Raw genomic sequence first — 144,179 nt, forward strand, 5'->3', positions numbered from 1 at the left:
CTCTGATGTGTCCATGTGTTCTCACCATTCAGCTCCCACTTATAAGAAAGAACATGCAGTGTTTGGTTTTCTGTTCCCGTGTTAGTTTGCTGAGGATAACAGCTTCCAGCTCTATCCATGTCCCTGTAAAAGACATGATCTCATTCCTTTTTATGGCTGCATAGTACTCCATGGTGTATATACACCACATTTTCTTTATCCAGTCTATCATTGATGGACATTTGGGTTAATTCCTTGTCTTTGCTATTGTGAATAGTATAGCACATTTCTTAATTCATTCATTGGTAAGTGGACATTTGGATTGTTTCTTTTATGTATATATTTATTTTGGCTATTATGAATAGTGCTGCCATCTGTGCACAAGTTTTTGTTTGAACACATGTTTCCAATTCTCTTGGGTGTATCTAGGAGTGTAATTGCTGGGTTGTTTCATAACTCTATGTTTAACTTTTTGAGGAACTGTCAGGCTGTTTTCCAAAGCATCATTTTACATTTCCACCAACGTGTATGAGGGTTCTAATTTCTCCATATCCTCTCCAACCCTTGTTATTATCTGCCTGTTTAATTATTTTCATTCTACTGAGTGTGAAATGATATCTCATTGTGCATTTAATTTGCATTTCCTTAATGGCTAATAATGTTGACATCTTTTCATCTGCTTTACTGGCCATGTGTATATCTTCTTTGGGGAACTGCCTATTCAGACTATTTATCCATTTTTAACTTGGGTTATTTGTCTTTGCAAAATTGGATTGTAAGAGTTGTTTACATAAGAGATAAAAATAGAACTACCATTCAATCCAGCAATCCTACTACTGGGTGTCAACCCAAAGAAAAAGAAATATTTGTATAAAAAAGACACCTGCACTCGTATGTTTATCGCAGCACTATCCACAATAACAAAGTCATGGAATCAACCTAAGTGTCCATCAATCAATGATAGGATGAAGACAATGTAGTGTATATATACACCATGGAATACTACTCAGCCATGAAAAAGAATGAAATCACGCCTTTTGCAGCAACATGGATGGAACTGGAGGCCATTATCCTAAGTGAAATAACTCAAATACCACATGTTCTCACTTATAAGTGGGAGAGACACTGGGTACACATAGACATATAGAGTGTAAGAACAGACACTGAAGACTCCAAAATGTGGCAAGGTGGGAGGGTGGTAAGGGATGAAAAATTACCTATTTGGTACAATGTACAGTATTGAGGTGATGATTACACCAAAGCCCAGATTTTACCACTGTGCAATATATCCACGTAACAAAGTTTCACTGTACCCCCAAATGTATAAAAATAAAGAATTTTTATATATGCCTATAAAGAGTTTTTCATATACAAGTTCTTTATTAGACATATGACTTGCAAAAACTATGACTATCCCATTTTTGGGATTGCCTTTGCACTTTTTGATGATGTCCTTTGAAGCACAAAAGTTTTTAATTTTGATGATTCTCTGATTATCTGCTTTTTCTTCTGTTGTTTGTGCTTTCAGTGTCATATCTAACAAACCATTGTCTACATCAAAGTCAAAACACATCTGTTTTCTTCTAAGACATTAATAGTCTTAGCACTTAAATTTAGGTATTTAATCCATTCACATTTAATGCTCTTATGGATATAGCTGAAACTATTTTCTGAATACTATGCCTTCCCTTTGTTAAATTACTTGCCTTGATTTTTAGAATTTTTGTGGAGAGGCACCTCAAGCAAATTTCTTATACATGGATGGTATCTTTTATGAATTCTTGATTGTCTAAAAATATTTTTTCATCCTTGTGCAAAAACAAAAGTTTGGGAGGGTATGGAATTTTGGGGTCATAGTCCCTTTTCTTCAGAACTCTGTAAACCCTTTCCCATTGCCTTCTAACATTTCATGTTGCAGAACAATTCAATGCCAGTCTATTTTTTTTCTTTTTAAATAGTTACATTTATACTTATCTGATTTTAATATTTTCTTTTTATATTAGAATTTATTAAAATTCACAACATATGCCCAACTGCAGTTCTTTTTTCAATTAATCTTGAACATAATCAGGGAGCCCTTTTGACATAAGGATTTAAGTATTCAGATTAAGAACATTTTCTTCTTCGATTATTTCTTCTCTTCCATTACTTCATTGTGTATTTCTATAACTCCTTTTACATAAATATTGAATAATTTGACCTAGTCTCATATTTGTCTTTTATGACTTTTATGTCTTTTTTACTAAGTTCTAGAAGAATTTCTTGATAAAGCCTTTCATTCATTTGATTATACGGTTCAATTTTTTTCCAATAATACTTTGTGTCTCCAAAAATTCTTTTGCATCTCTGATAATACCATGGTCTCTTGCTTTTGCTTGTATCATTGCCTTATCCTTCCAAATCTCACTGCAGTCACTTGGCTTTACAACATGTTACTTGTTTGCACAGTAGTTCCCCTCTTTTATTCTGATGGAGATTTTTCTCAGAAATAAGGTCAGGATAGTTCAATGCCAGTAGCTGAGAGTGTGCTTCATTAACAATTCTTCATGTTGATGAATTCTGAGACCAAAGAGAAGGGAATTCTGTGTTGCTTGATCTTTGGATTGTTTATCTAACTGACCTTAGTTGCAGAAAATTGAGATAAACATACTCCTCACTTCATGACATATTTTTATCTTCAGTCTGTGAAAAACCTCCTCCTCTCATTTCACTTATAGATGTATTTCGTTTTTCCCCTGCCAAGTGTTTTCATAACTTCTTCTCGACTGACTGCCTGGAAGGTCCTAATCCTAGCAGGACCCCCATTCTCTGCCTTTACAGCTTGAGTGCAGGTCTAGCCATCACTGTGGAATCCCCACTCCCCCTAGAGCCTCCATCCACTACTGGAAGCTCAGGACTTGCCCTGTTGGTCATTCTGCACTACTGATCCTCACTGATCTCACAGATGCTGTGGGGTTTAGAGAGGTTGGAGGTGAGGGAATCGTTTTACCACTTTCTTGGCAAGTATTCAAGTATCTTCTCAGGGGAATGGGTTTCAGTGGGCCATTTCCTCCCCCACAGTGAGCTTGCTACTGATGCCTTTTGTGGTTTTAGGTGTGGAAAGACTCCACTTCTATTTCTACTACTGGCTTAGAGCTTTTCCTTTTGTTTAAGCTAGGACACTTCAATGGGAGACTAAAAGAGAGGAAGAGTCAGGTGCATGGCTTGAAGTTATCATCTAGTCTGTAAAATCCTTTTTGCTAGCTTACTTCTTCACTATACCATCAGAGGGGAAAGCCTAAATCATTCTCCCCCCTCGTTAAGAGAAAGGCTGCTGATGGCTAATATTCCTCTCTTATTTTTCTGATAGACCTGAGCAAAGTAGAAAAATACAAATGCTTCTCTGTGAATAATGTGGGTCAGTGGGGTTATTCAATTTATATTTTTCTCTTCATCTGACTGTAAGCTACATAAAGGCAAAGAACATGTCAGTTTTTGCTCCACACTATAACATGCTGTAGCTGACGCCTAGTAGGTGTTCATGAAATATTTGTTGGATGAATGAGCAAATCACCTTCAGCAAAACCATGGGCAGCCAGGTGAAATCGACAATGAAATGTATGGCATCTGCTGGAACTGCAGTTCCATGTTTTGTCCACAGGAACAGGGCATGGAGTCTGGCTACAAACTGTTTCCTAGAAGCACTGGGACAAACGGGTCAAGGAATCATGTCCTTTCCCCCCTGCCCTGGCAGGCTCTGGACAACAAACCTGGAACCTGAGCCCATTGGAAGCACACCTGCAGGAGACACAGGGGCCAAAGAAGTGTGTGAGGTGGCAATTGTGATCAATGCTGTAAATCAGGGTGCAGGAAACAAAGAGGCATTCGATAGTGCGGTTGGAGCAGGGGAACTGACCTGGTTTTTGAGTCAGGGAAAGTTTTCTTGGGACTTGGGATTCAGATCCAATAGGTGACAAAGGAGGGGGGAAAAGCCTTTCTACTCTTTCCTTGTGGCGTTATTCTCTTCTCTCTCCTCTTCCTACTCTTCCCGCCCTCTTCCTAGAATTCGGGAGGGTGACACAATTAGTTCCAAATGGGGTTGAGTATTGACCCAATACTATGATAAATTAAATAAAATAATCGGCTTTTTTTTTTTTTTTTTTCCTCTCACATGCCCAGACAGAAGTAATCCAGACCTGGGAGACTGCACTCACCTCCCCAACATGTGGCTTCCATTTCTAGGTCCTGGGCAGCTGCTCCAAGCATTGCCATTTCCCCCCAACAGCAAGAATGGGGAAAGAGAGGGAGAGAAAGGCACCCAGCTTATTTTTAAAGATGTGATCTGGAAGTTGGACATACTAAGTCCTCTCACATCTTCCTGGCCAGAATGTAGTTACATGACCATACCTATCCACAGCAAGGCTGGGAAATGTGGCCTCTAGCAGGGTAGAAAAGAAGGGATTATGGAGGAAAACCAGCAGTGTCTTCTGCAGTGGACAAGATCTACAGCAAAATGTGTGTGTATATATAATATATACATACACACACACACACATATGTTATATATAATCATACATAAAACATTTATACATAAATTATTTTATATATAACTAGTTTAGTTATATATATTTTTATATATGTTTAGTTATATAAAAATATATAGTTATATATGTTTAGTTATATATATTTAGTTATATGTTTAGTTTATATATATTTATATGTTTTTATATTTTATATGTTATATATATGTTATATTTATATGTACATATATATAATTAAACCAAAGAAACAAATTTATCTCTCAATGCCTCTGATATGGTTTGGCTGTGTCCTCACCCAAATCTTACCTTGAATTGTAATAATCTCCACGTGTGACGGGTGGGGCCAGATGGAGATAACTGAATCATGGGGGTGGTTTCCCCCATACTGTTCTTGTGATAGTAAGTCTCATGAGATTTGATGGTTTCATAAATGGGAATTCCCCTGCACATGCTCTCTTGCCCGCCACCATGTAAGACATGCCTTTGCTCCTCCTTCACCTTCCACCATGATTGTGAGGCCTCCCCAGCCATGTGGAATTGTGAGTCCATTAAAACTCTTTTCTTTATAAATTACCCAGTCTCAGGTATGTCTTTATTAGCAGTGTGAGAACAGACTCACACAGCCTCTTAACACTTGCCTAAATGTCCGCAGAATTTCCTATTTCTTGGGCTACAGCAGGAAAGCTGACGCCCTATCCAGCCCCAAAGCACAGTGAATGCTCTTCCCAAATTTTCTCAAACCCCTGCCATTTTGAACCACTTTTGCCATTCCTACCACAGTTTCATCCACATCCCACGCAAAATCACATCATAGCCCTTATACCAAAGGTGCACACATCCCTCCTGTCAGGCCCACACACCCCATGCAGATTCTCCTCACTCATTCATTACCTCTTCCCTTGTGTAACAGAAAAAAAAAATGTATTCCAGAATTAAATATTGCAATAATCAGAGTACCTTAAACCAGAGGTTCTCAACCCCCTCTGAACATCAGAACCACTTGGGGTACCATAAAAATATACTACTATCCAGACCTCATCTTAGAGTAGTCATATCAGAATCTCTAGGTAAGTGTTCTAGACTTCAGCAATTTTTAAAAACTCCTCAGGGACCCTAATGTGCAAGAGGGAAGATATCCAGTGCATTAACATTCGGAAATAATACATTTCCACAAAGGGCAGAAAAGGTTTGTTCCTTTCTACTGCCTAAGAAGAGGGTGCCTTGCCTGGCCTGGCTTGTATGGAGGTGGTTCATCTCATAAACCTAACATCACTCTTACGCTGATCCTTGCTAGGCAAGGAAGGCAGGAGGCATCTCTTCTTCAACAGGTCAACAAGACAGAAGAGGATGTCAATTTTTCCCAAAGCCATTTGGCAAGTCAACAAGCTCCTAAATCACACTCCAAAACTCTAGCCATACGACGTTTTCTACATAGCCTAAGGCTAGGTCTCCAAGTCCCACAGCCCTTCCTCATCTACTCACCTTGGATGAAGATTAGGGAAATAATAACCATGAATGCACTAATACCAAGCGCCAAACATTTTTCTACACACTTTACACATATGAGGCTGAGGCATAAAGATGTGAAACAATTTGCCCAAGGTCACAAAGTTGAGAAGTGGTGATGGTGGGATTTGAACCCAGGCAGTCTGGCTCCAGAATCCACAGTCTTTATCACTATACCAGACCATTCCTGCTGCAGGAAGAAGGTGGCTATTTCCACTGCTGTGACCATGTCAGAAAGAAGCCAGTATTGGATTCAGACTAAACCAAAATTTGTTGAGCATCTACATGTGCTGGGAAACTTCCAATCAATCTACCTCTCAAGAAGGTTCTTTTTTTTCTTTTTTTTTTTTTTTGAGATGGGAGTTTTCCTCTTGTTGCCCAGGTTGGAGTACAATGGCATGATCTTGGGTCGCTCACTGCAACCTCCACCTCCCGGGTTCAAGCAATTCTCCTACCTCAGCCTCCCAAGTAGCTGGGACTACAGGCATGTGCCACCACGCCTGGCTAATTTTGTATTTTTAGCAGAGATGGGGTTTCACCATGTTGGTCAGGCTGGTCTTGAACTCCTGACCTCAGGTGATCCAACTGCCTCAGCCTCCTAAAGTGCTGGGATTACAGGCGTGAGCCACTGCACCCGGCTGGCATCTCAAGAAGGTTCTGAAGCAACAGATGCTCAAGTCATCCCAGGCTCTCATCCACCTGTCCCCCAGGTAACTCTACACAGCAGCCTCTCTAAAACATCTCTGCCCTTGCCTACTTTCTGAGAATCCTTGGGGCTGGGAAGGGTGCCTTCTTTCTCCTCTTCTGTGTCCAAGATGGCTCAGCAAAGACTGGTTACCCAACACTGACCACAGTGACTTCTGCCCTCACTGGGTCGGGAGGCCAAGCAAACTCCTGAAACATGGCCTGAGCTATTGCCCACAGACAGGCTCTCCACCTTCAGCCTACAGGAAGGGTCTGGCTGCTCCATCAGCCCCAACATGCAGGCTCAAAAGAAGGCATTCAGGGAACATGAGAGTGGCTGTTAAGTAGAAAGGACCATGCATGCTACCCTTTTGTTATTCCCTTTCTGCACTGTCACTCTGACAAGCTCGGCCTGACACAGGGGCATTAATTTTTCATGCCGCCGTGCTGCAGACACACAGATTTGTTTGGAGTGATGATAAATGAAATGCAAATGTGGCTGGAAGCCCTGTGCTGAGATGCTGAAGCTACAGGTCACATCATGCTCCCACCTCATCCCCTGTCCCTGCGACACCTTCAGCCGCTGCTTTACATCTGCTCCCGTGGTTCCACGAAGCAAAAGGTGGCTTCCTGGCAAAGCGAATACAACATTCTCAGCTGGAAGCAGGAAAGTCGATGAAGAAAAATTCACTCCCCCAATACAGCTTCTGATCTCCTGTTTATCTTCATTTGAACCATCCTGGGTAGATGTGTTTTCATTGCCAGCCACTTTCATTCTTTTTCTGGAAGCAGGCAGGGCATACATTATAAAACAAATAAATGATTAAGAAACATCTGATTATTGTGATTAGTTTCTTACTTGAAGGTACTTCCAAGCTGCTTCTTATTAAAGTCATTCATCAAGGAGCCACCGTGCCCTTTCCAGAGGCGCCACTCTAGGGACCAGTGCAGGATTGCTGCCTCATGTAATGTGCACATTGCTTAATAAACATGGAGAATATTGATGGCTGCAAATTCCTCCCTCAGCCTAAATTCAAGCATGATGGATTGATGTTTCCTAAACATGGCGAATATTTCTCCAGCCATTCATCAGCCCTACCACAAATACAGGTGTCAGCCCGAGCAGACGTCAGACTCTAACTGCCTCCTCCAGAGCATACGTAGAGAGAAAAGCCCGCATTTCCCACACAGGGACATCAATTTTTCATGCACTGCAGTCCCTTGACTTATTAAATATTTATAACAATGTCATTATTTACCAAACAAGCTACCAGGCTGCGTCTGAGGTCCCCAGTGCAAGAGTCCTGAGTGTACAGAGACCTCCCTTCAGCTCCTCTGTTCCTCCAGGGAAACCCTTTTAGTAGAGAGGGTTGGGTCTAGCAGGCAGGTTCCTTCTAAGGATTTTTCAAGGCTTTGGCACAGGCAGCTTCCGGGCCAGAGGTGCGGCACCCTGCTGGAGGCTAAAGTGCCATGAAGCTAAGGGGGTCCTTGAGCCAGGAACTCTACCAGGGACCCACCTCTATCACTCAGGGTTGTCACACTGACCTCACCACTCCTCTGATCCACTCTCCAAGTCATTCTCCTCTCTGGATTCCACATTCGAGAGCCCTGATGCTTGCAGGGAATGGCAGATTAGAAGCCTCTAGGCAGATTAGAAGCCTCTGACAACCTCATTCACTCCACAAAGATCTACTGAGTGTTGGCAGGTGCAGGACACTGCCCCGGGGGCTGGGGGTGACACAGTGGGGCAGAGCCAGTAGACTGTGTCCCCATCACTCACTCTCTAGTGTCTTCTGGGCCAAAGCCTGCCCTCCACCCCCAGCACTGGCTAGAAATGCCAGATAGTTTGCTTTCCTTGCAACTTGGTCATGAGCAGGTGATCTGAGAGAAGATTTTCAGGGAGCAGAGTTGGTTCTGGGGAATATTTTCCTTTCTGGACCTAGGTAGAGAAAGGTCCCATCTTCTTCAGCTGGATATTGTCATGTTAAGAGAACCATGGCAGCCACTGAAGGTCAAATGTGAGAACAAAAGGCCAACATGCTGAGAACAGCAGCAGGAAGGATAAGAGCCTGGGTCCTCGGTGACACTGCTGAGGCACGGAGCCAGCCCCTGCACCTGCCCTGCCTCTGGCCTCCTCATTAAGTGAGGCTTTTAAAATGTCTTTCTCTCACTATTAGAATCCCACAGTCATATAAATTGTTGCAGGCAAGGTCCACTGATGGATGCCAAAATTAGCAGGTCAATGTTTGGGGAGAAACAGGATAGTTGTGTGGTCTAAAAATAGTATCTCTGTCAAGATATATATTACTGATGAAGGGAAAAACAGTACCTTTACAGTGGGAAACCCACCTGAACCAAGTGATCAAGGTTAATATCATCAGTAATAAGACATATTGATGCCTTGCTGCCTCCTTTGAAGCACTGAGAAGGGAACATTGCTTTCATGATATTCTTGCCCCAAAATGCAAAACTTCAATCTAATCATAAGAAAACATGAGACAAACCCCAAATTGAGGGACATCCTATATAAGTGGCTAGTGCTCTTCAAAAGTGTCAAGGTTGGCCAGGTACAGCAGTGGCTCATGCCTATAATCCCAGAACTTTGGGAGGCCGAGGTGAACAGATTGCTTGAGCCCAGGAGTTCAAGACCAGCCTGGGCAACATGTGGAGACCCCATCTCTACCAAAAAAAAAAAAAAAAAAAAAAAAAATCAGCTGGGTATGGTGGTGCACACCTATGGAGCCAGCTAATTAAGGAGGCTGAATTTGAGCCTGGGAGGTCAAGACTGCAGTGAGCTGTGACTACAATACTGTACTCCAACCTGGGCAACAGAGCTAGACCCTGTCTCTAAATAAATAAATAAATAAATAGTCAAAAGTCATGAAAAACTGAGCTGTCACAGATTGCAGAAACTGAGGAGACAGGTTAATTAAATGCAATGTGGAATCTGGGATCAACTTCTAGAACAAAAAAAAAAATTAGTGGAAAAAGTAGTGAAATCCAGATAAAATCTGTAGTTAATAGTATTGCACCAATGTTAATTTCTGGCTTTGATAATTTTACTACAGTTGTACAAGCTGTTGACATTAGGGGAAGTTGGCTGAAAGGTATATAGGAATTATCTCAACTATCTTTGCAACTCCTTCTATAAGTCTAAAATTATTTTTAAGTTGTAAAAAAACAACCCAAGGAGGCTCTCCTAAATTCTGTTACCAAAAACTAGACATTGCATCACTTCCTGAATTTGCTGTAGTAAAAGTCACTCAGGGATTACAAAGAAAATGACTGTATCAATCTAGAAGAATTCCCCATCTAATAATTGCATTACAAAATGCAATTGTATATGTTTAAGTTTTCCTATTTAATATAGTGTAGCGTATTGAAGGAATAAGTGGAAAAAAATTAAAGCTTTGAAATAAAACAGGCCTAGGTTAATATTCAAACCTACCAGTTATTGCCTGTGTGACTTTTAGACAGATTACTTACTCTGTTTGGGACTCAGTATGCAAAAGTATAAAATTAAAAATAAAGCCTACATTGGTTGGAGATTCTGTTACTTATAGCTGAAAGTACCCAAAATGACCCAAGTATCAGAGAAAATGCAGGTAAACAATTTTTCTCTCATAGTAACTACATTCCAGTTGGGGGAAGACAGATGATAAACCAATGAACTAATAAATACGAATTTCAGAGACTGAGAAATACTATCAAGATAAAAGAGGGTCCTGAGACACAGAATGACTGTAGAGTGAAAGGGTAACTGTGGTTATGGTGGTCCAAGGAGGCCTTTCTAAGGGTCCATTTGAGAAGAGAAAGAATTTGCTCTGTGACCATCCAGGGGAAGAGCATTCCTGGAAGAGGAAAACAGCCAAGGCCCTGTGTTCAAGACACTAAAAGGTGGGTTCTGTGCCCAAAGTGGAAGAAAAGTGACATAAGATGGTGTTATAATCTGAATGTTGGTGTTTCACTCAAATTCACATGTCAAATTGTGTTAAGAAGTGAGCCCCTTAGGAGGTGTTAGGTCATGAGGGCAGAGCCCTCATGAGTGGGATAAGTGCCCTTGCAGGCAAGGTTCGAGGGAGCTTGTTTGCCCCTTCCACTATATGAGGACACAGCTGGAAGGTGCCATCTATGAGGAACAGGCCCTCCCCAGACACTGAATCTGCTGGCGGCTTGATCTTGGACTTCCCAGCCTCCAGAACCACGAGCAATACATTTTTATTGTTTATATATTACCCCGTCTAAGGTGTTTTGTTATGGCAGCAGGAACAGACTAAAGATGGAATTGAAGAAGTAGACAAATTTAGGAGGCAGATACAGGAGCCCAGTCTAGGTAGGGATCATGTGACTTGGACTTGGTGTTATCAGCGGAGAGAAAGAGAAGTGAGGCAGACTGAGAACATAATTGTGGAAGTAGGACTGGACAGGGCTTGTGAATGGATTCGATGTAAGGAGGGAGTTGAGGGGAAAAGCAGAGTCAAGGATAGATCCTTAGTTTCCAGACTGAGCAGCCGGACTGGATGTTGATGTCATTTACCAATATGGGAAGGCTGGAGTCTGGGAAGAGAGCAGAGAGTCATGTTTTGGTGTGTATTTCCACACTGTTTTAATACCAACTTACCTCCACGTTTCTGTTCCTTCTGGAAGCTGGTCCCACCCAGCTATCATCAATTATTATTATTATTATTATTATTATTATTATTATTATTAATTTCTGGACAGGTGAACTAGAAGATAAACTCCACTTGAGAAAGGGATTTTTTTCCTCTCTGGTGTGCTGATGTACCCCATGCCCAGGCTAGTGCTTGGCATAGCAGGTGATCCACAAATAATTGTTGAATGATTAAATGAATGCTCATTCTTATTTAAGACGACCTGAAAGCAGCAGAGTCTTAGAACAACCACAGCCCAACTTTGAGTCCACTTAGTCCCTAGCTGCCGACCAGGAAATAGGGTGAATTCTCTCTGGAGGCAAATATCATCAGCCAGAGCCTACACATTTTTTCCTACACACTGCCTAGCATTAATCAAAAAGCACACCAAGAAGTAGAACCAAAGGAAAAAAAAAGACAATAGAAAGAAGTTCACATGTGACTAGATACTAGTGTTATCAGATCCAAGCTTTAAAGTAACTAATAAGTTTAAGAAAATAATCAAATGAAGAATTTAATCAGAGACCTAGAGTCTCTGAAGAGCTAATGCAAATTCTAGAATTGAAAACACCATAACCAAAATTAAGAATCCAATTAGGTGGATTTAATAGCAGATTAGACTTAGCTAAGATGGACAGAACTGGCAAATAAAAACAGATGTCCAGTTAAATTAGAATTTTAGATTAACAACAAATAATTTTTCATATAAATATGCTCATTCAAAATTTTGGACATGCACTAAAAAATTATTCACAATTTATCTAAAATTCAACTTTAATGAGATGTCCTTTATTTAATCTGGCAAGACTAGACAGAGCTGAAAAGATTCATTCAGTAGAAACTGTCCAGACTGAGGTATGGGGATCAAAAAGAACAGGAAATACAAAAAAGAGTGAAAGGAATATTTGAGACATGGTGGAAGTCTAAGATACATGAAATTGGAGTCTTAGGAGAGGGCAAAAAAAAAAAAAAAAAAAAAAAAAATGGGTCAGAAGCAATATTTAAAGCAATAACACCTGAGAAGTTTCAAGTTTGATTTATGAAGTAAAGGATAAAAACAAAACAAAACACCATCCTAATAAAACTGATGGAAACCAATGAGAAGCATCTTGAAAGCAGTCAGAAAAATTAAAAAAAAAAACATATCTTCAAAGTAACAGCAATAAGACTGATAGCTGACTTATGAACATAAACAGTGAAAGGCAGAAGGCCATGAAATGAAAATGAAAGAAAGTAATTTCCAACCTAGGATTCTATTCCCAGTGAAAACACCCTTCAAGAAGACCAAATAAAGGCATTTCCAATCAAATAAAACTGAGAGAATGCATTGCTGACATAGGCTTAAAAAAGAAATAAGGGAGTTCTTCAGGCTGAAGGAGAATGATCTCAGACAGAAACAATCAAACACTGGACTGAAGGAGTGATGAGCAATGGAAAGTAAATATGTCAGTAAATCTGAGTGAATATTGACTACTCAGCATTACTAATAAAGTTAGGGTAGATAAGCATAGAATTAGAATGCAAGATAAAAATAGCAAAAGGTGGAAATGGGTAAATGGAATTGTGTCCTAAACAAAGGCCTTCAAGGGATAAACAAACACAAATTTTTCCTAGAATCTTTTTTTCGGGGGGGCTGGAGTGCAGTAGCGTGATCTCAGCTCACTGCAACCTCCGCCTCCTGGGTTCAAGTGATTCTCCTGCCTCAGCCTCCCAAGTATCTGGGATTACAGGTGCCCGCCACCACACCTGGCTAATTTTTGTATTTTTAATAGGGACAGGGTTTCACCATGTTGGTCAGGCTGGTCATGAACTCCTGACCTCAGGTGATCCACCTGCCTCAGCCTCCCAAAGTGCTGGGATTACAGCAGTGAGCCACCGTGCCTGGCCTTTTTCTTAGAATCTTATAAATCAAAAATGCATGTTAAAATTACAAGTATACCCACAAAAGAAGAGTAAAAAAACAACAAACTGAGGAGAAAAATTAGAATAAAAAAATGCTTTGTTCTGTGGATTAAGAAAACTTTTAAAAATTTAAATAAAAAATGCTTGATACCTCTCAAAGAAAAGCTAGTAAGAAGAATAAATATAAAATAAGCAGGACAAATATCCAAGAAACAGTTAATATAGGCACTCCAGTTAAGCCTCGTGATGATCATGTAGACACCGTTATCCACATTTTACAGGTGTGAAGAATTTGAGCTGTAGAGTCAAGTAATCCACCCAAGATTATCCAGCTAGCAAGTCGTGGTACCAGGATTCGACACCCTACGGTGCCTTTCCAAGTGTCTCCCTGTTCTCCAACCACCCAGCACTGCTTTCGGTCAGCCCTTCAGCACACTCAGACTCCTGCAACCAGCTCCGAACCAGCTCTCTCCTGACACATCTTGTCATAGTGACCACGCGAAGGCACAAACTGGATCTCTTCTCCCCTAAATTAAAATCTCTTCCTGGATTTTCATTTACTACAGGAAAAACGGAGCAGTTCATAAGAGGTCCCTCTAGATGGGATCTCCTGCCCCCTTCATCCAACGCTTCCTGCTTTCCTGCCCTACATTCCAGGAAGACTGGACTCAGGGTTTCCAGAGTGCAAGCAGCTTCCCCCGCCCCACAAAGTGTGAGTTATGGCCCACTGCCCCCTCCTCCGACCCCAGGAGGGTCGGCTCCTCCTCCTCATCACTATTGTTATCTTTATAAAGGGCTCCATTCAGCCAGTGCTTTCTCTGTGCCAGGCACCGTGCTGAGGGCTTTATAGGCATCATTCCCATCTAACTCTCACCACTCTATGATGCAAGTACCAGTATCCTCCATCTTCTGGATAGAAAGACTCAGGCAGATTACTAATTCGGCTAGTATGTATTTACTAAGGAACTGCTATCAGCTTGGCACTCTCTTAGATGCTGAGAAAAAGAGCAGTGTATAGAACAGGCAAGCCTCCCTGCTCTATGTAAGCTCACCAATCAGCTCACATATGCCCTATGGTAGTTGTGTAAGTGATATGCAGAAAATAAAATAGGGAGGACAGAGAGTGTGTGAAGCAGGTTGCAGTGTTCTAAAATAGTAGTAAGGGAAGGCCTCAATAAGGTGATATTTGAGTAAAGATGTGGAGGAAATGAGGGAATGAGCCGGGCGGGCATCTCAGAGAAGAGCATTCTAGGGACAATGGCTTGCGGGAAGAGCAGGGAGTAAGTGGCAAACTTGCTGAAACGTTATCTATTGGCCAACCTGACCTCCTGACTGGCCAGTAAGCCCCTCCAAGTATGGTCACATCCCCAGCAGCTGGGCACACAGAAGGCATTGCTAAATGAAGGAACCTGGACTCCGATTCTGAGACAGTAAAGGGGCACCTTCCTGACCGCAACTTTTGTGGACTTGGAACCCTGAGACTGGCACCATTCATCCTCAGTCCCCACTGCACAATCCCCACACACTGTCCACTCCACACTCTCAGAGAGGAAAGACATATTACACCCTTCTGTGTCTCTGGAACTGGATCTGCGCACTGTGGGCCTCTCTGGAGTCCTCCTAAACAAAGGGAAGGCGCGGAGGTGGTGTGCTGGATGAAAGATCCCTGAGACCCTACCAGGGGCAGGGAGGCCTGATTCCAACAAGGCACTGCAGTCTCACTTGCACCATCTTCTCACATTTCACAAGAAAAATGGAGCTGTTCGACATTCAAAGAGCAAGTCAAACCGATGTCAAATCCCTGAAAGCTCTAAGAAACGGGTGCAAGGCCACTGGGTTACATGGCACGATGCAAAACTGTACCACCAAGGGAGAGGGGAGCCCTGTCCTCTGTGCATAGCAGGTGTTGGCAGGCGGTGAAAAACGTAGCTAAGACCAGACCAAATCAAGACCGAATTCCAGAGGGAATTCGGTAGACCCACAAGGTAGACCCAACCCACCCAGAAAGGTGAAATCTACCAGAAGACCCTCGTGGAGAGGCCTGAGAAGGGAACAGGGTCGCAGAGAGGAAACCTGAAGCATCTACCTAGAACCCAGGAAGGAGTGAAGAGCAATGGAAAGTAAATGTATTAGTAAATCGAAGTGAATATTAACCGTTCAACATGTTAGATGATGTATACAGAATTAGAATGTATGACACAGAACGCAGCTGGGAAAGAGAAAGGGGATACTGGGGTGGGGGAGGACCTCAAGCTACATCCCTAGAATCACCCACGGGGCAGTTTAACACACAGGAACATGTAGCCCCAGGCAAGCGGTGTTATCACACCTCTACTTTCTTCAGGAAGATTTACAGGGACCCAAAAAGTGTTCAGAGAGACATTGACCATTCAAGTATTGGAAGATAATCTTCCAAATCCTAAGGAGACAGGCAAAATGATCCTTAAATATCTGCATAACTATTAAATCTACATATTTTATGACATGTGAACACTCTGTGGCATAATGAAGCCTCTTGAATAATCAGTGTACTACATGGTTAAACTCTTTAACAGAACCTAAGCGAAATCTTACCATTTCAAATTAGAGAGCTTTAGAAGTGCTGTACCTAGCACGGCATGTGGTTCACACTTGTCAGGAACATCAACCCCCCCAACCCCAACCCTAAACCATAATGCTGTGCTTTAGGAAAACAAGATCTGCCCTGATCTGTATTCAACACTTTCTGGGAACAAATGATGGCTGGTGGCACTCCCCTTAACAGAAACCCCTGCTCACTGACACCGTACTCCCCAACTCATACTGAATAAACATTTCCACACTCAGAGGCTAATAACCTGCAGGCTGGACTTTTAAAATGCATAATAGTGATCTTTAGTGCCCCCACGTGGCCATCGGTGATGTGACAGCCACAGTAGGGAGTTCATCCTTAAGGGTGGGAAAGACAGCTGGAAAAATGTTGTATCAAAGATACTAAATATCCACGGTAGGAGACAGCCCAGGAAGAATGGTCCCTTTTATATTGCTATTTCTTCCCATCATATACATTTGGTGAAAGAGGGAAAATAATGCGAAATGCTGAAAATCTGTTGGATTGAACCGGAGAGTTTTTGTCCAGTTCCATGGCCCAGGACAAACTGTCTCTGATCCGTCATGGAGGAAATGGGAATAACCATCCTTGGTTGTGAAAATTATACAAGCAGGGATGTGATTTTTTGTTTTAAACTTTTACATAGAAAACGTATGTATACATCTTTCTGTAACTTGTGTTTTAAACACTGCAATTTTAAGGCATTTGTAAAGACTGATGCAGTACAATTATTATTTTTAGTCAACATCAAAAAGATATCAGTTGGCATGGGGGAGAAAGGAGGAATGTGGCTTGAAGAGGACATCATGTAATAAATTTATTATATTTTGTTACATTTTCCATTTTTCTCTTAATTCCAACTGTATACTATATAATCAACCGCTGTTTCAGAAATAAAATGTTTCAAACATAAAAATATAAATTCTGCTTCTTAAAAGTGCACACACTTTGAATAATAAAACATACAAATAAATAACAGAAATCAGTGACACATCTCATGCACTTGTTCTAAAATAAATTTAAAATGTACGATACACTTTTCTTCCAGCCTCTAGGAAAGACATCCTGCCTTCCATGTTACTGTACAACAAAAAACAACACAGAAATCACTATCCACGGTGCATGAAAAATACCAAAGCACTTTGTGTACAGTGATATGACATGCAGCTTTTAAGACGATAGAAATTCCAGTGTAAAAACTGAAGAGTTCAATCAAGAAACAATTTGTGTCAATGGGGCTTGAATTCAATTTTAACCAGTGGTGAGAGGCACAGTTGGTGAGCAAACCTCTATGGAACACAAACACATATTTGAAAGGCCTACAAAAAGAACTTCAACTTCGGAAATACTGTAACTGCTTTCGCATTTGGTATGACACCACACCATTTATAATAGCACCTAGGAAATTTCATATTGCATTTGAACGATTGCAGCAGATATCGCTATTCGGGGTGGCCTTTCTAAAGAAACGTTTCCAACTTGCATGTTTACTTGTATCTTTATTCTTTAAAATGTTGAAACCACCAGGTAAATTGTGGTGGTGTTTTGTAGGCAGCATGAGGCTCGACAGAATAAAACCATCTGAGATTACTTGGAAGGTGTTGTAGTGCATTCAGCTCACCACAGATTAAAACTAAATTTTATTTGCCTCCACAGTTAACATAGAGCGCCGAATTCCGGGATGTGTATTATTGATGGTAAAAAAATAAAAATAAAAATAAATGAAGAAATAGCAACAAGGGTTTAAAAAAAAAGATAAGACTCCAAATAAAATGTTTCACATTCATTTTCAAACTGAAAAAAGAATTCCTGAAACTACATTTTGGATAAGAACTATCCTAGAGAACGAGCAAAAGTAGGAAATTCAATGGCAGCCTGGGGTTTGCTACTGTAATTCCTACAAAAAGGCAATCATTCTATCAAAAGCAGGGACAGGTTTTCCAAGGCTAGGCAAGTTGTTTCTTATTTTCTTCTTCGACAATTTCTAGCTTGGAGTGACTTCCCTATTCCTCCATGGGGAATAGGCCCTGGGGGACACTCAGCCTGCTCCGGCAACTAAGACCACCAATTCCCAGCAGACTGGCGAGTGCTAGGCCATTCACAACATGCTCCAAGCTCCCAAACTGGGCCTTGAATCAGAAAGACCCTATTTCAAATGGGAGTTTGGTATCAGTATCTCTCAATTCTTTTTATTCTTATTTATTTTTTTTTTTTTTTTTGCCTCTCCTACGCAACTGAGGAATCGGAGTCACTCCTAATTCAAATGGCAGTGATTCTTGCCATAATTCTCAGGAAAGGGATAACATATCATAGTGGTTCTCAATCTGACTGCAAATTAGAAAAACCTAGAAGCTTTCAAAATACATGCTAATTCCTGGAGCCCACTCCTACATGAATTACATCAAAAGCTAGGGAGAGGGACCCAGGCATTGTATTTTTAATAGTTCCCCAGCTGATTCTAGTCAATGTGGGTCTTCATTATCTTAGACAAGTCATTCAGAAGAGGCTTAAAACAATCTTGAGAATACATGTGTGAGATTCAAAAAAGCCTCTCAAGTCTGCTGTGCATCCCTTCTCCCCAAAATTGAGAAACACTAGATTTAAACAAATGTAAGACGGATCTAGAACCGAATCCACTGCACAACACTACCAGAAATTCCATGGGCTTAGTCTAATTGTGATCAGTGGCTGGGAAGCCCCAAAGCTTTTCAAAATAGCTCTAAGTCTCTACAAAAGCATCTTTAAATTCTTAGCACTATTAGAAGCCACATTCTTTCCTTGTGACCACAATAGAATCCTTGAAGATATAAAAAATTAAAATCTATAGAAAATGGCAGGTTATTTTTAGAACAAAATACTTTAAGAAAGTCTTCAGGCTAAATACAGTATGTACACAAACGATGTGTGTTCAACATATCCAATTCCACTTCTGCTTGCAAAACACTTTACAATCTCACCAATGATCAGAAAAACAGTAAAGGGAAATATATGCAGAGCAAAACAAGAAGTCACATTCATGCTCTTCCACACAATGATGAGTAACCCATATTTTGAAAATCACAAATTTAAAAATAGAGCTCCATAATCTAAGTGTTGCCTTTTTTTTTTTTTTAAGACTTAACATTTCATGTCTATGCTTTATTGGTTGCTTGCATAGGTAGTAACAGCATGCTTTCTGAGTTATATGGAGGCCATGCACAACTGTTTTTATTACTTGTGGAAAAAAATGGTCACACTCAAAATGCGCCTGCAAAATACTTTGAAAGTTGATCAAAAGGCAGTGTGAGACAGTGTTCATTTAAAGCACTGGATTTCTCCCCAAAACATGTAGTAGAATTTAACAATGATGTACCCTTTATGAAATGAAAGTTAAAGACAGCCTGCACAGTAACAACGACTTTTTGTGTTTATGATAGGCACTGGTTTGTCAGCAAAGTTTGCCTTTCTCAACTACAAATAATACAAAGTTCCACGCACCTCCAGAATACGTGTTTTATTGAAACTGTGCTTATGATTCGCATACTATTTCAAAAATCCAACCCAGAAACACTAGTTATCTTTGTATCCAATAATTATAATAACCTACACAGGAAACAATCACTTCAGCTGTTCAGTAATTTGTCCGAATGAAATGTAACATCTGATGCCCCTCTATGTGAAATAAAGCAAGTTTATTTCAAATAAAAGAACTTTGTTCGCAGCTCTTCTCTACTCCATTTTCCCTAAAGGCTGCCACTCTTGGTCCCTTTACATACTGTTGCTATTTTTCTCATGACAGTTATTTTAGAGGAATGACAATGTTACCCTCAAATCCCACATCCATCTCATACAAACATAGATGACTCAATGTTAACGTAAAGTGACTGTGTAATGGATTTTCAACCCCTAAATAGTAGAGACAGCTCAGTCTGAAAAAGTGGATGGAAGAGTAAAATGTCTCCAAAGATGAAGGGCACTTTTGGTTTCCAGACGGAACAGACTTGCTCAAGAGAACCACAAGCCTTAGCTGATTTGACCGGAATCCACGTGATCTCTTTTTCCAGGAGAACTGTCACTCCATTTAGGACACCATCACATCCCCTGCTTGATGGGCTGTGCTCCCAGGGCTCCTCAGCTACAGCAAATCCCTGAAGCTTTCAGTTTTGCCTCTGTGCTCAAAGCAGGCCCTCCATAAATGTTTGCAGAACGAATGATGAAAACAAGATTGCAAAAGGGTGTCAGGCAGCCTCACAGATAATTACAATATTTTAGCACACCACAAATACTCCCACATCCGTTTCCACTGGTCCAGCATATTATTACTTACTTTCAGTTCAGCTGCTTTCAGGATGAGAAAATACAAAATGGATGGGAAATGGTCTAAGATGACTGGAGCCTAATGGTTTGAGTTTCCACATTATCTAAGGGATTACCAAGACAAGGTGTAGGGCTGTCTTAAGGAATGATATGGCCTCAGTGCAATGGATGTTTACAAGAAATCAAGAATAAAACTTTTTTTAAAAAAGCAAACAAACATTACAGATACAACGTTACTGTTGGTGATTATTTTGTGCCTACCAGGAAATGACTGCTCTAATCAGGCCCATCTAGTTGTCAACCAGAAACCCAGGCCTATCATCCTTAGCGGATAATTTTTAACCCCAAAGCAAATACATGTTCATTGTGCTAAATATCACTGGGAAAATTAAAAAAAAAAAAAAACACCAAGTGTCCAACCCTACCAATGATTTAAATTGAATCAAGTAACTATTTTCCCACAAAATACTTCCCACCTCAAGGAGCACCTCCAAACTTTTGGGTCAAATAACCTTTCCTGTGGCCTAAAGTTGCACCTAGCAGTTGCAGACAATGAAATTTTCAGTTTACCAACCACGAAATAAAATAGCTTCAAGATGTCTAGACATTGCCATGATACTTCCTGATTTTTTCTATTAAACCTGAAACAAGGACTAAACTCCACAGACATATAGTTTTATAGACACTGAAATTTTATTCTAGATCCCATGGAAAACCAAAGGGATTTGTAGAAACTTTTTCCTTTTTTTAAGTCACTAGACATTGTGGAAAATCCATTCCTAGGTAACTCAAGAATAAAAATATTTACCACTGTGAACATTAAACTAGTTTCTATTAATGTTTTAATTGACTACAGCAAAAAAGAAGTGTTATTAAAAACCTTTGTCTAATCAAACTATAATTGTTTCAGAGAGTCAGATAGGAGACTTCAAATGAAATCTACCTATTAAACAAATATGAGAGATTTGAGTTAGACATTCAATTCCTGATATGGATGATCTCATATTTGGTGCATCTTTTTCAGGCGATAAAAGCGATACAGAAAAACAAGAGCGGTGGCTAAACACTGATGGGGCTGTGATGTGCTGGGCTGAAAGCAATGATAGCATCGAAGGCAGCCAGTTGCCACAGTTGTACTGAGCAGAAGCGAGTGGTGCTGCTTTGAGAACCCACCAAAATCTGAACAGTAAAACGAGGACAGCGAGTGAAGAGGCGAGTACAGGGCTGTGTGCAATGGACAACGGGCTCATGGTCAATGAATTATGTGGAGCACTGTGGTAACTTTCACAAGGCTGAATTATCTAAATCTTAAATACTGCCAAGGGTCTAAAATTCCAGCTACCCTCAACACAAGTGGCCTCCAGACTTGCAAGTTACCAGCTAATGCTCAAATTAGCAGCAAAATAAAGTTAAGTAACCTACTAAAAACTTTTCCCAAGAGATATTCCTGGGGGGGGAAAAAAGAAAAAAAAAAGGCAGTGCAGAATTCATAGCTATGCATGCATATGTCTTGTAGTTACTTCACACACAGCAATACTGAAAAGGGAGGTTATACACAGATCTGTGCACCAAGGGTTCAAGAAGAACTTGAAGAGTCTGACAAAAAAACGCTAATACTTAAAAGCACATAAAGTTAGCATGCTGTATTTAGTGGCAAAGTGACAAATGCTATTCAGAGAGAATCAAGACCTTCACACTCTTGACATTTTTTAAAAATAAGAAAAGCTAAAAATTACGCAGGAAAGTATTGCCAGAAGACCTCGAAAAAGCTCGCAAAACTACGTATTTTGCTTATCTGTGAGCTTTTTGTGAGGTTCTCCTTTTTCTTAATAAGAAATGCAATTTGCACTGACACGGCCAGACGGAACACACTCCAAAGCCTGCTTGTGAGTTTTGGGCATGAGATGAAATCTTAAGAACAAAGAAGAAATAATAAATGAGTTACTGAAAAGCAGCCCTAACAGAGATTGACAGACAGGATCCGAAGTGCATATGTAATACTTGATCACACATCGCTTCAACAAACCACCATTGGCTTTTGGCAGAAGGCAACTTCTTTCCTCTCCAAGCTACAAGATGGGGGAACATGAGCCCGCAGACACAGGGCATCGTGGAGCTTCCCACCTCTAACGGAAAAAAGCAACACCTGACAAGGAACATGATGTCCAGTCTTTCACCCAGTTTAGAATCCAGAAGTTTTTTCCAGGAATCTGTCAAAGGTGTTAACTGCTCTACTACAGTGCAAAATTCCAACGGCCTTAGCTAGTAATTTTAGAAGGAAAAAAAATTAAACAAGTGACTAGCTTTCTGGCTATGTGATCTGCCACCTCTTAGAACCTATCCCAAGACAGGTTTTGGTGCACACATCGCTGCAGATACAAAGGTGGTGAAAGGCTTCATTTCTACCTCGAAAACGTCTATCTGTGGCAGTAGGAGAAATGACACAGTCACCCACATGGCACCTTCCTCTTTAATCCATTTACTGGTGTGCATCCATCCTAGACTAGCTGAGTATATACCTGAGAAACATTAGTGTTAAAATATTGCCCTTTACAAAGACTGGTAGATGGGGCGAAAGTGCAGAAAGCAACAGTTTTTCCCTCGATTTGTTTCGCTGTTAGAGTCACAGGTTTTAGAGCTCCTGGTGCCACCCACAATCCACAGCAAGGACAAGTCCTGCTCAGAAGAAACACAAGTCAGCTCCTTCCTCCTTCCACGCACTAATGGTAGCTTTACTGGTTCCCAGGTTTCAAAACCCTCATATCCAAAGAAAGTCATTAGAGTCCTCTAGAAAGAAGTATGTACAATTGCTAAAGGGACCGTCCTGGGTATCGTCTACAATTATTCCAGTTAGCTTGGTGTCAATGTTTTGCCTATGGCTGTTATTTGGTTCAATGGCAGAATAAGGCGACGCTTTTAACAATTTGCAATTGAATTACACACACACACACACACACATACATACACTCACACACACATAGAGTTGGGCATGTGACTCAAAAAAATACAAAATAAAAGCACATGGGGCTTTGGTGGGAGAAGAGGGGTTCTAAATAAATAAATATCTTTACAGATAAAACACTTCGATTGCAGAAATATCACTGAGGTTTTTGAGAAGACCGTGCAGAGGTTTGCATGCTAGAAGACAACTTTTTTGAGGATTTCTCCGCAGACTGCCTGCTACCAGGAGACGAGGGAACTCCAGAGTCCAGTTGGGACGACTTGGATTTGCGAGCGGACAGCAGGGAATGTTTGGCAGAAGCAGGGTCCTTGGAGACAAGCTGCTCTTTCCCCGTTGCATTTGCATTTGGCTGCTGGGAAGCTGGAGGCTGGTGGCCTTTCTCCCCCTTGTCGTCCCCAGTGTTCTTACAGACGGACTTAACAGAACTCCCACTAGCCTTTTTAGAGAGCAAGGCTGTCTTGCCAAGATCCGTCGAGCGCCGGGTTTCCTTCTGTCTCAAGGCTGACTTGAAGAAGGACAGCCCCTTGTCCTCAGACTTGCTGTCCCTCTTCAAACCAGACTTGATGCTTGCACTGGGGGAGCGCAGGCTGGCCATGGAGGAGCTCCGAACATGCTTCCCGGCCCCCCTGCCCTCCCCTGGTCGGGCCTGGCTCACCCGAGGGGAGTTGGGTTTGGAGGCAGAGGTGGCGCTGGCTCTGTCAGAACCCAAGCTTTGTCTGGAGCCCTCTCTACTCAAGCTCCGGTCTGAAGTCCTGCTCTTCCCAGGCGGGAAGGGGCTCCTTGTGGCAGGGCCCGAGGCCTTTTTGGCAGAGGTGGAGGAAGCAGCGTAGGTGAGGGCCGAGGCTGACTTCTGCTTCTGTGGCGAAGGAGACAACACGGAGTCCTGAGATTTCGGGGATGACTCCTTTCTGGGTTGGGCAGGGGCAGGGGCAGGGGATGAATGCCGTCCACTGCCCCTGGAAGAAGAATCTGCTTTGCTGCGGGAGCGGGAGGGCTTTAGAGAGACTTTTACAGGAAGAGGAGAAGAAGGGGATGTACTTGAAAGGGATGACTCCTGGCTTGCCAAGGCCGGTCTCCCCTTCCGCAAGCTTTTCTCTGGCTCAGAAGTGCCTTTGGAACTAGGGGATCTCTTGGTTGTGCTCTCTGGTTTCTTCGTGAGTGAGCCTGGGTGGCTGGGGGGTTTCACCTCTTTGACTGGAGAGCTGTCTACAGAGTCGCTCTGATCCACATAAGCAATCTGATTATTGTTATCAAATGGATCAGAGACCGAGGGCAGGCGGTCCCCTTGTGCTGAATGTTTGCTCTGTGTATCTATGACACTGGAGTTCAATCTGCGGGTGTCCGATTCGTCTTTGAACACACCTTCCATGACAGCCAGAGGGGCCCGGCCCACAGCCTTGTGCTCACGGCGACTATGACTGTCGCTTGGTTCCTGGTAACTGTTAGAAAGGTTCCGCAAGCTACCAAAGCAAGAGATGGAGACCTTGTCATCTGCTGCCTCCCCAATCTTCTCCAAGGTGGAGGCAGAACTGTGAATTGGCGAGTCCCCTGAAAATCGGGATGGAGAATTGGAGCGCATCTGCAGCTTAGCAGACAGGGACCATGAAGGTCTCATGCAATTTTCATTGACGGCCAAGGGGCTGGTGACAGAAGATCTAGATGACAAACTCTGACGCTGGACACTTCTCACAAATGGTCGAGTTGAAAAGCCTCCTGAACACAGCAAAGATAATACTGTTAAGCTAAGCCAATGAAGATGTTCTAGCAACACTGTAAGACACTGAAGGTAAGCCTCATGGGATAAAAGGAGCATGACCTTCAGAGCCAGCCCATCTGGGATCAGGGAGTCCCAGTGTGGCTTTGACTTCTCTGAGCCCAGTTTCCTTATGTATAAAATAGGGACATTCTAACGCAGGATCATTCTAACACAGCAAACTTCTATTCGCCTCCTTGCCCTACATCAGGGCTTGCCATACCTTTTCCTGTGAAGGCCTAGACAGCAGATGTTAGGCTTTACAGGCCAAACATTCAACTCTGCCACTGCCACATGAAAGCAGCGACAGGTAACACAAAAGCAAATGTGTCAGACTGTGTTCCCAAAATCTTTACAAAGAAAGGCAGTGGGCTGTATTTGGCCTATGGGGCTAGAGTTTGCTGACCTCTGGTCTAACTCACAGGGCAACTATGAGAATTAAATACAATCTTAGAAGTCCTGTGCCCAACAGAGCACCTGGCACTCCATACATGCTGTGAGCTACTGACCCAACTTCATTACCTTCCTGAAGGTGATCTGGGGCTCACAGAAATGAAGTCCTTAACCAAGATTACACAACCCATTAAAGGAAGTGCTAATATCAGAACCCAGAACCCCTTGACCCCCCCACCTGCCGCCAGCACCACTCAGTTCAGTTCCACATGTAAGCTGGCCTGTAACTGTTGACTACAGATGTGTATCAATGCAAAGAACTAAAAAGACTTGGATATCATATACTCCTATTTCCAGTGACTTAAAACTTCCAAAAAAATATTCATAATCAGAACCACATTTGGTTCTATTTGGTATGGCTCTAAACTTCCTAAGAAAATATTCTAAATTAAATTTTATACACAATGATACTACAGTTGTGATATTTACAAAATTCTGTCTTTATAGAGCCTAAGAAATACGCTCTATTCGGTGGGCACCACCCAGCACCATTACACAATGATGATGCTTAAAAGGGTATTGATTTCACCAACTGCACTGCTTAAAAATAGATCGAGGCAAACCTTATTGAGGCTTATTGTTAAAAATGACAGTGAATTCTAAGTTTAAAGGCAGTAATGAAAATAACCTCTGCCTAAACAAGCAAAGGTTCACTAGTCCATTTTCCATGATATGTGAGGAGCCGGAAGGAGTTTAGGAATTGCAGTCCAGTATTTTTATTTTACAAATAAAGAGGAAGAGGCAACAAGCCAGAAGAGGTGGCAGAGCTAGAGCTATGGTGCAACTCTCTTCGCCTGGCATTCTTCTTCCAGACTCCTGCAATTTTAACTCAATTTCATTTTCTCAGAATTATCCATCACCACTAGAAGCAGATTACAGTGATCGAAATGCTGGCTGCAGACTGAGACTTGTTGGCAGATTGAGTCACTGTGCTCATTATAGAAGCTGCACTCACTCCTCCTTCCAGTTCCCGGTACTGTGGCTGCCCGGTCCTTCCAACATCACCTGGGTCCCTGTCGGAATTAAGGTCTACCCTGACATTACCCAAGCAGAAAGTGAAAGTTTAAAAAGAAAAAAAAAAAAAAGAGTTCAATTTTTATCAGACTTTTTACTATCTCTATGCAAAGGCAACAACAGTTTTCGTTTTAGATGCTTCTGTACTAAAAAGAATATTCCACAGCTTCCTCCCTGGGGAGCAGCATGGTGGAAAGGTGAGGCACTCCTGGGACCAAGACAGCAAGGGGCCTCCATGCCAAGCCTGGAGCCGACTCCCCACCAGGTGGCCTGGGCAAAGCAAAACGTCTCTGAGCCTCTTCCAGCTATTCTGCTTTTTAAAACACTTTGGAAAAAAAAAAAAGTATACATTGGTATATAAAGCTCCAGCTTCCACAAGAGACCTTGAAAGTGGAAAATAATGAAGTGGAAGGAAAAAGTACTGGGACACAGGAAAAGCAAATGACTCTGTTAATACAAAATGCTTCTTAGAATCATAACCCACAGCTACACAGCTCCACTCCCTGTAGCTCCCTTTGGGTTCTCCTACCACCTCCTTGGGACTTAGCTACTAGGAAAAACACTAGGGACTCTGCTGTGACTATGAGTTACCATTCTGGAAATCTGTCACCGAAACCCACACTCACCATCATCTTCACTCCTTTCTCCAGTCATCTCCACAGACTCAGAGAGCGAGGCCAGGGAGGTGCGTCTGGAGGAAGCTGCAGAGGTCACGCTGGCTGGCTTGCTGCCCGGGAGCCGGCTCACCCAGTGTTCACACAGGGAAGAACTCGTGGAGCCTGCAGAGAAAAAAACAGGCATGGAGGTCAGATTGGGGTCCCTTGGCCAGCCTGAGCCACACACACCCTCATGAAGGTGCTACGAGCTGAGCTGGGTGGTGCTGATGTCCTCACCCCGAGGTCAGCATCAATTCCCAGACCCTGTGTCATGTCGTGCCTGCCCGAATATCCCCAGTTAAGATGAAAAGATGGAAGGCAGACTTCCGGACACATGAAATTTGTAGTAATACAATGCAAGGATAGGGATGAATACTTCATAATGTAAGTCTGATTCTTAAGAATTGGCCAAGAGAATGGAAGAGACAAACATTCATACATTCACTCTACAAATATTTATTAAGCATCCACATGCCAGGCACTGTTTTAAGCAATTGCAGTAATATCTTTTGCACAAAGAAAAGAGGGTAAGCAGCAGTGTACTCTTTTTCTCTCAGCCTCATTGTTTTATGGAAATTTGTAACCATTTCATATTAATAATAATATACACACACACAGCTATATGTCAATCTGCGCTGTCTGTTTCAGGGATGCCCTTAAATATTTATTAGGGCAAGAGAAATTGCTCTTGAAATGGAGTACATGAAGCAGCATGACTGTCTCAAGTAGACCTCAAGAAGGTGTCATTTCTGAGCACATCTGAGACTGGTGAAAGAGCACTGGAGTTCCCGCTCTGTTAAGCGAGTGAGTGGCTGTACACCGGGTGGGCTTGGCCCCCAGCAGTGGGTCACTCTGCTTGGGAGATGCCTTGCTTTCGATGCTTTGAACTCACCCCCAGCAACCTTCAAGAGAAGCAAGGATTCATAGCCCCTAACCTGACTGCACATCACCACATTCCAATCCTCTGTCATGCTCTCTTGAAGTCAAACTCTGCATTCAGGAACGTGTGTCCACTTGCTTGGATTATGTGTGGCTGCATTCATATTGTGTGTGGGTACTGGTCCCTGTGTTTATTAAACACAACAGGCTGGATGTCATCCGGCTAAACCCAAACTATCTAATATTATCACAGCCATTAATTCTTCTCCTAACAGAATAGGCCAATCTTCTCACTGGAAAAGCGGACTATTTGTAATGGTCCTTTACCCTTTACAAAATGTTTTAACACACATTTACCTAACTGGATGCTACCATGAGGTAGGCATTATTATTACACCTGTATTACAGATGACTGCTATGTGGCCCAGATATGACAGGCTCCAGGATAATCCCAGGACAGAGAGGGTAGTATGCCATGCTGCTTTTCAGCTCATCCATGCATTTATCCACAAGTACACATCATGAACTTTCTTGGCACCAGGTCCAACCCACTGCCCCTGGTGAACTCCGCTGGGCCACAGCTGCTGTTACATTCCTCCCCAACTTCCTTGACTGCAATCATTTTAGTTTCCAGATTAAATGGAAATGTAAGGATTCATCTGATCAAACTAACAGAGTCATGAGACCCTCCAGAGAGGTCCTCTAGACCAATCTTTTGCTCTGGAAAAAACTGCCCAAGAACAAGAGTGGACCTCACCTGCCACTGAGCTGTTGGCTGACCATGACGGGATGGCTGTCCGCCTCTGGTAGAAGAGGATGTATGCTGTCTGCGTGCAGACCTCATCTTCTGATAGCTGCTGCACATCGCTGTCGTCGAAGCAGTACCAGAGGCCATCCACAGAGTTCTTACAGTACGCTGCCAAAGAGAGCCCGCCATCAGCACCAGGGGAGGCTGCACCAGCCACTTCATTCGACCCACAGACACCATCTCTTTGGCTCATCTAATTAACTCAAGAACGTTTTAAGGCTGCATGTAGCAACACAGAAAGAGGTTAAAAAAAATTCTAAATTCTGTATCACACTCGAGCAAACTGTCTTGAGAAATTCCAAACTATTCCAAGTAGATGCAGTTGTAGTTCATCTTAGAAAACACACACTTATTTAAACCAATGGGTCTGAACCAGGGACCTGTGTGTGTGGTGGGGGGAGTGGGATTTGGCAATGGAGACATTTTTGATTGTCACAACTCAAGGGAGAGGTGCTACTGGCATCTAGTGGGTAGAGGCCATGAATGCTGCTAAACATTCTATAATGCACAGGACAGCCCGCCGCAACACAAAATTGTCTGGTCAAAATGTTAACGATGCCAGGGTGAAGAAACCCTGAGTTCAGTGTGTTGCAACATTTTAGTGTCTATTACAAATAGAAAATAATATGAATAGAAATAACAATATAATGATATGACAACAGATAATAATTAACACTTATGTGCCAAGCATCTCATTTAATCCTAAGATTTGTTCTCTTATTACTCCCAATTTCCAGAGGTTGAAAAAGATTAACCGGCTTGCCCAAGGTTGTACAGCTGGTTAAAGGCAGGAGCCCAGCTCATTTCAGGTTTATCAAGTCCTTGGCTCGCACTTAAAGCCCTACCCTACCCTGCTTCCCTCAGGGAGGAGCACAAACCGTGCTCCATCGAAGTTCCTTGGCAGACTAAGAACACACGAGCTCGTGAATGCAGGAGGACTTCTTTCCAGTCCAAATTCTAAGCCTGAGCTGGAAATAAACAACATTCAAGTAGCAGCAAGAACAGACAAAAACTTAAAGAGTTCACAAAGCCACTCATCCTGCAAGGAGATATCAAAGGGTTGGATCAAGCTTATATTGATATATATTGATATATAAGCTTGATCCAGAAAAGTACATTATGATCACATTTTCCAAAAATATGCATTTATTTGTGGTGAGAATGAGTGCTACAGTATTTAGCTAAATGCTGGAACAGACTCAGGATGGCCCCAGGGATGGGGCAGATAAGGTCCTGAGAGGTACCAGGAGTGATTCCCTCAATGGGCCATAACCATTTCCACAAATATGGAGCCTTAAGAGCTAAAAGGGACTCAGGTGAGAAAAGGCTACACTAAACAAGTCCCCCAAAAGGAGAGCAGAGTAAGAATCTATGAATGGAGGGAGGGAAGTTATTTGCAGCTGAGAACTTGCCAGAACCAGAAGGGAGAGAAATTAAAATGTAAGCAGCAAATGGAGCTCTAAGAAAACAGCAATTGTTTGGCCAACGGTGTCTGGTCAGGCTTGATGCACACATGACCCAACGGGGGAGCAGCTGCTCTTCTGGAGTGGTGAGTGGGAGCAGAGCTGTGAGGGACATGCTCAGGAAGAGGACACAGAGCAGCCTTGCACTCCTTTCAGTCTGCTTCTCTTCAGGATGGTCTCTTCTCAGTAACAGTGTGGAAACTGAGGCAGCACAGCAAACTCATTAATTACAAAATAATTCTACTTGCTTTTCTTCCTAGAACTATTTTCTGAAGTATTTTCTAGGCCAGTGCTACTAGAATTATGGCTCAGGGACTGACACAAGCCCACATGAGAGAAGCACCAAAAAGGAGAAAAGCATTTAAAAACTTTTATAGCAATCTGATACTGCTGTGATGATTTTATTGTATTTTTACAAATGCACTAGTTCATAAAGGATTGGAAATTTTAAAGTAGAAAAAGACCAAGTTCTTCATCACAGATGGTGTGAGAGGCACTGTTCCAGAATCCTTATACAATCGTTTATATCATTATACCATCGATTATAGCTAGAACCAGTGCAAAATAAAGATTACATCAAAATAAACATTCCAGGCTGGGCATGGTGGCTCATGCCTATAATCCCAATGCTTTGGGAGGCTGAGGCAGAGGACTGCTTGAGATCTGGAGTTCAAGACCTGCCTTGACAACATAGTAGGCCATGACTCTACAAAAAAATTTAAAAATTAGGCAGGCGTGGTGGCACACACCTGTAGTCCCAGCTACTTGGGAAGCTGAGGTGGGAGGATCTTGAGCCCAGGAGGTCGGGGCTGCGGTGAGCCATGATCACACTACTGCACTCCAGCCTGGGTGACAAAGTGAGACCCTGTCTCAAAAAATAAAATAAAATAAACATTTCAAATGGAAACTTAAAAATGGGGATGGGGGTGGGAGAGCATCAGGAAGAATAGCTTAATGGATGCTGAGCTTAATACCTAGGTGATGGGATGATCTGTGAAGCAAACCACCATGGCACACATTTACCTAAGTAACCAACCTGCACATCCTGCACACGTACACCTGAACTTAAAAGTTGATGTTAAAAAAAAAAAGAAAAAACTGAAAAAAAGAGTATCTTTAATTCAACAAAACTAAGAATATTTAAAATGTTCTCTAAACTAAGACTCTAAACATCTCATATATTAGAAAAGTGGTGGTATGGCCTCAGCATGAGAAAGGGGAAAGAATACAGAAAACATCTGAGCACATCCTGGGTAATGGGTCCCCTGAGGTCAGCATGACCACTTACTGGCTCACTAACGTGGTACCCAAGTTAGTGGACAGTTACCTGCCTCAGGACACAGAGCTAGAAAGATGTGTCTGGCTTTTAACTCAAGTTCCTTCCACCAAACTGTACTGCCTCTAAGGTAGCTGGGGGTTTCCAGGCATCTTCCCAAGGTCTGTTCTATTACATAAAGAGCAACATGATGCTAAAGTCTAGCCTGTCTTATTCTTCCCAACAATTTCTTCCTAGAAACTATGTAACAAGTCAGTCCGTATTTTCTTGAGAAACAGTGTTATAAATGGAAAATGTATTCTTTACCAAAGCTGAGCTGGGTGAATGTCAATCCAGGATGCTGGCAAAGGTGTTAAAACACCCAGTGAGTTGTGAAGTTAAATGACCTCCACGTCCCTTTCCATTCTACGAGTCCACAAGTATAGAATTCCATCACTCAGTACCAAAGAACACAGACATGACTGGTAATGCCACAAAAGCAAAAATCCAACGAGACACAGTATTTGTACACATGGCCCCCATAAAATAGAAACCTAAAATATGTAAGATGCCAAATATACTATTATCATCATTGAAATATGGCTTAAACCAAAGTGCAAGGCAAAATATATCTAAACATTTAATTCATATTAACTTGTGTCTTCTATGAAGTGAGAGCATCTTTTAAACTTCTCTAGCTTCTTTCTCCCCTTGAAAGTGCTTTCTAGAGCAGGCAGAGGCAATCCAAGCCATTCCATTAGGAGATGCACTCAAAGTTGGGATCATTCCTCTCACCAACAATTGCTGCCTGCAACATTTAAATATTTAAAGAACTTTTGGCAGTAAAATGAGTTTGAAAAAAAGAAAAATACCTATTTAAAGAACTTGAACTAAAAGGGTTTCAAAAATAAAAGATAATTGTGTCCAGTAATCTTCCCAACCCCTGCCCTCTTGGAAGGGAACAGAGCAGACTGAAAGAGTGAGTGTGAAAGGTAGCAAGGCCAACCGACTCCTCTGCCTTGGCTGATGGGGAGGGAGGTTCATGGCTAAATACTAGAGAAAAGAGTCCCAGAGATTTAATAGTACCCAGGACTGGGCAGACCCCACCCCTCCTCCACCTCTCCCTGTCTTTATAAATCAATGGTCAGCACTAGCACTCGGGGTCTTGTTGCAGAAACCACTGAATTAATAAAGAAAGTCCTTGAGAAGTATGTGTATATAACACACTGAGTGTGAAGGATGCAGAAATCTAAATCCTAGCCACTCACATGGAAAATCAAATTAATCACATCAACCCTCACATCAACAAATAAAGCCCTGAAATCTGCCTGGCTCCCAAAAGGCTCATGCAGGCCCGTAGCCCAATGATTCCATTTCTGAGACTCAATCTCAAGGAAATACAGAATTAAAATTCAGAAAAGTGAAAGAGCATAAAGATATTCATCAGTGTTACATGAAAAGTTAAAAACCAGAAACAATATAGATGTTCAACAATGGGTAAGGGTTACATAACATTAGAGGTCTATCAACAGAACATTCTGTGGTCATTAAAAAGTATTTAAGGCCGGGTGCGGTGGCTCATGCCTGTAATCCCAGCACTTTGGGAGGCTGAGGCAGGCGGATCACGAGGTCAGGAGATCGAGACCATACTGGCTAACACGGTGAAACCCCGTGTCTGCTAAAAATACAAAAAATTAGCCGAGCGTGGTGGCAGGCGCCTGTAGTCCCAGCTACTTGGGAGGCTGAGGCAGGAGAACAGCATGAACCTGGGAGGTGGAGCTTGCAGTGAGCCGACATGACACCACTGCATTCCAGCCTGGGCGACAGAGTAAGACTCCGTCTTAAAAAAAAAAAAAAAAAAAAAATAGTATTTATAGGCCGGGCACGGTGGCTCATGCCTATAATCTCAGCATGTTAGGAGGCCAAGGTGGGCAGATCACCAGGTCAGGAGATCAAGACCAGCCTGGCCAACATGGTGAAACCCTGTCTCTACTAAAAATACAAAAATTAGCTGGGTGTGGTGGTGGGTGCCTGTAGTCCCAGCTACTCTGGAGGCTGAGGCAGGAGAACTGCTTGAACCTGGGAGGCGGAGCTTGCAGTGAGCCAAGGTCGTGGCACCGCACTCCAGCTTGGTGAGAGAGCGAGACTCTGTCGCAAAAAAAAAAAAAAAAAAGTATTTATAAAAAATTAAGTGTCCACATCAAGCTACTTCTGTTACAAAACTAGGCATGAAGATGAGGATGCAGAAGCGCATGTGCCACTCACCCCTCCCTGTGCTGCTGTGGTTCTGAATTTGTGACCTGTCTACCCACCCCGCTGGCCCATGAGGTAAGGCAGCAGGTTCTTTTCCCCAACAGCTGACCCTGCCCCTCCAGCACACTCTGACCAGTCTATCCTCTGTCTCCGACCTCTGCCCACTGCTCACACCTCCACCACAGAACCCATGATGTGGGACTCCTCTTTTTAAATCATATCTGTACCTACGTTTCCCCCTATTTGATTACACTCTCGGAAGACAGAAGCTGGGGACCTACTGATTTCTGCTGTGATAGAGCCCAGGGCAAGCAGGATGTGAGGGGCTCAATAAATGTTCACTTGAACAACAATAAGAAAATGCCAGTATAATCCCAACAGTGGAAAATATGGCAAAAACGTAGAGAAAAACATGTCAAGTATATCTACATACCAAAATATTACCTACATGCAGTGGAACATTATTCAGCCCTAAAAAGGCAGGAAATTCTGATACCTGCTACAACGTGGATGAACCTTACAGACATTATGCTACATGAAGTAAGCCAGTCACAAAAGAACAAATATTGAATGATTCCATTTAAAAGGAGGTACCAAGAGTAGTCAAATTCATAGACACAGAAAGTATAGTGCTTGTCACGGCGGAGGGGAGAGAAAACAGGAATTAGTGTTTATTAGGTACAGAGTTTAAGTTTGGGAAGATTAAAAAACTTGTAGAGATGGATAGTGATAATGGTTACACAACAATGTGAGTGTACTTAATGTCACTGAACTGTACACTTAAAAATGTTTAAAATGGTACATTTTGTTATGTATATTTTATCTCAATTTAAAAAAAAACCAGTGGTTATCTCAGTGATAAGCCTATGGATGATGGTATTCTTTCCACCTCTAGCCTCTAAATTTCATGATGAACATAGTTGCTTTTATAAATGACAAGGTCAATTTAACCTTAAAAAGAAAAACCCTTCTAAGTCACTTTAAAGACACTATAAAAGTGTCACGCACTTGTATCCCAGCTACTCTGGAGAATGAGGCAGGAGAACTGCTTGAGCCCCGACGTTCAAGGCTGTAGCGTATGATAATCACATCTGCGAACAGCTACTGTACTCCAGCCTGGGCAACACAGCAACAGCTCATCTTTAATTAAAAAAAAAAAAAAAAAAAAGTAGTTCACAATCATTTAAAATAAGAGAGAAGCTAGAACCTCAAGGAACTCTATCTGGCAAAACCGTAAATGGGGAGTGCAGGTTAGGTGAACAAAGAGCAAATCCTCAGTTCACCAGACTGCTATCTGCACATACCACTCCCCAGTCAGTCAGCTACCTACTGGATGACCCCACTCAGGAAGAGGAGGAAGAATGTTCATTTATTTGCCCTTGGGCAGACAGCCGGAGGATGGAAACTGCCCTCACAGTTGGCACACTGCCTACCGGAGGGGAATGAGGCTCTCAAGTCAAGTCACCCCGTCACAAGCAAACCCGTCTGAAGGACTCGCCAGCACAGACACGCGGCCTCTCACACTGCAGACCTGTGTAGTGCCCCCCTTGCATGGTGCCATGGTGATTGCACACAGCATACAGGTCATAGATGTAGTCCTCAGGGTCCCTCCCGAGTCCATAGGGCCGTCTCCACGGGGACCAATGGGATGGCAAACTCCAGCTGCTCTGGCTCCTCTTAACCACATGAGGTGTCATGTCCAGGCCAGTCAAAGGGAACTTGACCATGTTCTGAAGTTTCATGCGCCTGTCTCCTTCCTGTTGTAAGAAGAAAAACAAGTTCTGGTGATATTTTAATGCAAGCAGATGGCAGATCACTTTAGGGGGGCAATATGAATCCTATCAGATAAGTCAGATATAAAGATATCTGACGTTTCCCAAGACATACAAAACAGGGAAACAGGTGATAGTTTTAGCTGTCTAGAGGAACAGGTTTTAGTATCAGCTAAGGTGGAATCAGTGGGGATCCATATGGGGGGGTAAATGAGTCTTCCTCTATGAGTCTTCCTTTCCTTATCTGTTAAAGGGCTTTAAAGCGTTTGACTTACAAAAAAATGACAATATCAGGTGGCTCTGCCTGATACCTCTGTCAAAGAGGTATGAAAACGAATAATGTGATGGCTCCGTGAAGGGCAAACCACAGTGCCTGGCGCAGAAGAGCCTCTCGATAAGCAGTGCCTATTCCCCTCCACCTCCTCCAACAGGCACATCACAAGGCAACACTGACTCAGCTTAACATATTCACTCAGTGGCAATCTTTGGTAATCTGTATTTTCCATTAAACCTATAAGGAAATGCTTTGAAATCCATCCATGAGTTGAATAGATATTCACTGCGTGTTTCCTGTGTCTATGGGAACTTTAAAAAATTAACCAGGCATAGATATGCCCACCCTAAGGAGCTACGTAAGGGTCTGTGAAGGGAAGAAAAATGTTCATAGGAAGGGACGACGGGTCCTGGATGGTCAGGAAGGCCAGCCTGAAGAATCTGGATCGTATCCTCTGAGGCTTTTATGGAAAAGGTGATGTCACCAGAGTTGTGGGTGAAGAACTGTATAAGCAGTGCACAGAACATGTTAGAAATAGGAGTAGTGGAGGTGAAGAAATCACTTAAAGTCATTGCAACAGTGACCAGCTGAAAAGCAACAAAATGTCTGAATCAGCACGGTGACAGCAAGAATGGGGAGGGGACACACAGGAGTTGATGAAGAGGCATGGCCATGCCTAGATGAGAGGGACAAGAAAGAAGAGTCAAAGAGCACACTGCAGGTTTACGCCTGGGTTGCTGGAAGGGTGGTGACATGCCTTCAAAAGAAAACAGAAAGCCCAGGAAATTACTCTATCTATGTCTGGGGAAGGAGACACAGCAGGCTGGGATCCAAACCCTCAGTCAGTTTTCCACCTGCAAATCCCAACAGAACACACACTGGGTGCCAAATGGTTACTCTTCACTCCCATAGGAGCTGAACCTCGAACCTCTGTGTGAAAGCCCCAGACCTGGGGACCATGTGTGTGTCGCCCGATACCTCCACCTCCTCAGACAGTCCTGAGCATCTCTCCATCTGCCACAACCTATCCCATCTACTAGCAGCCCACCCTGGATGACGGCAAGGGCCTCCTTCAGGTCTCCCCATCTTCATTCTTGTAGCCTCTAATCTGTTATCTACAAAATAGCCAGAATAATAGTTTCAAAATACAGATTTGTAAGGTTGCTTCTCTGCTTATAACCCTTCATCAGAATCCTACTCCGCCCACAAAGGGTTCCTTGGACAACCAGCATCGACCCACGTCTTCCATCAACTCCCACCACTGCCCACCCCACTAGAGTGCCTGCCCACCTGGCCTGCTGCAGGCTGTGCTTTCTCCACTGCCAGGTTTTACACACACTGCTCCCTCTGCCCCCGTGTGGGAGATCCCTGCTTCCACCTCACCTAGTAAAAGCTTGCTCATCTTTCAGATACAAACTTAAAGCCAGGCCTCGTGGAGTCCGTTAATGTTCACTTCCCATTTACCTCGCATACTGAGACTGTCTAGACAATCCTAACCTCAGGGAATAGACAGCCTTTTTGGAAAAACTGACTCACAAAGCAATACAATTCAAAGCAGATTTTCTTTGTATTTATTTATGACTCATCTCCCCAACCATACAACAGCTCCTCAGGAGCAGAACACCCATTATTACATTAGGTAGAAATAGAATTCTACCTCCCCCAGAAAGGATCTCTACTTAGTTCTTTTTAAATCCCAGAGTACACTTAACAAAATTTAAGCACAACATTTACAAGTCAAGAACAAAGTAAAATATCTGCAATATGAACTAAAATCAAATTTTGCCTTGGGAAAGAACAAAACATTACCCTAAACACAGGGGCAAAAAAAGTGTGTCTATAACACACACAGACAGGACTCACTGGATCAAACAGGTATACCAAAGAGCCCTCATAGAGCCCATCAGCAGGAGGCATAAGAAACTTGTCACAGCTTGTTTGTTCCTGAGGACAGACGATTTCCGTACCTGCCGAAATCTCTTCAGATGTATAATAAGCACATCAGGCAGAGTCCAGAGGCTTAATGTAATGCTTCCCTGCTGCAGCTGCTTACAGTGTGGGCAACGCCAGGCATCATCAGGGGCAAGCTGAAAAAAGAAGCATGACTCCCGTTAAGCACCACTTAATGCAAGACTGTGTTACTAATGCCTTAGCCAGGGCATGGGGCAACTCAAAATCTCTCTGGAAACTGCAGATGCTGGGCATCAATGGAATAACATAATCAAAAGTGGCCAGAGCTGGCACCCAAACTCTAAACAGATTCTGGTTTGTTGAATAGATTATCCCTCAAAGAGGAATGACTAAATCAGTAAATACTGTATAAATGTTAAATATGTTACTTTCTTTCTTTCTGTTTTTGAAACAGAGTCTCACTCTATCACCCAGGTTGGAGTATACTGGCGTGATCTTGGCTCACTGCAACCTCCATTCCTCAGGCTCAAGTGATTCTTCCACCTCAGCCTCTTGAGTAGCTGAGACCACAGGCATGCACCACCACGCCCAGCTAATTTTTGTATTTTTGGTAGAAATCGGGTTTTGCCATGTTGCCCAGGTGCTCTTGAACTCCTGGGCTCAGGCGATCCGTCCACCTCAGCCTCCCAAAGTGCTGGGATTACAAGCGTGAGCCACTGCGCCCGGCCAGATGTCCCTTTCTATGTGCCATGTACTGCTCTGGATACTGGAATTATTTAGTGATCAAGACAGATGGAATACCTGCTCTCATGCAGCATATACTGTGTCAATTCTGTCCCTCACCTCCTGTCCTCCAGCCATACTGGCTTCATTTCTGTTTGACAGTCTTGCCCAAGGGCCTTTGCTTCCTATTCCAGGACCTTTGCTTCCTTTATTTACTTGTTCCAGTAGACTATAAACAGCATGAAGGCACAAACGTTGTTTATGTTGGCCCCTGCTACTTCTCTAGTACCAGTATGATACCTAACATGGTATGTACTCAACAAACACCTACTGAATGAATAAGCCCGTTAAAAGGTATCTTGCTAGCATTCTAGATCAGCGAGATGTTTCGTGGAATACCAGTGATGTCATCTAGTCGATCTGCTCATCCATTATCTTTGTGCCATTATCAAACATCTCCAAAGTCATTAAAAAAAAAAAAGCTAAACAGGGCAAGGTGCCATAGAGAACCTATAGTCAACCAATTCCAAAACCAACTACTTCATAATTGAGTGCAAAACTGGGAGAAACAAAAAAAAAAAAAAGGAAAAAAAACAAACATGTCTTATGAAAAACTACTATTAAAGGAACTTAAAACAGTGTGGGGAAGAGAAGACTCAGTGGAAATACAAAAGCTATTTTCAAATATTCAAATAACAGATAAAGATAAAATTAGGACTTCTGAGTCATAACGAATTTAAGAGACAGAACAATTATTAGCTGTAGTAACCAGCAGACATATTTCAGGTTAACTTCAGTTACCATCAGAGCTATCCAGAGAAAATACAGTTTATCTGTCTCAAGGAGGCAAACACCTCATAACAAAAGATATTTAAACTCAGGCTAAGCAATCACCTATTTGAAATTAAGTAGAAGAAGAACCCAATCACTAGAATAAAGGAGTTTTAAAGTCCCCTTCAATCCTGAAATTGCATGACTCCCTCTATTTAAGAGTGAAGAGTTACAACTAGTAGTCACAATTATGATCCTAGATATCAATGCAAGGTTAGATAAACTCCAAGTACTCTGGTCAATGTTTATAAGGTGCATAAAAATCACACAGGCCTGGGCCCCACCCATAGAGGCTTATTTACCCATCTCTCTGTCCATCCATTCATTTAAATACTTAGTGGGTCCCTATTACCTGCAAAGCCTTGCTGTCTACTTTCTGGTCTATATCGACACTGTTCAGTATAGGAGCTACTAACCACCATGTGTCTGCTGAGCACTTGAAACATGACTAATGCAATGAAGGAACTGAATTTTTTAATTATTTACTTCACTTAATTTTAATTAATTTAAATTTAAATAGGTCCTGGCACCTATGTTCTTAGTATCAAAAAGTCAAGAATCACTGTTTACGTTACTAAGGAAAAGATCTTAAAACTTCTAAATTGAGCAAGAAAATCATCAAAACTTGATCATTAACCATGAAAAAGAACTAACTATGAAGGTTCATTTCCAGAGTATTTCAATTAATCAAGGTTTTCTAGAAACTTACGACTTTTTGTTAAAGTCCTAAAAGCAACAGCACTAAGATGCTCATTACATGTGCAGACTTACATATATGCAAAATCCTGCGGCGACTTCTGGGGCATGATTTGTTTCTCCACTGTCATCTTGCCATGCCCCACCCCCCACTGCCCTGAGCAACCAAGAAATGCTGCCCAGCCTCTTACCCGCTCCTCTTTGGTGTAGAGTTGGAAACACTGGGATAAAGTACAGGTTTGAGGCTGATGATGACGCTCCCTTTGCAGACGAACACTTTCTGCATCAGGGATATACTCATCTTCAGTATTTACAAACAAGCTGCAATTAGGGGGAGAAGCATCTATCAGAGAACGTATTGCAAAACAGAAGGAAAAATACAATTATGGCTTCGTGAAGTGACTACAAACTTATAACCAAAGGGAAAAAAAAATCAATGTGTAAGAAAACAAAAGTAGTGACCGAATTTTTCTATATTCCAAAACGTTCTCGAAAAGTTCTCTGTATACAAAGTTATTTCCAGAACTAACTTGATTTTTCTGGGTTTGGCCATGAACTGTACTGGTTAAATCACACATTCCTGTCCTTTACATCTAAGAACATGCATCTAACATTGCTTCCTAGAATTAATGGGCCTGTAATAAAAAATCAAAGTAAACTGAACCTATATAGTAATGAGTATACAGTTTCTCTTTCAGCAGTGAACAAATGTTCTAAGGTTCTGGGATTGAGAAGAGAGAATGTACAGGAAAGAAATAATAAACTGCTTAAATAAAGGGTTAACAACACATCTGGATACTTAGCTAAAGAGAAGAGAGATTTAGGTTTTGGCTCACTTAACATATCAAAAGTGTGCTATAAAAATGATAATTAAAACAATGTTTCTATAAATACTAACTTTAAAAATACTCACAAATCTCTTGTCTCCTTGTCCCACTCGACTACTAATTTCACATGAGCGGTGCCACCTGGTCCACAAGATTTTAATGCCCTGTAGAACCGGGGAAGTGAAGAGGGAAGCCACATATTATTTTCTAAACAAATGATTTTACTTAATGTGATTATGTCCTACCTGAAATCATAATGTGATTAATGGAAATCTTCATCATAGTTCCCCATCAGAAAAAAGTTTTTGGCAAGACTACTATAACCACTGATTTAGTAACTACATGACAACTAAACTGAAAAACGCTTAAATTAAAAAGCCCAATACAGTATTAATAATAAAGAGGTGGAAGAAATTTAGTGTCATTTATAAGGCTGCTGATGATCACACTCAGATAGTCATTATGACCTTCCCAACTTCTTGCCCAATTTTTCACCCACCCAAATAGACACTGGATGGTAGTCCCCTGGGAACAAAGTCGCCCCTTGCACCTTTCCACCTCTCCACCAACATGCCACGCCTGCTCTAGACTGCACCCTTCTTCCTTCTTCCTCCAAATCTACCCCCTTCCCAAGTTCACTGGCTCCTTGCCATCTCCTGGGAAACCCAGAATTCAGTTAATATTACCCATCTCATCTTGTTTATGTTGTGCAATATTTTGGATTGTTGTCTAATCTATTAACTCTCATCTGTAAACCCAAACGGTGAGCTTTCAAGTAGGACTATGTTGTATGCTTTTTTAGAATCCTGAAATACAGGCACTACAATATTTGTTGAAAAAATCATTTTATTATAATAATTTTTATTATAAAAAATGTGAGTTTTCATATGTATATTATATATTCATAGACACACAGTGTGTATAGATGTATATTATTTTATTAATACAATAGAGTATTATAAATATAACAGATTTAGCCAGCACAGTGGTAGCAGAGTAGAGTGACTAATTCTGCGGGGCAGGTTGTGGGGGTGAGAGGAGGAAGAGTATAAAAAAGGGCTCAAAGGAAAGGGATTACAGAGGGAAGAAACCACACATGCAAAGCAGGCGTATAAAATAGTATCGCCTGTTCAAACAATCATCAGTACTTTAATGCTGCTGAAAGTTTGGGATAGTGAAGAGAGAAAGAGCAAGGCCTGACAAAAGTGAAGTAAGCGGAATTCAAACTGTGAAGAACTTCTTACATTGTGGAACACGGGGTTTATCTTTTATGCCACAAGTTGCCATATAAGGGTTTTAAGGAAGAATGTAGCCTGATTAGAACGTTACTTTACAAAACTTCATTCCTGGTGAATATGAAAGTGTCATTTATCTGCAGTCCTAGGACATACGTTAATTTGCTTTCCTAATGCTCAAGTCCTCCAGGGCTTTTCTTATTTCAAGAAAGATCATTAAACATATACCCAAGCATGAATCAAAAGTAAAATAAGTACTTAATTTTGAAATGAGCCTAAAGAACCTTCCACTTTCCTGATATAATTATGTGGAAATTATATCAGACATCACTTGAAATCACACATGAATATGTGTGAGATTCTAAAAGGTAAGTAAAAAATTTTTTTTTTTTTACCTTTCTACTGTCGGGTGGCACAAGGGCTGCTCCTCCTGGGGCAGCAAGTATGTTATTCCAACAACACTGACCACACGCAAGCTGAATGGACACACCTGCATCAGATGTTAGATGAGAATTAAGCCAAATTTTTCTTCAAGGGCATCTGTTTCACAGTGGCATTTCCAAAACATATTGGAGTTTCAGTAAACTGTTTATTCTGCAAAATGCTTCTCTATAAGATCTATAAGGTTGTTGAGCCACTCTAATACACTTTAAATATGATTTACCCAAATGCGATTTACATATCAAATAAGTCATGCAAGACAAGTAACACATTGCTTTTACTAAACATCAGCTTAATGGTCTTCCATGGATATCTTAACATAGTAATAATTTTTAAAATATACAGATAGACATTCTACTAAACCCTTCCAAGCTGATCATGTATCAACGTTTTTAGATAAATATTATAAAGGAATACGCGGCAGTTCAAGGAAAACCTTGCAGTGGCTAGCTCTTTCATAAAATGAGGGATAAATTCTCAGTCCTGGAAATCCAAACACAAGGAACTCAAATTTCATTGTAATGCTTGTTTCTTCACTGAGTATACACCCATGCTATGCTGGAATATCAAAATGCTTACAAACCTGAATGCAAACCGTGGGCCTCAAGAAATACTTCATCTTCTCCAAGATTTCCTTCTGCAGAAGGTCCCAAGCTATTGTCTTCTCTAAGTGCAGCACAAAAGGCAGTCCAAATCTAACATACATCAACAATGTAATCACCTTAAAAGTACGGTAATTCCTTTAACACTGTTATCTTTTGTTCTTGATCTCTTAAAATGGAATCACGATATAATTGGCTTTAGGACAGTTCTCGAAATAAAACAAACAGGAAATTTAATGGTAACTCTTCATAAGGAGATGAACAGCTTAGATTTCTAAATTAAATTTAATAGCCAATACACCAAAATGGCTTCTAGGGGTGTATGGTACTAGGACAGCAGGTGGCAATGGGGCAGGATCAGTAAAGATGGGGAGCAGAGGGGATGGGAGTGGACATGAGCCTGGCAAACAGCACACGTCAAACCCATAAGGGGTTGGGTGCCAGAGGACTAGATAGGGCTAGAAGGTCTCACAGACAGGCAGCCACATTCTTGAGTCTCTGACAACAAGGGAGGCACTGGCAAGCAAGTGACAGTGAAAGTCAGTTCCAGAGCTGTCTATGTCCCACAGAGTCCAAGCAGTACTGTGGTTCTTGGCCTCAGCTGCATAGACCGAAGACCAAAATCACCAGAGGAGCTTTAGAAAATAATGATGCCCAAGTCCAGCCCCCAGAGATTCTGATGAAATCAGTTCGGAATGTGATCTGAACACTGAGATGTTTTTAGGGACTCCCTGGGTGGTTCTAATATGCAGCCAATGTTGAGGACCACTAACCTACCCTCAACTGTCATCCATATCCAGTCATTCAAACCCGAATTCCCTGAATGTGTCCTACTCTCACACATGCATGTCTTTTTGTCAGGGAACTCCCTCTGCTTGGAATACCCTCCCCATCCTTCTGAGTCTAGGCTGTCGCCTGCTCACTCGTGTGAAGACCCAGTGGAGGTATTCTTTTCCAGGAGGCACCCTGTTGGCTTGTCTCCTTTGTATACTGTGCTATAAACAATGCCTGCTTATTGTTCTGCCTCCACCAATAGGCTGTGAGTTATTTGATAGCAAGCACTGTGATGTATTTATCTTAGTAGCACAGATAGACAATGTCTACAAAATAGAAGATGAATGAATGAATGAACAAATGATCTAACAGATTAACTCTGACTCAGGCCCAGAGGGAAGTAGAGGTGCTAAGATCATCAAGAAACCAGTTTCTAAGAACTATCAAACTGTTCGCTTGTAGTGGTGCTTAACAGTGAACCAACCAATCTGCCTAAAAACTACTGTGATGTGAAATGAGTTACAAGCACATGTAAATCACCCAACCATATTTTTTTAAAATAATGACTTCACTCTTTGAGAGACTAGCATCATGAAGGGAATTTCACAGGTTCTTTACTTCCTTCCTTCTGTGCCTGACACACACCAACCTACTCCTAGTCTTGTGTGCATGTACTGGGTGTTCCCTCTCCATGGGATCCTTTCTCCTCATGTTCACACAGCTCACTGGGGCTCAGCTTGGCTGCAGTCTCTACAGGGACGCCTTCCCTGACCTCCCTTCCTAATGTAGTCTTGCCAGCCTCCCACCATCACACTCTATCATTCTAGTCTGTTTTAATGCCTTCAGCGTGGTACAGACTGTCTGAAGTTAAAGACATCTGCTTGTTTATAGCCGGTCTGTCCTAGCTAGGATGGAAGCTCAATGAGGACACAGACCCTGCCTGTCTTGTTCCCTGCTGAATCCCCAGTGTTTAGAAACATGCCCAACACACTGTAAACACTAAAATACCTGTCAATGAATAGCATAAATATGCATATCAACACATTTTACATTTATGTTATTTACTATGCAAGGAACTTATTTCAAAGCAAAAATGTCAAAGGCTAACATAAAGGTTACCCTAACAAATGTTAAGAAACACCAAGTCATTTCTCCTTGAAACATATCTGTCTTTTGTTAATACTCAGGTTACATTCCTACTGTGACACAGTTACTTTAAAAGATAGTCTAAAACACCCATACACTCTTACAGAGGGCATTAGACAAATTTGAGAGAGATTTCTGACTCCCAAATTTCTGACTTACAAAGCTGAATGAATGTGTGGTGCCATTTCCCAAGATGGGAAATACTGGAGAGCCAGTTTTAAAAGGAAAGAAAATGAGTTCAATTTGGGACATAAGACTGAGGGACATGTACCATCCAAGTAGACATGTTAAGAATTAAAAAAAAAAAAATGAAAAAGCTGTCAGGAAAGCACCTGGAAATGGGTCTAGAGTCCCAAGAGGAGCCTGAACTGAAAATACACATATGAAATGGACCTTTAAAAACTAGATTCCTGGCCAGATGCAGTGGCTCACGCCCATAATCCTAGCATTTTGGAAGGCCAAGGCAGGTGGATCGTCTGAGGTCAGGAGTTTGAGATCAGCCTGACCAACATGGTGAAACCTTGTTTCTACTAAAAATATAAAAAATCTGCTGGGTGTGGTGGCTGGCGCCTATAATCCCAGCTACTCAGGAGGCTGAGGCAAGAGAATCGCTTGAACCTAGGAGGCAGAGGTTGCAGTGAACCGAGATCACACAACTGCGCTCCAGCCTGGGTGACAGAGCGAAACTCTGTATCAAAAAAAAAAAAAAAAACCCAAAAAAAACACACACACACACAAACAACAACAAAAAGAAATCCAGATTCCTAATTTTACTCTCCCCCAACCAACACCCCAAATCAGGTCAACTTGTACATGTATTCTTTCTAAATATCAGAATAAAAAATTAAGTACTAAAAGTAAGAACTTTTTGCCCATGCTTTTTAAAATGTTTGAAAATACTGAACTGTTACAGTCTAGCTACTTACTGGGAAATAATCTGGTTCTCACCTTTTCCCCTGTTGCCCAGTGCAGGCTCGGTTACACACCAACAGGACAATCTTGTCGCTGCCTGCTCTTGAGGTGGACGAATCCATTTTCCCTTGCTTTGCTGCTGTTTGTGTAGGAGAAGACAGTCTATGATAATCCAAGCCAAATTTCAAGTGGTTTAGGTTGTTGTTTAAATGAATTCCTGAAATAGAATAAAAACAACTCATTTCATCTCTTCAAAATTATTTTTATTCACTCATTATGAAGAAATTTACCCAACAGAGAAAATTTTTTTTAAAATTGTCATTATGTAAATTAAACTGCAATCAAAAAAAGAAACATCCTACTTAGATTACTCATCTAGCCGTGAGAGAATTTCTTTAGCATCCATTATTATTTCTTGAAACTAGTCTTACCTACCTTAAAAACTGAAAACTAAAACTGCACTTCATTGAATGTTAGATAGAGTTTTAGAAGCGCGTGTGTGCTGAGATGATACATCAAAAAAATTTAGTGAGGTCATGCAACCAGTAATCAAACAAATTTTTAAAAAATAAAGATGAGAATATGTGGAATGCTCTTCAATATTCAATAGCAGTTTCTTCTCCCTGATTAAAGAGCCAGACTTATAAGAAATAAAAGGTAAATTACACACGACACCTACTAGACTCAGAGCCATCAGGAGAATCTTCCAACTTGGAATACAATCTACTAGACTGGATCAATCCACATTAAAGTTACCAAAAATATATGTTTGACAGGCACAGTACTGATCCTCCCAAATGCCCCAAAGCAGGGCTCCCTGTCAATCAAAGTACCCAGCAATTCAGCACCCAGCACAACCTCAATAAATGCCTGACTAAATACCTGTTCCTTCCTTTAATCCTTTGGAAGTACAGCCTAGGGAAATGACGCCCCAGCTGGAGAATAAAAGAAACCCCTCCTACCACCACCATAAATAATAACACCACGAGAAAGAGAATAAAATACAAATGGCCTACACAAAAGTATTTATAGCAGAATGCTGGCAATAACCTCAATACTCAGCAATCTAAGACTCACTGAACCTATTACGATACCTCAACATTATAACAATTTAAAATGACAAGTACACAGAAAATACCAATATAAATTCCAGATAGAGTTTAAAAAAACAACACACACAAACTAGAAATGAGAAAAAAGCTGACTCTTGGTCAAGCCATTAGAGGGAAGAAAACTTTTTAAGCTTAAACACCATAAAGAAATCAAAAGGAACAGGAGTAGATCTCACTTCACAACCATTTTAAACTCTGGTATGAGAAAATAAAAATAATAGATATCTGAAGTTGAGATAATAAATAAACTGGTTTCCCAGGTTCTTGGCAGAGGTAAGGGTGGGAAGACCTGTTCTCCTAGAATTGATGAGGACTCCTGAGAAGATGAGGGGATGCCACGTTGTCAACTGCACAGAAATCAAGCTCTGTGTTCAAATTGTGGACCCGTTTACTGCCAGCTGTGTGAGCTGGGAGTGGTTACTTCATCTCCAAGTCTCAGCTTCCTCGCTGGTAATGTGGGGAAAGCAGTAACCTCATTATGTATTGAACAAAACATCTGTTAAGGCCTTAGGATAGAGGCTAACACACACTTAATAAGGCAGTCTCTGGCTAGAACACAATAACCTTCGAATTCACCAAATTCACTTATAAATAGAAGCTCAGTGTTAACCCTAAGCAACTAGGGTGGGAACAGGATTTTGAGAAACTTTCAGGTGAACAAACACTACCTGCATATTAAGAACTATACTGCATTGCTTGGTATAGTAAGATAAAGCAAAATGTGGTCCCAGCTCCAGAGAACTTCACAGTGTGGTGGGAAGGACAGAAAGGAAAACAGATCATTTCCACATTACATGCTAGTGTGAGAGATTAACAGAAGTTACTATAATTGAAGCCCAGAAGAGCAGGAGTTCCCCAGCCAGCCTGCAGGTAAAGGGAGTGAGGAAAGGCTCTCTGGACAAGATAATTTAGGTATTTTTTACTATAATGCAGTAAAATTAGGAAACAATCCAAACAAAAACACATACAGGGAAATGCAACAACTAGAAAAGAAAGAAAAATAAGCACCTGGGTCAAAGAAGAATAAGTGAAATAACAGACTATCTAGAAAATATTGTAAATATCAGTAGACCAGAGAAAGCTGAATTGTAAGCTCGCATTGTAGAAAGCCGGCCAACCCAATATACAGGATCACCAAAATTATCAGAAACTGGAGGCGCTAGAGGCCTCTGGAAGTAAAGGGTGAAGTAAAAGAGGAATTAAAATAAGGACTTTCAACAAGAGCACCAAGATCATTCAAGGAGGACAGTACAATCTCTTCATCAAATGGTGCTGGGACAAGTAAATATTTACTTGCCCTATAATGGAGCTTGGTCCCTACCTCATACAATTTATAAAAATTAACTTAAAATGTATCAACAACCTAAATGTAAGAGCTAAAACTACAAAACTCAGAAGAAAACACAAGGGTAAATCTTTATGACCTTGGATGTGGTGACGGATTCTTAGATATGACAACAAAATTATGAGCAACAAAAGAAAAAATAGACTTCATCAAAATGAAGAACTTTTGAACATCAAAAAACACTATCAAGAAAGAGAAAAAAACCCAGAGAATGGAATAAAATACTTGCAAGTCATATATCCCATAAGGGTCTAGTATTATACAACCTTACAAAGAATTCTTGAACTCAACAGAAAGTGCAATTTAAAATGGGAAAAAGACTTGAATAGACAGTTCTCCAGAATATATAAATGGCCAACAAGCACATGACAAGATGTTCATCATCATTTACTATTAGAGAAATGCAAGCCAAAACCTTAATGAAGTAACACTTCACATCCACCAGGATGGCTAAAATCAAAAAGATGAAAAATAAATGTTGGCAAAGATGTGGAGAAATTAGAACTCTCATCTATTTCTGGTGGAAATGTAAAACAATCCAGCTCCTGTGGAAAACAGTTTGGCAATTCCCAAAAAAGATAACCATAGAATTATGATATGATCCATCAACTCCATATACCCAAAAGAACTGAAAACAGGGATTCAAACAAATATTTGTACACAAATGTTCATAGTAGGACTATTCACAATAGACAAAAGGTAGGACAAAAACAAAAGCCCATCAATGGATTAATGGATAAAGAAAATGTGGTACATGCATATGCATGTATGGAATAATGTTCAGCCATTAAAAAGGAATGAAGTGGATCCATTCCAAGATGGTCGAATAGGAACAGCTCTGCAGCTCCCAGCATGATGGATGCAGAAGATGGGTGATTTCTGCATTTCCAACCGAGGTACCTAGTTCATCTCATTGGGACAGTTGCACAGTGGGTACAACCCACGGAGGGCGAGCTGAAGCAGGGCAGGGCGTTGCCTCACCCAGGAAGCTCAAGGGGTTGGGGGATTTCCTTTTCCTAGCCAAGGGAAGCTGTGACAGACTCTACCTGGAAAAACAGGACACTTCCACCCAAATACTGCACTTTTCCCAAGGTCTCAGCAACCAGCAGACAAGGAGATTCCGGTCCCAAGCCCATGGAGCCTTGCTCCCTGCTAGCGCAGCAGTCTGACAACGAACTGTGCAGCAGCAGCCTGGCTGGGGGAGGGGCATCCACCATTGCTGAGGCTTGAGTAGGTAAACAAAGCGGCCAGGAAGCTCGAACTGGGCACAGCTCCCCGCAGCTCAGTTAGGTCTGCTGCCTCTATAGACTCCACCTCTGTGGGTAGGGCATAGCTGAACATAAGGCAGCAGACAGTTTCTGCAGACTTAAAGGTCCTTGTCTGACAGCTCTGAAGAGAGCAGTGGTTCTCCATCCACAGCATTTGAGCTCTGAGAATGGACAGATAGCCTCCTCAAGTGGGTCCCTGACTCCCATGTAGCCTAACTGGGAGACACCTCCCAGGAGGAGGCAACAGACACCTCATGGCCCGTCTGGGACAAAGGTTCCAGAGGAAGGATCAGGCTGCAATATCTGCTGTTCTGCAGCCTCCGCTGGTGATACCAGGCAAACAGGGTCTGGAGTGGACCTCCAGCAAACTTCAACAAACCTGCAGCTGAGGGACCTGACGGTTAGAAGGAAAACTAACAAACAGAAAGGAATAGCACGAACATCAACAAAAAGGACATCTACACCAAAACCCCATCTGTAGGTCACCAACATCAAACACCAAAGGTAGACAAAACCACAAAGAGGGGGAGAAATCAGAGCAGAAAGACTGAAAATTCTAAAAACCACAGTGCCTCTTCTCCTCCAAAGGATCACAGCTCCTCACCAGCAATGGAACAAAGCTGGATGGAGAATGACTTTGATGAGCTGACAGAAGTAGGCTTCAGAAGGTGGGTAATAACAAACTTCTCTGAGCTAAAGGAGCATGTTCAAACGCATCGCAAGGAAGCTAAAACCCTTGAGAAAAAGGTTAGACAAATGGCTAACTAGAATAAACAGTGTAGAGAAGAGCTTAAATGACCTGGTGGAGCTGAAAACCATGGCATGAAAACTTTGTGATGCATGCACAAACTTCAACAGCCAATTCGATCAAATAGAAGAAAGGGTATCGGTGATTGAAGTAAAGCGAGAAGACAAGGTTAGAGAGAAAAGAGTAAAAAGAAATGAACAAAGCCTCCAAGAAATATGGGGCTATGTGAAAAGACCAAATCTACATTTGATTGGTGTACCTGAAAGCGATGGGAAGAATGAAACCAAGCTGGAAAATACTATTCAGGATATTATCCAGGAGAACTTCCCCAACCTAGCAAGGCAGGCCAACATTCAAATTCAGGAAATACAGAGAACACCACAAAGATATTCCTCGAGAAGAGCAACCCCAAGACACATAATTGTCAGATTCAGCAAGGTTGAAATGAAGGAAAAAATGTTAAGGGCAGCCAGAGAGAAAGGTCAGGTTACCCACAAAGGGAAGTCCATCAGACTAACAGCGGATCTCTCGGCAGAAACCTTACAAGCCAGAATAGAGTGGGGGCCGATATTCAGCATTCTTAAAGAAAAGAATTTTCAGCCCAGAATTTATATCCAGCCAAACTAAGCTTCATAAGTGAAGGAGAAATAAAATCCTTTACAAACAAGCAAATGCTTGTCACCACCAGGCTGCCTTATAAGAGGTCCTGAAGGAAGCACTAAACATGGAAAGAAACAACTGATACCAGCCACTGCAAAAACATGCCAAATTATAAAGACCATTGATGCCAGGAAGAAACTGCATCAATTAACGGGCAGAATAACCAACTAACATCATAACGACAGGATCAAATTCACACATAACAATATTAACCTTAAATGTAAATGGGTTAAATGCCCCATTTAAAAGACACAGACTGGCAAATTGGATAAAGAGTCAAGACCCATCAGTGTGCTGATTCAGGAGACCCATTTCACGTGCAGACACACACATAGGCTCAAAATAAAGGGATGGAGGAAGATCTACCAAGCAAATGGAAAGCAAAAAAAAGCAGGGGCTGCAATCCTAGTCTCTGATAAAACAGACTTTAAACCAACAAAGATCAAAAGAGACAAAGAAGACCATTACATAATGGCATAGGGATCAATTTAACAAGAAGAGCTAACTATCCTAAATATATATGCACCCAATACAGGAGCACCCAGATCCATAAAGCAAGTCCTTAGAGACCTACAAAGACACTTAGACTCCCACACAATAATAATGGGAGACAGTAACACCCCACTGTCAATATTAGACAGATCAACGAGACAGAAGGTTAACAAGGATATCCAGGACTTGAACTCAGCTCTGCATCAAGCAGACGTAAGACATCTACAGAACTCTCCACCCACAATCAACAGAATATATATTCTTTTCAGCACCACACTGCACTTATTCTAAATTGACCACATAATTCGAAGCACTCCTCAGCAAATGTAAAAGAACAGAAATCACAACAAACTGTCTCTCAGACCACAGTGCAATCAAATTAGAACTCAGGATTAAGAAACTCACTCAAAATTGCACAACTACATGGAAACGGAAGAACCTGCTCCTGAATGACTACTGGGTAAATAACGAAATGAAGGCCGAAATAAAGATGTTCTTTGAAACCAATGAGAACAAAAACACAATGTACCAGAATCTCTGGGACACATTTAAAGCAGTGTGTAGAGGGAAATTTATAGCACTAAATGCCCACAAGAGAAAGCAGGAAAGATCTAAAATCGATACCCTAACATCATAATTAAAAGAACTAGAGAAGCAAGAGCAAACAAATTCAAAAGCTAGCAGAAGGCAAGAAATAACTAAAATCAGAGCAGAACTGAAAGAGACAGAGACACAAAAAAACCTTCAAAAAAATAAAAGAATCCAGGAGCTGGTTTTTTGAAAAGATCAACAAAATTGATAGACCGCTAGCAAGACTAATGAAGAAAAGAGAGAAGAATCAAATAGATGCAATAAAAAATGATAAAGGAGATATCACCACTGATGCCACAGAAATACAAACTACCATCAGAGAATACTATAAACGCCTCTACACAAATAAACTAGAAAATCTAGAAGAAATGGATAAATTCCTGGACACATACACCTTCCCAAGACTAAACCAGGAAGAAGTTGAATCTCTGAATAGACCAATAACAGGCTCTGAAATTGAGGCAATAATTAATAGCCTACTAACCAAAAAGAGTCCAGGACCAGATGGATTCACAGTCGAATTCTAGGAGCTGGTACCATTCCTCTGAAACCATCCCAATCAATAGAAAAAGAGGGAATCCTCCCTAAGTCATTTTATGAGGCCAGCATCACCCTGATACCAAAGCCTGGCAGAGACACAACAAATAAAAGAATTTTAGACCAATATCCCTGGCGAACATCAATGTGAAAATCCTCAATAAAATACTGGCAAACCGAATCCGGTAGCACATCAAAAAGCTTATCCACCATGATCAAGTAGGCTTCATCCCTAGGATGCAAGGCTGGTTCAACATACGCAAATCAATAAACGTAATCCATCACAAAAACAGAACCAATGACAAAAACCATATGATTATCTCAATAGATGCAGAAAAGGCCTTTGACAAAATTCAACAGCCCTTCATGCTAAAAACTCTCAATAAACTAGGTATTGAAGGGACATAACTCTAAATAATAAGAGCTATTTATGACAAACCCACAGCAATATCATACTGAATGGGCAAAACATGGAAGCATTCCCTTTGAAAACCAGCACAAGACAAGGATGCCCTCTCTCACCACTCCTATTAAATATAGTGTTGGAAGTTCTGGCCAGGGCAATCAGACAGGAGAAAGAAAGAAAGGGTATTCAATTAGGAAAAGAGGAAATCAAATTGTCTCTGTTTGCAGATGACATGACTGTATATTTAGAAAACTCCATCATCTCAGTCCAAAATCTCATTAAGCTGATAAGCGACTTCAGCAAAGTCTCAGGATACAAAATCAATGTGCAAAAATCACAAGCATTCCTATACACCAATAACAGACAAACAGCCAAATCATGAGTGGACTCCCATTCACAACTGCTTCAAATAGAATAAAATACCTAGGAATTCAACTTACAAGGGATGTGAAGGACTTCTTCAAGGAGAACTACAAACCATTGCTCAATGAAATAAAAGAGGACACAAACAAATGGAACATTCCATGCTCATGGATAGGAAGAATCAGTATCGTGAAAATGGCCATACTGGCCAGGGTAATTTACAGATTCAATGTCATCCCCATCAAGCTACCAATGACTTTCTTCACAGAATTGGAAAAAAAGACTTTAAATTTCAGATGGAACCAAAAAAGAGCCTGCACTGCCAAGACAATCCTAAACAAAAAGAACAAAGCTGGAGGCATCATGCTACCTAACTTCAAACTATACTACAAGGCTACAGTAACCAAAACAGCATGGTACTGGTACCAAAACAGATATATAGACCAATGGAACAGAACAGAGGCCTCAGAAATAACACCAGACATCTACAACCATCTGATCTTTGACAAACCTGACAAAAACAAGAAATGGGGAAAGGATTCCCTAATTTAATAAACGGTACTGGGAAAACTGGCTAGCTATATGTAGAAAGCTGAAACTAGATACCTTCCTTACACCTTATTCAAAAATTAATTCAAGGTGGATTAAAGACTTATATCTTAGACCTACAACCATAAAAACCCGAGAAGAAAACCTAAGCAATACCCTTAGGGACATAGGCATGAGCAAGGACTTCACGACTAAAACACCAAAAGCAAAGGCAACAAAAGCCAAAATTGACAAATGGGATCTAATTAAACTAAAGAGCTTCTGCATGGCAAAAGAAATACCATCAGAGTGAAGAGCAACCTACAGAATGGGAGAAAATTTTTGCACTCTACCCACCTGACAAAGGGCTAATATCCAGAATCTACAAAGAACTCAAACAAATTTATAAGAAAAAAACAAACAACCCCATCAAAAAGTGGGCAAAGGATATGAACAGACATTTCTCAAAAGAAGACATTTATGCAACCAACAGACACATGAAAAAATGCTCATCATCATTGGTCATCAGAGAAATGCAAATCAAAACCACAATGAGATACCATCTCACACCAATTAGAATGGCAATCATTAAAAAGTCAGGATATAACAGATGCTGGAGAGGCTGTGCAGAAACAGGAACACTTTTACACTGTTGGTGGGAGTGTACATTAGTTTAACCATTGTGGAAGACAGTGTAGCAATTCCTTAAGGATCTAGAACAAGAATTACCATTTGACCCGGCAATCCCACTGCTGAGTATATACCCAAAGGATTATAAATCATGCTGCTATAAAGACACATGCACATGTATGTTTATTGCGGCACTATTCACAATAGCAAAGACTTGGAACCAACCTAAATGTCCATCAATGATAGACTGGATTAAGAAAATGTGGCACATATACACCATGGAATACTATGCAGCCATAAAAAAGGATGAGTTCATAACCTTTGCAGAGACAGGGATGAAGCTGGAAACCATCATTCTCAGCAAACTATCATAAAGGCAGAAAACCACACACCGCATGTTCTCATTCATAGGTGGGAATCAAACAATAAGAACACTTGGACACAGGGCGGGGAACATCACACACCGGGGCCTATCAGGGGATAGGGGGATGGGGGAGGGATAGCATTAGGAGAAATACCTAATCTAAATGACAAGTTGATGGGTGCAGCAAACCAACATGGCATATGTATACCTATGTATCAAACCTGCACATTGCATGCACATTTATCCTAGAACTTAGAGTATAATAATAAATAAATAAAAGGAATGAAGTACTGTCTCATGCTACAACATGGATGAACATTGAAACATTATGCTAAGTGAAAGAAGCCAGACATAAAAGGTCCCATATTGTATTTTATTTATATGATTTTATTTATATTAAATAGCTAGAATAGGTCAATCCAGAGACAAGAATGCAGATTAGTGGCTGTCAGGGCCTGGGGGGAGGGGAGAATGAGAAGCAATTGCTTAATGGTCATGGCGTTTTCTTCTGGTGTGATGGAACCGTTTTGGAACTACATAGAGGTAGTATTTGCCTGACACTGTTAATGTACTAATACCATGGAAGTGACCACTTAAAAGTGGTTATTATGTTAAGTAAATTTCACTGAAATTTTTTGAAAACGAGAAAATGACTACCAACGTGATACGCCAAAATACCCCTCCCACTCCAGCAAAGACAGGGATGTGTGGACGTGGGGGGGGGGGGGGGCAATCCAGGAGAAGGTGAGGGCACTGTATTAAAACAAAGGGGTAAGTGAACATCTCAGCTCTTTCCCATCACTCAGCACCTAGGGTGCTGACAACCAGGCCCCACCTTCCAACAAGGAGTGTAGAAAGGTCTCCTTCAGGAATTTAACCTGCCCCAGAAGAATATATGAGGCCAGGAGTTCAAGACCAGCCTAGGCAACATAGCTAGACCCTGTCTCCACAAAAAAATTAGCCAGGCAGATGGCACACACCTGTAGTCCCAGCTACTCGGGAAATTGAGGCAGGAGAATCACCTGAGCCCAGGAGATGGAGACTGAAGTAAGTTATGATTGTGCCATTGCACTCCAGCCTGGGTGACAGAGTGAGGCCGTCTCTAAAAATCAAAAACAAAATACATAATGGGAGTGGGAAGGGGGTCACTACTCACAACAGCAATAAAACACCTAGGAATAACTTTGAAATAGGTGCAGAAAATCACAACTTTCCCAGGAATAAAAAAGGCGAGTAAATGCAGATATCACGTTCCTGAGTAAGGAAGTGCAATCCTGTAAAAATGCCACCCTCTCCCAGTTAATTCTATACATTTACCCCAACCCTAAAATTATGATTATTGGAACCTGACAAAACTATTATCAGATGTACCTTAAAAGTATAAGTAAACAAGGGGAGCCATAAAACATCAAAAACTGAATAATGAAGAAGAGGACGGCACTGACAGTAATGTTTTTCTGCCCTCCCCTAAACCAGTGGTTAACAGTCCTGGTAGCACATTAAAATCACCCAGGAAGGCTGGGCACAGCGGCTCACGCCTGTAATCCCAGCACTTTAGGAGGCCAAGGTGTGCCGATCACCCGAGGTCAGGAGTTCAAGACAAGCCTGGCAAACATGGTGAAACCACATCTCTACTAAAAACACAAACAATTAGCCAGACGTGGTGGCAGGCGCCTGTAATCCCAGCTACTCGGGAGGATGAGGCAGGGGAATCGCTTGAACCCGAGAGGTGAAGGTTGCAGTGAGCTGAGATCGCGCCACTACACTCCAGCCTGCGCAACAAAGCGAGACTCCATTTAAAAAAAAAAAAGAAGTTTCAGAAAAGACAGGATATTTACCTATTGTCAAAGTATCTCACCACAAGATGCTTATTAATTACAAGGGGAAAACAGTAGCTTAGTACTAGGGGAAACCTGGCAGACATCGCCTTCAACCTGGCAGGTATCGCCTTAGTTATCAAAGTTACTGACAGCAGTAGGACACATAGGTGTCACGTACCTCCTGCTACGATGCCATGAGAAGGACAAAACATTTCATGGTATTTCTGCCAGAAATACATAACCGGAATCTACCAATGATGAAATGTCAGTCAAACCCGAAATAAGGATGTTCTACAAAACAAAGGGCCCATACTCTTCAAAAATGCCAAAGTCATGAAAGGCTAAAGAACTGTTCCTGACACATGAAATCAAAGAGAAATGACAACCAAGCAAACCATGATATTTGATCCTGCATAAGAATTTTTTTTTAATTTTGCTATGAAGTACAATAGTGAGACAAATGGCAAAATTTCAATAAAGTCTATAGGTAAAATGATAGTATTTCAAATCTGGAATACTGGAGAGAAGTCCAAGATAATATAATCAATATGCATGGTATATTTCTGATGCTCACTCCATCTGGAAGTGGATCATGCAGTAACAACTTGACAACTCGTAAAAAATTATCAGGCTAAAAAAATTGTTGTATTGTACCAGCCTTAATTTCCTGATTTTCATAACTGTAATTAGATTATGTAAGATAATATCCTTGTTTTTAGGAAATACATGATGTATTTAGGCACAAAGAGTTAATATATCTGCAATTCACTCTCAAATGGTTCAGAAAAAGATTATAAACACATACATATTACAGAGAGAGAACAAATGTGATAAAACAGTAAAATGTTAACACATTGGGGCATCTGGGTGAAGGATATATGGAAATTCTTGGTACTATTTTTGCAACTTTTCTCTAAGTCTGAAATTATTTCAAAATGAAAAGTTAACAATAGGCATGCATTTTTTTCAAGAAGCACTGTTTTTCTTCTTTGCTTCTTTAATAGGAAGAACTGTGCTTGAATTCTGTCATTCACTGATCTCTTTGCCCCAAACCATCATTCACTTATCCAATCAACATTCATTAAGTCCCTACCATATGACAGGTATTAAGGAGGCTAATGAAAGGCAGATGAAAAATAACCCATAGCCTTCTCAGTCTAGTAGGGGACACGCACATACAAATAAATATTAGGAACTATGTGATGTCATAATATTCGTATGCACAGAAGGTCTGTGTCAGCTGATGAAGCCAAGTCTGTTACTAGAGGTCACAGAAGATTCCGGGGCTCCAGATAAGACCGAAAGGAATTCCTCAGGCCAAAAGGGATGAGGAGTACATTTCAGAAAGAGCAACCAGTATGTACCCCAAAAGTCCCACAGGTGTGAAAACACATGCATTATTGCTCTAAATCCTCCTAACACCTATGGAACAGGTACGACTCCTCCCCAGACTGTACCTGTGCCCTTAATCATGAGGATTTGATAGCAGACACATGATGGACTGGCAGAGGGACCGAGATAAGGGCAGACAGGAGACTCTGCTCTAAGAAAGAATGATGGCCTAAAATAAGAACAACAGGGCAAGTGGAGAAGGAATGAGTATAAAATATTTAGGAGGCAAAATGAACAATAAGGGTTCACGTGTGAACAGGGTGAGGTGGAAAGAGAAGTTTGATTCTCAAGCATCTGTCTTGGGAGGCTAGATGGATCACGGTGTCATTCACTACAATAAGGGATGTGAGAAAGGAGCCAGTCTGAAAAGAAAAAACAGAACACTGTTTTAAAATTTGAGGAGTCTGTGGACAATCGAGGTGAAAATAGTAAGCATCTGGATGTGAAGTGAGATTTCACATCACATCTGGATATGAAAGTAATAAGTAATCAGGCATAAAGATAGATGGTATACAAGAATGGCAGTTCAAACCATGAGTGCTGAACAGACAGGCCAAAGAGAGGGTCAAGACCAAACCAAAGGATGAGAGCAGGACCCTTGCGAATTCCAAACTTTAAGGGTGGCCAGAAGAAAGGCCCCAGCAAAAACACCAAGGAGGGAGGGTCAGGTGGGTCCTTGAACACAGGTGGTGTTGTGTTCAAGGTCAAGCCCAGGCTCAGCGTAGCAGCTGCACTCCTCCCTGATCCACACGCCTCCATTCTGTTCAAGTGCCCAAACTCATCTCCACCCACTCTGTTGACCTTGCCTCCTCCTTTGCTGGGATTAAGTCTTCCTGATCCAAATCACTTTGCCTTCCCTATGCTCCACCTTGAATGTCTCCATCTTCACCCACAGTCCCCCTTCTTCCTGTCTCAGAAGAAAATGCCCCTTCACCTTTTAAAGGTTGAGCACAATCTACGACCTGCGTTTTACACTAAGGTCAAAAGGGGAAAACACACCCTGACTCCCTCTCTGGCTTTCTGCTTATTCCTTAGCCCATCTCACTCTGGCCTCTGCCCCTCCCTCCTACTGAAACTGCAAGCCCTTTCTTCCACACTTCTTTGCCTTGGATAGCCCACCCATCCTTTACATTCAAATCTGTCCCCTCCCCTGTGGCACCAACCTGATCCAGCCCAAGCAGTCTTAGTGGCTACCTCTAACATTTTCCAATACTTCCATTTATACTTTACTTGGAACATGGATAATATTCCTACATAAACTGACCAAGGCTAAACTATTACTAAGAGGTCACTAAATGGTGAAATTTTTGAAGGCCAGAGTTTGGTCTTAGTCTTCTTTGTGGTCATCAGTACCTCCCACATTATCTTCACTAAATAACTTCAATAAATCTCTGTTTGGATAGTACCAAAAACCTAAAATACACTTATTTGATATTTACCACTCATGCCAATTACAGCAGAAGTTATCTACAGGTGCACAAAAATATTTGTAATTGACTGATTCATTTATTGCTGGAGCAAAGATGGTCACCTCAACGTTGGCTTACCAGTAATGAACACCGGAAGCAATAACAAGAAATACAAAAGTAGCTTTCATTTACTGAAGACTTAGTATAGTCAGTCCCTGTGGAATGTCTGATGTGCCTGATCTCATACAGTCTTGACATCACTACTATAGTGATTATTCCTCTGCACTTCATGTAAAGAAACTAAAATTTTAAAAAACTGGGTAAGCTAGGAAGCAGCACTCTCCCCAGGTCTGACAAAAAGCCCAGGTGCTAGTCTCCCTTATGCTAACACAACTACTAAGGTGACCATGGTTCTGGTTTGGACCCTGACAGAAAAATCCAATGAGGCTTCTATCATTTCAATTACTCTATTCACGGAAGTTTACCCATCTGCTCGAAAAGTCTGTTAACTGGAACAACTTGACAGCCACCATGAAAGAATAATGTTGGGCCCTTACCTTACACAACACAAAAAATTAACTCAAAATAGTTCAAAAAACTATAATATAAGAGCTAAAACTATAAAACTCTTAAAAGAAATTATGGGGTAAATCTTTATGACTTTGGATTTGATAAGTGTTAGATATGACAACAAAAGCACAAGCAACAACAAAAAAAGATAAACTGGACTTCAACAAAACTAAGAACTTTTGTGTTTCAAAGGACATCAGGTAGTTAAAAGATCACCCACAGAATGGGATAAAATATTTGCAAATCATATATCTGATAAGGGTCTAGTATTCAGCACATGTGAAAATTCCTAAAACTCAACAACAAAAAGCAAACAATGCAATTTTAAAATGGGCAAAATATTTGAATAGACATTTTCCCAAATATGATATGCAAACGGCCAAAAAGCACAAGAAAAGATGCTCAACATCATGTCAGTCACAAACACAAATCAAAACCGTAATGAGATACCACTTCATACCCACTACGATGGCTAAAACTAAAGAGTCAGACAATAATCAAGTATTGGCGAGGATGTAGAGAAACTGGACCCTCAAACACTGCTGATAAAAATGTAACACGGTGCAGCACTTTGGAAAACAGTCTATAAGTTCCCCCAAATGATTAAACATACAGTTACCACACGACACAGCAGTTCTATTCCCAGGTATGAAGAGAAACGAAAACATAAGTCCCCACAAAAACTTGTGTGGAATGGTTCACAGGAACATTATTCATACTAGCCAGAAGGCGGAAACAACCCAATGTTCATGAACAATGAATAAACAAAATGTGTTCTATTCAAACAATAAAATATTACTTGGCCATAAAAAGGAATTAAGTGTGATATATGCTACAACATGAATGAATCTTGAAAACATCACATTAAGTAAAGCCAGTCACGAAATACCATATTATTTTATGATTCCATTTATATAGAAGTCTAGACTCGGGAAATCTGTAGAAACAGAAAGCAGAATAGTGGGCCGGGTGTGGTGGCTCATGCCTGTAATCCCAGCACTTTGGGAGGCTGAGGCAGGCGGATCACTTGAGGTCATGAGTTCAAGACCAGCCTGGCCAACATGGTGAAACCCCATCTCTACTAAAAATATAAAAATTAGCCAGGCTTTGTGGCATGCGCCTGTGCTCCCAGCTACTCAGGAGGCTAAGGCTGCAGTGAGCCGAGATCACACCACTGCACTCCAGCCTGAGCGACAGAGCAAGACTCTGTCTCAAAAACGAAAAACAAAAAACATACAACTATGGCACAGTATATCTTCCTGAATGCTATAAGATGCCAAAAAGGCTACTTAAAGGAGGTCACAGTCAGTCCTGAATCTCAATATGAGGTTTTCCCAACTAAACTATGGACATATCTTTGTCTAAAACAGTAAGAGTTGCCTTCTTCTAGGAAAATATTACTATAAGAGTTTTACCATTATACCATCAAAAAAATATATATGTGTATTTTACCACAATTTTTTAAAAATGTGTATCATTATATAATAGACATCTAAAAAGGTAGACTATAGTTAAACCTGCAAACCCAGGTGGCATTATGGAAACAGGAGCTCACTTACCTCTTTGACTGAGAATTCCTTCAGGCCTAAATATTTCGGGAGTCTCAAAGGCAAAAATGCAGTCGCTTTCATGGACTGTTTCCAGGTCGTCTGTATCACAAAAGGAACGATGGAACCCATCATAGTACATTTCTGTTAACACAATCTAAAAATAGGAAAAATGTAAACAGTTGGGTAACTGGAAATTCAATACTAATTGATCTCCCAATTCTATGAACTTCTCCAGACCATCAGGACTGGTAGTGGTCTGAGAGAGCTCTGAAACATCTCACAGAGCCCACTTTATTTGCCTTTAATGAGAGAATCTTGGAAGCACAATATCCTCTGAAACTATATTAACAATATACAGTCACCCCTCCATATCTGTGGGTGCTACATATGTAGATTCAACCAACTGCAGATCAAAAATATTCAGAAGAAAAAAAGGATGACTGAATGTATACTGAACAGTCTTTTACTTGTCATTATTCCCTAAACAATGTAACATAACAACTATTTACGTAACATTTACACTGCATTAAATATTATAAGATATCTGGAGATGATTTAAAGTATACTGGAGGTACAACTATTATGTATCCATAAAATAAAAAGTAAAAATAAAGTATACAGGATGATATGCTTAGATTCTATGCAAATACTGTGCCATGTTATAAAAGGGATTAAAGCACCGTGGATTTTGGTATCCTAGTGCAAGGGTTCCTGCAACCAATCCCATGGACACTGAGGGACACCTGTACTCTGATGTCAGAACTCTACGACTCTAACTCCAGAGTTCCTCTAAGTTTTGGTATAGAAGAGAACGAGGAGATCCTAACGTCTAACCCCCATTTTCACTGAAAGGAGAGAAGCCAAGAGACTTGCCTCAAGTTCTACAACGATTCAGCCTCATGTCAAGGATGGAGTCCACATCTGACTCTGAGGCTTTCTCCCATATCATTTTATTTTCTATTTTTCAAGCGTAAACCATAGATATTTGTATTGAAAAAAAAACTCAAATGTCAAAAATACTAACTAGTTAAATGTAGTATAGCCTTACTAGAATTATAAAGCTACTAAAAAGAATGAACTATATATATTTGCACTAACATGCAAAGATCTAAGTAAATACAAAGCAAGGTAAAAACAGTAAGTGTAAACGATTCTACTTATATAAAATCATTAATGTATACATGCACAGAAAAAATCTAAATGAATACTATATAACATAGTATTAAAGTTAGTCACCCTTAACATTAAGATACCTAGTATGAGATACTTCCTCTTTCTGTTATATTTCTGAAATGGTTGAGTATTTTGCAATAAAACAGAAAAACAGGACAGGCATGGTAGCTCAAGCCTGTAATCCCAGCACTTTGGGAGGCCAAGACAGAAGGACTGCTTGAGGCCAGGAGTTCAAAAACAGCCTGGGCAACATGCCAAAACCTCGTCTCTATGAAAAATACAAAAATCAGCTGGGCGTGGTGGCATGCGCCTGTAGTCCCCACTATTTGGGAGGCTGAGGTGGGAGGATTGCTTGAGCCCACAAGGTTGAGGGTACAGTGAGCCATGATTGCACCAATGCACTCCAGCCTGGGCAACCGAGTGAGACCCTGTCTCAATCAATCAATACATACATACGTACATATATACACACATACAAACAAACAAACAAACAAAAGAAACAAAAGATGGAGAGGAGAACACTGGAGACATTTAAAGACTTTATTACATGCTCAGCTGCGCTGTCTACTGAAAAAGCATTGGACTGGGCATACAGGTTCCAGTCCAGCCTATCACCAACCAGCCCTGCAAACCTGAACAAGTCACATGTCTTCTCTGAGCCTCTTTCAAATAAGAGAGTTGGACTGGACCCCTGAGGTCCCCTCTACCAGCACTAACATTCTGCAGATTTACCAGGTAAAACGGGTTGGTGGCATACTCCACAAATAGTCCAGCAAAAATGTTCCTGGCACATTTTCCTTCTAATGAATTTAATGACCATGCTGTTTTTCTGCCGGTGAACATGCAAGTAAAATTCACTCTCTTCAGCAAACTGAGGTCAACAGCAAACTTGTAATTATTTCACCAATTTAAACCACATGCAAAAGGAGCCAGACAGTGCTGGAAGCTGTAAAGATGCAACCAGATTTGCCCTGGACACCACCAAAGCCTCGCTCCCTCTCTTTCTGCCTTTCCCTTATCCTGAAAGGAAGAAAGAGCCAATGGGCTTTTCAGAGTAGGAAAGAATATGAACATTTTATCAACATGCCAGTACTTGGCCTACAAAAATATGAGATATTTGCCATATTAGGGTAACACTGCTGGTTGTATTTGTTTTACTGTGGTAACTTCCCAAATGAGGCCACATAAGGCCAAAGTATAAAACACCTTTATTATTCCAGGAATTACATAGTAGCTTCCAGAAGCTACTATCTAGGGAAAGCAATTTAGCTACTGAGTCATCTTTCCTTAATAAATCTTAAATAAGGAATGTTTTTCCAAATAAAATAATAATAGCAAATTGAGTAAAAGCTATATGCAGAAACATATCAAGTCCAAACAGGTCAAAAGTATTTTTGGTCAATTTCAACATAACTGCTTATCAAACATGCATCCCAAAAGGGAAGTGGCATGGGCACAACTTTCCTTTCTCTTCTCTAAACAAAGTAAGAGACTCTGGTCTAGCCATAATGAGAAAACAAAACGTATTGAGCATCTATTACGTATAGAACACTGTACTAGCAAGATATCCACTCTTACCACCACAAGGGGTTTTCTAGTGTCACTGCTCAAGTTTTCAAAGCCTCTTTGACTATCGAACGCTGCGAGGACACTCCACTGCCCACATACACATCCATAGGAATGATTTAAGAAGGATTAAGTAATTATACCTTATGAACAAAGCTACAAGAAGGTCTTGGTGTAAAGTCACAGCTTCTCCTTTTCTTTTTTGAGACGGAGTCTCGCTCTATTGCCCAGGCTGGAGTGCAGTGGCATGATCTCAGCTCACACCAAGCTCCGCCTCCGGGTTCACACTATTCTCCTGCCTCAGCCTCCTGAATAGCTGGGACCATAGGCACCCGCTACCACACCCGGCTAATTTTTTGTATTTTTAGTAGAGATGGGGTTTCGCCATGTTAGCCAGGATGGTCTTGATCTCCTGACCTCGTGATCCACCTGCCTCGGCCTCTCAAAGTGGTGGGATTACAGGCGTGAGCCACCGTGCCCAGCCTCCTTTTAAAATTATATATACAATTACATGAAACATGAAAAGTTTTTCTATATATTTTACTCTTTGGGGTCTTGATTTTTTTTTCCCTCAACTCTAAATGCAACTGGTTTTAAATCTCTAATCATATTCGGCAAAGAACTACAAAAAATTCTAAGAGAACAGAAAGCAATACTTTTGTGGCTCATGTGTAACTGGCCTTAGCAGACTTATTACCTGATCAGTGGGGATCTTTGTTTCCATAGACACTGCTTCCCGAAGTCTGGCAACAGTCCCAGACAGAGGCACAGCCACACCAATCCTCATGCAGTGAGAACATTTCCCTTGATACACTACAGTGACATACAGAGGCCTGTACAGATCAAAGTCAGATCTTCTCATTAGTCACTTATTTCAACTAAAACATAGAAATGCAAAATAAACCTGAGCTGAAATCAACAAAAATCTAAAGCTAACCCACAGTGTTACCCTGAAGCCAAATGGAAAAATTTCACTTGGCTCTAAGCAGAACTATCAAACAATCATCAAGATCTTTGGAAAAGGCAATCGTCATAAAATGAACACTCTATGAAGCAAACAAAAATATATCTACACTTCATTCTGTGCTTTGTATTTTCTTTAGAACAGCGTTTAATTCCTGGAAATGTTGAGAAATTGTTCAAAATAAAGCAACTAAGAAACAAGAAATGTAAAGTAAGGTCTCTAGAGAATCTTGAAGCCACTCAACAGCCCTCCCCCTCCCCCGATACTACGTGAGAATGACAAACGGGGTCAGACTAAACAGCCTCTGCTTGCCTCATGTGCCTGCTTACCCTGCAAACTCAGGAGGGCATTTATTCTTGTAAGGTTGTAGCAATGACTGTATTCAATCCCATTATTAATCTTGTCTAAATAAGTAAGAAGATCTAATAGGAGCCTACAGAGGAAAAGGAATACAATAAGAAAATACAGTCTTCATTTTACTAAATCCATTCTTACCTTGTGTGGGGTAGAGGAATTGGCAAAGAAATGCAAAGGAAAGGATCAAAAGTGTTGCTCTGTTTCTGACAATGAGGACACGTCAAAGAAGATCTTTAAAACAAAAAGGAAGACACTCAACATTAAAATCACCCAGAACTATGTCAGGTAAACAAAATAAGTAGGAACATCTGATTTGCTCATACCTGTATTGGGCTTGAAAGAGTTCTTGTACAAAAGTGCTACAGACAGGAAAAGATGGTCCCTCAGGCATCATATCAGTCTCTGACGGTGGCTAAAAAAAAAAGAAAGTACAATTTCTTGTACTACAAGACTAGGAAGAGCAATTCTTGGCTGAAGATGAAGTCAGAGAAACACAAATGTCCTTGACTTCTTTACAAGCTATGCATCAAGTGCAGATACTTCAGTGACGGGTACCTGCTAAAGGAGCCAGAACACAGCAGGCAGGATGTGGGTCACGTGGACTCATCCCCTCACACAGACTCTGCATGGCACTCAGCCAGGCAGCTCCCCTTCCCCAGGATGCTCCAGTTTCCCTCCAATTCTCCAATCTCCTCCAAGAAGTAATCCTCAACCACTTTAAAAGTACTAATGGTAGCCGGGCGCGGTGGGTCATGCCTATAATCCCAGCACTTTGAGAGGCCGAGGCGGGTGGATCACTTGAGGTCGGGAGTTCGAGATCAGCCTGACCAACATGGAGAAACCCCGTCTCTACTAAAAATACAAAATTAGCCGGCTGTGGTGACGCATGCCTGTAATCCCAGTTACTCAGGAGGCTGAGGCAGGAGAATCACTTGAACCCAGGAGACAGAAGTTGTGGTGAGCCGAGATTGCGCCATTGCACTCCAGCCTGGGCAACAAGAGTGAACGTCCGTCTCAAAAAAAAAAAAAAGTACTAATGCTTCCCATGCCTAAATTCTCTAGTACGTATTAGCTATGCTGTGTATGTTAGTGCCTAATCACACTCTACTTCATGTTGTATTTAACTTTTCGTGTCCCTCCGCCTAACAATTAGTTACTAAGCACCATATGCAGAGAGAACTGTACAGAACATTAGGATACAAAGTTAATAAGACCCAGTGCCTGACCTTGAGGATGTCTCAATTTGGTGGGAGAGTCAGCCATATGCATATAGTCATATGACAGAATAGAGTGTTCAGGCACAAAAGGACCTTGAATCAGAATAATTTAACAACTTACCAAACCTAGAAATTTAAAATTTGAAGTACAGAGCAGAATTATCAAAAACCTTAAAAACTGCCCAAGGGAAGCAACTCTTTAGTCTTAATTTTTTCCATTATATAAGTCATTTTATCCATATTTGTAAGACTACATGTATACAATTAAAAATTAATCACTATGTTTCTCAATGAGAACATTCTGGGGCTTCTATAGTCAAATCCAATCCTAACAGCAGAGAAAATCCATATGTTTCCTTTGTGATTGTGTATTCATTCGAGTGAACCACAGAGTATGTGTGAAAAGAATAGAAAGCAAACATATTCTGCTTTAAAAACAGTTTAGTGAAATGGAATCACTTTTTTTTTTTTTTTTTTTGAGACGGAGTCTCGCTCTGTCTCACTCTGTCGCCCAGGCTGGAGTGCAGTGGCAGCTCACTGCAAGCTCCGCCTCCCAGGTTTACGCCATTCTCCTGCCTCAGCCTCCCGAGTAACTGGGACTACAGGCGCCCGCCACCTCGCCCTGCTAGTGTTTTTTTTGTATTTTTTGGTAGAGACGGGGTTTCACCGTGTTAGCCGGAATGGTCTCGATCTCCTGACCTCGTGATCCGCCCGTCTCGGCCTCCCAAAGTGCTGGGATTACAGGCTTGAGCCACCGCGCCCGGCTGGAATCACTTTTTTTTAATCTGAAGTTCATCATACATGCAAATGTTTCCCCTCTCATTAGACTATAAATTCCTTGGGGACAACAGTTCTTGTATCTCATACTGCCAGCACAGTAGCAAACAAAATGAAATGTCCTTTAAGTAACCATTGAATCTTCTACTCACTCAGAGCTTAGTCAATTTCATTGTATGAATGCAATGCAACAAGTCCTCAGTAGAAGAATCTACACACTCTCATGATTAGTTGACTGCCTTGGGGAGCATGTGTCCTTACCTTCAGAGGTGGCTGGCCACTCTGCTTCACTAAATGGTTGAGGTCTTCGTGAACTCGGTCCAAAAGCCACAGTAGAAACTCCTGAGCATCATGCTGGGAATTTCCCCGGTACTGTAGTGCATTCTTTGACACAATAGTCTATGCAGGTAAATAAATCAGCATGAACAGTTGTGAGTTCCTGGCTTTAAAGAAAAACTATTTATTCATAATCCCAAAAGGGATGCAAGATCTCAAGCATGTTAGAGAGTACTTCCCAGAAGGAGTGCAAAGTAAAAACAGATGCCAGTGTAAAAACCTCACCCCTAGAAACATGTACCAGAACCCTTAAAATACACTTAATCCAGCAATTCTACTTTTAGGAATGTATCTAAGGAAATCATCAGAACAGCCTGTCAAGACTTCTAAGAAAATATTAATCAGGGTTTATGAAAGCAAATAATTGGTAATAACTTGGACATCTTAAATAAGAGAATTGGTTAAGAATAGGAGGAGATGAAACAGTAAAGACAGTTAAATTATGATACAACTACATGACATCCTTAAGAAATACTATATTAAGTGAAAAAAGTTATAAATAACTAGTGTGAAATGTGAATGTATTCTTGTAAAAATTGTTTGGGGGGGTGTAGACATATACATACAAAGAAAAAGTTCTAAAATAACACATACCTACATATTAAGTATTATCTCTAGGTGATAGAATTACAGGTGCTTTTTTTCCTTCTCACTTTTCATATTTTCTACAATGAACATGTTACATAACAAAGCAGGTAAACGTTTTGTTTCAAACTGTACGAGATTGATTTACATTGCTTTTGCTAAAATGCTGGACTTTTATTATGTAAGATACATAACAGCTTCAAGATTCATCACTCATCAACAAAGATTTAATAAGTGTCTAAGATACTAACAGCCTAGTGAGGAGGACAGGGAGAAAGTCCATGCTTACAATGTAGCATGATGGGATAGTGGTAATGGATGCCAAGTTTCTCATAGAGAGGGAAGTTACAGATAAGCAAGGAGGGAAGGCAATGAATCAGCTGAAGTCAGTATAAACTCCTATTTAGCTTAATACAAAGTGAACAGATAAATAAATACAGATATTTATATAAACTTGGGTTCATATCCATATATGTACACTGAAAGGAAAAGAAGTAGTGACACCCCAGTAACAACGTGCACATCCAGTGTCCATATCTTGGTTTCTAATACCATTTTCCAGTATAAAACTAGGGCTCCTTGGAGAAACGCCGATTCTAGGGTTTGGACAGGGGACATATCAAAGAGACACAGGAACCAACCTAAAAGAACTCCCAACAGTCAAAGCTGGAACAATCTGATCAAAAGAATAAATAATACTGGGTTATAACCCAATGTATAAAAATGTATAAATTGATATAACGACTGAATGAATAAATGAGGGAGAAGAGGTAAATCTTCCTTACAGAGGAATTCCAAATAAGTTATATCAATAATCCCCCCTCCAGGAGGTAGAGCTTACCACCCCTACACCTTGAGTGTGGGTTGTGATAATGACTTACTTCCAAAGACAGGAGATTGGAAAGAGGAGTGGAAAGTAACTTACAGTTACTAACACAGTAACTAACACTGCTTTAGAGAGCTGGGCAAGGTTGACACCATCAGTAGTAAGTCATGTTGCTAGCATGTGCACTTGACATGTGATGAAAAGAACATTTTACCTCTGGTCTTCCTCCCAAAAACCCATGGCCTCAGTCTAATCATAAGGAAAACATCAGACAAAACCCAAACTGAGGAACATTCTGCAAAAAAAAAAAAAAAAATGTGACTGGTGCTTCTCAAAACTATCAAGGACATCAAGGATAAGGAAAGTCTGAGAAATAATCACAGACCAGAAGAGACTAAGAAGACGTGACGACTAAATGTAATGTGTTATTCCATGGGAGCCTGGAACAGAAAAAAGGCACAAGAGAATAACTGGGGAAATCTGAATAAAGTGTCAAATTTAGTCAACAGTAACATACCAATGTTAGCTTCTTAGTTATAACAAATGCACTATGGTGACATAGGATATTAACAAAAGGGAAACTGAGTATGGGCTTCGTGGAAACTCTATGCTACCTTTGCCACTTTTCTGTAAATCTAAAACTATCCTAAAATTAAAAGTTTATTTAAATGTGAATATATATATTTACGAACTTTCTATAAATATAAATATGGCAGTTGTGTATAGGCATATCATGGGAAAAGAATAGAGGCTAATTAAGAAGTAGGAGGATGGCGGTGTTAACTAATAGACAAGAAACCGTTTCAGGAGATGTCATTTGAGCTGGACCTTGAAGAGAAAGAGGCAGGGATTCAAGGCTGAGGAAGCAACATGCACACACACACAAAGGTACAGTATGACACCTTCAAGGAAGACCAACAAGGTCAACAGGCCTGAAATTCCAGGTCTATTAGACAGAATGGAAGGAGATGAAACAGTAGACAGATTAGGCAGAGTAGGAGGAGATGAAACAGTAAAGTCAGAGGCCAGTTCAGGAAAGATATTAAAGACCACTCAAACATGGCACAGGGAGCTGTAAGTGAACTGGTAAATTAAGATCATGGGCTCTGGAGCATACAGCCTGAGATCAGATCCCCATTCCCCCACTTCCTATTTGTGAGGCCTGGGACGACTCTCCTCCAAAGCAAAATGGACAATAATGACTCAGTGTGATGATTAGATTTTGAGAATGTATGCCAAACATTTCACATGTAAATGAGATATAATCAGCACTCAAATTTTAGCCGTATTATATATGGGAGTAAAGAGAAAGCAGGGGGCCGGGTGCAGTGGCTCATGCCTGTAATCCCAGCACTTTGGGAAGCCAAGGTGGGTGGATCACGAGGTCAGGAGATCGAGACCATCCTGGCTAACACAGTGAAACCTCGTCTCTACTGAAAATACAAAAAATTAGCCAGGCGTGGTGGTGGGCACCTGTAGTCCCAGCAACTTGGGAGGCTGAGGCAGGAGAATGGCGTGAACCCGGGAGGCAGAGCTTGCAGTGAGCCAAGATCACACCAGTGCACTCCAGCCTGGATGACAAAGCGAGACTCCATTTCAAAAAAATAAATAAATAAAAAAGAGAGAAAGCAGGGGAGATAACTGCACAATGGGAGAGTAGTCAGGAAACAAACTAAAGAGGCAAGAAATAATGACAGTGTAAGCTAAAGCAGTGAGGACAGAATGGGAAGGCAGATTTAGGAGAGATTTAGGAATTCGAGTGGTAGAATCAATAGGATTTGTGACCTAATGAATGTGGAGAGGGAGGAAGGAGGCATTAATGTCACTCAGGGGTCTTACCTAGATGATGAGCAACTGGTAGGATCAAGACAGAAAATAAAAAAGGAAGAAGTCTGGGAAAGAGTTCCCAGAATTGGTCCCCGCTTTCGAATCCATTGTAGCCAAAGTTCTATGGAACCTCTGAATGGAAGTTATCTGGTAAACAACTGAAAACTACAGATCCGTGCGCTCACTGCAGGAGTCTGTGCTAAGGACAAAGATTTGGAATTCAACAGATGGGTGGTGGTAGAAACCTCAACTAAGGCTGAGAGTGCCCAGACATCATCTATGAGAGATCAAGTCAGAGGACAGAATGCAGAGGTAACCTATATTTAGGTGGGGGGCTCAAAGAAGACCAAGAAAAAAACCATCAAAGATGTAGTGAGAAAATGAGGAGGATGGTGTCCAAGAGTCAAATGAAGAGAGCTTCGTGAAAAAAAGGATGATTGACAGTGTGAAATGTTGAAGAATGATAAAGGAGGCCAGAGAACTAAAAACTGTCTGCTATACTGCAATTAAGACAACGATAACAGAGGTGAAAAGAAGGAACAGATTTGCAATTTGCATCACAATCTGATGATCAGTTTGATGCGAATCAACAAGAAAATGTTCATTTATAGATCTTGAGATTCAGATTTGGGAGGAAAATAACAGGGATATTACAGAGAATATGGAGATGTCACTGACACAACTTACTGAATAAAATGAGCACAGGAGAAGGATCCTGATAACAATAAAGTTTCAAATACCTGGAAGGGACCACTGGATGCCATCTCAGAAACAGGTACACATGGAGGAACAGGCATGATAGGAAGTCTTCACCACACTACAGAACCTCCCCACTAAATCATCAAATCCAAGGGCTTTTTTCTCAGTCTTCACATCTGTCTCCCTTTAGCATTTTGTATATATATAAACGTCCTGTGCGTGGTGACTCATGCCTGTAATCCCAGCACTTTAGGAGGCTGAGACAAGTGGATCACCTGAGGTCAAGAGTTCGAAACCAGCATGACCAACATGGTGAAACCCCGTCTCTACTAACACAAAATTAATCAGGCGTGGTGGCACATGCCTGTAATCCCAGCTACTTGAGAGGCTGAAGCAGGAGAAATGCTTGAAGCTGGGAGGTGGAGGCTGCAGTGAACTGAGAATGCGCCATTGCACTCCAGCTTGGGCGAAAAGAGCAAAACTCTGTCTCAGTAAAAAGAATAATTTTTTTTTAAAAAAAACCTTATTCCATCTTGAAATGGTTTGGCTTGTGGCCTTATGTTCCCCTCATTTAGGAGAATCAAAACCAAAGGCATTAGTATGTATAATGGAAAAATGTGAGCTACAGAAGAGAAGATTTCCTAACTTAAAAAAAACAAATGAATAGCCGGGCACAGTAGCTCACATCTGTAATCCCAGCACTTTGGGAGGTTGAGGCGGGTGGATCACCTGAGGTCGGGAGTTCAAGACCATTCTGACCAACATGGAGAACCCCGTCTCTACTAAAAATACAAAATTAGCCGGGCGTGGTGGTGCATGCCTGTAATCCCAGTTACTCAGGAGGCTGAGGCAGGAGAATCACTTGAACCCAGGAGGAGGAGGTTGCAGTGAGCCGAGATCATGCCATTGCACTCCAGGCTGGGCAACAAGAGCGAAACTCCGCCTTAAAAAAAAAAAAACACAAAAGAGAAATGATAAAAAACATCATTAGCACTAACGAAACCTTGGTTGACTCGGGATGGAAGACAAACATGTAGATGTCACTATACTGACAGATTGAAAGAGGAAAGCAGATGACACCAAGGTCTCCCACTTCTGACTTAGGTAGATAATGAAACCAAGAACAGAGGAAGAGATTAGGGGACCACAGTTTTGAACAAGCTGCATTTGAGGTATAAACATGATCCCAAGTGAGGTTAAATCTGGTGCTCAGGAAAGAGATCTAAGCTGGAAATCTGAATCAGAGCAGCACACGCCTATCATATGAGACAGAACCCAGAGAACATCCGGTGAGAAAAGGAAGCAGCCGGGACAGAATCTTGAACACTGGAAAAGGTCACAGAAAAGCTGCCCATGAAGAAGCAAAGAAGTGGCAGCCAGGAGAGAGAGAGTGGCATCATACAAGTGAGAACAGACAAACCTCCACGGAGGCAGAAGCAACAATGAAAACTACCACAGAAAAGGCAAATCAGACAGGCTCTGAGGCAGATCCTCTGGAATAGCAAATTAAGAGGTTGCATGCTCATGTAATCTCAATGAAGCAGAATATTTATCAGAGAGGGTTAAAAGAAACAAGGCAAGGGTTTGAATGACTGCCAGAGACCATTCTTCATCACCAAGGAGCTCAGTTTTAAAAGGATAGAGGAAAGATGCTGTGACCATCTGGAAGGGACCTTCAGGAGCAGAGGGACCCACATGCTAAGGGAAGGAGCTAACAGAAAGGAAATATCTGAATAAAGATGATTCTTCAGGCTGTGTGCAGTGGCTCACACCTGCAATCCCAGCACTTTGGGAGGCTGAGGCAGGCAGATGACCTGAGGTCAGGAGTTCAAGATCAGCCTGGCCAACATGGCAAAACCCCACCTCTACTAAAAATACAGAAATTAGCCAGGCGTGGTGGTGGGCATCTCTAATCCCAGCTACTCAGGAAACTGAGGCAGGAGGAGAGTTGCTTGAACCTGGGAAGTGGAGACTGCAGTGAGTCAAGATCGCATCACTGCACCCCAGTCTGGGCAACAGAGCAAGACTCTTACTCAAAAAAAAAAAAAAAAAAAAAAAGCGATTCTTTGGTAAGGGGAAAAGGAGAGATTGATTTAACAGAGGCTGTAGAGGCACTGGCCTTAAACAGAAGGTAGGTAGGAGAGATGGAAGAGAAGGGGGTAAAGGTAGTCCTGGACGCAGATAAGCTAAAGACAGGAAGCCAGGGAACCTGGTTTTTTGAGTTTGTTTTGTAAAAAAAAGTAAAGGACAACTGCTAAGAGGAGCTCTTAGGTGTAATAGGGGTAATGACAATCTCATGGCATATGGTTGGGCCACACAAACTGTCAGAAGTACAGCAAGCTTCTGTTCTGAATCCTCTCTCTTACGGACTCCCAATGGGGAAAAAAAGGAAAAAAAAAAAGTTTTCAACATAGACATTCTAAACAAATTAACTGAAATCAAACTCTTCATTATGTTTCAAAGCAGATAATTTATACACAGCATCCATTCAGAGTTCAGGGTGGAGACCACATTCAATTATCAAGACTGCATTAAATTTATTTACGCTTCTGTCCACTATCACTTCAACTCATCCACACTTATCCACCAGTTGCTGTGTTCTAATGCAGACTGCCAAGGCTGCTCAACAACATGTTTGTTGGGCATGACCAAACAGGTAACAGGACGTCCACAACCCTCGTAACTACGGCAAAAACCATTCTGGGTCAACCCCACCCTAAATCACTACATCACACCCTAAAGGAAATTTAAGGAAAAGAAAATCTCAATACACAAACACAAAAGGTCCTCTTTCTGCCTTTTTTCCCCTCACAATGGTAACTTATTCCCACTGCAGATACCCAGGGGACTACTTACCTTACCTCTTCCTCAGACAAAACAAAACATAGAAGAATCTAATGGCCAATCCTTTAGTATGTGTCACAGAAAAAAGAAAAATAGCAGGAGTCAAGAATCCTAAGTTCAAGCTTCGGCTCTGCCACAAACCACTGGTTATCAGAGGCAACTCACTGAACCTGTGATTCGAATCCTTGTTTATCAAATAAGCAGATGAGACCCCTGCATCCCAAATCTTCCTCCAAGCTCTTCCAGAGGAGTCCTGGAAAGTGATCTGGTTTACATTTTTGGTCACATCTGATGCTGCTTTGATTTCCCTTTTACGATTTTTTTTTCATAATTAAACCTTAGTTTATTTGATGTCCTAAATCTTTCTGTATGTTTGCAGTTTTGAAAAAGTTGATTATCAATGTCCTCTGTAAAGAGAAGCATTGCTACAATCTGAGAAATCATTTAAGTATGTCATTTCTATAGAAAATAGAATGTGGGCCGGGTGTGTTGGCTTATGCTTGTAATCGCAGCACTTCCAAAGGCCAAGGCAGAAGGATGGCTTGAGCCCAGTTCAAGACCAACCTGGGTAACATATCGAGACCCCATCTCTACTTAAAATAAATAAAAATAAAATAGAAAAGAAAAGAAAAAATAGAACATGGTTTTTCTTAAAACTAGTCTTACATATTTGTGTCTATTTTACAGAATTTGGGTACAGTGCTTCTGTTTGGAAAAAATATTAAACTGAGTCTCTTGATCTCCTGGCTTAAATCCTATACATCCTACTATAAACAAGTTTGACCACTGCTCCAATTTTCCCCTCAATTGGGATGATCCTTAGCATATAGTTACTAAATAATAAAGTAAAAGGCAAAACACTTACCAGGTTTTCAAGTTTCACAAAATTTCTCCTTACCCTTCAAAGAGAGAATGTTTTTATTTTTTTCCCTTAAAGAAAAAAAAAAACGAGTTGGAAACATGGGTCAGAAAAGAAAAGAGCCATAAAATTAGACATGAGGGTCTTTCTTTCTGTAGAGCCCTAGTAAAGAGGCTGAAGCATCCCAGGCTCCAGGGAAAAAGTACTGACTGGTCCAAGACATCCTTCACCTAACACCAGGAAGAAGAAGAAAAAGCTATGGTCGGTCACTGGTGATTTCCACCCATGGGAAATGGATGTGGCAATACTGGTCTGACACGAATGATCGGGAGTTGGGCTCCTCTTTTGGGAAGAAGGGTAGCTTGCAAGACTCATCAAACCCAATCATTGCCCACTTTCTTTGACTATATGCCAGAAGAAACACAAAATTTGTTTCCAGTGATCAGGGACAAAACACACACACACACACACACACACACACACACAGAAGAGCTCAGGAGGACAACAGTATTTACTTTTTTAGAAAAAGAAATAGAAAAAATGCAAACAGCTGGGTTTATAGATGGTATTTAAAAGTGAAATCTGGTTTCTGGGCTGCTGCTAGAAATAAAATAATAAGCAGTTGTCTTCAGAAAAGTTTCATCTTTTGAATTTTACTTTCAGGACACCTACTAAGTTGATGAAGAATAATTAGCTAAAACATGAGGGATAAAATTTGTACAAATAAATGAACACTGTAAAAACAGATACAAGCCATGAAAAAATGGTAATATAGTGTCCATGCAATAGTATGACATACTAGGACACAGAATAAATAGGGCCTTCTGTGCCCTTCATCCATTCTTCCTCCTTATCTTCTCCTCTGAGGGGAGGTCTTTTAACAGAAGGCACAAATAAGACTGAGAGACCCCTAATATTTGCTGGCTGGGGCAAAAGGCCCTTGAAAGGGACCCTAAGGCCTCTAGGTTTTCATATGTACTTCCCCTAGGGCTGGAATGCCCTCCACCACACTCCTCAAACCACCCTCCCTCCTCAGAAAGATAAGCAGGGGACCCTGGTGGGAGAGGAGAGAGAGATAAATGAGGCACAGGGAAAGGGGGCTTCCATGCAGGATGGAAAGACAACCTGATGTGGACAGGAGCAAATGCCACACACATTATTTGGACTCTGTTCACATTTGGTCACAGAGCAAAGCATGTTATTCCTGGTACAGGTTGAGTATCTCTCATCCAAAATGCTCAGAACCAGAAGTATTTCCAAGTTCATATTTTTTTCAGATTTCTGATTATTTGCATTATATTTACCAGCTGAGCATCCCGAATTTGAAAAGTCAAAATCCAAAATGCTCCAATGAGCATTTCTTCTGAGCATGATGTGAGTGCTCAGAAAGTTTCAAATTTTGGAGCATTTCAGATTTCAGACTGTCAGATTTAGGATGCTCAACCTGTACAGAGCTCCTGATCCTTCCAGGCACAAGGGCCAAGCATAGGATAACTCAAGTATCGGTGTCCCTCATATCCAAGTTCTCAGGATCCAAACTCAGGAACCAAACAGATTTGGATAGCAAAGAATATCTGCACTGCTATAAGATTAGTGTCAGATTTTAAGCAAATTCATATGTACCAGAAAGACCCGGTGGCAAGGACTCACTGCTGAATAACAACTAGTAAAGTATACATTCCTCACCTAAAAGAAAAGGCCATATAATAAAGGGGTTGAGTAATGGTTACTGCATTTCAAGAAATTGTAACTGACTCGTGAAACCACAAAACTAAGGGCTGAAGTATGGTCAAGAGCCAGGATAAAAGGGAGAAAAAGTAAAGTGGATTCAGCCAGATGAACAAGAAGCAAAAGCTGTCCCAACAGATTATACAAGTAACAAGAGAAGACGTCCAAGTATTTACACAATGGCTAAAACTTTCTGCTGGAAATGCAGTAGAAAAAGAAAGGCTGGATTATGAATACCAGGGTTCAAGTTCTCTTCCTACTAGTTCTGATTTTTCTTTCTTTTTTTTTTTTTGTTATTGTTGTTGTTGAGATGGAGTCTCTCTCTGTTATTGTTGTTGTTGTTGAGATGCAGTCTCTCTCTGCCCAGGCTGGAGTACAGTAGTGCAATCTCAGCTCACTGTAACCTCCGCCTCCTGGATTCAAGCGATTCTCCTGCCTCAGCCTCCAAGTAGCTGGGACTACAGGTGCACGCCACCACATCCTGCTAATTTTTGTATTTTTAGTAGAGATGGAGTTTCACCATGTTGCGCAGGCTGGTCTTGAACTCCTGACTTCAAGTGATCCTCCCATTTCAGCCTCCCAAAGTGCTGGGATTATAGGTGTCAGTCACTGTGCCTGAACTTTCTACCATTTTTTACTTAACATGTGTTTTCTCTGAGCCTCAGTCATCTTTTCTGCAAAATGGGAATGGTGATAGTAATGCTTTTCTAAAAGGATTACTGTAAGGCTTTAATGAGATCATAAAAGCATTTTATAAAGTCTAAAACTCTGTACCAATGCTATTATGCAGTTTTGAAAAACAAAAAAAAAGAAAAGAATCACCCTATAATACTACATGATCCTTAAAAAATGCCAAAGAGAAGGAGAAAATATCTAAAGCACTGGTTCTCAATCCTGGCTGCACATTAGAATTACCTGGGGAAAAGTTAAAAATAAAAACCACATCCTGGCAGCAGCCCACTGCTAATTTTTTTTCAAGTGTGACTTATTTTTAATGACTATTTCTAATGTGAAGCCAAGTCTGAGAATGAACACAGCCACACTGGAAAAGCTCTGGAGTTTCACTTCCAAAAGCACCAAAACTTACAGGAGGCTCCTTTGTCATAAGTGCATTACATGACCTCTTACATTATGTTTTATTCATATCTCCAGGACATACCATCTCACATGCATCACTAGACAGTGAACAGGAATAATGTCTTACTCAATATTACTTCCCCAATACCTGGCAAATACAATGTTTGGTGCAAAGGGTAACAATAACAGTTAGTATTTACTGAGTGCTTATACTGTATCAGGCATTACGCTTATTGCTTATAGATGTTGTTTTCTATAAAATTCACCCTTAACGGCTGGGTGCAGTGGCTCATGCCTGTAATCCCAGCTACTCTAGAGGCTGAGGCAGGAAGATCACTTGAACCCAGGAGGCGGAGGTTACAGTCAACTGAGATCGCACCACTGCACTCCAGTCTGGGCGACACTGCGAGGCTCTGTCTCAAAAAAATAATAAAATAAAATAAATAAATTCACTCTTAGGAAATTCCCTATGCTGTATTCTTATTTATAGATGAAAAAACTTAGCCTCAGAGAAACAAAGTAACTGTTCTAAGTTATCACTCTTCTTTTTTTCTATTTTGAGACAGTCTCGCTTTGACCCCCAGGCTGGATCGCAGTGGCGGGATCTCGGCTCACTGCAACCTCTGCCTCCCGAGTTCAAGCGATTCTCCTGCATCAGCCACCCAAGTAGCTGGGATTACAGGCGCATATCACCATGCCCAGCTAATTTTTGTATTTTTTGTAGAGAAGGGGTTTCACCATGTTGGCCAGGCTGGTCTCAAACTCCTGACCTCAAGTGATCCACCTGCCTTGGCCTCCCAAAGTGCTGTGATTATAGGCATGAGCCCACCGTGCCCGGCCAGTTACCACTATTCTTCAACCTCATCTGATTAAAAAAGTCTTAAAATATTTTTGCCCATAATCCTTTTTCAACAAAGTCCCTTAAAATGCTTTGTCCCATGTAGGACTCAGCATCATACAGGGCTCAGGTTCTTCATTCTACATGTCAATTTTCAATTAGACATAAAGCATGACTGAACTACAGCTGTACCAACCCTGAGGCTTCAGGGAATTTATTTGCTTTTAAATAAATCCTTGTTAAGCAGTTTTTGTTTTGTTGCAATTTGTATTTCCTCCTATGACTGAATATGGCCCAGAAACAAAAATGCAGTTTATCTAATTGGGATGTTATTATTTGAGGAGTAAGGAGGAATGCAGATGATGTAGAAAGATCAAGTTGCAGCATGTGAAGAACTATGTCCTGCCCAAGTGTCCCAGGATGCTAGAGAAAGCAAACACACCAGAGACAAAGATCTGACTTTGGGGAACTCCAGCTGTCTCTCATCAGTAATGTAAAGGGGGTGTTCTTCACCTTACAATGCTCAAGCTGCTCTTCCGGTGGAGATTAATTCCACCAACAGTCCATCCTTCCCTGCACAACTTAAGTGGCCAAACGTTGCTGACTCCAAGTTTAGAGTCAGCTCAGGTCACCAAAATGTATTTAACTACCCAATTAACTAACTCAAGTAACTCAAGATACTTTTGAAAGCATCTTCTTTTTGGACTCTTTTTGTCATTTTCCAACACAATCTACAATTCTTTTCAACTATAGTAAAACAAACACTTTTTTTAAGGAGGAAGGGGGGAAATTTTGACTTACAATCAACACAAAAAAGCAAACATGCAGTCCCAATGCAATTTGGTCATCATACAGAAAGAATGGTAATCTGAAAGAGTTAAAAGTTAAAACTGGGCCAGGCACAGTGGCTCACACCTGTAATCTCAGCACTTCGGGAGGCCAAAGCGGGCGGATCACGATGTCAGGAGATCGAGACCACGGTGAAAACCGTCTCTACTAAAAATACAAAAAATTAGCCAGGCGCAGTGGCGGGAGCCTGTAGTCCCAGCTACTCAGGAGGCTGAGGCAGGAGAATGGCGTGAATCGGGAGGTGGAGTTTGCAGTGAGCCAAGATCGTGCCAGTGCACTCCAGCCTGGGCAACAGAGCGAGATTCTGTCTCAAAAAAAAAAAAAAGTTAGAACTGAAAAGTCATCTAAATATCTAATAATTATTATATGTTCCTATCATGAAACATTATAAATGGTTGAGGGTTTAAAAAGCACCAAGTTGTACACTTTAAATACACACAATTTTTATATGTCAATGATATCTCAGGCTGTTTAAAAACAAGAGATAGACCTATGGAGCTTTAAACGAAAGTTTTCCATTTATAGTAAGTCTAAACCCAAAGCCCAGACCAACCTCTGGATCTTAACCACTGGGGAAAGAGACAGCAGCCAGCATCAAAGAAAAATGAGAGAAAGAGAGAAAAAGAATGTATCCCTACGGCTATATCCAGGGGCCTTTTCAGGCCATCCTGGCTTGCCAGGTGGTGGGAGATGAATGCTTAACCCTAGGAAGAGAAAAAAGGAATGGCAGTGGCAGCTTTCTGAGCAAGTAAAAGAAAGTACAGGAGGAACATACAGACTTACAAACTCAGCACAATGGCCCTGCACACAGCACAAGAGCCAATCAATGTTCTTTGCTGAGTAGCGCTCCTCTCCGAAGTGGAAGTAAAGTGACCTATACATCCCAGGAGGCAGAATAAGGTGGAAAAGGCAAGGAGTAGAGGAAATATGAGATAAGGCCTTGAACTACCCCTAAGCCAAACATGCATATATTTCTTCTATAAACACAGACAGATTATATATACACACACAAGAGGCAAAATCCTCTTGATTTTGAATATATTGACATTTGATTATAACAGACCTAAAATGTTTTTGACTGAACAGCTGATTTTATAAGGGGATCCAAAATATTCTGGAAATAATCTTGCATTGACTCATTGTTCTGCTATTACATCTTTATAACTGCAACATCACTTAGTAGTAACTAAGGGAGATTATTCATAAGCAGATCCAGCAAGTTTCACTATAAATTATGCATTCACATCACCATAAACTCAGAGTACTCCCAGTAAATTTTAACTGCCTGAGATACTTGCAAGTCACAGACCTGCTGTGGTACTCTACACAGCCAACCCTATGGATACTTGACAGGCAAACCAGGCTGACTCTTAGGCCTCCAATCAATCACAGCCTCCACCCATTCTTTCAATCCTGGCCACAAGAATCAGATCTCCTAAAAACCAACAAAGACACCTCCAGTTCATCCTGGCTCCAGTTTTCTCCTAGCAAAGTAAAATTTAGAACCTTCCCAGCCTAGGCCTGGCCTGGCCCAATCTTGACCAATTCTAGTCAGTCCAGGCCTTGGTCGTCTGCCTGTCTTATGTGGATGCTAAATGGATGTGTGTGTGAATATATGGACAGTAAAAAAAGACAACAGTGTGAAATCAAAATAGGGCAATTCCCTAGTATCAAAATGCTACTATCATATAGTAATTTCAAAGAATAGCTCAAGCTGTCCTCCTTCACTACTAACCAAAGAAATGCAAATTAAAACAATGAAATGCTATTTTCTACTTAGCAACGTAAAGATTTCTTTTCTAACTGCAACAGTGGGGTACCACACATTCTTAGCAATGCTAGTGGTAAAATCCTTCTGTAAATAAGGTAATAATATGATTTAAGAGCCTTTGAAATAGATAACTACTGAAAGGAATTTCCTCATTTTATATAGCCTCAAGAAATAATCAAAAGTGAAAGGTTTATGTGGCAGATCCAAAAACTGAAAAGTTTTTATGACGAAAATTACTGATAAGACCATATAAAATAAAGATCACATGATGAAAATCTGGATATATGGTTTGACATCAATTATGTTATACACAGGAGAGGGGAAGGCAAGTAAGTCAATTTTATTATTTCAACTTGCATATATTTTCCATGTTTTCTACAATAATTTAGGCACTAGTCTTACAGAAATAGATGTTATCTCATATCAAATTTTAGCAAAAGAACCCAGACACAAAAGAATATATACTTACTGCAAACCAAAACCACAATGAGATACCACTTCACGCCTACTCAAATGGCTATAACGAAAAAGACAGACATTACCAAGTGTTGATGAGGATAAGGAAAAACTGGAACCCTCACACAGTGCTCGTGGGAATAAAATGGTGTAGCAACATTGGAAAAGAGCCTGACAGCTCCTCAAACAATTAAACACAGTTACCATATAACCCAGCAATTACATCTCTAAAATATACCCAAGAGGAACAAAAACATATGTCCACATAAAAATCTGTATGTGAATGTTCACAGCAGCATTATTTATAATAGCCAAAGTAGAAACAACTCAAATGTCCATCAGCAGATAAACTGTGAAATATTCATATAACATTTTGCAGCCATAAAAAGGAATGTAGTATGATATATACTACAACATGATTAATCTTGAAAATATGCTAAGCGAAAGAAGCCAGACGCAAAAGGCCACATATATGATTCCTTTTATCTGAAATGTCCAGACTAGATAGAGACACAATGTAGCTTAGTGTTCATGCAGGGCTGGAACGTACAATAGGGAGTGACTGCTAGTGAGTATGGGTTTTTCTTTGGGGGATAATTAAAAATACTCTAAAATTGATTGTGATGATGTTTGCACAACTCCAAGAATATAACCTAACTGTACACTAAATGGGTGAATTAAATGGTAGGTGAACTGTATCTCAATAAAGCTGTTTTTAAAAAAACGTATACTTATTTCACTCATAATAAAGTCCAACAACAGACAAAACTAATCGATGGTGTTAGAAGACAGTCTAACTGTCTGTTTAATCAATAGTGTTAGAAGACGGTCTAATCGATGGTGTCTGGAGTGTTAGAGATGTCCTATTTCTTGATCTGGGTGACAAATTATCACTTTAAGATAATACATCAAGTTGTACACTAATGACATATATATTTTTCTGTATGTACGCCATACTTCATTTAAAAAAAGTTGACATCAGGCTGGGCACCGCCAGCTCACGCCTGTAATCCTAGCACTCTGGGAGGCCAAGGTGGGTGGATCACCTGAGGTCAGGAGTTTGAGACCAGCCTGGCCAACATGGTGAAACCCTGTCTCTACTAAAAATATAAAAATCAGCCAGGTGTGGTGGCACATGCCTGTAATTCCAGCTACTCATGAGGCTGAAGCAGGAGAATCACTTGAACTGTAGCAGGACAAGCCGCAGACAAAACTCCTCAGACACTGAGTTAAAGAAGGAAGTGTTTTATTTGGCTGGGGGCATCGGCAAGACTCCTATCTCAAGAGCCGAGTTCCCCGAGTGGGCAACTCCTGTCCTTTTTAAGGGTTCACAACCCTAAGGTGGTGAGCGTGAGAGGGTCGTGATCCATTGAGTAAGCAGGGGGTACGTGACTGGGGGCTGCATGCACCGGTAATTAGATCGGAACAAAACAGGATAGGGATTTTCACAGTGCTTTTCTAATACAATGTCTGTAATCTATAGATAACATAACCGATTAGGTCAGGGGTTGATCTTTAACTACCAGGCCCAGGGTGTGGCGCCGGGCTGTCTGCTTGTGGATTTCATTTCTGCCTTTTAGTTTATACTTTTTCTCTCTTTGGAGGCAGAAATTGGGCATAAGACAATATCAGGGAGGGTCTCCTCCCTTATTCCCCACCTTTGAGACTCTCACTCAATAGTGGGAGTTCTCACTTTCATTTTTACTACCCATGTCTTCTTGCAAGACAGACTGATAGTGATTAATACAGTACACTTGTGCTGAAGCATTCTGGTGAACTAAGGTAGTGATGAAGTTTTTTATCATTTGAAGAAATACAGGTAGCAAACAAGGGAGCAGTAAGTAGGTTCCTACTACTATTATAACTCTTATTATAAAAGTTTTAAATCCTCCTAGCATTGGGAACCATTTTCTAAACATGCCCCAGGATCAAATCCATGCCACACTTGCACGGGCACATGTGCCAGTTCTGTCATATCTCTAACTGTCTTCAACTACTTGCCCTTGATACTCTGTGTGGAGGCAGCAATTAGTAAAGTTAAATTTCCTACAGCCCTCTCCTTCAGCTGATAGCAAGTAGTCAAGAGCTAATCTATTTTGATAGATAGCATTTCTCATCTGAGTTTCTTGCCGGGCCAGAATAGTCAAGGTTCTGTCAGTTTTATTAGTGATTATTTTTAAGACGGCTTGTAACCGTATGATTCGGTTGATCATGTAAATGGGGGTCTGGTATGCCCACAAGTCGTCTTGTGCCTAAGTAGCAGGCCTATAATATTGTATGATTCTCTCAGGGTGCCATTTCTCATTTTTTAAATTTCCTATAGCTATGCTTCTCTTTTCATGGGAAGCATAGACAGGGAAGCCCAGGAGTTTGCCTGTTTTTATGGGCAGTCGGAAGAAAGACCGTTTAATAGTGCCAATAACACAACTACTTGTCTGCTGGTCAGGCAGCTTAGCATAGGCTCTATGTCCAGATATCCAGTATAGCCCAGTGGGGTGCCATCCAGACCCGGTGGGACTCTGGGTGGGCCTGAAAGGGCTGCAACTTTGGAAATTTACTGAATGGATTTTTCTCTGTGTGGTTTGAACTCCACCATGTAGTCTTCCTACAGGAAGGGTGAAGTCCTCCTCCACTCTTGCTATACAGTATTGTCTAACGATTGAGGCCTTTAGGACCTAGAAGTGATCAGGGTGATTCTTTTGGGCCGGAAATTCATCAGGAACTGGGCCTGTAGGTACTAATTATCAGGCTTCCTATGGCCATTGATCTCCTATTACAGTTCCTTCACATATATAACACAAAGTGCCATTGAGAGACTGGACTACATGCTCAGTTAATTGCAAAAACAAATTTCTTGTTTTTCATGGAATTTCTGTTACTAGTACTTTCAGTTTATCACAGAAGCTTTGAAATACTGGCTCAGGAGAGCGTTTATAAACTTTTTCTCAAACTACGATATTTATTTGAAGATCCAGTCCAGCTCCATCAATTTTTAGGGTTACACGTTCCCCTTATTTCCAGCGAGGTTCAAGGGGATTGGTTATTACTAGCTCTAAGGGGTTACATTGTACCTTAGTACAGGAAGGGCCATTTTTTCCTTTCTGAAGGTGGACTGGATCCTTTTCATTTTTTTTTTTTTTAATCCAAGTGGCCTAAATGACACAAGACCGGTATTTACATTTATTTCCACACAGTCCTAATTTATGACAGATGTACTTATTTTCTGCCATATAGCCTCTTTTCTAATTAAGAGAACTCCACCTTATTCCTAACTTAATATTATTAATTTGATTACTATTAATTTGATGCGCAGGCATCAAATATTTTTTTTTTTTTTTTACGGGTGTTCATTTATTGACTGCTGGGAATACAGCCTATTGAGAATACATGACGTGCATTTGGTGGAGAAATCAACTAAATCTGAAATGAAGCCATTCAGTAAGCCTGCTGTGAGTTAATAAGGTAGCACAGACTATATCTAAGGACATGGTGGGGGCAACTCAAACAGCCACTGAAAATTGATATTAAGATTCCAGCTACAAATTCTTTTGGAACTTATTTATTCTTAATTACTCAGGAATTACCAGGAAAAAGGGAACATCAGTCTGCCTCTTTACCTTAAACTAATGCTAAGAGGGATATTGTGAATCACTAAAGAATTCTCCCCAAAATTATGCTCTTACTTCAAATCTTTTAAGGCAATTCTGTTTTTACAAATTCTTCCATATTAATTTGTATGCCTCAGAATTATAAGCAGCTATGTAGACTTAGAAAAGATTAATAACTGATACAAAAGACTATCATTTGATTCTAGTGTCTACTGCTGAATTATACTGTGTTCTAATAGGAGCAGATTTTTACACCATATTGCCAATTTCTTCCCCCAAGATTTTTGCTTTAACTCATTAATGCAATAAAATAAATCAAAGAATTCCAGGTATACTTAAAAGCACAGATAGATTAAGTTACTGGAATATCTTACACCATAATCTAAAATTGTTGAATTATATATACATATAACTTGAACAAAATGAATAACTCGAATAAAGTGAATAAAATGCTGGAATGTATCCTTAACTACAGTTTCATGCCAGGTATTTCCCCCAAACTTCATAATAGATATTTTTTCTTAAGATGATAACCTTAACTCGATGTTCAGGTGATTTGAGGTACTTTTTACAGTAGTAGAAAGAAACACAGAAAGAGAAAACCCCAATGAAACAAAAAAAGAAAGATTCTGGCTTTTTGTTTTCTTTTTTAAAGAGCCTGTTCCTTTCATAACCTTTCCTCCACACTTCTGGAGAAATTGGTTATGGCGTGCAGCGCTGGACAAACCGAGGGTATAAGCACACGTCTCGGATATGATACCTATTAATCCATGTTAAGAATCGCTCCAAGCCCAAGCCATATCCTCCATGTGGACACGTGCCATATTTTCTCTGATCTGTACACCAGTAATAGGGTGCAGGGTCAATCCCTTCCCTTTTATAACCTGCCATTATTTCTTCAGCATCGCAGGTACGCGTTGAGCCTCCCACAATCTCACCAACATTGGGCATCAACACGTCGACAGATTCAGTAAGACAGGAATCCTCAGGACATCGCTGCATGTAGAAGGACTTGATCTCCACAGGAAATCGACACAGCAAGATTGGTTCATTAATAGTGTCTGTCATCAGTCTCTCAGGAGCTTCTGGGATATCTTCTCCAAATTCATAGAAAGTTCCATCTTCTTTCTTTATATCATGTTCTTTTAGCCAAATGATAGCATCTGAATAGTTCATCCGTTTGAAAGGCCGTTTGGGGGGCTGAAAGTTCGGGTTGAGCTCATACACTATGCTCCCTGCAGGTGACTTCAATATTCGATCTACCACATCACAAATCAAGTCCTCCAACCGGTTCAGGAGGTCGTCAAAGGTCAGGAAAGGACACTCGGCTTCCACGTGAGTGTACTCAGCCAGGTGCCTTCGTGTTCTGGACTGCTCTGCCCGGTATGACTGCACAATACAAAAAACATCTCCCAGGGCTGGGAGGCAGGTCTCCAAGTACAACTGAGAGGAATGAGTCAAAAATGCCTCTTCTCCAAAATAGTCAAGCTTGAAGAGTGTGGCACCACCTTCTACTTGTGTTTGCACTAATGATAGAGGAGTAACTTCATAGTACCCCCTATCAAAGAAGTGATCTCTAAAGCACTTGGTGACCATGGATCGCACTTTTAGGATTTTGGACATGTTTTCTCCTCGGATCATCATGTGTCTGTTGTTGAGCTGGACGTCAACATCAGACTCCTCATTGATCAGGTTGTCAGCTCCTCCAGCAGGGGCCAACCCAATTAGCTCCCAGAAGTCACAACTCAGCTCATGGCCACCTGGAGCCTGCTTGCCCTTTGGGGTAAGATTTAGCATTCCATACACTGCAACACTGCTCTCCGTGGACAACAGTACTCCATTGCAGCACTGACACGACTCATCCGCCAAGACACACTGAAGATAACCCGTACCATCTCGCAACACCAGAAACATTAAATTCTTTCCTTGCCTACACAGCCTGTGGACCCAGCCAAACACCTTTACTCTTTGGCCTCCATATCCTTCTAATGCACTAATCTTCACACATTTTGGCTCTGGGAGACCTGGATCGTTTTTAATGGTAATCTTCTTTGCTTCTTCCAGGTTCTTTTCTCTTCGTAAACTATCTTCTGCCTCTTTCTTTTCCTGGGATTCACTCTTCATTTGTTCCCTATGCCACATCTTTTTAAAGTCCTTCAACTGTGATTTAGAAATAACATTCCACCTCTCATTTTCTTTTTGTGAATCTACGTAAATGGTAGGAAATGGTTCTTTTCCTACTGTCATCAAAGCCTTTAGATCAGTTTAAAATGGTTTCTCCTTGGTTCCATCTCCCGTGGCATCGCTTCCCTCTTGGTCAGAGACGTACAGCTCTAGCACCATGCCTGCAGTGGCCCTGGTCACCTCCAAGGACATAGACTGCAATACCGCCGACGTCTTAATACCCCGACGTGCACCAACGGTTTCCGCGACTCCGGCATTGCATCAGAGAGCCAGGCATCAAATTTTAAGGTGACTTGTTTGGGCACCCCTTTTTTTTCTGTTTTGGCTAACACTTTACTCGTATCATTTATGAACCCCTACCAGTCTTCAGTTCTTAATCTTATTTTAAAAACTGTGGTCATGGGAGGCTCAGATGGGTCATAACACACATCAGGTTGGTCATTTCCTGGGTTACATACCTTGTATAGAAAAACATAATACAAACAAGTTCTTTTTAGAGTTCCAGTACACTTATAATAACCATAAAATAATAGAACCATAGCAACCTTTTGTCCTACCTCACTGACTTGATGTATACACTGGGAACAGCCCTCAGTTGAGGAAGGTCAGTTGAAGTCCTTACTGTACAAGTCCAAACTTTAAGGAAAATGAGTCCCACAATGAATTTCCTTATGCTTCTGCCATGCGTGGACCAGTCAGCTTCCGGGTGTGACTGGAGCAGCGCTTGTCATCTTCTTTAGAGTCACTGTGCAGGGGTTGGTGAAGCTGCTCCCATCCACGTACTGCTGTCTACTGATGTTTAAGGATGGTCTCAGAGGTTGGGCCTGCTAGAATAAACTGAGTCCAACAGCTCTACACAGTATGTTCAACTGGGCTCTCTGATACCAGGAGCAAGGTGGTGGGTTTTAGGGTGTTGCAAACTTCAATGGTTATGTGGGGATTTTCACATAGCAAGCTTTGGTACTTGGTTAATCTAGCATTTGTTAACCAATGCTGTCTTTGGTATTTATTAAAGTTACCACAGCATGGGTGGCCTTTATATTCAGGTTTTGCCTAAGGGTTAGTTTATCTGCTTCTTGTGCTACCAGTGCTGTTGCTGCTAGGGCCCTTAGACCTGGGGGCCAGCCTTTGGAAACCCTGTCTAGTTGTTTTGAGAGATAGGCCACTGACCTTGGTCAGGTCCCCACAGTCTGGGTTAAAACTCCAACTGCCAATTTTTCTCTTTCTGACACATAAAGTGGAAGGAGTTTTGTCAGGTCAGGTAGCCTCAGCACTGGGGCTGACATGAGTTTTTCTTTTAACTCATGAAAAGCTCGTTGCTGTTGGTTTAACAGATGTAGTTTATCTAATCTATATTTTTATTAACTGTCACCCACCAAAATATTGACTTAAATCCTGCAGCTATTTGATTTCAAGCTTCAAACTGATCTGGTATTCCTTGTGGGACTCCAATTACGTCTCAATAGACATGAGAGTCGAAGGACCCATAAGGGGCTTCTCTTGCTTTACAATGTCTTATTTTTTTTCCTTCTTGTTGATGAAATGCCAAGGTGAAAGGCATAGCCAATTGGACTAAAGTACAAGTGCCACTCCAGTTATTCGGCAGAGTGTCCAGTAAAGGTCCACCACAATACCACCACACACCTGCTCAGGGATGAACAAGGGCTGACTGATTGATAAGCTCTTGAAAATTCTTAAGCTCACCACATCCCTTCAGGTCTCCAAGGAATGCTAAGTTTCCTCCCTGTCGTGGGAGACATGAAGCGAACCTAGTGTTGGGAGACGGAAGCTGGATGGCCCTCGGGGGCTGACCCGCAGGGTGCTGGACTTCCAGATATAGCAGAGAGAGCTTGGCATGACTTATTACTCCAGGCTGTAGAATCCTGGGAAAGAGCTACCATGCAGCCTACGCCTGGTCAACTGGAGGACCACCTTAGTGGAAGGGGGACAATCAGGGCCTCTGGCCTGCCATGTGCACAAGCATAACAATCACTTTTGTTTAACGTGCAGACGGAATATTGATACATTTTAACCAGGCATTTGCATCTTGGTATCCTGTCTTAATTGCTAAAGTTTAAGTCTTTAACTTCTATGATCCTCTAGTAAAATGAATGTATGGTTTCAGGAAATTACAAAAACCAGTTGGGGCAGTCCATCCTTGTTCTTTAGTGGTCCACAGAACATTGGACCAACCATGGCATGAAAGCTCTACATCGGGGGCAAGGCTCCTCGTTGGCACTGGGGTCTTTATCGAAATCTCCCCAGATTAAATGGTCCTAGTTTACTAATGCCCAGTCTGAGGAGAGTCAGGAAGGACAGAGGTACTCTTCTGAAGTAGAGAGCTGTCTTTGACTTGGCAAGTCCCCACAGGGTATAAGAAGGCAAGCAATAAATGCAATAGTTTGAGGCGAAATTGACTTGGTTATGTTAATAACTAGATGGTCAGCAATAAAGCGTGGAGCGAAGAAAGAGTAATAGAATAGATGAAAAGAGTTAGATTTTTCTTAGCTTTAGTTTAGTAGGATTTTCCTCTGGGACTATGGCCCACAGCTCTGGAGCGGGTGGTGCTTTCTTGACTCGGGTGTGATGAGTCCATCCTATTTTGCTATACGAACAGCAGTCTTGGTGGTTAGCAGCACAAGGTAGGGTCCTTCCCAGGCTGGTTCGAGTTTTTCTTCTTTCCACCTTCTGATGAGAACATCATCTTCAGGCTGGTGCTGGTTTACCGCAAATTCTAGGGGTGGTACATATGCTAAAAGACTTTTAGTTTTGAGGGAAAGGAAAGTGGAAGATGAACCAAGTATATAATTTCTAAGAAACTGACCTTTTGTTTTAAATGTGGGAACCTTGGCAGTGGAATTCACAGTCCTTAGTGCCTTTTTACTGAGAAATTTCCTTTAGCATCTATTTTTATTAGTTTTTAGACCAAAGAAAGCTAAACACCATTTTATATTTAATAATGCTTTTTGTATGATTTTTATACCAGATAAGCTAAATTTCATCTTTATGTTAGTGTGTTATTAATGTTAAACCTAATTTTAACAAAATCTTGTAGACATATTTATCTAATTTTTAATGTTTGACTATAAGGTAAGATTTTATGGACTCCTTTTAACCTTTTATAATTTTTGCTACAGAGCAGGTTGGTGCTTTACAAAAAACTCGTTATGCTTTTACTTGAATGTCCAGTTCATAGAAAAACTGAATGATACTTCTTTAACTTTAGCTAATATGTTTACACATAGAATTTTCTTTACAATTAACATTTTAAAACTTGCTTAAACTTTCAAAACAATAATTTTTTTTAACTTTTTAATGCAGGTAAAATGTATATTCTTATGCCTCCTTATAATCCTTTTACTAAAGGTATATTTTACTTTTCGTATACACCTTGCACATAAACTGTTTTGTTTTTTTTTTTGTTCAGTAATTTTACATTCAGGAGGCCTAGTTACTTTTAAACTATACAACATTTTTCGCATAAATACTTTTTTTTTTTTTTTTTTTTGAGACTGGAGTCTTGCTCTGTCCCCCAAACTGGAGTGCAGTGGCCGGGTCTCAGCTCACTGCAAGCTTCGCCTTTAGGGTTCACGCCATTCTCCTGCCTCAGCCTCCCAAGTATCTGGGACTATAGGCGCCCGCCACCTCGCCCAGCTAGTTTTTTGTATTTTTTAGTAGAGACGGGGTTTCACCGGGTTAGCCAAGATGGTCTTGATCTTCTGACCTTGTGATCCGCCCATCTCGGCTTCCCAAAGTGCTGGGATTCTAGGCTTAACCCACTGCGCCCGGCCAAATGCTTTTTTTAACACACTTTTTTTAATAACCTTTTTTTTCTTTCACTACTTTTACAGGGAATTTTTCGACATGGCTTAACTTTCTGACTTATTACCAACATTTCTTTAAACAACCAGTTAATGTATTTCAGGACAAGAATTTACCGCATAACACCCTTTTTATATAAATTTCGCCACCCCCTTTTTTCCTTTTTTTTTTTTCCCCGAAGATGATAACCATTCTTTTCCAAAACAAACCCTTTTTTATGTCTGTGGACTAGACTGTCTAAGGCCACAAGAATAGAAGTTATTACAATACATGTTACACTGTTAAATTTTAGCCAACTTTACTTTTGTTGAAAATCTTGTAAGTTTGGGATTTTAATTATCCTTTGCTATAAATAAGACCGTGTTTTGTCCACATTAGAATTGGTATAGATGGCTTTTTTTTTTTTTTCAATTACCCGGGAGGAACCATTAATCTGTTCTGAAGGGAGTTCCTCCTAGGTCTGGTCAGACCTTCGTATGGTAATTAAGATTTAGATCCCCTGTTAGGAAACCTGCTGGGTTAAGGGAATTTTCAGTGGTTAATGTTAAATCAACTTTTTCTCTCTTTGACTTTGTCTCCCTCTCTTTGACTTTCCTTTTGTCTCTGTCTCTTTCTCCTTCTCTGCCTCTCTCCTCTCTCTCTCTCTCTCTCCTTGACTCCCTCTTTGTCTGTCTCTTCCTCTCTCTTTTTGCCTCTTTTCCTCTCTGTCTCTTTCCTTTCTCTCTCTCTGCTGGTCTTTCCTTGCCTCTGCCAGCCACTTATGGTGCTGTTCTCTCAACCACTGTGTGTTGGAGGCGGGGTGTCTAAAACCAGCTGTAACCAAGTGTCTATGTATGGGAGCTGGTCTGGGTGCCCTGGCTTACAGGTTACCTTGTGCCATACCTTTGAAACAGGGGGCCTGTCTAGGCTTCCTTCTAATGGCCAACCTACCTCTGATGCTGGCCAGTCTATTTTACACAGAGTTTTAAGTTTTCCTGGTGTCACAGTACTCCATGGTCTCCCTTAAATCTTTTTCTTGAAAATTTTCAACATAGTTCCTAGTGGGGTGGGCTTACTTTGTGCCTCACCCATGTTTCCTCCAGACAAAACACCACGCTCACACCACACGCACACCACAAAACAAAGAACTAGTAAAAAGGGTACACATACACTTTTGTAGTTTACATCAAACCAAAATCAAAACCAAAATCAGAGTATCCAGAAATCCACGTCAGGTCAAAATCAAAACCAAAGTATCAAGCAATCCAAGTCAAGTCAAAAACAAAAACCAAAGTGCCAGTACAGGCACACCGTGGGTGATCAGGCCACACTTCCACTCAAATGGAGTAGGCAAGTTCCCAAGACCAGTCCTGTCAAGTAATTTAAATCAAGTCAAAACCAAACCCAAAATCAAAGTGCTGATAAAGGCATGCCATGGGTGATGAGGCCATGCTTCCACTCAAATGGAGTGGGCAAGTTCACAAGACTAGTCTCACCAAGTTTCAGATGTCCAGACTCCAAGTACCAGTTCCTTCCCAGTGTTCATCCACTGCATTGACCCTCCACAGGGGCCTGCCACACACTGCTCTGGCGAGGCATCCCACCAGGGCAAATGCCTACCCAGGAGTGCTCTCAGGATCCGCGTGGCTCAGGCTGGTCAGAGTCCCCCACAGGGATGTTCCACAGGACAGGCTTAAGCCACCTAAGGAGCTGCCTCAACAATCCACCAATCACCTCACTTTCTGGTTAGGGAACCAAGAAATGTAACAGGATATGCCACAGACAAAACTCCTCAGACGCTGACTTAAAGAAGGAAGGGGTTTATTTGGCCGGGAGCACCGGCAAGACTCCTGTCTCAAGAGCCGAGTTCCCCCAGTGAGCAATTCCTGTCCCTTTTAAGGGCTCACAACTCTAAGAGGGTAAGCATGAGAGGGTCACGATCCATTGAGGACGCAGGGGGTACATGACTGGGGGCTATATGCACTGGTAATTAGATAGGAACGAAACAGGATAGGGATTTTCACAGTGTTTTTCTATATAATGTCTATAATCTATAGATAACATAACCGATTAGGTCAGGGGTCAATCTTTAACTACCAGGCCCAGGGTGTGGCTCCGGGCTGTCTGCTTGTGGATTTCATTTCTGCCTTTTAGTTTTTCCTTTTTCTTTCTTTGGAGGCAGAAATTGGGCATAAGACAATATGAGGGGTGGTCTCCTCCCAAAGAACCTGGGAGGCAGAGGTTGCAGTGGGCCGAGATCATGCCACTGCACTCCAGCCTGGACAACAGAACAAGACTCCATCTCAAAAAAAAAAAAAAAAAAAAAATGTTGATATTAAAAAGGAAAAACACTAAAGTTTCTTAATTTAGTCAGACTCTCAGGCCCTAACTCAGTTTAGTTAGTCTTATTTAGAGTCGATTCTATTTATCTAGTTACTTAACTAAAAAGCAGATTAGAAACTGCAAAAGAGTAGGGCATGGTGTCTCATGCCTATAATGCCAACACTTTGGGAGGCCAAGGCAGAAAGATCGCTTGTGGCCAAGAGTTTGAGACCAGCCCAGGCAACAAAGAGAGACCTGGTTTCTACCAAAAATTTAAAAATTAGCCAGGCATGGTGGTGCACACCTGTGGTCCCAGCTACTGGGGAGCTGAGGTGAGAAGATCACTTGAGCCTGGGAGATCAAGGCTACAGTGAGCCATGATCACACCACTGCACTCCAGCCTGGGAGACAGAGTGAGATTCTGTCTCAAAAAAAAGAAGAAAAGTACAAGAGGAAGTAGGAGGTACAGGATCCCAGAAATAGGATAAAGCAAGAGAAAACTAGCATGAAGGAAGACGGTAGGGAGCAATGAAAGGAAATATCATAACAGAAATAAGAATTCGAACAATATAGCAATCCGGAATCACTCAATAGGGTCTATGTAGTCCCACTTGCCCCAAAAGAAACTTCCATATTACCTAAAAGGAGATCAATCAATGATGTTCACAACAACCCTAAATTGCCAAGGAACAACTGAGTATGTCTGGGATTCTCACCCTGGCAAAGAGTACAGAATAATATGATGAAGCCATCTAATCAAAAGAAAAGGTTAAAATTGTAAGGATCTGATGTTCAAATAAGTAATTACCTCAGAAGTCACTTACGTAAAAGACTCATTCTCCAAAATGCCAGGCACATGGGTTATGATTGTGTTATTCAACGATGATACAACGGCACAGAATGTATCAAACTGAGAAGTGAGTGCCCTCTCGGAGACAGACTCTTCAGTGAGTCATCTGGCACTATGACACTGGAGATATAAATAAATACCACCTCTTCAAAAACAGTCTGAAATTCAAGGGGTCATAACCTAGAGCATCATGGCCAGGCACAGTGGCTCACGCCTGTAATCCCAGCACGAGGTTGAGGCAGGTGGATCACCTGAGGTAAGGAGTTCAAGACCAGCCTAGCCAACATGGTGAAACCCCATCTCTGCTAAAAATACAAGTTACTTGGGAGGCTGAGGCAGGAGAATTGCTTGAACCCGAGAGGTGGAGGTTGCAGTGAGCCAAGATCATGCCACTGCACTCCAGCCTGGGTGACAAAACAAAAAACAAAAAACAAAAAACCTACAGCATCTACGCATCAAAGGTAAGCTATAATACAATCAGACTTGCAAAGCTAGACCCAGAGAAAGTGTGGAGGTGGAGCATACTTCTCTTCAGCACTTAGCCACGGTGATATTTTGCAAGATCCTCTCTACACCTCTGTCCTACCAGCCTCCCTTTCCTATGTCCCCGAACTGCTGTCACAGGCTGGGTTGGTTGGTGTGCTGGTTGGTTGTTCTTGCTAAAATGTTTTCACCACTCAAGTGTAAAGGAGCCAATGGTTGTTAAACACCATGATCTGTGAGGATGGTATTACTATGTGGCAATGAAAAGGAAAATATGGAAACTGAGGCTCAGTGACCTGTCCAAGATCTCAGCTGCACTAGGAGTCTCACTACATTCAAAACTCACAGGGTCCCCGGGCGCGGTGGCTCACGCCTGTAATCCCAGCTCTCAGGGAGGCAGAGGCGGGAGGATAGCTTGAGCCCAGGAGTTCAAGACCTGCCTGGGTAATACAGCAAGACCCCGTTCTCCACAAAAAGGAAAAAAAAAAAAAAAAAAAAAAGACAAAAACTCACAGGCTCACAGATTTTCAACAGGAAAGGAGTAGCCTCTGACCCTGGCTGCCCTCCTCCTCCCCCAGCTCTACCCTCTGAAGCTTGAGAGAATCCGGGAAGGGGTGGGGACAGCTACAACAACTTAACCAGCTGCCTGACATCACAATAGAGCCTGAAGGGTAACTAACCCCTTCCTCCAGCTGGATATGAAATAAAAAGCAGCCAAATACTCCTTTCTTTCCCAACTGCAGGGAAATGAAGCTACTCTCCTTTCTTCCTGTCACTATTAAAATTGTGAAATCATTAACTAGTAGATATTTTCCATGAGCTGTTGCTTTTAAAGGAGTCTGTCCTTTTCCTTAGCTACCCTAGTTTATTATAACTTCCATGACACAAAGACTCTAAAATGAGGAAGATTTACCAAGTTGTCACTGTACTGTTAAAAAGGAACTCTTACTTTAGAAGATTAAAGAACTTTCCAACTTAATGTATCTGTGTAATTACTGGGAGCAACTCTGGTCAAGGAATAAGTTCTTACTATTATTCTCTTCCAGCTACAGAGAGCCATAACCTTCAAATAAAGAAAGCGTTGAATTTCCTTCTCTAGAGTTTGGAAACAGCCTTTCTCTACTCCCATTCATTGCTCAAAGTAAAGTAAATAGAGAAGTTAATTCCCTGCTCATTCATTTGCTCATGAATATGCACACGAGGGATACCAGTAGTTACTATGGGGGTTAAAGGGAATCATAACAACCACACACGGTGCCTCATGCCTATAATCTCAGCACTTTGGGAGGCCGAGACGAGAGGATCAGTTGAGGCCAGGAATTCAAGACCAGCCTAGGCAATACAGCAAGAATCTGTCTCTACAAGGAAAAAAAAAAGTTTTAATTAGCTGAGAGTGGTGGCAAGCACCTGTTGTCCCAGCTCCTCCAGAGGCTGAGGTGGGAGGACTGCTTGAGCTCAAGTTTGAGGCTGCAGTAAGCTATGATTGCACCCCTGAACTGTAACCTGGGTGCAGAGTGACACTGTCTCCTAAAAAAAAAAAAAAAAAAAAAGGCTGGGCATGGTGGCTCACACCTATAATCATAGCACTTTGGGAGGCTGAGATGGGTGGATCACGAGGTCAGGAGATGGAGACCATCCTGGCTAACACAGTGAAACCTCGTCTCTACTTAAAAAAAAAAAATTAGCTGGGCATGGTGGTGGGCACCTGTAGTCCCAGCTACTTGGGAGGCTGAGGCAGGAGAATGGTGTGAACCCGGGAAATGGGGCTTGCAGTGAACCAAGATCACGCCCACTGCATTCCAACCTGGGCAGTAGAGCGAGACTTCATCGCAAAAAAAATAAACAAATAAATAAATAAATAAGGTACTCAGAGAAGTAAAGGTCTACACAGAAATACCTCTGTCTCCAACTATAAAACAGAAATTGTAACACATGCATCTACCTTACAACATTATAAGCAGCAAATAAAATAATCCACGGTGCAGGACATGTGATAAGCGCTCGTACGTCAGCGATATGAAAAAAGCAAGAGGAGAAAATTATCCATAGTGTGCTACAACTTATCTAACTAAGAGAGAACATGAATACACACCCATATATGAATACACACATATATTAATATATACCTACACATACTGCCTTGTATTTAAATACTGAAAGAATAAATCATAAAATTTAGGCAGAAAGGCAACAGAGTGGAAGGATCAGAGACAGAGCTAGATTTCTGAATAGATCTTGTTTTGCAGATTTGACTTGAGGCCATATATTGCATTTTTTAATGTAATTATGATGCAACAAAATCAAATTTTAAGAACCAATCTACCAAAATCAAAAGCAAAAAAAGAAACAAATGGGCCAGTGTGGTGGCTCACTCCTGTAATCCCAGCACTTCGGGAGGTCAAGGCAGACGGACTGCTTGAACCCAGGAGTTCAAGATCAGGCTGGGCAACATAGTGAAACAGTGTCTCCACAAAAAATAAAAAATTAGCTGGGCATGGTGGTGAGCACCTGTGGTCCCAGCTACTCCAGGGACTGAGGATCACTTGAGCATGGGAGGTAGGTTGCAGTGAGCTATGATCGCATCACTGAACTCCAGCCTGGGCAACAGAGCAAAATTCTGTCTCAAAGAAAAAAAAAAAAGAAAACTTTATTAAAAAAAAAAAAGATTAAAAAAGAAACAATTGAATTTTTTTTTTAGATGGAGTCTCACTCTGTCGCCCAGGCTGGAGTGTAGTGGCGTGATCTCAGCTCACTGCAACCTCTACCGCCTGGGTTCAAGCGATTCTCCTGCCACAGCCTCCCAAGTCGCTGGGATTACAGGCACTTATCACTGCGCCCAGCTAGTTTTTGTAGCTTTTTTTTTTTTTTCTTTTTTTTTTTAGTAGAGACGGGGTTTCACCATGTTGGCCAGGCTGGTCTCAAACTCCTGACCTCATGATCCAGCCGCCTTGGCCTCCCAAAGTGCTGGGATTACAGGCGTGAGTCAACACACCTGGTTGAAACGACTGATATTAATTACATATTCTGTTGATGACAAAACCACACAGAGAACTATTCCAAGTAACTTTAAAACACAGTAATTTGTACTATACAGTCCTAGTAGAATATATGCTATGGACAAAAAAACTACCAAATAAGTCTTAAGCCATTTTCAAATACTAACACTGCTGGTGGTAGTATTGGGATTATTATTCTGAGACTTAGGAGCATACTGTGGGATAAGGCAAACGAGAGTTTATGCTGGTGTTACAAATAGGATTTTCAGCATGGGAGGAAGGAGTCACAGATATAAGACCAATGAGGGTCAATAAAACCCCGAAACCCTGTATTGGAACAATTAGTGTGAATTTGTGATTTAGCTTTAAAAGAAATCACCCCTTTCTTAGAAACCATGTGCATCCCTCATGCCTCAACTGTGGTCTCTCAATATCACTGTACCAAAGAAACCTGATTCCAGTATCTGGAAATGACTGATTCCCAATCTGATACAAGAAATGATAAGCCTGGAACATCTTAACATCCTTGCATTCTCGTTTGACATCCCAGGCTACTAGTACAGTGTCAAAACGACTTGACGGTCGACTTGTCCCACTGGCCAAAAATGGGACAACTTTGAGCATCAATAAGGTTAAAAAGTATAACTGACTGAACACGTCAAATATGCTTAAACCCATGAGTTCATAAGGTTACAAAAATTCACTAAACACAATTAGAAATCAAGTAATTATTTTGAAAACTGGAAAATAAAGGAGGGGGGAAGAAATCAAGCTTTTATCTAGCCTTTCTTCTGCAAAATTTACTTCAGGGAAACCAAATAACTGGACAAGAGTCTCTGCAGAAGTGTTCCAGCTAACAAGTAAAAAAGGAATGTTAGAATTATAATTTCACCATTTTAAACTCTTAACAAATTAATGGATCAGGGAACAATCATCAGTGACTCTTGGCACCACAAGAGATAGAACCAAACAGCGCAGGCTTTCTGATGGAAGTTTGTAACACTACGCACAGAAAGTTTTGCCAAAAAGAGGAGAAGAAAACCTCAAACGTGAGTCTCTAAACCTCTGGCTCTAACCACCATTTTACAGGAAATACATGGACAGAGGAACATCTTAATTGACGCTACTGGAATATAATACAAAAAATCAAGACAATGAAGTTTTTGTTGCCAGTCCATGATGACATTATAGAAGTTGAGAGTAAGCATTTAGAAGTATTTACAAATTAAACCATAACTTTATGTCTACTGAATTTAACAATTTTTTAATGGGGCTGGTCTTATATATGCCTTTTTTATGCCACTTTTCTATTACTTCATTTGTATTGTATCTTACAGTCCACAATAGATTGGAAATTTTAAAAATTAGTCCTAAATCACAAATAATATGAAAAGTTTTGCTCTACCAGACAAACATGCATTCAACAAATAAACTGACAGGAAAAATAAATAAGAGACAGAACGTGAGAGACAACAGATGTATCAATCCATTGAAATTTTGGAAACTTATTTGGATTCTTATATAAAGTGTAGGAAATATATATGCACAGTTGTACACATATATGTGTATGTACACATGTGTGTGAGAGACAGAGAAACAATATCAGAGAAATATGAACACTGGTGGATATCTGATGATATCAAGAAATATTAGTTTTCCTTAGGCAGATAATAGCATTATGATTTTTCTAAAGCATCCTTATCTTTTAGAAATATATACTTAAATATTTATGGATGAAATGCATTTGGAATTTGCTTCAAAAGTTTGGGGGGAGTACAGGCAAAGGTTATACAGATGAAATAAGATTGTCCACAAATTGGTAGTTGTTGAAGCTGGGTGACAGGGAAATGCAGGTTCATCATACTGATCTCCCCTCTTAGTTACATATAGTTGAAATGTTCACAAAGAAAGGTTTTCTGAACATTTGGCTATTACTACTATTAAACATAACTAAGAGGGAAATGTACAAGTACTTTAACACGGTTCCATGTAAAATGTGATCTGCTTTCAAATGAGGGAGCCATAACGTTCAACTACAGGGGTGAGGAGAACTTTAACGTAGTAAGAGTAATTTCTAAAACGAGTAAAATGGGGGTGTGCTCTGGACCCAGGAAGGAGAAAACAGAAAAAGCATGACAGGTGAGAGGGTATAGGGCACAAACAACAGCCAGCAAGGTGGTCAGGGGACTGTGAAATAATAATGCTAACAGATTTCTCTATACTAGGCACTGTATTAGGCACTTTACATACATTTCTCACCTATTCCTGGTTATCAATCCTATGAAGAATGCATCACTTGCCTCAGGTCTCAGAATCTGAACCAAAGTCTCTGATGCTACAGCTCTTTCCCTGTGTTCCTCTGCCTTTCCAGGATAGGGAGAAGACAAGGTTTCATCATGGGAAAGCTTAAATACCAAGCTAAGAAATTTACATGGTACTTTGTGTATAAAAAAGCAATGGTAATTTTTGAAAAGAAAAATACTGTAATTTCAAGTAAACTTTAATAAGATTCATCTGGCAGCAATCAAAACTATCAATTAGGCCAGGCATGGTGGCTCAATCCCAAAATCCCAGCATTTGGAGAGGCCAAGATGGGAGTATCACTTGAGGCCAGGAGTTCGAGTCCAGCCTGGTCAACAAAGTGACACTCCATCTCTAATAATTTTTAATGTAATAAATAAAATTTTAACAAAGGAAAACTACCAACCAGAAAGGACAGAATTTAGCAATAGCAGGGGGGCTAGAAGGCTACTGCAATTGTGTGACTGAGACATAATGAGGGCCGGAATTACAGGAGTTGAAATTATGTGCAAAGACAAATGCTTTCTCTCACAGTAATCCCCTCTCCCTGCTGACAGACTCCCCTAGGGAGTCTTCCACCACCAACTCTAGACACACTACAATTTGTCAGCCCAGAAATTACATGATATCCTAGGTTTCCAGAATGACACATAAACCTAAAATCCTAGGTGTGGTCTGACAGGAACAGCACTATCACCCACCACCCCAGATCAAGATACTTCTCTGAAGGCAGCATAAAAACCTTAAACATTTTTGGCAGACACATGAGCATAAGTCACATGCTAGTAACACACCCAGGTCCTTTCACATAGGTGCTATGGGGTAGTTACTTCATTTTTGGGTCCAAATGCAAGATGCAGGATTCTATTCCATGTTAGCTGTTAATTTTAATCAAAGATCTTAATGGACCTGCATTTTCTAACTTGGAGTATATGCTATACCCGTCAAGACATTTACAAAATCAGCTGGGCGCTGTGGCTCATGCGTGTAATCCCAGCACTTTAGAAGGCCAAGGTGGGATGATCACTCAAGGCCAGGAATTCGAGACCAGTCTGGGCAACATACCCCATCTCACAAAAAAATACAAAAATTATCCAGGCATGGTAGTGTGCACCTGCAGTCCTAGCTACTCAGGTGGGTGAGGCAAGAGGATCTCAAGCCCTGCAATTCAAGGCTGCAGTGAGCTATGATCGTGCCACTGCACTCCAGCCTGGGCAACAGAGCAAGACTCTCTAAAAATAATAACAATTTAAAGTTGTATTTTATTTTAGTTTTGTAGACACAGGATCTTGTTATGGTGCCCCAGATGGTCTTGAACTCGTGGGCTCAAGCAATCCTCCACCCTCAGCCTCCCAAAGTGCTGGGATTACTATCATAAGCCACTATGCCCAGCCAAATTTTTTTAGAAGACATTTACAAATTCAATTAATATACCTAGGTTAGGTCCTCATCCGACTCACTGGCAAAAATGTTGTTGGAGACAGGATCAAACACAGAAACCTGTTGTGTCACTAGAGTACTAAAGGACTGAAATGTGCAAGCAATAAAATGAGTGTAGCAATGAATGGGAGGGCATTTGACGCTGAAGAACTCTAATGAACCACAAAAGGCACATGGAACGTGCCATCATCAGCTTGCTTTCCTCTCTGGGCTTGTGTACATGAATTCACTTTGTAAATGATATGGCCCTACACAAATAAGCAGCATTTTCATTACTGTAATTATTATTGTTTCTTAAATCTCCTGACAATCAGATGGCTCTCTGTGCCTTGCTCTTCAAGATTAGAAGAATACCAAGAATTAAAGCCAAAACATGTACCGAGCTAGTGATGGGTTTACAAAGAAGGGTTCTTTCCAGTAGAAGCAGATACCAACAAAGCCATTTCCTGATCAGTCCTACGAAATCTTCTAAAGCGTGAACTGTTTGTTTGTGGATACATTGTTTGCTACCATCCGAACCCAACAGCTGGAGGGAAGAAGCAACAGATGTTCAGTAACTGGCCAACTGCTCTAGGAACTGCCACAGTTCATGGTTTAAAACAATGATTTCTAAATAGAGAAAGATCACAATCAAATCAAAGACAAGAGATCCCCATGGGCTCCACTGCAAAAATGTTTGTTACACATAAAAGGTCATCTGAGGAACAGCCAATGAACAATTAATTAGCAGAGCAAACAAGAATATTTTTGAAGGAAGAAGCAACAGAGGACAGAACTTTAAATTACTGAATTTTGAATGATTTCTTTTCCCCTACTAAATATAAAAGGTTTTTTTTGTGGAAACTATGAGGTCATTGTTTTCCAGAGTCTTTACTATAGGAAACAGCTGTGGGGACTACACAAACAGAGAACACTGCCCTATTTAGTAGCCCCTCATTGTGACAAGTGTATAGATGGGGACAGGAAAAATCCATCAAGCCACGCACAAATAAAACAAAAGTAGCAGAGTCAAACTAAAAACTTTAAGTCACACAAAGGAAGATGTGAAACAACTAACCTAGGAAAAGCATCTATATGATTACAATTGTATCTTGATTTAAGAGACAGTTCCATGTTTAGACTAGATCAGTTCCTTTCTACATGGGTCACCAAAAACTTACATGATTCACATTGCACAGTACCTGAAAATGGTAATATTCAATAAATATAGCTTTGTTTTCTTGGGATTCTTATGTTCAAATACTATATGACCCAACCAAAATGAAACTTATCCACCCACATTCAGAATGGCTTTCCATTTTATTTTTCCAGTCGTCAAGAGTGCCATCCCCAAACACCCTGTTTCAAAATCTCTATGTTATTTTCATCTCCTCCTCCTTATCCACTCTTCACACACCCATAAAGCTGCCAAACACTGTCAACACTGCTTCTAACATACATTTTACATAAGCTCAAAAGTCAGAGGAAAGGAGCAAGGGACAAAAAAGTAAGTGATCGCCGGGCGCGGTGGCTCAAGCCTGTAATCCCAGCACTTTGGGAGGCCGAGACGGGCGGATCACGAGGTCAGGAGTTCGAGACCATCCTGGCTAACACGGTGAAACCCCGTCTCTACTAAAAAAAAAAAAAAGTAAGTGATCTCACAGAGCCAAACCATATCATTCCGCCCCTGGACCCTTCCAAATCTCATGTCCTTTTCACATTTCAAAATCAAAAAAAAAAAAAGTAAGTAAGTAAGGTGAATCCAGCCCAGTCCACTAGAAGGCATGTGACTGCCCTCCTACAGTAACACCCAAGACTCTGCTTAAGCTTGTGCAGTGATAGGAAAAATACTATTATGTGAGGCAGCTCATCCTATTTTCAGACAACCTGCTCATAAATCCTATATACAAGGCCTGCCATTCCCTTTTCTAATTTCTCCTCTCCCCTCTTAAAGCTTCAAGCCCAAGAGTAATCACAGTCCTCAAATGAAGTCTGACCCAAGCCCACAACAGAACTGGCTCACCACCAGCACATCTACATTTATAACATCAGAGGCTGGGGCTGGCTGCTCTGCAAGCTGTCTTTGGTTGTGGCATGTTCCTCTCAGATTAACCAACACGTTGTGCGCCTCCTACAAACCAGGCACAGAGACTCGATGTTGAATAAGACAAAATCACTGCACATGAGGGAGTGGAGGGGAGATGGCAATGGATTTAGGAAACAGAATCCTTTTGCCTCTGAGAGTGATTTTTCTATGTTTTCAAACAGTTCATACAACATAGGGATTATCTGATCCTTGGAAGAATGTATGAATAAATCCATCCAATCCTGCTACCCTTTGAGGGAACAGGCAGTTCTTTAAGAGCCTTCCACTTCTTCCTCAGTTATCCGTCAATTCAGGCTCTCCTACTGTAACATTTTTAGTTGATATTTTGTGAAGAGTTACTGATTGTATCAGTGACAGGCAGGCATTCAGTAAACATGGTTACCTGCCCCAAATTAATGCACATATTTAACATTAAAATTCACACAGATTGGCCAGGCGCAGTGGCTCATGCCTATAATCTCAGCACTTGAGGAGGAACAGATGGGCAAATCACTCAAGCCCAGAAGTTCAAGGCCAGCCTGGGCAACATGGCAAAACTCATCTCTACAAAAAAATACAAAAGTTAGCCAGGCATGGTGGTATGCACCCATAGTCCAAGCTACTCGGGAGGCTGAGGTGGGAGGACCACTTGAGCCCGGGAGGTCGAGGCTGCACTGAGCCAGTATCATGCCACTGCACTCTGGCCTGGCCAACACAGTGAAACCTTGTCTCACAAAAAAAAAAAAAAAAATCGAACAGATGACTGTTTTTGAAACTTGACAAAACGATTCTAAAATTTGGAGAAACTTTAAATAGCATGAGAAAGAAGACTAAGCAACAATAACACTATACAGCACCAGTAAAAGAATTGATGAAACAGAATACAAAATTCAGAAATAAACTAAAACTCTAAATATACAGAGAAACCTTTGGTAAATAAGCAGGATGATCATAAGGTTGGAGTAACAATGGTAACAACATCGGTTAGCTCTCAGTGAGCCCTGGCGGAATACCAGACCCCCTGCCAAGTTTCTCTCTCATTTGTTTTCAAAACAGCCTCATGAAATAGATATACTCTTATCTCAACTTTACAGATGAGGAAATTAAGCCCAAAGAGTTAAGTGCCAAACGTCCCAAGGCCAGCAAGTGGTGCAGCCAGGATTTGAACGCAGGCAGTCTGGCCCCCCAGTCAAGCTCTTAACCACTCACTATACTACACAAGAACACAAGATGGAAAATACCAAACCTTAAAATAAATCCTCACTGTATGCATGCATCAAAGTAAACTCCATATTCTGAAGAGATAAATATTTTAGAACACAGTAGAAAAACAGCTAAAAAAAAAAAAAAGAAAAGAAAAATTATCCTATATGCAAGAATACCATTTTCAGCTATATAATAACAAAAGCAATAAGGGAAAAGGTCAGGTTAAAAAATATAAATTAAAACTTTCTGTAATATACAAACGTACCAAACTAAAAGAGCAAGAAAATGAAGGAAATATTTTTATCAAAGATATCAAATGTTTAAAGTTGTTACCTTATATAAACATATACACACACACACACATATTCTATAGAAAGCTCTTATAAAGTTTAAAAATCAAAAACAGTCTTCAGAATCTAAATAGACACCATAACCAAATGGGATTTATTTCTGGAATGAAAGGAGGTTCAACATATGAAAATTGATCACAACATTAACAAAATAATGAGAAAAAAGCAAACCATGATCATCTCAGTTGATGCAGAAGAAAGCATTTGACAAAATTCAACACTCTTTCATGATAAAAAAACACTCAACAAATTGGGAATAGAAGGAAACTTCCTCAACATGATAGAAGCACCATATTAAAAAGCCCCCAACTAACACCATACTCAATGGTCAAAGACTAAAAGCTTTTCCTCTAAGTTCAAGAAACAAGACAAGGATGCCTACTTTTACGACTTCTATTCAACATAGTATGAGAAGTTCTAGGCAGAGCAATTAGGCAAGAAAAAGAAACAAAAGCCATTGAAAATGAAAAGGAAGAAGAAAAATGATCTCTTTTCACAAATGACATGATCTTATATGTAGAAACACCTAAAGATTCCATACCAAAATCTGTTAGCACTAATAAATAAATTCAGCAAAGTTGCAGGATACAAAATCAACATGCAAAAATCAATTGCATTTTTATATACTAGTAATGAACAATACAAAAATAAAATAATTCCATTTACAATAGCATCAATAAGAAAAAAATACTTAGGAATAAATTTAACCAAGGAAGGAAAAAAATGGTACACTGAAAACCACAAAACATAGTTGAAAGGAATTAAAGACATAAATACATGGAAAGACATCCCATCTTCAAGGCTTAGAAGACTTAATATTGTTAAGAGGACAATATTACCCAAATCGATCTACATATTCAAGGCAATCTCTGTCAAAATCCTAACAGTGTCTTTTTGAAGAAATAGAAAAGTCCATCCTAAAATTAATATGGAATAATCTCAAGACATTGAAGCAAAACAATCCCGAAAAAGACAAAACTGAAGGGCTCACACTTCCTGATTTCAAAACTTACTACTGTACACAGCTACAGTAATGAGAACAGTGAGGTAAAGATACATAAAGATAAAGCCTAATAAAAACAGACATATAAATCAATGGAATAGAACACAGTCAAGAAATAAACCCTCACATATATGATCAATTGATTTTCAACAAGGGTACCAAGATCATTCAATAGGGAAAGGATAATTTTGTTAACCATGGTATGGTTCTGGGGAAATTGGACAGCCACATGCAAAAGAATAAAGTTGGACCCTTACCTAAAAAATTATTTCAAAATGGATGAAAAACCTAAACATAAGAACTAAAACTATAAAACTTTCAGAAGAAAACAGAGGCTTTATGACACTGGATTTGGCAATGATTTCTTGAATATGACCAAAAGCACAGGCAACAAAAGAAAACCTAGAAAAAGTGGACACCATCAAAATTAAAAACTTGGCTGGGCACGGCGACTCACACCTGTAATCCCAGCACTCTGGGAGGCCGAGGTGGGCAGATCACTTGAGGTCAGGAGTTCAAGACCAGTCTGGCCAACACAGTGAAACCCCGTCTCTACTAAAAATACAAAACACTAGTCAGGCGTGGTGGCGGATGCCTGTAATCCCAGTTACCTAGGAGGCTGAAGCACGAAAATTGCTTGAGCCTGGGAGTCAGAAGCTGCAGTGAGCCAAGATCGTGCCACTGCACTCCAGCCTGGGCAACAACAAAGCAAAACTCCATCTCAAAAAAAAAAAAAAAAAAAACCACTTTTGTGTCTGTAAAGGCACTACCAAGGGATTGAATGACAGAATGGAAGGTAATAGCTGCTATTCATGTATCTGATAAGAAATTAACATCTAGAATATATAAAGAACTCTCACAATTCATCACCACCACTAACAAAAAACTAATTCAAAAATTAGCAAAGACCTGAATAGACATTTCTCCAAAGATATACAAATGACCAATATGCACTTGAAAAGGTGCTCATCATTAGTCATTAGGAGAATGTAAAATAAAACCACAACGAGGCCTGGTGTGGTGGCTCATGCCTATAATCCCAGTACTTTTGGAGGCCAAGGCAGGTGGATCAGTTGAGCCTAGGAGTTCAAGACCAGCCTAGGAAACATGGTAAAACCCCATCTCTACAAAAACACAAAAATTAGCCAGACATAGTGGCACGCACCTGTAGTCTGAGCTACTCAGGGGAACTGAGGCAGGAGGATCCTTTGATCCCAGGAGGTTGAGGCTGCAGTGAGCCATGACTGAACCACTGCACTCCAACCTGAGTGACAGAGCAAGACCCTGTCTCAAAAAGAAAAACACACACACACACACACACACAATGAGATACCACTTTACACCCACTAGGATGGCTATAATCAAAAGCAAATGGAAACTAACAAATGTTGGTGAAGATGCAGAAAAATCAGAACCCTCATCCATTATCAGTGAGAATGTAAAATGGTGCAGTTAGTGGAAGACAGTTTGACAGTCCCTCAAAAAGTTCAACATAGAATTACATGATCTGAAAGAACTGAAAACAAGAACTCAAACAGATACTAGTACATCAATATTCACAGGATCATTATTCACAATAACCTAAAGGGGGAAACGATCCAAGTGTCTACTGACAGATAAAAGAATAAAAACCTGTTATATACAAATGATGGAACAGTATTCAGCCATAAAAAGAAATGAAATTCTGACACATGCTATAACATGCATGAACCTTGAAAACATTATGTTAAGTGAAATAAGCCAGAAAAAAAATTTTTGCATATTATATTATAGAATTCCCTTTTTATACGGTACCTAGAATAGGAAAATTCATAGAGACAGAAGAAAAATAGAGGTTACTGAGGACTAGAGAAGAGTTAATGTATACAAAGTTTAATGTATACAAAGTTTCTGTTTGGGATGATGAAAAAGTTTTTGAAACGGAAGGATGGTTGTACCACAGTGTCTGTACCTAACGCCACTGGATTGTGGTTTTTCTCGTTTTTTGTTTTTGTTTTTGTTTTGAGACAGAGTTTCACTCTTGCTGCCCAAGCTGGAGTGTAATGGCTCAATCTTAGCTCACCGCAACCTCCGCCCCCCAGGTTCAAGAGATTCTCCTGCTTTAGCCTCCCTAGCAGCTGGGATTGCAGGCATGTGCCACCACGCCTAGCTAATTTTGTATTTTTAGTAGAGACGGGGTTTCTCCATGTTGGTCAGGAGGCTGGTCTCAAATTCCCAACCTCAGGTGATCCGCCCTCCTCAGCCTCCCAAAGTGCTGGGATTACAGGCATGAACCACTGCACCCAGTCCAATTACATACATAAAATGGTACATTTTATGTTGTGTATATTTTACTATAATAAAAAAAGTTTTCAAATGCTAAGAGATAAATGAGCAAAGAAAGGATATGACAAATTTAAATTACAAAACCAAACTCATTCTACAAATGGCTTCTGGGTACCCAACATGTACCATTTACTATGCTGGGTGAAGTTTATTATCAACTAGCAGCACTGTAATTTTTGTAGTTTCTTTTCTTTGCAATGTAATATAATACATGAGAAATCAAAAAGATGTCCATACGTTTTTGATGTTCTAAGGATATGTCTGGAAATGTATCCTAAAGAAATAACCCAACAAAGCAAAAGGCTATTAACACAATTCATGTTCATTATAGTTAAAAAAAAAAAAAAAAAAAGAGTAGGGAAGAAAATGTACAAAGGAAGAGGACAGGATAAGTAAATTATCACTTAGCAATGTGATAATACCACATAAATCATTAAACACTAAACAGTATTACAAATGTTCTTTAGAAACATTAAAAAATGTTTTACAAGTTGCATTTAAAACTCATAATCCGAAGTGGTCTGACCAGAATAACAACTATATAAGATATTGTAAGTGGACAGGAAGTACAAAAATGTAAATCAATGGCACCTTAGGGCAGTGCGTTCCACAGAGTAAGAGCATGTATGTCACACTGCCCTAAGTTCAAGTTGAAGCTCTGCCCCTGCAAATGTGTAAAGAACCAAACTAGGTCAAATCAGAATGACAGATTCAGTGCTAGTTTACATCGTTGGTTGGGAAGACATTTTTCAAAAACCTCAGAATTGGAGTTTTATAATAAATAGAAATATCTAGCCAAAACTCTATCCTAAACTACCAAATATTTCCCCTCATGAATTACCATGGGACCACAAATATAACATGTCTAAAATAGAATTTATCATCTTTGAAAAGTTCTAAATTGCTTCAGTTTCCCAAATGTTACCAGTTTCAAAGAGGCTAAGGTATATATATATATATATATATATATATATATATATACTATTTGTCCTGAATCAGTTTCTGTCCTTTCCCCTCTTTCATCATCACTCAACCCATCCTCAATGTACCTAGCCTCTGAGTGAACATTCTTTTAAAAATAAAAGAAAAAAGACAATCATACCACAAGCTTGTCTAAAATTATTTGGTCCCTGCCTTTGCAGAATGCCATTCTGCAACATGGCACCCAAGGACTTCCAGATCCAGCCCTGCTCCAACCATCACTCAGTGGGCCTCCTCCCATCCTACCTTGTCAACCACTACCCTTCTGCTACAACCACCCTAGACCTTGACATTTTCTGAAGAAGCCATGTTGTTCGAGGTTCCAAACCTTTGCACTTACAGGCTTTGCTACCCTGCAAAGGACTTTCCCACCTTTCCCCTATCTACCTAGAAAATTCCTACCAAATCCTTCAAGACACGGAGCAGGTATTATTTCTTCAGTCACCCCTCAGGCCCCATTCCTCCCTCAGGTGACCTCACCCCTAGGTTTGCACAGCACTTTTGTACATAACTCTGTCCCAGCACTCGTCCTATCCTATTGCAATTATTTTTATACCCATTTATCTTCCCTTCTAAACACTGAATTCCTTGAGGACATGGGCCACTTCCCTCATCGCCATATCCCCAGTGCCTTCTAATGCAGGACCAGCACAGTATATGTGCTCAATAAATCTGTGGACTTAATAAATCTATACCCTGTCTGCAAAATACCAACCTGATTTGTTTCTTAATGGGCATAAATTGATATTTCAGGCTAGGCGCGGTGGCTCACGCCTGTTAATCCCAGCACTTTGGGAGGCTGAAGCAGGTGGACCACCTGAGGTCAGGAGTTCGAGACCAGCCTGGCCAACATGGTGAAACCCCATCTCTACTAACATACAAAAATCAGCTGGGCACAGTAATGCGCACCTGTAATCCCAGTTACTCGGGAGGCTGAGGCAGGAGAATCACTTGAACCCGGGAGGCAGAAGCTGCAGTGAGCTGAGATCACACTGATCATGCCACTGCACTGCAGCCTGGGCGACAGAGCAAGACTCCGTCTCGAAATAAAAAATAAAATAAAATAAATTGATATTTCTGCAGCTCTACAGTGTATTCAGCACTAAGAGCAGGTCGTCAAACTGTAAAGCAAACCAGGTGTCATGACTCTGCCTTCCTGGTTTTGCTGCTACTTCTCTGACTGCCCCTTAAGAGGTCCTCTTTCTCCTCCTGTCCTCTCAGTTTTAGTTTCCCTCAAAGGCTTTGTCATGGGCCTCAGACCTTCTAAATATGCTCCTGGCTTCAATTATCACCTCCATGCAGCTGAATCCAAGTCTATACAGCTAGTCCTAAATTGCGCCTGATTTCCAACTGTCTATTAAGACTTCATCTCTTAAGTGGGAAGGTCATATCCTATGACTCCCAACCCCACATATTCAAATTAAATGTACAATCTTTCTGCTCCTCATGCTCCACAAACCACTTCCCTTTCTAAGTGCTCAATTTTTATCAGCTATTAAATTTATATCAAATATCCCTATTATTTCTTTATCACCTTGGCCTGAAATCTCAGTATTCCCTTTACCACTCCACGTCTTGTAGTCTCCTTAATAGTGTCCAATGTCCTCCAAAATGTCTCTTGGATTCCCCTTTCCTCCCCCTTTTCCTCACTTCATTCCTGTGATTGTTTTCTCCCTGTATTTATTTTCTCCTCCATTTGATTCATTTTCGCTCACCATCAGACCCATTTTTCTAAAATCGTTTTCATCAAATCAATCTCTGCACAACTCAAGAAGCCTCAATTGAATCACTACTGATTGCAGCCTCAAGGCTAAACTGTCGTGACAGACTCTCAAAGTCATCCATAATGTGCCCCCTCTCCTCTCCCCAGTCATCTAAATTTATCTCCCCTTCATTCCAAATCAGTGGTTCTCAATTTTGCTGCCCAGGGACACTTGGCAGTATCTGGAGACATTTTTAATTGCCATGCCTTGGAGTAGGGGGGGAGTACAAGCACATCTAGTGGGTGAAGGCCAGGGATTCTGCTAAACATCCTACAGTGCCAGGACAGCCCCCAACAACAAACAATTATCCAGCCCGAAATAGCAGCAGTGCCAAGGCCGAGAATCTGCTCCAAATCAAGGCTCTCTGTCCCCAGACCATGCTATATCTATATCTCTGCTCAGAATATTTCCTTAGCAACCTAGAATGTCGTCTCTCTTCCCCTTAACTATCAATGTTTTATTTATCTTCAAATCCCATTCTAACTCTATAGCCCATGGCTTTAAATACGTCATCTACTGGGGACGACTCCAAAATGTTTATCTTATGAGTTCCTTACTGCCTACTAGACATCTCATGAGTGTACTATTTAACATATCTGAACCTGAATTCCTGACTCCCCCAAAACTGCTTCTCCTCAAATAGGTATACAGCCCCAGTTGCTCAGGAAAACAGGTGGGAGTTATTTTGGATGCTCTCCTCGATGTCCTCTGCTCCAGTGTCTGGCCACAAATCAATCCATTAGCAAGTTCTGTCAAAAGTCTGCCTCCAGACACATCTTAAATCCATCCACTTCTCCACCTCCCTCCATCATCCCTTTTACCTAGTTCATCACAAAAGCCTCCTGACTGGTCTCTGCCTCCATTCTACTCACTATTCAGTGCCCGGAACGGCCACTTCACATTTTCCCAAAATCATACCAGGACTCTGTTTAAAGCCTACAACAGCCTCCATGTGTCTTGGAATAAAATCTAAAACCCCTTACCTTGGTCTATAAGGCACTATAGCTACACAAGGCAGACTCGGCCTCTGCCTACCTGGCCCCTGCCTCTCTTTCCACCTCCTCCACCCCACTCTCCTCCTGGCTCTCTAGCTGCAAATAAGATCTGTCAAACTTTTAAGTGTACCCTCAGCTCTTTCCAACTATAGCGTATTCTGCATTTTATTCCTCCTGCCTGGTCACACCCACTACTCCCTCTCATACACCTATTTCTCTTTAGCACTTATACAATTTTTTTTTTTTTTTTTTTTGACACAGGGTCTCACTCTGTAGCCCAAGCCAGAGGGCAGTGGTGCAATCTCAGCTCACTACAGCCTTGACCTCCCAGGCTCAGGTGATCTTCCCACCTCAGCCTCCAAAGTAACTGGAACCACAGGTGTGTGCCACCACACCCAGCTAATTTTTGTACTTTTTGGAGAGACAGGGTTTCGCCTGTTGCCCAGGCTGGTCTCGAACTCCTGGGCTCAAGCTATCTGCCTGCCTCAGCCTCCCAAAGTGCTGGGATTACAGGCGCATGCTACCATGTCTGGCCTACTGTAATTCTTAATTTCATATTTACCAGTGTTTACTGAATAATATCTGCCTCCTCCGTAGCAATAAAAGTTCCATGAAGGAAGGGACCACATGGTCTTTTACAACTTTTTTACCATTATCATATCACCTTGTTTTCCACTATATAACAAATGACCTGTACAATATGTGGCATGGAGTTAGAAACTCAAATTTGTAGATGCTTAATGGCTGACAACAAATAAAAGGATGAATACATCAATCTTTCTACTTACACTTTCGTACACAATGATCTCACCTCTCTCTGAGCTCCCAGTGAACTTTCCTCATCAGTATAACTTAAAACAGCTTCTCTATAAGCAGCTAAGTTCTCTGAGGGCATGAACCTAGTCCTATAGCCTTTGTACTTAATCCTCTATTCCCAGCCCAACACCTAAACTAACAATAACTGTGCAGCAAATGTGATTCAGGTCCACGAATATGGAGTTCATAATTATCACATGTATTTTTATTCCTCAATTAGTCCTCTTGGAAAATGTATTGTAATTCTTAACACTTTACTTTTACCAAACTTGGTAAGATGTGGCAAACATCAGCTTAAAGCTTACTGGAGAGAGATCCACACGTGTTGATATATGTGTTGAAACAGTCTGAAAGGAATGTGTTTTAAGAAAGACTTCCAAAAACACCTAAGCCTGAGGAGCAATGGCACAAATGTGAAGCCAGCTGCAGATGACCTTATTTTCACTCCAATTCAGCACCACAGTCGCAGAGGAAAAAATGTTACACGTTTCAGCACGTCCCCTCTGCGCGTGTATGTGTTATGTTGAGACCTGTCGTTTCATTGCTTATACTGATAAGGTCACCCCAGGCCCAGGACCATTTGTGCACCAGCAGCACAGAGGTACACAGAGTTGACAGTCAGTGGAAGTCAGAACTCTGCTTCTGCTCCCTCAACATCTAGCCAGCAGGTGAACTAAGTTCCCTCATCCTGAAAGGCTACGGACTACTCACACCACATCTGAGTCTCCTTCCAAGTCTAAAATTTCATGATTCTATCAACTTTCTCCCTCAGAGATTTGGAGCTTTGCTAAAACTCAAGTGATGGCATTTGATGGACCAGAGAACTGACCAGGAAGGGACGTACTTTCTATTTTATACTTTGTCACAAAACTAAATGCTACCTACACAATTTCATTTTTTCCCCCAAGGGACACCCTGAAGTCAGTGTGCTTTGTGGAAAACACTGAAATAACAGTATACTAAAGAGCTTGACACAAACCAGGAAAAAACTATGTACCATGGGTTTATAGCATAGCACCAGAACCCCCAGCATGGGTGCATGGAAAAGCAGGCTGGGAAACTCAGCAAGTGTTAGCCTCCAATTGCCAGGTTGTTCCCCACTAGTCTCTTATGCATGTTTATTCCTTTAGTGACTTGAGAATGCTCACTAATAAATAAGCACTACAAGGCACCAAAGTTCAAGGAAAAAAAAAATATGTGAGAGAGAATTCTATTCATCAATTACTATTTGTTTCACTGCAAATTTGGAAGGAGTCCCCACAATTCTTTTATCAATAGATCACTCTGTTCTAGCTGTTCTTCGCCAGCACAATTTAAAAACTGCTGCCATAAAATTTATCTTTCTTGCTTGAAAGATGATCATCCATCTTTTTACTTGCTGCAAAACGGCTCTGAGCACTAAAACTCAGAAAGCATTTGTAAGAATCTGGGGCACGCAGGCTCCTATGAAGGCAATAAGCTGATTTCCCTTTAAAACAGCATATTATGTATTCAAAGTGATTTATTTACTCTCACTATTTTACTAAGAAAGTGATGCAAGGGTCTTGCCAGTGAAGTCTAAGTTTTACCCTAGTGCTGCTGCAAACACATATACACACTCAGAGACAGGGAAGACAGAGAAGGAGAAAGAGAGAGGGGGAGGTTGAGGGGAAGACAGTGAGACAGAGCAAGAGACAGCGAGAGAGAGAGAGAGAGAGAGAGAAAACAGAGCAAGAGAGAGAGAGAGAGAGAAGGTAACCATTTTAAAGGTTGGGGAAGTAAGGGGAAACTTGTGCTGAGTCTCCAAACATTCCTCCAAAGTTTCTCAGCTTCAGCAATATTGACACTTGGGAGTGAAAATCCTTTATTAAGGGGGGCTGTCCTGCACATTGTGTGACATTTAGCAGCATCCCTGGAATCTACCCACCACATGCCAGTAGCATCCTGATCCCAGCTGTGACAACCAAGTAGGGTTCCAGACATTGACAAATGTCCCAGGGGGTAGGAGCAGGGTGGGGTGAGGACAGACAAAAGTGCCTGTGCTGAAAACCAGTGGTCTAAGAGTAGTAAACAAACAAACAAACAAAAAAGTGTAAAAAGAGAAAGGATAAAGGTAATGGCTAGAGACGTTTTTTAAAACGTATCAAGGTTGAGCTAGTCAACTCATTTCATCCTGGGAAACGAAAACTCAACTTTAACAACCATCTAGCCCATCCAAAACCAAAAACCATCTACTTGGCAAGCTCCTAAAACTCAAATCAATGTGGTTAGAAAGGAAGAAAAAATTCTAATTGAAAAACTTACAAAGAAAAACATTAGTAACTTAAAGTTTTAAGATAATAAAAGCACAAAGACGTAGTAAGTGCTTTTCTAACCTCAAGGCAAACTATCTCAAGATGGCAAATTGGTTTTATCTCCTCTGCCAACTTCAACCAACTGGTGGTAGCTGCCTAGAGCCCTTCTAGAACTGAGCAGGATTCTACGGCTGAATATGAGCGATCTGAGAGTGAAGGATATCTGAATGAAATAACAATGTCCACCCCAAGCAGGCGAAGCAAGAGTGAGCCCTCAGGTCCATCTTCTGGTGTTTAACTTTGTTTTGTTTTGTTTTGGCAGGGGCGGGGGGAACAGAGCCTTGCTCTGTCACCCAGACTGAAGCGCAGTGGCGTGGTCTCTGCTCACTGCAACCTCCACCTCCTGGGTTCAAGAGATTCTCGTGCCTCAAACTTCCGAGTAGCTGGGATTACAGGTGTGTGCCACCATGCTAGGCTACTTTTTGTATTTTTTTAGTAGGGACGAGATTTCACCATATTGTCCAGGCTGGTCTGGAACTCTTGGTCTCAAGTGATCCACCCACCCTGGCCTCCCAAAGGGATTACACCTCCCACCTGGGATTACAGACATGAGCCACTGTGTCCTGCCTTGGCATTCAACTTTCTTTATACTCAAACTAATATCCATCAAATTTAGCTAAAATAAAACATTTTTTAAAAAAGTAATCAATTTGCCAGAGTTACCTAACTGGGGGAATAAAAAGGGGAAAAGAATCTAATTATACCACTTCCTTGCTTAAAATCAGCTCTGGATTCTCAACTTGCAGAGGATGAAATCCAAACCAGCATAGCTCACGAAGCCCTTCACAATGCATTTCCAACACGCTTCTCCCAGGCTTCCTGCACCCCCACTGCTCTCAGTAGTGCAGCCAGCCACTAAATGTCTATTCCCCAAAACCACACGCCCTTTCATGCCACTCCGCTACTTCCTCGCCCTGCAAATTTCTATTCATCTTTCAGAACACTGCTCAGAAGCCACCTTTTCGGTAATGCTTTCCTTGTTCCTTGGTGCCTGCTATACACAGGATGGTCCTTGAGCCAAAAGCACCAGCATCACCAGGGAGCTTGTCAGAAATGCAGAATCTGGGGCACCACTCCAGCTCTACCGTATCTCAATTTGCTTTGTAGCAAGATCCCCAGGTGAATTATGTGCACACTGACGCGTAAGAAGCGCTGTCTCAGGGAACTTCCTAGATCCCACTAGACTCAGCACTTCTTGCTGCCTGGGAGGTAAACCCCTCCTTTACTCATCTCCTCTATGAAGACAAGAAAACCCAAATACCCACCCTCCAGCCTCCATGACAGCCAACTGACATGGTTATAGCCAATGAGATGTCAGCAGAAGCCTGCTGAGGGGGCTTCTGGAAGAATTTTTATTTCCCTAATGACTTCCTGCCCTCCTGCGTAGAATGCTAGGTGCTGTGGCTGCCATCACTGGACAACCATGAGGTGACAAACATAAGAACAAAAAGTCAATGATAGCTAAAAAGACAACAGGGTGGAAATACAGAAGTGGTCTGGATTCTTGTTGGGCCCAACAAGCCACTGAACCATAGAACCATCCAACTCTGGAATCATTGTGTGTGCCAACTGCAACATTTTTATTGCTTAAGGCACTATCATTAAGGCTTTTCCTTTCTTGGGCTGAAGGCATTCCTAACTGATTAAGTAAGCCTTCGATAAATGGGAGGTGAATGAATGAATATAGAGTGAAACCTACTTAAGGTTCAGGAGATTACATTTTTTAAAAAGTCAGACCTCTAAGAATCTTTCATGTCTGCCAAAGCATGCCTATAAATCAGTCTCTGTACTTCTAGAATTATTGACCCATTTCTGTTCACAGCTTGATGGATAAAAAAGTGAACACAAACTCATAAAAAGCAATGGAAATGTTCACATACAAAGATGCTGTAGAAACTGATTTTCACATTTTGGAAAAGAGGAGAAAACCGAACTTAAATACTAGGCTCTGACCTCGAAAAGTTTACAAATGCTGTGGCTACTTACAGGCAATTGTAAGCAGGGGGGCAGGATGGGGGCGGGGGGTGGACCTACAGTAGCCAGTTCTCCTGATCATTCTCCCTTTCTAATTTTGAGATCTCAGCTGGGCACGGTGGCTCACACCTGTAATCTCAGCACTTGGGGAAGCCGAGGCAAGTGGATCAAAAATTAACTGGGCATGTGGCGGGTGCCTGTAGTCCCAGCAACTCGGGAGGCTGAGACAGGAGAATTGCTTGACTGAACACAGGAGGCAGAGGCTGCTGTGGGCCGAGATTAGGCCACTGCCCTCCAGCCTGGGCAACAGAGCGAGACTCCATCTCAATAATAATAATAATAATAATAATAATTATTATTATTATTATTATTATTATTTTGAGATCTCTGACATAGATCTCATTTTTTTCCCGTCCTTATCTCAGTCAAGTACTTCCATTCAAGTCAAGATCAAACAGCAACGATTTTTTTCCAAGAAAAACAGCACTGAGCAGCATAAAATATAAGGAAAAGGTATTAAACGGGGAGAGATGCACACTGGCCATGTAGTTTGTCAGCAAGAAAGCAGGACCTTAACCAGGGGCAGATCCTCGGATAGTTCACCTTTTTATATTTTAACAAAATCATCTCCTTTTACTTAAATAAATGTATGTTATAAAGAAGTTTTATAGCACCAATGGGGAACCAGTACCTTTTGCCAAGAATTGAAGACAAATGGAAACCCAATAAAAGCATAACCTTATTAAATTCTAGCTACTGTTGTCTGCCAACGCTTCTAGACTTGAAGCTTGTTCTCTCTGTTTAAAAAAAAAAATGAGTGGGGGGTGAACAAAAGGTGTTAAAAACAGGCTAACATCAAGCTGAGACTTTGTCCTGGGCAAGATCAGGACAGGAAAAAAAAAAAGGAATTAACATTCTCCCTGTGTGATTTCACGCTGTGTTTTGTTTTGTTTTGTTTTTAGAGACAGAGTTTCTTGTTGCCCAGGCTGGAGAGCAATGGCGCGATCTTGGCTCACTGCAACCTCCGCCTCCAGGGTTCAAGCGATTCTCCTGCCTCAGCCTCCTGAGTAGCCAGGATAACAGGCATGCACCACCACGCCCGTCTAATTTTGTATTTTTAGTAAAGATGGAGTTTCTCCATGTTGGTCAGGCTAGTCTCGAACCCCCGACCTCAGGTGATTCATCCGCCTTGGCCTCCCAAAGTGCTAGGATTACAGGCATGAGCCACTGCGCCCAGCCCGATTTCGTGTTATTTAATACCATATTCACGTCCTACCTAAAAGTATCCCTTATACAATCTCACATCATGTTCCCCCTCTGCTGAGAGTAACAGCCCAATTTCTTAGTGCATCCTAAATGGTCCCATATCATCCGGCCCCAGCCCACCACTCGGCTCTCAAATCTCACCCTCTCACTACACTTGCAGCCTCACCAGCAGACAGCAAAGGAGGGCTTGGCCAACGGCCATACATATCCCTCATGGATGTAGAGCTCACCCTTGTAATCTCAGCACTTTGGGAGGCCAAAGCTGGGAGAGTGGCTTGAGGACAAGAGTTCAAGACCAGCGTGGGCAACACAGCAAAACCTTGGTCTCTACAAAAGTGTTTTAAAAATAAAAAATAGCCAGGTATGGTGGTGTGTGTCTGTAGTCCCAGCTATTAAATACTCAGGAGGCTGAGGCAGGAGGATCGCTTGAGCCCAGGAGTTTGAGGCTATGTGAGCACTGCACTCCAGCCTGGGCAACAGAGCAAGACCCCGTCTCTACAAATAAAATAAAAATAAAAAGTAGCCTGTCAGCACATCAATCACATCAGCAGGTTTTTCTTTCTTCAAACCACAATCTGATATTATCTCGTTAACTTCTTCAAGTGTTTAATAACAAAAATAATAACAACAAATATACATGATATTGAAGTATTTTACTTATCAGGTCGAACCCTATAAAAGTGCCAATCTGTAAATAAAAAACAGTGAAATATGGGTAATTCCACAGTGTTCGACCTAATATATCAACTTGTTTGCAGCTCACAACCACCTTATGAAGTGGTCCCAGATGAAGAAATGGTAAGCACAGACAGGCTGCTTAACTTGCCCGAGGTCACACTGCTAGTAAGTGGCAGAACCAGGATTTGAACCCATGCTCAACACTCCCGTCCCACAAAAATGCAAGTTCCACGAAGGCAGTCTTGTTCATTGCAACGTCACTCCCATTGCCTATTAACACAGAGCACGTATGTAGCAAGCTCTCAATAAATACATGTTGAGTGAGTGAGTGAGTGCATGAATGAATGAATGAATGAATGGATGAATGAATGAATCTCCTTACAATCACTGGTAGATTGCACAGACCACTCAGAGCAACCCTGCCGGGCCAAGAGGAACCGAGGGAAGGAAGACCTGAGCAGGCAGGTGCCCCAGGGACTCGGGGTGCAGTCGGGGCGTGGCGGCGCGCGGGCTCACCTTAAAGTCGCGGCTATGCTGCGGGGTGTACTCCAGGGTCCAGAGGGCCCGCACCAGGTGCGCCAGCTGCTCGGTGACCTCGCCCTGGCCCTGCGCGCCGCGGCCCGCAGGCTGCTCGGGGTCAGGCGAGGGCTCGGGTCGCCCCGCCCGGTACTGGCCCAGCGCCAGGTACTCGGCGAAGAGCTCGGTGTTGCTGAGGCACTGCAGCGTGGCGTTCATGAAGCACGTGTTGCCGTGGTTGCGGAGTCCCGCCACGCCGGGCACTGGCTCGGCGGCGCAAGCCGGCGGCGCGGGAGAGGCGGGAGGCTGCGGGCACGGCGGCGGCGTGGGCGCGGCGGCCGGCCCGGGCGGGAAGCAGCTGCGGAGGCCGCCGCGGTCTGGGGCAGCGCCCTCAGAGCTAAGGTGCGAGAGCGTGGACAGCGTCTTGAGAACGCGGCTCATGAAGCTGCTCACCGAGCGTGCCGAGGAGGGCGAGGAGGGCGCGGCCGGCCCAGACGCCCCGGGGCCCCCGGCGCCGCCGCCAGCGCGGCCGCTTCGGAATAGCCGCTTGCTGAAGGAGCGCTTCTCCTTCCCGCCCGCCGCCGCCGGCGGCCCGGACCCGGGCGCCGTTACCTTGGACATGGCGGCGGCCGCAGACACTCATCACCGCGCCCGCCCGCCCGGCCCGCGGCCCCGCCACGGCCGCCGCCGCATCCCGCAGCGCCGCGCCTCACCGGGCCCGGGGGCTCGACGCCCCACACACCTCAGAGCGCCGCCGAGCCAGCGAGCAAGCGGCGGCCGGCGGGGCGAGCGGGCGCGCGCGCGCGGTCCGCCCAGCTGGGCCGCTCACGTGATGCGCCTCCCGGCGCCGCCCGCCCCGCGCTGAAGCCGCCTCGGCCGCCATGTTCACTGTGGGAAGGTAGTTGCCTCCCCAGCTGGACTGGATGCCTGCCGGCTGCGGGCGCGGTCCTGCTGCGTGAAGCCCGAGGGAGGCCATGTCTAGTGTGGGCGCGGTCCAGGCTTGGAGGAAAAGTCTGGGCTCGCGCTGGAAGGTGGATCCCAGGGGTGGGTCTCTATCTTTGCTGATCAGATGGCAGAGGCGGGAACGTGCAGGAATCAGGATGCTGTCAGTTACCAGACCGTGCAAGAGCTGGTGGACATGGCCCTGACAGGTCCCGGGCAAGTCAGCCCCGCCTGGCTCCCGTGGGACGTTGCAGATACCTACCGTCTGTGTGCCACCGGAGCGCAGTCACAGAGCCTGGCACTTCCCAGCGGGCTTTTCTTCCTGGCTGCACCTTGGAGTCCCAGCGAAACGATGTTATCATAACTACTTTCCTTTTCATTCCAGCCTTTAAAACCCCGCCGGGCTCTCCCATCATTCATCCATCCATTCATTCATTCATTCACTCATTCATTCAACAATTACTGGGGATATTACAAATAATTAAATCTATAGCAGATCAAACTAACACGGTTTCTACCTGCCCTCTTGCAGCTTACATTCCTAGTGGATATTTACAATAGCTGTTGTGTTCCAACAGCTATTTGGAACACACATTATGCCAAGCATGCAATATTTTCTTTAATCTTTAATTCACCATCTTTGAGAGTGGTACAGTTCTTATCTGATTCAAATCCAAGTTTTATTCACAACCCTATACTTGACCTCTAAACCAAAGGTCACGAATCCACAAATATCACGGGTTACAAACCCACAAATGAGTGAAGAATTCTGGTGTTTGAATCATCATATTGACTTTCAAGTGATTTGGCTCTCAGTGTTGGGGGAAATATAGGGAATGATGGGGACTATAGCAAACTTCAAATTAACATCTTTCTAAAAAGGTGGCTGCCACTCAGCTACAGCCGGTTGTTCCCATGTGAGAACAGGAGCTCAGCGTTACCAGATCATCTGATGTTTTAAGAGAAGGCAGAAATCCTATTTTTAAACGTTGGTTCCATTAAAAAAAAAATAGCGCAGGGAGCAAAAAATAGTACATCTTTGGGATGTCTTTAGTCCAAAATCAACTAGTATATGACCTCCTCTCTGTACGCTCCCCTCTGCTAAAAGGGCTAGTCTGAGTCCTGAGGCAGAAGAGAGAAATCAGGGAAGGGAAAGCGCTTCCTCCTTTTTAAACCATGAAGGCCACCTTACACCACGTTTCAAAGTAAATGGTTTTTACCTCTGACCTCCCTCCCCATTGTAAGTAGGGCTCTACGATGACATCTCCAGGGTGCTCTGCACTGTCCCTAATCGCCTCCAGTCTCCTCTTAGTCAAAATTCTTATCTGGACACCAGGAAGAAAGCCATCTGATTATTCACACTAAAATGTGAAGGCAATGGCTCTCAGCTTTTTTGATCCAGACTCAAGTTTGATCCAGACTCAAGGGCCTTTGCCAGAGCTCTTCCCTCTCCTTTGAACCTTTCCTTAGCTAACTTAGAGTCTTTCTACTTAGCTAACTTCCCTTCATCCTTAAAGTCTCACCTTAGATATCACCCCCTTCGGGAGATGTTCCTTCCACAGGCTCTCTTGGCACCTCTCATTCATGACACTGACTTGACGATACTGCAATTCAGTTTACAATCATCACTTTCACTAATATGTGGGCTTCAACCCAGCAGAGACCCATCTTACTCATTACTGGGTACCCAATAAGGTAGCCATCATATAACAGGTTATTTGGCAACTTTATACCTAAACAATGTCGTGTGTGTGCGTGTGCCTGTGTGTGTGTGTATGTGTGATGGAGTCTCACTCTATCACCCAGGCTGGAGTGCAGTGACTGGATCTCGGCTCACTGCAACCTCCATCTCCTGGGTTCAAGCAATTCTCCTGCCTCAGCCTCCTGAGTAGCTGGGATTACAGGCGTGAGGCACCACACCTGGCTTCTAAACAATATCTGAACTTTCTGGTGAGATACCTAAGAACTGCCTTTCTAATCTGGGCCCCTCCCACTATTCCAAGCTTACAGGTCTCCACCGAGCCTCAAAGCTTGATGCAGGCTTGAAAAAATTTCTCATTGGAATGTTCAGATGATCATTCTTAAAGACTCACCTTGAACATTCTGTAGTGAATCTTTCATTGCCCCTCTCTGTACCACCCCTTACCCCCAAGCTCAGGAAACATAAATTAGAAACAACAGTGCAGTGAATATCATCATGACCTATACCTTGTCCATCCTGCAGCTATCTCCTTAGGCTGAAACCTTGGATCAAAGAGTATGCGTATTCCATATTTGACACCTATTGTCAAGCTGACGCCCAGAAAGGTTTTATCCTGCCAGCAATGAATGGGAAACACACATTTCCCAATCCCAAGATACTGTTGAGTTTTCCAGTCTTTTTCACATTGACAAGTTTGATGAACAAAAGATGGCATATCAATGCACTTTTTGTTTGTATGAGTGAGCTTGAACATCATGTGCCAGTCTCTCTGCTATCCAGCATCTAAACCAACTTCCTTTCTGCAGGGGATACCAAATTAGGCAGGACAATTCAAGTTCCCATTATGAAAACTGGGTAAGGTGGTGGGGAGCAGGTATTCCCCTTCTTACCCCTGGAAGCTAGAGCCCAGGAAAATGACCTAAAAAAGACCACCTCTGGGTGCAGTGGCTCATGTCTGTAATCTCAGCACAGGCAGACAGAGACAGGAAGAGTTTGAGACCAGGCTGGGCAACATCGCGAGATCCCGTCTCTAAAAAAAAATAAATAAATAGGCCTGCTGTGGTGGTGCACTTCTGTAGTCCCAGCTACTCAGGAGGCTGAGGCGGGAGGATTACTTGAGCCTAGGAGGTGGAGGCTGCAATGAGCTATGATCGTGCCACTGCCCTCCAGCCTGGGTAACAGAGCAAGCCCAACTATATGTTCCTACCTAGACTTTGGCTTTAGAAGTATTGATACAAGGTTCGTTGGAGATAATGCAGTGAATTAATGAATCTAGCAGCTATATATTTAGCAGTGTGACAGTACGGTGGTGTACAGTGTGGGGGTGGTATCAGCAAGTGTCCAGCTGCTACTCTAGTGGCAAGTTCTTACTGGTGTCTGCCTCCCTGGGTTTCTGCCCACGCCTGTTTCTCTGGCTCTGTTCTTTCTGTGAGCTAACCTGATAGGTCTCCTGTAAATTCCTTTATTGGTGAAACAACCAGTGTCAGTTTCTGCTGTTTGCAATCAAGAAAACAACTAGGAATACCTTTTAATTAACGATTTTATTTTTACTGGTGTGATTTACCTGCACACACCATTTGCCCATTATCCTTTTCGGTGTATTCCTTTATAGATGTTATCTCATAAAAGTTTTTTGTTTGTTTGTTTTGTTTTGTTTTGTTTTTGAGACAGCGTCTCACTCCATCGCCCAGGCTAGAGGGCAGTGGTGCAATCTCAGTTTACTGTAACCTCTACCTCTCGGGTTCAGGCCATTCTCATGCCTCAGCCTCCCAAGTAGCTGGGATTACAGGCATGTACCACCACGCCAGGCTAATTTTGTATTATTATTATTATCAGGCTGGAGTGCGGTGGTACGATCTCAGCTCACTACAACCTCTGCCTCCCGGGTTCAAGCGATTCTCCTGCCTCAGCCTCCTGAGTAGCTGGGACTACAGGCACGTGCCACCACGCCCAGCTAATTTTTGTGTTTTTACTAGAGACAGAGTTTCACCATGTTGGCCAGGATGGTCTTGATCTCTTGACCTTGTGATCTGCCCACCTCGGCCTCCCAAAGTGCTAGGATTACAGTTGTGAGCCACTGCGCCTGGCCAAATTTTTGTATTTTTAATAGAGACAGGGTTTCACCATTTTGACCAGGCTGGTCTCAAGCTCCTGACCTCAAATGATCCACCTGCCTTGGCCTCCGAAAGTGCTGGGATTATAGGCATGAGCCACCACACCAGGTCCATAACATTATTTTCTATACAAATTATTTATCAGTCTGTACCATTCCCTGCTTTCAACCATGTTTAGAGTGTTTTCATATCATATAGAGAACCTGAATTATTATTATTTTTATTTTATTATTATTTTTGAGACAGGGTCTCACTCCCTCATCCAGACTGGAGTGCAATGGTGCAATCATGGCTCACTGCAGCCTTGACTTCCCAGGCTCAAGCAATCCTCCCACCTCAACCTCCTCAGTAGCTGGGCTTACAGGTGCATGCCACCATGCCCAGCTAACTTTTTGTATTTTTAGCAGAGATGGGGTTTCACCACGTTCCCTAGGCTCAAGCCATCCACCCGCCTCAGCCTCCCAAAGTGCTAGGATTACAGGTGTAAGCCACTAAGCCCAGCCTAAATTATTTTATATAGTGAAATAGATGAGTCTTTTTCATAAAGATTTACAATCTTTTTGACATACTTAGTCTTCTCCCACTCCGAGATCATAAGAATATTCATCTGTATTTTAGTTCAGTGCAGTTCTTGTTTTTTTTTTTTTCTTATTAATATGCTCTCCATCTGGAATTTATTTTTGCTTGAGAAATGAGATAGGGATCTTGCCTTTTCCCCACCCTACATGGCTAGCCAATTGTCTCAGCATTATTTTTAAATATAATTTTCCCACTACTTTAAAATGTTGCTTTTATCACCTATTAAATGCCCCCATACATTTAAGATTTTTAAAAATTATGTTGTATTCCATTGATAAGTCTCTGTATTCCAGGATAACATAGGTTTAGAATATGCTGAAATGTTTGATAGAGCATTATCTCCTAGTATGTTATTATCTATCTGTTTGCTTATTCTCTCAAATGAATTTAATCTTTTAGGGGTATTAATTTGTATAGATTAAGTTAGGGAAAACTGGCATCACCACAATATTTATCTTCTTATCTGAGAAAAAAGTATGTCTTCAAAAAATTATACAAGGGCTTTTAGTGCCCCTCTGAGTACTATAGTTTCCTCCCGTAGGTCTTGCATAATACTAATAAGCTTATTCCTATTGGTTGCTATTATGAATGGGATATTTCAAGTCATTATATTTTCTGTTGTTTGTTTGTCTACAGGAAAAAAAGTTATTTTCGTAACCAGTCACCTTGATGTACTTTAGTTCTTTCTCATAATTTTCAGTTGATTCTGTTGAGTTTTTCAGGAATTTATATCAACATATGAGATAAAAACCTTGCCACTTTGTTTATAATACTTGTACCTCACCTTTTCTTTCTCTTGTTTAATTGCCCTTCCAGAATTTTGTCTGTAATGATAAGGAGAGTAGGAAAGCCTGCATTGTTTCTGCCATTAATCACATTTCATCCAGTGCTTTACCATTAAGCATGCTTGCTTTTGGCTTGAGATATATATTATTTATTGCATCAAAGTGGTATCCATTTATTCCTACTTCAGGAAGGGTTATTATCAGGAATTGGTCTTGAATTTTATCAGATGCCTTCTGGACATCAACGGAGATGAGCCTTTGCATTTTTCTCCTTTGACTTTTATACCCATCATAATTTCTTAGTTGCAAACAACACAAAATACTTTTGCTAACTAAAGCAGAAAAGGAGATCATTAGAAGGGTATCAACAGCTCACATAACTGTTAAAAAAGCTTCAGAATCAGACTTAGGAAACCAAGGAAGACGGTACATAGCCAGAACTCTGCTCCAGAAAATGCTGCTTAAGATGTCACCATTGGCGCCATCGGTGAAGCTGGCACCACCTTCAGACAGTGGTAGCCACACCACTTGCCTCTTAGTTCTGCTGTAGCCACTATGCAAACTTGAAGAACTTCCAAATGTCTCTGAACTTTTGCTTTCCTACCTAATATAGTTTAGATATTTTTCCCCTCCAAATCTTATGTCGAAATGTGATCCCTGGCCAGGTGCCATGGCAGACACCTGTAATCCCAACACTTTAGAGGCCAAAGGTGGGAAGATTGCTTGAGCCCAGCAATCTTCTTGAGCCCAGAATTCAAGACCAGCCTGGGCAACATAGAGGGACCCCATCTGGACAAAAAAATAAAAAACTAGCCAGGCATGGTAGTGCACACCTGTAGTTCCAGCTACTTGAGAGGCTGAGGTGGGAGAATCACCTGAGCTCAGGTAGTCAAGGCTGCAGTGAACCGTGATCATGCTGCTATACTCCAGCCTGGGTGACAGAGCAAGACCCTGTCTCAAAAAAGAAGAGAATAGAAGAGATGAGAAGGGAAGGGAAGATGGGAAGGGAAAGGAAGGAAAAGGAAAGGGAGGGGAGAGGGCAGGGGAGGAGGAGGGGAGGGGGAGGGGAGGACGGAGGGAAGGGGAGGAAAGGGAAAAGAGAAAAGAGAAGAGAAGAGAAGAGAAGAGAAGAGAAGAGAAGAGAAGAGAAGAGAAGAGGTGAGATCCAGGAAAGGAAAGGAGAGGAGTGGGGAGGGGAAGGGAGGGGAGGGGAGGGGAAGGGAGGGGAGGGAAGGGGAAGGGAGGGGAGGGGAGGGTCCCTGATGTTGAAGGTGGGTCCTAGTGGGAGGTATTTGGGTCATGGGAGCAGATCTCTCATGAATGGCTTGGTGCAGTCCTCGAAGTAATAAGTGAGTTCTCACTCTGTTCGTTCACAGGAGATCCAATTGTAAAAAGAGGCTGGCACCTCCTCCCTTCCTTCTTGCTCCCTCTCTCGCCATGTGACACGGCTGAGTCTCTTTCACCTTCAGCCCTAAGTGGAAGCACCAGACTGGCGTGGTGCTTCTTGTACAGCCTACAGAACCATGAGCCAAAAGAAACTCTTTTCTTTGTAAATTACCCAGTTTGGGGTATTCCTTTATAACAATGCAAAATGGACCAATATAATACCTTCAGCATTCTTTTTTTCTTTTTTTTTTTTTTTTTCTGAGACTGGAGTCTCGCTCTGTCGCCCAGGCTGGAGTGCAGTGGCCGGATCTCAGCTCACTGCAAGCTCCGCCTCCCGGGTTCCCGCCATTCTCCTGCCTCAGCCTCCCGAGTCGCTGGGACTACGGGTGCCCGTCACCTCGCCCGGCTAGTTTTTTGTATTTTTTAGTAGAGACGGGGTTTCACCGTGTTAGCCAGGATGGTCTCGATCTCCTGACCTCGTGATCCACCCGTCTCGGCCTCCCAAAGTGCTGGGATTACAGGCTTGAGCCACCGCGCCCGGCCCATACCTTCAGCATTCTAAGTTCAAAATGAAGCAAACTTTTGGTTGGGCTAGGTCCTAGGTCTGTCACCAGCAGCTGGAAAGTAGGGAAGGAACCACCATCTTCCTCCAGCTTCCATAGTGGGAGACAAAGCTGCCTCTCATCTATCTTGAGGTTCCCCCAGAACGGGAGATTACTCAATGCAGGACAGTCAAAATGGACAAACGTCCACTACATCTCATTAATGTGGTATGTCATATTGATAACATAAAATTGTTGCTTTATCTATTTACTAAATTTATGTTTTGAAACAGGGTCTTGTTCTATTGCCCAAGCTGGAGTGCAGTGGCACAATCATAGCTCATAGTAACCTCAAACTCCCCCTGGGCTCAAGTGATCCTGCCATCTCTGCCTCTCAAATAGCTGGGACTACAGGTATGTACCATCTGCCCCACTAATTTCATTATTTTTCTGTAGAGATGGGATCCTGCTGTGTTGTTCAGGCTGTTCTCAGACTCCTAGCCTCAAGTGATCCTCTCACCTCAGCCTCCCAGAACACTGGGATTACAAGTGTGAGCCACTGAGCCCGGCCCTACTTATATTTCATACAGAATTTCATATCTATGTAAGAAAACCAGCTTGCAGTGTGTGTGTTTGTGTGTGTGTGTACGTGCGCTATCCTCATCAGATTTCAGTTTTACTAGCTTAAAAACAAAACCTGAAGCGTGCCCATTTTCTTTAGGCTCCAGAACAATTTAAATGATGTGTTTTCAGTAGTTACAAGAATTCACTCAATTTACTCTCTGGATCTGGGGGTAGGGAGGTCAATTCTATCTCAAAAGAAGAAAAAAAAACTGCATTTACGTTTTTAAAAAGGCATGAAAAAATTTGAAAAACAACATTTAGAAAGCACAAAGTTTTGAAAGGATGACATCAGAATGGCTGAGGAAACACTGATTCCTTTGAGGGAGAGGTCACATCTGGGCACCCTGAGATGCAAGTGCTACATTTGTTTGGTACAAGGAGCAGACAGTAAGGCTCTTAGCTTCCAGGTCTCTGCAATCAAGCAGGCCAGAAGAGAGGGACTCTGGTGACCCCTACTCATATGACAAAGGGCAGAGGGCAGATTGCTCCTGGGAATCCTACAATCATCTCAGAAGGAGTCAGAAACAATAGAACAGAGAACCTGGTCCTGCCCAAGAAGTCTTCCAAAGAACTAGGGAAATTCCGGACATCTAAGTTACACCAGCACATAATGGAAAGAAGAAATAAAACCTTTACATTTTTTTCCCAAAAAATATGAGAATCATGAAATTCATTCCAGTGTACATATTTGACAAATATTTAGAGTGCTCACTATGTGATAGATACCTGTTCAAGATTCTGGGGACAGGCTGGATGCAATGGCTCAGGCCTATAATCCCAGCACTTTGGGAGGCGGAGGCAGGAGGATCTGCTTGAGGCCAGGAGTTACATGTTGCAGTGAGCTGTGATTGTGTGGCTGCACTCCAGCCTGGGCAACACAGCAAGATCCTGTCTCAAAAAAAAAAAAAAAAAGATTTTGGGGGTGTCACGGTGAAAATACAAAGTATTTTGCATGCTAGGGGGAGACAACAGAAAATAAGCAAACACACAAATACTGTGTGTAATATAATTTCAGCTACTGTGAATTGCTTGGAAGAAAAACAAAACCAAGAAAAGAGACAGGAAGCGGTGGCCAGAGAGTATGTTATGTAGAACGTTGAAGATAGCCTCTCTGAGGAAGGATATTTGACCAGGGAACTGAATGAGGTGTGGCAACAGGCACCTATGGAAATCTGGGGACCATCTAGACAGAGGCAAGAAAGAGGAAATGCGAAAGGCCCATATTGGAAATAAGTCAGGCCTGTTCCAAGAAGAACCAGCACATCCGAGTGGCTGCCATGAACTGAGCAAAGCAGGAAATGGCCAAAGATGAGGTGGAGGAGACAAGCAAGGGATCGGAAAATGTGAGACCTCATTCCAGGAATTTGAGACCACCCTGGGCAACATGGTAAAACCTCCATTTCTAATTTTTTTTTTTTTTTTTTTTTTTGAGACAGGGTCTCAATCTTTCACCCAGGCTGGAGTGCAGTGGCACAATCACAGCTCACTGCAGCCTCGACCTCCTAGTCTCAAGCAATCCTCCCACCTTAGCTTCCTGAGTAGCTGGAACTATAGGTGCATGTCACCACATCCTGCTAATTTTTTGCATTCTTTTGTAGAGACAGGATTTTGCCATGGTGCCAGGCTGTTATGGAACTCCTGAGCTCAAGTGATCCTCCCACCTTGGCCTCCCAAAGTGCTGGGATTACAGGCATGAGCCACCGTGTCTGGCAAGGCAAAAACAAAAAAAACAAAACAACACACACAAAAAAGAAGAGATTTGAAAAAATTAGTCAGGTGTTGTGGCTAATTTTAAAAATATAACTATAGTCCAAACTACTTGGGAGGCTGAGGCAGGGAGACTTCTTGAGCCCAGGAATTTGAGGCTTCAGTGAGCTATGATCACACTGCACTCCAGCCTGCAGACAGAGAAGACTCTGTCTTTAAAAAAATGAAAAATAAATTGGCGAGTGCGGTGGCTCACACCTGTAATCCCAGCACTTTGGGAGGCCAAGGCAGGCAGACCACGAGGTCAGGAGTTCGAGACCAGCCTGGCCAGCATAGTGAAACCCCATCTCTACTGAAAATACAAAAATTAGCCCAGTGCACTGGTGGGTACCTGTAATCCCAGCTACTCGGCAGGCTGTGCCTGGCTGTGGGCTATTATCTTTAACAGTAAAATACTAAAAGGCTGTGCTTGTGAGGTGGGGCTTTTCAACTCAGAGGACCAAATGTAAAATATTCAGAAGGAAGCCAGCCGTTTGTGTTGGATCCTCAAATGTCACCACATGCAGACCTTTTCAGAGCCTTGTCTATTTCTCCTGGAAAGAATGCCCAATTTCCTGCTGACTCTCACCTACACCAGTCTGGGACCAAAAGGCAGAAGGAGATTAGGTCAGGGCTAATGTCTCTATCTTTAGGTTGCAATCTTCTACTTGGTTCCCCAGTTTTCAGAATTATTTTTCTTTCCAGCCCTTTATTAGGTAAAGGACTTGCTTGTTGAACTTGGAGCCTTGCTTCTTTGAACTTGGAGCCTCTCTAGTTTAATGTCTTTGTTGACCGCACTTCATGCTGGAGGGCAGGGGCTAGAAGTATAATTGCCTGGATATGTGTGATGAGTGAGGTTCCCTAAGGATCTAAACATATAGACTTTCAACTAGGATCCCTCTGTTAAGCCCCATGCTTAAGCTTACCCAGCTTTTGCTGCATCTGATGCCTCCAATTCCTGACTATGTTAGTTAAGCCTGTGTGATGGTTAATACTGAGTGTCAACTTGATTGGATTGAAGGATGCAAAGTATTGTTCCTGGGTGTGTCTGTGAGGGTGTTGCCAAAAGAGATTAATATTTGAGTCAGTGGACTGGGAGAGGCAGACCCACCCTCAACCTGGGTGGGCACCATCTAATCAGCTGCCAGTGTGGCTAGAATAAAAGCAGGCCGCTTTTATAAAAATGGACTTGCTGAGTCTTCCGGCCTTCTTCTTTCTCCCATGCTGTATGCTTCCTGCTCTTGAACATCAGACTCCAAGTTTTTCGGCTTTTGGGCTCTTGGACTTATACCAGTGGTTTGCCAGGGGCTCTCGGGCCTTCGGCCACAGACTGAAGGCTGCACTATCAGCTTCCCTACTTTTGAGGTTTTGGAACTTGGACTGGCTTCCTGGCTCCTTGACTTGCAGATGGCCTATTGTGGGAATTCACCTTGTGATTGTGTGAGTCAATTCTTAATAAACTCCCTTGAATATATATACATCTCTCCTATTAGTTCTGTCCTTCTCAAGAACCCTGACTAATGCAGTCTCCCATAACCAAATATCATAGATTGGGTGGCTTAAACAACAGACATTTATTTTTTTCACAATTTAGGAGGTTGAAAGTCTGAGATTGAGGTGTTGGCAGGGTTGATTTCTTTTGAGGCCTCTCTCCCTAGCTTGTAGATGGCCACCTTCTCATCCCCGTGTCTTCACATGGTCTTCCCTCTGCGTGTCTGTGTCCCAATCCCTCTTCTTATAAGGCTACCAGTCATATTGTATTACAGCTCACCCAAATGACTTCATTTAACATTAATTTCCTCTTTAAAAACTATCTCCAAGTACAATCATATTCTGAGTTACTAGGGGTTAAGACTTCAACATAGAAATTTTGGAGGAGTCCAGGTGCGGCGGCTCATGCCTGCAATCCCAGCACTTCGGGAGGCCAAGGCAGGTGGATCACTTGAGGCCAGGAGTTCCAGACCAGCCTGGGCAACATGGCCAAACCCTGCCTCTATTAAAAATACAAAAAAAAAAAAATTAGCTGGGTATAGTGGCGCATGCCTGTAATCCTAGGTACCCAGGGGGCTGAGGCATGAAAATTGCCTGAACCTGGGAGGTGAAGCTTACAGTGGGCCAAGATCGTGTCACTATACTCCAGCCTGGGCAGCAGAGTGAGATTCCGTCCCAAAATATATAAATAAATAAAAATAAATGAATAAATTTTGGAGGAACACAATGCAGTCTGTAACACTGACATGTTAGAGACTCTGTGAAGATGTGTGTAAGAGTTAAAGAAAGAGGAAAGAAACACGAAAAGTGGCTCAACAAAGACAGGTTTATTTTGGAGAATAAATCTAAGAGGGGCTTCTAGTTGATTTCTGTCAGGAGCGCTCTCTCTTACAGACTAAGAGCATTTTTCGGTTTTAGAGTGAGAGAGCTTATTACAGGTTTGCAGGGCAGAAGTTTATGGTGGGGTTGGAATGTCTCTGGTCAGGGGGGAGGTTATCTTGGGGCTAACATCTCTCCGGTCAGAGGGGAGGTTATCTCGGGGCTGGCATATCTCCAGTCGAGGAGGGGTTTGGAATGTTTCTGATCAGAGATGTCATTTGTGGTTTATGTTCATGCTGACCTTAGCCATTAGGTTGATGCCCTTTAGAATTAGGCAGTTTTTGATCAAGGGGAACTTTAGAATGGCAGTACTTATCCAAGATGGCGATGTTCCTCTTCTGTCAATGTGCATGCTGTTGGCTTCCTCTCTGCAAGTATTTGAGAGCTACAGTTCTCAGTACTGCTAATATCTTCACCTGATTTCCAGCTTTTTGAAACCTCTTGACATTTCTCTGCTGGATTGTCTGTTATTAACCTGACAGCATTCCCTCCCTCTTCTACAGTGTTCTCTGCATCACAGAATTACATTTTCAAAAATCTCTTTCTCAGAGATTGCCAATGAGGGGTACTTGCAAAGATTTGGAAGACAAAACAAAAAGCTGTTCTTTGGCAGCAGCTGTGGGCAGACTGGATGAATAGAACTGCAGACCTGAGGTCTTATTGGCTTCCAGGTACGCTGTTGCAAATGACCCATCTCAGGGCTGTGGGTCGCTAAGAAGACAGTAGCTTAGTCCTCACAGAGCTCTTGAGCAGAGATGAGATGAGGGAGACGTGAGTGAGAGAGGGTTGTGCAAGTGCAGGATTGGATGTTGTTTTTATTAAAAATTCGGACATTTTGTTGATCATGGGGTTTTTTTTCACATTGTTTGTTTTTAAAAAATATTGCATTGAAATGTTAATTAGCTGGATTGGTTATTTCTGCAATGCGCACATAGATCAAAACATCACATGGTACTCCATAAACACGTAATTATTCCTTGTCAATGAAAAAAAATTTTGTTTGATGGGTTTGGTGGCTTGAGCCTACAGTCCCAGCTACTTGGGAGGCTAAAGTGGGAGGATTGCTTAAGGCCAGGAGTTGGAGACCAGCCTGGGCAACATAGCAAGACCCCTCACCTCTATAAATAAATAAATAATGCTTAAAAATATACTTCATGGCTGGATGCAGTGGTTCACACCTGTAATCCTAGCACTTTGGGAGGCCGAGGTGGGTGGATCACTTGAGGTCAGGAGTTCGAGACTAGCCTGGCCAATATGGTGAAACCCTGACTCTACTAAAAATGCAAAAATTAGCTAGGTGTGGTGGTGGGTGCCTGTAATTCCAGCTACTTGGGAGACTTAGGCAGGAGAATCACTTGAATCCGAGAGGTGGAGGTTGCAGTGAGCCAAGATCATGCCACTGCACTCCAACCTGGGGGACAGAGTGAGACTCTGTCTCCAAAAAACATACACATACATATATTTTACATATATATATGTATGTGTATATGTATTGCACTAAAATATTCTTTTTTTTTTTTTTTTTTTTTTGAGACTGGAGTCTCGCCCTGTCGCCCAGGCTGGAGTGCAGTGGCCGGATCTCAGCTCACTGCAAGCTCCGCCTCCCGGGTTTATGCCATTCTCCTGCCTCAGCCTCCCGAGTAGTTGGGACTACAGGCGCCCGCCACCACATCCAGCTAGTTTTTTGTATTTTTTAGTAGAGACGGGGTTTCACCGTGTTAGCCAGGATGGTCTCAATTTCCTGACCTCATGATCTTTTTGAATCTCCTGCTTCCCAAAGTGCTGGGATTACAGGCTTGAGCCACCGCGCCCGACTGCACTAAAATATTCTTTGATGCCCCCTTAAAACTTGTACCTGAGAAGACTGCCTCACTAGTCCTACTCCAGTCCCAGTCTAGCCCTTAAAAGATGCACAGAATTTCCATGGGAGGTGGTGAGATTCACTCACTTCAGTGCTATCGTCTAAGACTGGTGGCAGTGACTTGCCTGCCCTTCGTTTCCCCAGCCTTCCAATGGTGGGGTAAGCCTGAAATTCCCCATATTCAAACCTTTCCTACTTGAAATATACAAGTTGTTTTCTGCTTTTCCAACGGAACCTTGACTTACACAATCCCTCCTTGACTGGGTTCTCCTCTTCTGAGCTCTCTGTTGTGAATCTACATCTTTTTTACTCTTTTACTCTGATTTTAGTAAACTTCTGGTGTGGGGCAGAAGAAAACTGATACGTTTAACTGACACCAGCTTTCTAAAAATCCCTCCTCTACCCTCAAATTTCATTTCTAAAGTTTTGAATTCAATTACACATTATCCATTGCATTATAAACATGATCACTGACAGCATCTTCTAAATTTTTGTTTTTGTCCAGGTAATCTTCAGCACTCTATATCAAGTCCCCATGAGGTCCTTTTATTTATTTTTTTATTTTTATTTTTATTTTTAAATACAGAGTCTCACCCTGTCGACCAGGCTGGAGTGCAATGGAACAATCTCGGCTCACTGCAACTTCTACCTCCCAGGTTCAAGCTATTCTTCTGTCTCAGTCTCCCAAGTAACTGGGATTACAGGCGTGTGCCACCGCACCTGGCTAATTTTTTGTATTGTTAGTAGAGACGGGGTTTTGCCATGTTGACCAGACTGGTCTTGAACTCCTGAGCTCAGGCTCAGGTGATCTGCCTGTCTTGGCCTCCCCAAGTGCTGGGATTACAGGCATGAGCCACCGTGCCCAGACTAAAGATTTGGTAGAAGAAGTTTAAATTGAAAAGAAGAGTTGGAAAATAAACTTGTAGAAATCTCCTAAAAAGTAGAATAAAAAAGCAAACAGATGCAAAGAAAAGAGAAAATCATAATAAAATTAGATAATTAATTCATTGAACATTAATAATCACCTGACAGGAGTTATACAAGAAGAGTGGTAATCTCCATCAGAAAATAATAGAAGAAAATGTTCAGAACTGAAGAACATGAGTGTACAGATTAAAAGCATCCAGCGCAATGTGTTTTTGAAAGACCCATGGTGAAGCATGTCATTATTAGGTTGGTGCTATAGTAATGGCAAAACCGCAATTCATTTTGCACCAACATAATAGGAAATTTTAGATCACCAAAAACAGATATATCTTTGAAATGTCTATAATGAAAAAGCACACGCCACAGAGTTACATTAAAAAGTAACATTGGGAGGCTGAGGTAGGTGGATCACTTGAGGCCAGGAGTTTGAGACCAGCCTAGCCAACATGGTGAAACCCTGTCTTTACAAATATAAACAAAAAATCAGCTGGGCATGGTGGCGTGCCTGTAGTCCCAGCTGCTTAGGAAACTGAAGCATGAGAATGGCTTGAACCCGGAAAGCAGAGGTTGCTGTGAGCCGAGATGGCGCTACTGCACTGTAACCCAGAGTAAGACTGTCTCAAAATAAATAAATAAGTAAATAAGTACATAAATGTGACAATCAGAAAAAAGACAATCAGAATGTCCTCAGACTTTTAAAAGCAACACAAGAAGCAAAACACAATGAAGTAATGCTTTCAAAATAAGAAGGAAATATTATTTCCAATACGGAATTCTGTTCCCAAACTGTCAATCAAGTGTGAGGGTGGAATAAAGGCATTTTCATGCATTGTCTCAAAAAATGTACTTCTTATGACTTCTTTGTCAGGAAGCTATTGGAAAATATGGTCAACCAAAATGAAAGATTAAGCCATAAAGATTGGCAGGAGAGCCAGGATACAGAAAACATAACACAGAGAGAGTCCACAGAAAATTCCAGAATGCTTGGAGAACAACCAGTTTAGACTGAGTAAACTTATAAGAGGCCCTAGGAGAGATATGTCCAGGGAGAGAATTAAAAGACAAATTTGATGTGCCTGACCACATGAAAAAATATTTTTAGCAGAATTTTGCAATTCTGTTGGAGAGCTTAGAAAGAATTAGAGACAGCAGCCAGGCACAGTGGCTCACGCCTGTAATCCCAGTACTCTGGGAGGCAGAGATGGGCAGATCACCTGAGGTCAGGAGTTCGAGACCAGCCTGACCAACATGGAGAAACCCCATCTCCACTAAAAATACAAAATTAGTCGGGCTTGGTGGCACATGCCTGTAATCCCAGCTACTTGAGGTGGAGGCAGAATTGCTTGAACCTGGGAGGTGAAGGTTGCGGTGAGCCGAGATTGTGCCATTGTACTCCAGCCTGTACAACAAGAGCAAAACTTCATCTCAAAAAAAAAAAAAGAAAGAAAAAGAAAAGAAAAGAAAGAATTAGAGATAGTGACAGAGAAAACTGAGCAAACAAAAACAAGAAGCCATAATTCCAAGGAAAATACAGAAGTTGACCAAAAGAGAAAACGTAATCATAGTACTTGGCACAGATCAGTAGGGAATAATATTTGCATAGTCATAATAACGTAGAACATTAAATAAAAACTGTGCCTTAACCATATTGAGAGAATGGTGGGAGTACATGGTGCCATGAAACTGCTAAATCCTTTTCTATGTTGTGACTGACATTGCTGGTTTCCCACCTAATATCTTTTCTCCTCTTATGATTTACCAATAGAACATTGATTCTATTTGGAGCAGCGATGTACCTAATTTTAAAATCTCATTTTCAGCCAGGCACAGTGGCTCACACCTGTAATTCCAGTACTCTGGGAACCCAGGGCAGGAAGATGACTAGAGGCCAGGAATTCAGGACCAGCCTAGGCAACATAGTGAGACCCTGTCTCTATTTAAAAAAAAAAAAAAAAAAAAAAAAAAAAAAGCTGGGAAGCTGGGTGTGGTGGCACATGCCTGTAGTTCCAGCTACTTAGGAAGCTGAGGCAAGAGGATCACTTGAACCCCAGAGTTAGAGGCTATAGTGAGCCAGTCACTCAAACCCAGTGATTGCACCACTGCACTCCAGCCTGAATGACAGAGTGAGACCCTGTCTAAAAATTAAATTAAATTAAATTAAAAATTTAACAATCCCAGTTTGCCTTCTAATGACTAAAATAGAACAGAAATCTGTAGTGACTTCTGAGAAAGTTTTTCTTTCTTGATCTCAGTGCTATCTTTTCCACCTTGTCACTTGCTGCTTCTTCCTCTTGGGAAAGGGTATTCCAGGCTTGAGGATGCAGTAGTCATTTTGTGACCCTGACGATGAAAACCACATACTAAGGATGGAGAAGCCACGGAAAACAGGAGGCTGATTCTTGACGACATCCTTGAACAGTTGCACTAGTTCCAATGTATTAGTAACACACAAGTAGAAAATAAAATTAAAGACTGGGTGTGATAAGTCATACCTGAAATTCCAATAATTTGGGAGTCCAGAGAGGGAGGACTGCTTGAAGCCAGGAGCAACATAGCGAGCAACATAACGAGACTCCTATCTCAACAACAACAACAACAAAAGCCTGAGCAACATAGCGAGACTCCTATCTCAACAACAACAACAACAAAAATTAAAAATCAGTGAGGCGTGGTGGCTGGTGCCTGTAATACCAGCTACTTGAGAGGCTGAGATGGGAGGATCACCTGAGCCCAGGAATTCAAGGCTGCAATGAGCCATGATTGTGCCACCACACTCCAGCATGGGTGACAGGGCAAGATCCCATCTCTAAAAGAAAAAGAAAAAGGAAAAAAAAATGAAATGGAAAACACAATCATTTGTAACAATAGCAAAACTCATCAAATACCTAGAAATAAATCTGACAGGAAACATGTAAGACTCCTGCACTGAAAACTACAAAACATTGCTGATAGAAATTAAGAAGCCCTAAATGAATGGAAAGATATACCATGTTCATGGTTAGATGACTCAATATTGTAAAAATGTCGTTCTCACAAAATTGATCTGTAGATTCAACACATTCTCTATCAAAATAGCAGCAAGCTCATTTTTTATGCATAGAATTTGACAAGCTAATTCTAAATTTTATGAAGACATGCAAGATACCTAGAATAGACAAAATAGTCTTGAAGAATGAGAACTTACACTACCAGAGATCAAAACTTTATATTGAAAAACTTATCTTCATTACTTTGTTGATCTCTACTCTTTATTATTTTCTTCATTCCAACTGATTTGGGTTTAATGTACTGTTCTGGTTCTTGTTTGAGATGGAAGCTTAGATCATTGGTTTTCAATTTTTTAAATGTACCTTTTTATTTTGAAATAATTATAAGAAGTTATAAAATTAGTACATAGAGTTTCTTTTCTTGGTGTGTTTCTGTTTTGTTTTGTTTGTTTGTTTGTTTGTTTGTTTGTTTGTTTGTTTGAGACAGGGTCTCACTCTGTCACCCAGGCTGGAGTTCAGTGGCCCCAATCTTGGTTCACTGCAGCCTCAACCTCTCTAGATCAAACAATCCTCTTGCCTCAGACCACTGAGTAGATGGAACTACAGGTGCACATCACCATGCCTGGCTAGCTTTTGTATTGTTTTGTAGAGATGGATCTCCCTATGTTGCCCAGGCTGGTCTTGAACTGCTAGGTTCAAACTATTCACCCACCTTGGCCTCCCAAAGTGCTGGAATTACAGGTATGAGCCACTGTGCCTGGCCCTCGTAGAGTTCCTTGAGCCCTTCACTCAGCTTCTACTTATGGTGACATCTTACATAACTAAAGCAAAATGTCAAAACTAGGAAATTGACATTAGTACACAATTGTTGACTAGACTACAGATTTTGTTTCACCAATTTTAACATGCATTCATTTATGTGTGGGGTAGGGAGGGGTGTCTGTGCAATCCAAACTCATGTATAGATCAATGTAGCCATACCACAATCAGATACAGAACTGGTCTATCATCATAAAGGAACTCCCTCCTGCTGCCCCTCTATATTTCCATCCATATGCTTTTATCCCAGTCCCTGTCCCTTAGCCACCACCAGTCTGTTCTCCATCTCTATAGTTTTGTCAGTTTGAGAATGTTATGTAAAGGGAGATGGGGTACATAACCTCTTAACATTGACGTTTTTTCACTAAGCACAATGAAAAAGTTCGTCCAAGCCATTGCATATATCAGTATTTCATTCTTTTTTATTGCTGAGTAGTATTCCATTGTATGAATGAACCAGAGTTTGTTTAATCATTCACCCATTGAAGGACATTTCTTTTATTCCCAGTTTGTGTCTATTAAAATAAAGCTCTTATGAACATTGATGTACAGGTATTTAACATGCACTTATTTATGTATGTATTAAATAGACAGGTATTTGTCTAAACACAAGTTTCTATTTTTCTGGGGGAAATGCCCAAGAATGCAATTGCTAGGTTTTGTGGTAAGTGTATGTTTAGTTTTACAAGAAACTCCCAAACTATTTTCCAGAGTGGCCATGCCATATGACGCTCCCACCAATCTCTCAATGTATGAGAGATGTAGTTTCCCTACATCCTTGCCAGGAAATATTCTTTTAAAATATATCCATTAAGGCCGAGTGCGATGGCTCACGCTTGTAATCCCCCACTTTGGGAGGCCAAGGTGGGAGGATCACCTGAGGTCATTAGTTCAAGACCAGCCTGGCCAACATGGTGAAACCCCATCTCTACTAAAAATACAAAATTAGCCAGGTGTGGTGGCACATGCCTGTAATCCCAGCTACTTGGGAGGCTGAGGCAGGAGAATCACTTGAACCTGGGAAATAGAGGTTCCAGAGAGCCAAGATTGCACCATTGCACTCCAGCCTGGGCAACAAAAGTGAAACTCCATCTAAAAAACAAACAAATAAACAAACAAAAAAATAAATATATGCATTAGAGTTATACATTTCCACCTGAGCCTACATAGTTGTTTAAGTCATGATTAATCTGGGCTCCTAATACTCAGAGCTGACTGTAATCTTAATTGATTTCACCCTGTCCAACCCCAGAGGGTCACCAATAACATCATGATCTAGTGCTTTAGAAAATAAAATTTGAAGGCTTCTATTAAATATCTTGAATTAAATTGCAGGGGTAAACCTGATTAGCATGGTCTAGAGAAAACCTGGAATCTCTTCAAAGATGCTCTTTTCACTTTAAACTTTAAACATTTTTTTTGCATAATTGTATCATATTTTCATGAAAACTTGCCATCTAAATGGGATAAGGAAAAATATCTATAGACCAAAAAGTATTGGAAATATTGTGAGACCATTAAAAAGAATAAGATATCTCTTTATGGATTTATAGTGAAAGATTACCATAATTTATAGTTACATGAAAAAAATTTCAGAAAAATATAAGCCCACTTAGGTCATATATGTAGTTTTCTATATTTATATAACAATTTTTAAGCCTAAAAGAATACACAAAATTGTTAACAATGAGGTGAGATTTTTGTGTCTGAGGTGAGTGATTATTGAGCAAAATTTTAATATTTAAATATTGCTTACTATGTTGTTAAACAAAATTTAAGTACATTTCAAAGTTTTGAAAAAGAGACAGTCCTTAAACCATTAATACCTTTTCAAATAGCAAAATTCCGTCCTGCTGGTTTAAGTTGATTATTTACCAAAAGATGCTTAAAAACATTGAAAAAGGTCAATCAATCATTGGGTAAGCTATTGATCAGACCATGGAGCAACAGATTATCTTCATCTGCAAATGAATAAAAAACCTAGAAATGTACATATTATGTCATTGATACTGCCACATGGCATATTTTATACAGTATAGATATTTATATTACACATATTACCATATGTGTTATTTTACTTCTTACTTTCTAAACTTTTTATTATGAAGTTTTTTAAGTATACGAAAAAGCTGGCAGGGTGTGCTGGCTCACGTCTGAAATCCCAGCACTTTGGGAGGCCAAGGCAAGCAACTGCTTGATCCCAGGAGTTCTAGAGCAGCCTGGGCAACATGGAGAAAACGTCCCTCTACAAAACATACAAAAATTAACTGGGCATGATGGCATGCACCTGTAGTCCCAGCTACTCAGGAGGCTGAGGAAGGAGGATCACTTGAGCTTGGGAGGCAGAGGTTGTAGTGAGCTGTGATCATGCCACTGCACTCCAGACTGGGCAACAGAGCACAGCTCTGTCTCCAAAAAAAAAAAAAAGGAAAAAAAAAGGAAGGAAGGAAGAAAAGAAAGAAAAAGAAAGAGGGAGAGAGAGAGAGAAAGAAAAAGAAAGAAAGAAAGAGAGAGAAAGGAAAGAAAGAAAGAAAGAAAGAGAAAGAAAGAAAACTGAAAGAATCGTATGTTGAACATCCATTCTTCTTTTTTTAATCCAATACAAACAGACAAAATCTCTGCTCTCGTAGAGCTTAAATTTAGTGAATGTTAGCTTACAGCTTACTTTTTTTTCCTCCAGAGCCTAAACCGACTAGCCCATGTTTTCAATCTGAGTACTGGCTCTCTTCCTGCTAGAAAAGCTCCAAGTTCAACTGGATTCTATTAAGATTTGGTCTAGCAATTATCCACTTTTATCAATGTTTTTCAGTGTTTTTGTTTTAGTTTTGTTTTGTTTGTTTTTTGTTTTTGAGATGGGGTCGCACTCTGTTGCCCAGGCTGTAGTGCAGTGGTGCAACCTTTATCAATGTTATTCAGTGTTTTTGTTTTTGTGTTGTTTTGTTTGTTTGTTGTTTTTGAGATAGGGTCGCACTCTGTTGCCCAGGCTGGAGAGCAGGGGTGCAATCACAGCTCATTGCAATCTCCACCTCTCAGCCTCCCAAAGTGCTAGGACAACAGTGCCTGGCCTGTCAGTGTTCTTAAATGCAAGGAATCTGCATACCCAGGACCCAGTAAAAATGAAATAAAATGAAGGAGCTGAGCCCCTTGTTCAAAAATTTCTAAAAATTTCAAGACAGTAAACAATCAAACCAAGCCCAAGGTCCTTCTAAGCATGGGGCCTTGGACAACTGCACAAGTCACATACCCATGAAGCTGGTCCTGTGCCTATCATTCATAACCAAATTCTAGCCCACGCAGAATATACAAATTGTAATATAACTGTCTCTGACTGGCCCATTCAGCCCTCCAGCCTGCATTTCCATTGTCTGAGACAACCTCTTTCTCAAGCATAGTCTTCTGGAGACAGAGGAGACAACCGTAACTCAAATCAGAACTGGTTCTGTTATTTTACTCACTTGTTCACTCACAAAATGTATGTTGAGGTCCCATTGTGTGCCAGGCACTGTTCTTCACATTGAGGATAGAGCAGTGAACAAAAGACAGAAATGCCTGCTCTGGAGGAGCCTGCATTCTAATGCAAAAAGACAGACAACAAACAAGTAATAGACACAGCGTATTAGACAGAAATTGATGCTATGCGAAAAGACAAACATCACATGTTCTCGCTTATTTGTGGAATCTAAAAATTAGAACAATTGAACTCATGGACATAGAGAGTAGAAGGATGGTTACCAGAGACTGGGAAGTGTGGTGGGGTGGGACGGTTAATGGGTACAAAAAAAATAGAAAGAATGAATAAGACCTATTATTTGATTGCACAACAGGGTGGCTAAAGTCAAGAATAATTTTTTGTTGTTGGGACAGGGTCTCACTCTTGCCCAGGCCAGAGTGCAATGGCACAATCTTGACTCACTGCAACCTCTGCCTCCCAGGCTCAAGTGGTCCTCCTGCTTCAGCCTCCTAAGTAGGTGGGATGACAGGTGTGTGTCACCACACCTGGCTAATTTTTGTATTTTTAGTAGAGACGGGATTTTGCCATGTTGCCCAGGCTGGTCTTGTACTCCTGAGCTCAAGCGATCTACCTGCCTCTGCCTCCCAAAGTGCTGGGATTAGAGGCATGAGCCACTGCACCCGGCCTAAAGTCAATAATAATTTAACTGTACATTTAAAAATAAAGAGTGTCATTGGATTGTTTGTAACTCAAATGATAAATGCTTGAAGGGATGGATACTCCAT

General features: G+C 41.6%; 2 protein-coding genes across 3 annotated transcripts; both read right to left on the reverse strand.

Moving 5' to 3' along the window:
* Positions 1-16,625: 16,625 nt before the first annotated feature.
* On the reverse strand, positions 16,626-121,327 carry USP31 (ubiquitin specific peptidase 31). The gene is made up of 16 exons (XM_023189318.3): positions 120,560-121,327; positions 67,870-68,007; positions 65,938-66,026; positions 65,753-65,845; positions 64,991-65,126; positions 61,564-61,708; positions 45,806-45,986; positions 42,919-43,030; positions 42,290-42,384; positions 40,746-40,823; positions 40,024-40,153; positions 37,639-37,758; positions 35,157-35,382; positions 28,604-28,762; positions 26,938-27,090; positions 16,626-24,804 (listed from the first exon to the last, which is right to left on the reverse strand). The coding sequence occupies exons 1-16, from the start codon at positions 121,178-121,180 to the stop codon at positions 23,228-23,230; spliced, it is 4,053 nt and encodes a 1,350-aa protein (XP_023045086.1). The 5' UTR covers positions 121,181-121,327; the 3' UTR covers positions 16,626-23,227.
* LOC111524202 (asparagine--tRNA ligase, cytoplasmic-like) lies at positions 85,627-88,478 on the reverse strand. 2 transcript variants are annotated; one of them, XM_023189321.1, is made up of 2 exons: positions 87,916-88,058; positions 85,627-87,836 (listed from the first exon to the last, which is right to left on the reverse strand). In XM_023189321.1, the coding sequence occupies exon 2, from the start codon at positions 87,823-87,825 to the stop codon at positions 86,614-86,616; it is 1,212 nt and encodes a 403-aa protein (XP_023045089.1). In that variant the 5' UTR covers positions 87,826-87,836; positions 87,916-88,058; the 3' UTR covers positions 85,627-86,613. The 2 variants fall into 2 exon arrangements, with proteins under 2 accessions (XP_023045089.1, XP_023045088.1); XM_023189320.2 differs by having other exon boundaries at positions 85,627-88,478.
* Positions 121,328-144,179: the final 22,852 nt, after the last annotated feature.

The sequence above is a fragment of the Piliocolobus tephrosceles genome, chromosome 17 (genome assembly GCF_002776525.5).
Source record: "Piliocolobus tephrosceles isolate RC106 chromosome 17, ASM277652v3, whole genome shotgun sequence".
Taxonomy (NCBI): Eukaryota; Metazoa; Chordata; class Mammalia; order Primates; family Cercopithecidae; genus Piliocolobus; species Piliocolobus tephrosceles.

What these genes read in the sequence shown, in the direction of transcription:
- USP31 (XM_023189318.3), bottom strand. Translation starts at nt 121,180, where the DNA reads ATGTCCAAGGTAACGGCGCCCGGGTCCGGGCCGCCGGCGGCGGCGGGC. An exon ending in GTGGCCAGCCACCTCTGAAG is followed by an intron (nt 66,027 to 67,869) that starts GTAAGGACACAT and finishes TTTTTTTTTTAG; the next exon opens with CCACCGTCAGAGACTGATAT. An exon ending in ATTCCTCTACCCCACACAAG is followed by an intron (nt 65,127 to 65,752) that starts GTAAGAATGGAT and finishes TGATCTGTACAG; the next exon opens with GCCTCTGTATGTCACTGTAG.
- LOC111524202 (XM_023189320.2), bottom strand. Translation starts at nt 88,158, where the DNA reads ATGACAGTAGGAAAAGAACCATTTCCTACCATTTACGTAGATTCACAA.